The 144,179-nt window shown below is 40.7% G+C and overlaps 1 protein-coding gene and 2 long non-coding RNA genes across 7 annotated transcripts; 2 read left to right on the top strand and 1 right to left on the bottom strand.

The window, feature by feature from the left end:
- Positions 1–39,216: 39,216 nt before the first annotated feature.
- On the bottom strand, positions 39,217–118,377 carry BCOR (BCL6 corepressor). Of its 5 annotated transcripts, none has more exons than XM_058186805.1 (15): positions 117,899–118,377; positions 78,324–78,455; positions 76,035–76,113; positions 72,084–74,915; positions 71,413–71,466; positions 70,824–71,007; positions 65,177–65,455; positions 64,510–64,863; positions 59,871–60,196; positions 59,342–59,479; positions 52,433–52,599; positions 43,026–43,171; positions 41,315–41,392; positions 40,982–41,132; positions 39,217–40,382 (listed from the first exon to the last, which is right to left on the bottom strand). In XM_058186805.1, the coding sequence occupies exons 2-15, from the start codon at positions 78,407–78,409 to the stop codon at positions 40,094–40,096; spliced, it is 5,163 nt and encodes a 1,720-aa protein (XP_058042788.1). In that variant the 5' UTR covers positions 78,410–78,455; positions 117,899–118,377; the 3' UTR covers positions 39,217–40,093. The 5 variants fall into 5 exon arrangements, with proteins under 5 accessions (XP_058042788.1, XP_058042792.1, XP_058042790.1 ...); XM_058186809.1 differs by having other exon boundaries at positions 64,510–64,761; XM_058186807.1 differs by lacking the exon at positions 117,899–118,377 and adding an exon at positions 89,708–89,822.
- Positions 48,730–59,333, top strand: LOC131200240 (uncharacterized). The gene is made up of 3 exons (XR_009155554.1): positions 48,730–49,877; positions 51,508–51,587; positions 53,064–59,333. It is a non-coding gene; the product is annotated as an uncharacterized LOC131200240 (long non-coding RNA).
- On the top strand, positions 90,818–103,672 carry LOC131200242 (uncharacterized). The gene is made up of 2 exons (XR_009155557.1): positions 90,818–91,633; positions 102,056–103,672. It is a non-coding gene; the product is annotated as an uncharacterized LOC131200242 (long non-coding RNA).
- Positions 118,378–144,179: the final 25,802 nt, after the last annotated feature.

Below are 144,179 nucleotides of genomic sequence, written 5' to 3'. Positions count from 1 at the left end.
TCTGGAACCCATACCACATCTCTGACATCAATACAATTGAATGCGTCCAGAAATATTTTATAAGAAGAGTTCTCCGCTCCTCTGAAAACAACAAAATACCTTATACCATCAGACTTGAAATCCTGGGATTAGAAAACTTAGAACTCTGCCGACTCCGACAAGACCTGTGTTTAACACATGGAATCATCTATTGCAATGTCCTTCCTGTTAAAGACTACTTCACCTTCAATCACAATAATACAAGAGCAAACAATAGATTTAAACTTAATGTTAACTGCTTCAATCTTGATTGCAGAAAATATGACTTTTGTAACAGAGTTGTTAACGCTTGGAACACACTACCTGACTCTGTGGTCTCTTCTCAAAATCCCAAAAGCTTTAACCAAAAACTGTCTACTATTGACCTCACCCCATTCCTAAGAGGACTATAAGGGGCGTGCATAAGGGCACAAACGTGCCTACCGTTCCTGTTCTATTGTTTCCTTTCATTATATCAAATTAATATAGTTATTGCTTACTTTTGCTCATATATATGCTTATATGATGTGTTGTTGTTTTATGTTGATGCTTGTGTATACTGTTGTGACAAAAAAAAAAAGAAGTGCATGTATGCTTCACAAAAAGAACAATCAGAGATGAAATTTACAGGAGGAATGAGATACATTGTTGACCTATAAAGGGAAAAAAGTGTTCACTCTGAATCAAGTATCTAGAAGAGTGAGAGAGCAGAGGTGAAATTATCATTTTCTCTCCTCACAACTTGTCAAATACAAGATAATGTTCCAGTGGCTTATTCCAGAGGGTCTGCTAGTAACCTGGTAGGACAAGAAAATTAGACTCGATACACTTGATAAAGCTCAAGAATTTTATGACCAATGTACAAACAGATGAGGAACAGTAGAGTGGTGAAGAGATAGAAGATAAAAGCCAAGAAGAACAACATCTGGAAGAAAAGGAGTTGGATACAGAAGTACAAGAGAGGACTGAGAGAGAACAACAGGAGAGGGGGCGAGGAACGAAGACGCAGTGGGAAATAAGACCAAGGAAAGGAACAAGGACTATTAGCAAACAATAATATGGAAGAAGAAATCAAATTAATATAAATGGCTTAAATTCTCCGGCTAAAAGGATGCAAGTTCTCTCCAAACTTCAAAAGCAAAATATAGACATTACGTGTCTGCAAGAAGTTCATATCAAAAGACAGCAAGGACACATTTTAGAAGCCTCCAAATTAGGGAAACTTTATTCAGCTCTTGCATCAAAAAAAAGAGAGAGGTAGTATATATAAAGGATTGGCTACAACTGAGACAAATTTATGCAGATGTGGAAGGGGGGAATTTTATTAATTGAAGTAATAATAAGACAAAATGAATTTTATTGGCAGCTATCTATGCACCGAATACTAACCAGGGAACATTTTATTATAAACTACATGGGAAAATAGTAGAATTAAAACCGGAAAATATTTGCTTATTAGGAGATTTCAATGTGGTCATAGATCCAAAAAAAGACTATACATTGGGGAGGGGGGGTGGAAATAAGAAAAATAGGAAAACATTACTGATTACTTTTTATATATATATATGATGCAAGAGCTGAATCTAAAGGATGCTTGGAGAGAATTAAATCCACAAAAAAGACAGTATACCTTTTTCTCTAACCCACATGATTCATGGTCCAGGATAGACACGGTATAGATGGATCTGGAACTAAGCAAAAATAGAGATAACAACAAATACATGGGCAGACCATAATCTGCTGATATTGAAATGCAAGGGAAAAGTAAAAATGAGAGGGAGGTGGACCATCAACCAGAGGGTGTTAAAAGAGAAAAAGTATGTACAATGGATGGAAAAAGAATTTGATTTTTGTCTAAAGGGCAACTTAAAGGAAAACACAACCCTACAGAATCTTTGGGATATGACCAAAACCTACATTAGAGGCTTAACAATAGCATATGGGGTGAGGAGGAACAAAGAAAAAAAGAAACAACAATTAGAGCTACAGGAGAAACTTGAAGAATTGGAACTTAAGATGCAGGAAGCCCCAAATGAGAAAATTAGAGAAGAAAAAGAATTGATCAAACATAAAATAAATCTGATTTCCCAGGAAGGAATGGCCCAAAAACTGAGAGTGATGAAACAGATATATTTTGAACATGCCAATAAACCAGGGAGATGACTGGCCTATAAAGTGAAAAAAAGACAAAGAATAACACAACTACAGAATGAAGAGGGGAATACAACACCACCAGATGAAGAAAAAAAGAGAATAGCCCAAAATTTCTTTGAAACTCTCTATAGACAAGAGAGAATAGAGGAAGAAGACATTAAGCAATATTTAAAGGATAGAAACCTCCCCATAATACCGGATGAAATAAAAGAAATGCTAAATGAGAAAATTACGATGACAGAGATAAAGGCAGCAACTCAAAAGCAAAAAAACAATAAAACCCCCGGACCAGATGGTATCCCCTTAGAGTTCTACAAAGTAATACAAAAACTATTAGAAATATTACTATTGAACATATATAATGAAGCTTTAGAACTCCCAAAGACATGGATGGAGGCATTGATAACACTTATGTTATCAAGATGATACAAATACTCAACAAATTAAGAACTATAGACCAATCTCACTACTTAATGTCGATTACAAAATATTCGTGACAATAATGGCTGAAAAAGCCAAAAAAAAATTAAATGCAATTATTTATTCAGACCAAAATGGATTTTTGCCCAATGGACACATAAGAAATAATACACAGTTTATTATGAACTCATTAGAATATTATGAGGTGCATGCAAAAAAGCAGCTGGCATTAATGTTTGTAGACACCCAAAAAGCATTTGATAATTTAAATTGAAACTTTCTTATTAATCAATTAAAAATTATGAACTTTGGGGGAAATTTTATGGGTATGATTACAGCGATGTATTCAAATCAATCAGCAAAAATAATAAGAAATGGGGAAACAATGGAGGAGATTAGTATAACTAAAGGGGTAAGACAGGGATGTCCTTTATCCCCCTTTTTATTTATACTATCTTTGGAAATACTATTGATACAAATTAGACAAAATCGAACAATAAAAGGACTGAAAATCAAACAGGAAGAATACAAAGTTCAAGCTTTCGTGGATGATCTGGCTTTTATTATAGAAGACCCTTTGGAGACAGGAGCCATTCTAGTGTAGGAAAGTGAAGAATTTGGTAAAGTGGCTGGGCTCAAAATAAAGAAAGAAAAAATTAAAATATTGACTAAGAATCTTATGAAAGCAAAATGAGGAATTAGAAGAGAAATTGGGGATTCAAATTGTTAAAAAAGTGAAGTACTTGGGAATTTGGTTAATGGTGAAATGCTCCACGATAAAAGAGGACAATTATGACAAATTGGTACAACAGATACAAAAAGATTTAGATAACTGGGTGAAATTACAAATATCTCTTATTGGTAGAATCACCACAATAAACAATTACCCCAATTGTTATATTTCTTCCAAACAATACCAATAAGATTGGGAAAAACATTCTTTGAACAATTAAATAAAATAATAGGTAAATTTATTTGGTTGGGGAAAAAAGCCTGAATAAAGCTTAAACTTTTACAGGACTCTAGAACCAAAGGAGGCTTCGGCCTCCCTGATTGGGAATTATACTATCAAGCAGCGGCAGTAACGTGGCTTAAAGATTGGGTCCAATTAAACAACAAGATGGTATTAACACTAGAGGATCACGATCTTCAATTGGGATGGCATGCGTTCCTGTGGGAAGGAAAAAATAAAACCCATACATACTTTCAGAGACATCTAGTGTGAAATGCTTTGATAAATATTTGGGACAAAATTAAGAAAAATGATTACATGAATGTTCCAATTTGGATATCAACAATGGAGGCAATAATTTATCCGAATGTATTAGACATAAACAAAATGGTAAGGTATTCTGAATTATTAAATGAACAAGGAAATTTAAAATCGGAGCAAGATCTAAAAAATAAAGGAATAAAAATTGACTGCTGGCCATACCTGCAAATTAGAACAAAATATAAAAAAGATTGAGAATAATATGGCATTTATGGAGATCAATTGGAACTTGACAAAATACTATTAGGAACAGGAAAAAATGATTACCGAAATATATAATTTTCTATTAAGATTTAAAATGGAAGAAGAAAATGTGAAGGAGACAATGATTAGTTGGGTGAGAAATTTTGAACACAGAATTCAATTAGATCATTCGGATAAATTATGGGAGAGAAACTACAAACTAATGATGTCAGCTGCTTATAAGGAGACTCTCTATAAAATGTTCAACCGTTGGCACCTACCACCAGCCAGATTGGTCAAGATGTTTTTAAACCGATTGCCTGAGTGCTGGAGATGTGGCTACAAGCAGGGAACATTCTACCACATGTGGTGGACAAAGGCCAGGAAGTATTGGCATAAGATAAGAAAGTGGCTGGAAGAGATAATTGAACAGAGGATAGAGTTGAATCTGGAATTGTTTCTCTTGGGTATTTTTGATGGGAAAATTACAATACATAACATTATTAACAGCAAGTCAAATCGCTTTAGCACAGAATTGGAAACAGACAGACACTCCTCCAGACCAAATGATAATACAGAAAATCTATGAATATGCAGAAATGGATAGACTGTCTATGGAAATGAAGGAGAGGGAAGAAACCGAGTAATATCAAATTTGGAATAGATGGTATTCCTGGCTTGAGAATAAACGTAAAACTTAAGGTATAAGTTGCAAAAAGTATAATATATAGAATGTAAAATTTATAAGAAATATATGATATCGATTTGTGAGTAGATATTATAATTTAAACATAGGATAGTGATGTATATAAATAGAATTTTTGTAACTATGATGGTTGCGAAAGATATTGATACCAATATGGAAAAGCTGTTCTAAGTGTAAATTTGTGTTTTGTGTTTTAAATATTGAAAAATTCAATAAATACTATTTTTTTTAAAAAAGAATCACAAATATTTTAAATAGCCTGAAGGCCAGGTGGATATATGAGAAGATGTCTAGAGCACCACTGGCGGAAGACAAAGGATGAACTCAGACTTCCGGGTGGCGCCACCTTTCTTGCTGGGTGCTAATTTATGGCACTCCGCACTGGATATGGGAAAAGCCGGTGAAAACAGCAATGAACAGCTGTTCCCGGCTTCAATTTCCCTCTCTGGTTGAAAGAGAGAGAAAGAGCGGGGGGGGAGAGTGGTAAATTCCCCTAGGGGCTTTGTTTTTGTTATGCAAAGTCCCGAAAGGTCGAATCCCATTGAATCCTCCCTTAATCTCCAGTATTCATTGCGCTCCTGCAAAAGCAGGAAAAGAGGAAGGTGTCCACTTCTGCTAACAATTGATTTCTTTTTGTGGATTTCTATAAGCAGACGGAAGAAGCATGAGTGAACAATTATTGGTTTGCAAGTATTTTTGATTTCCTGACTTCCACCTTTTTTAAAAAGAGAAATTTTCCCCCCTTCTTTTAATTGTTTAAAATGGCGTTTGAGAGCAATTGAAAGCAGAGCGATAAATGAAAGAAGCCTTGCTGCGGAATCGAAACTGAATGGAGATTTTATCTTATTGTGTTGGACTGTGGATTGTTGGATTATATTACGTTGTTTAAGTATTTTACAAGGGGACTCTCAGCAGGAACTTTGTCATGAAGGTTCTTTCAGAAGAATGGATTCGTGACTTTATTCAGGATTACACAGAAAGAATGTATTTAATTATTCAAAAATACGAATTGATAAAAAATGGGGACGTTTTGGATGAGAGCTTGGAGGAAATTAACCAGTGCAATCACTTGGAAAATGGAATGGAGGAGATACAAACAAAAATGGATAAATATGAAGATATGATCGTGAATAAACAAGTTGATGTAAAGAAGTTTTCTTTAAATAGTTTGGATGAAATGCCTGAATTTGTGCTACAGGAGGCTGTCTCCCGAACCGAAAAAACTCACAGGGTTAATGCTTTCCAAGAGTTCTCTTTTTGGACTGATGGAATATACGGCAGTAATTTGTGGATTCTTGGACATAAGGAACTACTAGGAAATATTGTGAGTGACTTTTCAAAAGGAGTGATGAAGGAAAGACAGAGATTAATGCATCAGAAAAAATGGCAAGAGACAAAAGTATTATCCTTGAAACAAGGTTTTTTTGAAATATTAACAGACAAAAATATTAGTGTCCCGGAAAGACAATATGTGAGGAAGATCTGGAAGAAATGGGTTGATTATATGTTTTATATCTATCATAAAAGACTAGATATTTGGATCTATACTGGATTTTGACGAGGAAGGACTAAAGTTGAATAGATATTGTAATTTTCTGTATTGAAATTTTATAATGTGTTGCGCTGAATTTTAAATAGAATATTCTCGAAAGATCTTATGTAAGAAAGACCTGGGGGGGAAATTATATGGTTATAGAAGCTATAAGGGAGATATTCTCTGAATTGGATTGGATTTTTATGCTTTAGCTGGTTTTAAATACTTTAGGATTAATTTGTTCTATTGATTTATATATTTTATTACTAATTGTTAACTTTTTTTTTTTTTGAAGGATTTTGGTTATGTTAGGAGGAAGTCAGAGCTAGAGAGGGAAAATTGGTATAATAGTTTTGGGGAAAAATTTTCTTAGCATATGTTTGTTTTATTTTTAACTATACCTTGTGCTTGTTCCGGGAAGTCAGGAGGGAGAGGGGAGGGTATTAGTGAAGGGAGGGGGGTTGGGGGGAAAGGGGGGGGAAAATTTTTTTTGTAAAACTTTTTGAATAAAAAAAAAAAGGATGAACTCAATCAAACATGGGTAAGAGCTATTATTAAGGCCTACGTCATGGCGATTCATGCAGCGAAGTGTAAATACTTCTCCACACTAATTACATCTGCAGATAATCGCCCAGTGGCCCTCTTTAAGGTAAGCCACCTCCTCCTAGGGAAGGAGATTGAGGTCCACCTGAAAGGGCGTGCTGAGAAATTTTTGGGTTTTCTGGAAGAAAAAATTGCTTAACTTCGTTCCAAGTTAGATGCCGGAATGGTTGCTGGTTTGGTGGAAGCCCCTGAGGCAGGTTTTTGCTGTTATCTGGGAACAGTTTGATCTTGTTGCTCCTGAGGAAGTGGCCAGGATCCTAGGGAGTATGCACGCAAGCACCTGTGTTTTAGACCATGTCCCTCCTAGCTTGGGAAAGCTTCCCAGGAGGTGATAGGCGGGTGGACTCTGGTGGTGATTAATGCTTCCCTACAAGAGGGGGCAATGCCCTAGCATTTTAAGGAGGCTGTTGCTCTGTCCTCTTCCTAAGAAGCCATCACTAGACTCCATCTGGTTAGATAATTTACGACCTGTCTCCAATCTTCCCTTTTTGGGGAAGGTGGTTGAGAAAGAGGTTGTGTGGCAGGTTCAGAGGTTTCTGGATGAAACAGATTATCTCGACCCCTAGCAGTCAGGATTCAGGCCTGGATTTGGGACAAAACCAGCATTGGTCACACTTTTGGATGATCTCTGGCAGGAGCGGGATGGGGGTAGTGCATCCATCCTTGCTCTATTTGATTCTTGGCAGCTTTCAATACCATCGACCATGGTATTCTCCTAGAGCACCTTTGGGAGATGGGAGTGGGAGGCCTTGTGCTATCCTGGTTCACTTCCTCTGCAGCCATTCTCAATCAGTGTTGATAGGAGGGGAGAGATCCAGACCTCGCCCAGTGCTTTATGTCTCGACCCATGGTGAGTTAAGTGATGCTATATTCTCCCTCTTGTAGTGCCTGGGGGTTGTTAGGGACTGGATGGGGTGCAACAGGTTGAAACTAAACCCTGACAAAACTGAGTGGATCTGGGTTTGGGGTTCGTTGGCTCAGGGAGAATTGCCATCTTTGGTCTTGGATTGGGTGGCACTACCCCAAACAGATCCTGTGCATAATCTGGGGGTTCTGGACTCACAACTCCTGCTTAAAGAGCAGGTGGCAGTCATGGCCAGAGGGGCCTTTCCACAACTATGGATTGTGCACCACTTGCACCCTTTCCTGGACCAACAGTCCCTACTCAAAATCATTCATGCCCTAGTCACTTCCTATCTTGACTATTGTAATGCGCTCTCCATAGGGCTGCCCTTGAAGAGCATCTGGAAGCTCCAGTTGGTGAAAAATGCAGCGGCCTGCATGGTTTTGTGCAAACCCTGGTGTGGACATTTATCACCTCTCCTGTGGGAGCTGCATTAGCTGCCAATTTGCTTCCAGGTGCAGTTCAAGGTGCTGGTTGTCACCTTTAAAGCCCTTCATGGCTTGGGACCAGGTTATCTGAGGGACCATCTCTTGCCAGTTACAGCTACCCGACCCATCAGAGTGGGGACGTAGGGAATGCTATGGGTCCCATACCCAAGGGAGATACACCTGGTGGGACCCAGAAGGGCCTTCTCCATGGTGGCTCCATCGTCTCTGGAACATCATTCCCCCAGAGATTAGAATGGCCCCCACTCTAATACTCTTCCAGAAGACCTGGTTCTGCCAGCTGGCCTGGGGAACCCAGAGCAGGATGGAGCCCATTAAATGGATCGTGTGATCTGCTGTCGCTGGGGCAGGGGGTGATTTTATTATATTATACTATATTAATTTATTTGATTCTTTTTATTAGTTTTATTGTTTTAAATCTGGTTTTATATGCTGTAAACCACCTTGAGTTGCTATTTATTGAATTTATATTGCCAAATATGTGGCAATATAAATTCAATAAATAAATAAAATAAATATATATACTGTATATATTCATCAGTTCATTTTTAAACAATATAGATCGGGGTAGTCAACCTTTTTATACCTACCGCCCACTTTTGTATCTCTGTTAGTAGTAAAATTTTCTACTGCCCACCGGTTCCACAGTAATGTGCCATGTATCGTCATCTGTGCATGCCTCTCACGGATCATGGATTGTGTTTGGGGGGGGGAACCGCCGGCTACCAGCTCTGCTTGTCTGTTACAGCTAGGTGGTGTGGGGGGAGATGCGCGAGCTATTCTGGGATGAGGCTCTTTTGTTTGCGGTTGCACTATAGCACCATTTAGTTTCACTTACGTAACGTGAACTAAACTTATGCGGGGGTGATACAAATAGTATATTTTCAGAAATTTAAATTGTCATGGGGAATTTTATGAAAACCTAATGAAAATGTTTTTAAAAAATGCTATGAAAAAAATTTCAAAAATCAATTAAATTTAAAAAAAGGAAAGTGTTTCCGTATCGGACAAAACCCCTACTGCCCACCATGAAAGCTGGAACACCCACTAGTGGGCGGTAGGGACCAGGTTGACTACCACTGGTGTAGATGTAGATAAACAGTGCTATAGCTCAAGATGCAAGCTGCTTTAATGGAACAGTAGTACATTTTAGTGGGCTGAGAGTATACAGTAAAGAGTCTATCACTCCTAGAGCTTTACTAATACTCTTAAATCAGGATAGAAATTACTAGCCCTTCTTTTAATTATTCCCATCAGTTTCAGGAGGATATTTTATTTTTCCAACCATGGAAATAAATGATAGGAAAAATATCATGCCAGATTCAGACTGATACAGGCTATATCAAGGGTCTGCAAACATAAACACTCAAAGAGCCATTTGGACCTGTTTCCCACAAAAAACAAAACACCAGGAGCCACAAAACCTGGGTGGGCATGGCCATCTCAATGTCACTCACTCCCACCGAGTCACATGACACTCACACACCAGCCATGCCTGGCCAGGTTTTGTGGCTGTCCGTGTTTTGCTTTCTATGGGAAACAGGTCTCTCTCTCTCTCCCCCTCCCTCCTTCCTTCTAATCTCTTTCACTTTCTTTCTTTCTCTCTCTCTCTCTCCCTCCATCTCTTCATCTCTTTCTTTCCCTCTCAATCTCCTTCTCCCTCCCTCCCTCCCTCTCTCATCTCTTCCATCTTTCTCATTCTCCCTCTCTCTATTTTCCTCTCTCCCTCTCCCATCTCTCTTTATCTCTTTCTCCTTTTCTATAGCTCCCTCTCCCTCCTTCCTTCTAATCTCTTTCACTTTCTTTCTTTCTCTCTCTCTCTCCTCCATCTCTTCATCTCTTTCTTTCCCTCTCAATCTCCTTCTCCCTCCCTCCCTCTCTCATCTCTTCCATCTTTCTCATTCTCCCTCTCTCTATTTTCCTCTCCCTCTCCCATCTCTCTTTATCTCTTTCTCCTTTTCTATAGCTCCCTCTCCCTCCCTTTCATCTCTCATTCTCTCCTTCCCTCTCCCCATCTCTCTTTCCCCATCTCTTTCTCCCTTTCTTTTGAAGGGAACATATATACTAAAATACTAGAATTAGTAGAAAACTTGCTAATGATATTTGATGTCTTGGTCTCTTGTTTGTATAACTGCACATGGTAAATATCTGTTTCCCATAACACTGACATATATATATTGTGCCCTTTTGTGGTTAGAACATAAATATACCATCATGGATGGTTATGGACTAAATTCCTGAATTGTTACTGATACCTCATCCCACCAATGACAGTCTCTGGAAATTGTCAGAGTCCATCATTTGATCTCTCCCCACCCCACTCTGGCTGAGAACGTGTATGTCATCCTCCAGGAAATCAAGTGGTAATTAAGAAGACAAATGGAAAAGATAACACCACAGAAAGAAGTCAGATTACATTCATTGACCCTTACTATTGTGTGACCCGATGTAAATCCAGAAGTTAGTTTACATTCACTGACTTATACTATGGGAACATGCAAACCAGATTCCAGAATACGCAGATGCCAGAGTTGAGGATTTATGACTTTTTGGGTATAAGAGGACATCGCTTTCTGTCATAAGTTCGTAGTTCTTCCTTGCATGTATGTATGCACCATTATGTGTTTGGAACAGCTAACCATTTAAGCTTGATCAAGATTAAATGCTATTTTACTCAAGCCTCTGTTTAAGTCTCTTGATTGGCAGTTATGAGCTTAGACATATCAATAAATGGATTTTACACTTTCATATCTCTTTCTTTCTCTCTCTCATCTCTTTTTCTCTTTCTCTCTCCCTTCCTCTCCCTTTCTCCTTCTCTTTCTCTTTCTTCTCTCTCTCTCTCTCTCTCTTTCTCTCTCTATGCCTTCCTCTCCCCCTCCTTCGGCCCCACTCCCCACTCCCACTTCCAACCCACACACCCAGGGAATAACTGTAAGGAAATTCGGCCACGTTTTTTCTGTCTCTGGAAAGATACAAAAATAAACCTTGCATTGCAAAAGGAGTGACTGTCAGGCTGTTACATCACAGCGCCACGAGGTTGCCGCCTTAGATCTCCGCATGCACTTCAGAGAAGCATCATCCCAAGCAGCAGCACACTCACACAGGCAAGCATACGCATCCTGCAACTCGGTCCAAAGTGACTGGAAAATAAGAGTCCCGGGCGCTCCCGGAGATGCTTGGCAGGCAAAGTACGGGACGAACCACACACTCCCAACCACCACGGCAGTGTCCGCTGAATCATTACAAAACTGGGCAAAGGCGGGGCTCTTCGCTCCCCCTTTTTCTTTCTTCCTTTTGGAAATGTGGGCTGGCTGAGGAACAAGTGCGAAGCGCAGCAGAGGCTTCCCTTCGGCCGACCCTCTTCCTTCTCCTCTCATGACCCCCTGGCCAGCTGTGGCAGGGAGAGGCGTTACACACGAGATCAGGAGGGGGGAGGTTGGAAGCCTCCGCTGCGCTTTGCGCTCGTTCCTCAGCCAGCCCAGATTTCCAAAAGGAAGGAAGAAAAAGGGGGAGCGAAGAGCCCCAAGGAGAGCATATGGGGCTTCCCGAGAATGAGAAGAGACACAGAGACCGGGAGCGAGAGAGAGGGAGAGGGAGAGATACAGAGACAGGAAGACCGGCTGATGAGTGAGTGTCTTTGGTGAGGGCCCTCCGGCTTTCTCCGAGCCTGACCCCCAGGGTGGGCGTGGGAATTCGGCAGGGCCAGCCCCCTTTTCCTGCTACCCTGAGCTTCTTAAAGCCGCGGCTGGGCGCTGCGGGCCCGCCCCCCTTTCTATTGTCCCTTTCTCCCAGATACCATTCCTACCCCACCAGACCTCGTGTTAACGAGGCCGGTGTCGGTCACAGCCGATTCGGGGCACTGTCTTGGGGTGGAGAGCAGGTTGCGCAACTCCCCAAGCAACCGACGCACGCCCAGCGTCAACAAGGGCAGGAAGAAGCTCCAGCAAGAGTGAGGCGCCAGAGAATCAGTCCCGGGCACTTTTCCACCCACCCACCCCGCCATCGCCCTTACCTTCTAAGGCCAGGCGAGGAGTGACTGTGGGGGGAGAGCGAGATGCAAGGCCAGCCAGTGATGGGAAAGGGAGCCGCAGCAGAGGGCCCAAGACGAGCCGCATGTGGCTCTAGAGCCGCTGGTTACCGACAGCAAAGCTACATGGCTAAATGCTAGGCAAATAAATATCCACTTTGGATTCTATCACAATAAAAATTGTCCAGTGATATATTAACCCATGGGACTTTCGACAGACACATTTGGGATCCCCAAAGTTCCATCTTCAAGATCCCAAAGTTCCATTTCCTTGACTAGTGGACTTCCCCAGCTCTGCTGCCCTACTGAAAGGCCATTTTGCCCAACAATAAACTTATCCCAAGTAAACCAGCAAGGACATGCCTAGTTTCCCCAGACTGGTCACAAATCAGATTTGTGGGATTTCCTGCCTTATAGCCCTAGACCTCTATCATAATCTTTGTTTTATTTTTATTCCAGTGATCATTGCAATACAGTCTGAGTCTTCTCCTTAGTGTTGTGCTCATTCTTCAGACTGAATCCACAATTTTGGATTCAGTTTTTGGATTCAATTTTGGAATTTTGAAGGCACAATCGCCAACAATGTCTACAAAAAGAACAGTGGAATAAATCCAGCAAATCTAGTATGGATACACAACAGAGCTCTTCAAAATGCTGAAATGCTCATAGACTTGGATATGCATGCATGCTACAAATAACAGGAGCCCACACAAAAATAAGTGCAAGTATAAGATGGGGGACACCTGGGTTGAAAGGGATTTGGGGATTTGTCAATCACTTATTAAACTTGAGTCAGCAGAGTGATGCAGCTATTAAAAACAGTAAAGGAATTGGGAATAGTAAACTTACAGAATATACCACTGAGGTGTCAGGGTCCCAAGTAATAGATCCATTGCAAGCAAAAACTCCAAGGCAGGTGAATTCCTCAAAGAATAGCTTTATTGGAAATATCAAATTGGCACATATCTGGTGAAAACCAACTCTGAGAGCCCCCTTGGTTTTCACCTAATTAAAAATAAACATTTTCCCCTCAAACCCAAACATTCAGTCTCATGGCCCAAAAAAGACAGTGTCCGCAGGTCTGATGACATCACTCCTCCTTCCTCCAGCCAGATGTGAGAACGTCCTTGGTTCCCAGAGGAAAGTATTTTATTTTGACTACACAGCCCCAGCTATCTCTAATCCCCTCCCCCATCCCTTGCTCCAGTGTGGCAACACTGAAGCTCCAAGATGGCTCTGGCCAGGTCAGCTTCAGTGTTGACAGGCTGCTCCCACTCTCAATTGAAGAGGATTTCCTGCAAGATAAAACATACAGAGGAAATTAGTCAAGGCTCACCTCAACCCCCTCTTCCTCCCCCCCGGAGGCCTCTTAGGTTTCTGAAGGAATTTATCATGAAACTGTTTAATCAACCTGTCTGTCTTTACATCACAGCTCTTGATCAGGTGGCTTTAGAAAGGGGTTATCCCTTCCAGTGTACAAGGTACTGAAATTGGCCCCTATCCAGCCTTGAATCCAAAATCTTCTTCACCTCTTGGCTTTGGGGCTGACTGATTACCAGCATGATCAGGAAGTCTACTGCTGGCTTTAACAAGCTACTGTGAAAGACCAGCTGCACTTCCCCTAGCAGGCAAGGGAGTCTAAGCTGCACTGTGAGGGGGTTAATTATCTTCTCTATTGGGAAAGGGCCTATGAACTTTGATCCTAGCTTCTTACAGGGGAGTTTTAGCTTAAGGTACTTTGTTGAGAGGTAGACGTTACTCCCAACCTGAAACGGTTCTTGAGGTCTACAGCATTTGTCCATTTGCATTTTATAGGTTTTTGCTGCTTCCTGCAGAGTGTGCTTGGTATTTTCCCACCCCTCCTTCAAAGACTCCATCCATTCACTTAAGGATACTGATGAGGGGGGGTTCCCTAGGGAGCTCAGGCCTGGGGACAAACTCCATGCTGCCAGTGACCTGAAAAGGGTTAGACCAGTACTGCTATGCATAGCATTGTTTTACGCCACTTCAGCAAATGGCAGCAGCTCTGCCCAGTTGGATTGCTGATAGTTGACAGAACATCTTAAATACTGCTCCACCATAGCATTCGCTCGTTCCATGGCCCCATTGGTACTTGTGAGGACCCAATGGATTCTCTCCAGAACTTTGTGGTGAATAGGTCAGAAATAATTCTATGTGGAATGCCATGCAACCTGTAAATCTGTAAATGAATAGCTTAGCTAGTTTTCTCGCTGAGGGGAACCCAGAGCAGGCAGTGAAGTGGGCTTGTTTGGAGAACAGGTCTATCACAGTCCAGATGACCATATTTCCACTGCTTTCAGGGAGCTCAATGATAAAATCCATAGGAATCTCCTCCCAGGGCTGGGACGGGTCTGCCACTTGCTGCAGTAGCTCAGGGAGTCTCCCGTGTCTTTTTTTCATGACTGCACACGTTGCACAGCTTTTGACATAGTCAACTTTTTTCTTCATCTTGGGCCACCAGAACTGCCTTCTGGCCAAGTGCAAGGTCTTTAAGTAACTGAAATGTCCTGCCTTCTTGGAGTCATGGCTCTGTTGGAGAACTTGAAGTTGCAGGCTGGTAGGTACAAACAGCTTTGAGGCAGGTTGGGAGGGGGAAATTAAGGTGTGAATCATCTCTTCATGTTTGCTGTTGTATTATGGCTTACATGACAGGGCGTCTGCCAGACAATTTCCCCCACCCCCCCGGGTATGTACTTCAATTCGAAGTTGATCCATCTAGTGGACTTGTTTGGGGGAAAGCCTTTGCAGGGTTTTGAGTGCTTCTAGGTTTTTGTGGTCAGTCCACACTTCAAACGGGACCTGGCTGCACTTTGAGGAAGTGCCTCTAGATCAATAAGACCCATTGAACCACGTAGGCTACTTTCTCCCACACTGACCCCTTCCTTTCAGTCTCAGTCAGTTTTTTGGAGGTGTAGGTACACAGCTGTAAGTCACTGTTGGCATTTTTTGAAGGACTGCCACAACAGCCGCATTGCTGGCATTCGCTTGGACTGGCTGTTCTGGGTCAGGGTGCCTGAGGATTGAGTCTTTGGTGAACAGGGCTTTTAGTATTTCAAACACACGCTGGCATTCTAGAGTCCAAGGGGTTGGCTGAGCCATGGTTGTTGCTGTCCCCCCATTTTTAAGAATTCCATGGGCAATCTCTGCAAAAGATGGGATGAATTGCCGGTAGAAGTTGGTGAATCCTTGGAAGCCCTTCAGCTGCTTTCTGGTGCATGGGGCTGCCAGTCTAGAACCGCTTTCACTTTGATGGGTCTATCTCCACTTCCTCATTTGACACTCAGTAGCCCAGGTAGTCTAGGCTGGTCTTGTGAAACTCGCATTTTGATAGCTTCGCTTACAGCTTAGCTGCAAGCATTTTTTTCAAAACCTGGTGTACCAGCTTGGTTTGCTCCTCTAGAGTCTCAGTGAAGATGAGAATGTCATTTAGGTATACTAGAACCCCCTTATACAGGTGATCATGCAGCATCTCATTTATTATCTGCATGAAGACCGCAGGGGCTCCCTGTAGCCCGAAGGGTATCACTTTGAATTGGAAGCTGCCCAGGGAGCAGTTGAAAGCAGTTCTCCACTCATCACCCTCTCTTATTTGCACCCAGTAGTATGCTTCTCATAGGTCTAGCTTGGTAAACACTTCCCCCTTGGCTAAGTGGGCTAGCATGTCCTTCATGAGGGGCTGGGGGTAGGTGTTTTCCAAGCACAAAGGTTAATACCTCTAGTCAATGCATAATCTCATTGACCCATCTTTCTTCTCTTTAAAAAGGACAGGGGCAGTTACCCGGGATTTGGCAGGTTGAATGAACCCTCAGGCTAAACTGGTGTCAGTGTACTCCCTTAATTCAGTCATTTCCCTTGTGGTCATGGAATATATCTTAGGCTTGGGTAGTTTAGCCCCTGGGATGAACTCTATGATGCAATCAGTAAGTTGGTGAGGTGGTAGTGCATTGCATTCTTCCTTGCTAAATGCCTCTGCTAGGTTTCGATATGACCTGGTGGCTGGTTTTTCACCATTTTGCGGCTTGGCTTTATCTTCCCCCTCAGGGGGGAAGTGGGGGATAGTCCCAGCTTTACTTTCCAGTAACCTTCTTCCCAGGTGATGGTGGGATACCACTTGTCCAGCCAGGCCAGACCAAGGATGATTGCTTCGGGCATTTTTGGCACCACCACAAATCAGATAATTTCCCAGTGGCGGCCCATTTCTAAGTGTACAGGCTCAATGATCAAAGTGGCCAGTGTCCCCCCCATTAGTCTCCCATCAACTTTTTCAAATTGTATGAAGATGGCCCCGGGCTGCGTCCCGATGCCTAGCTTTTGGCAGAGGGGGAGGCTGAACAGGCACCAGGTACATCTCGTGTCTAAGATGGCCTCTACTTCCCCTTGGGCTCCTGTAGTTGGCACCACCAGTCTTGACTTTATGGCAAATGGGCAGAGGGGTTTATTCACCACTGGATCTTCCTCGCTGCTGTCACTGCTGTCATCAGCTGTCAGTGGTGATGCCTCTCAGGCCAGAGTTCCCTCCTCTCTTTGCAGTGGGGGGAGACCTCAATGGCTTGGTGGGCTATTTTACTCCCTTCTGTGGATTTCCATGGCTTTTTGGGCTTTGCCAGTCCAAGAGTTTTTGGCTGTGGCATGGGTGCTGGCGCCAGGCATTCTGATGCATGATGCCCTTGCTGCCCACACCAAAAGCACTTGATCAGTGCCATCGAGATCCCCTGGGTGGTTCTTCTGCTCATCTAGGGTGCAGATCGCTGACTGAATTGCCTCCTCGGCTTCTTTTCCTATGTCTCTTTGCAGTGCGAGTGGATCTTGACAGTGGTGGGTCTCACTTACCTTTGCTACCGGTTTGCACGCACGCCACTTCATATGCGCAGGATGTATTTGATGACATCCAGGTGGGTGGGCTGCTGCTACTGATTCTCCCAAACCGAGGAAAACCAGTAGCAACCCACCACTGGATCTTGAGGTCCATGGCCACAGCCATATGTTACCAGTCATGGATGCAGTCAGGGACTCCCCGGAAAACACAGGCATTGCACAACTCCTGATCCAGACCCTCCTTGAAGTAGTGGACCAGGAGGTGTTCCAGTCAATACCACAATTTTCCAGCAAACCTCCAAAACTCCCCGACATACTCTTTATGGGCAGCTCCTTTGCCTAATCGCTTTCATCTTCACCTCCACCTCCATCTTCACCTCAGCACCTCCTGGCCCTGAGCCAAGCCTTCGAACCTCATCCTTAATTCCTGCAGGAATTCATCAATGTTCTCGAGTTCTGAGGTGCCCCCATCATGGAGTTGTGTCACCCACTCTGCTGCTTTGCCCTCTAGGTTGTCTGTGATGGCCAAGATCATTTCTCAGTCGGTGAAATAGTCACCTCCATAGAGGTCAATGTGGGTCCAGACCTGATTCAGGTAGAAGACCAGCTTGTCTGGACTCCTGTCAAAAGTGGCCCTAAAGCAGGGTGGGGCTGCTGGCCATGCAGGTGGCGGAAGTGGCTTGGGCATGGGGAGCAGACATCCACTGGAATTGGACTCAGCCTTGACCAGGGTAGTATGCCCATCTGGGCAGCACCTGCCCTGCTGATGGCATCTGGTGTTGCCCCACCAGGCTGGTGGGTCTCCGATGCCTGGGAGGGATTCTCTGTGGACCTGAGCTTGACTGGGCCAATGGGGGCAGTAGAGGGCTTGCTGGCCAAGCTGTCAAAGAAGTAGCTCGGGTCCCTGGGGAGACTTGATTGCGTGCTAGACTTTGCTAGTGGGAGCAGCACTGGGGCTGCTCCTTGAGTAGATTGGTCCCTCTAAATGGGAAACATAAAGGTTGGCTGGCCGAGGAGCACCATCACTTGACCAGATGTTTGATGCCGCCCAATGCTGCTGAGGCTTAGTTAGCCAACCTTCTCGGCAGCCCCCCCAGGGTCTGGCTGTTGGTCATGGTCTAATACTTCCACTCCCCGGACTCACTGAGCTCCAGCAGTCACATTGACCTCCACTCGAGAATCATGGTCCCCTCGTCTCTCATTGAAGTGACCGTGCATTTTGTCGCTGGCTCCTGGAACACAGATCGGTAGCCGGTGTCCTCCTCTGTCCTGTAAAGCTCCTGGGTGGCCAACCACTTGGTGTGAGTTTTGTGCCAGGCTCCCTGTTGGCACTTGAGCTCTGCCACTGCTGTTGCCACCTGCTGGAGCGAGGGGTGCTCTACAAGCTCCAGTGGAGGCTGCCATCTTCTCTATCTTCCCTGAGTCTTCCCACTGCCCGGTAGATCGGATAAGCGGCCAGGGCTTAGGACCCTGAAGAGTGGCTCCAGATGCAGCAGATCATTTCCTTATGGTTTAGTAGACAGTTGGTTTAATATTAGGGTTCCAAGTAATAGATCCATTGCAAGCAAAAACTCCAAGGCAGGTGAATTCCTCAAATAATTGCTTTATTGGAAATATCAAATTGGCATATATCTGGTGAAAACCAACTCTGAGAGCCCCCTTGGTTTTCACCTAATTAAAAGTCACATGGCCCACTCATGGCAGCATCCACAGGTCTGGTGACATTACTCCTCCTTCCTCCTGCCAGGTGTGAGAATGTCCTTGGTTCACAGGGGAAAATATTTTATTTTGACTACACACCCCCAGCTATCTCTAATCCCCGCCTCCCTATCCCTCACTCAGTGTGGCAACACTGAAGCTCCAAGATGGCTCCAGCCAGGTCAGCTTCAGGATTGACATGAGGAGAGATACAATAAAGGTAAAGGTAAAGGTTCCCCTCGCACATATGTGCTAGTCGTTCCCGACTCTAGGGCGCAGTGCTCATCTCCGTTTCAAAGCCGAAGAGCCAGCGCTGTCCGAAGATGTCTCCATGGTCATGTGGCCGGCATGACTAAACGCCAAAGGCACATGGAACACTGTTACCTTCCCACCAAAGGTGATCCCTATTTTTCTTTTTCTTTTTTTTTAATTGAAAAAGTTTTACAAAAAATTTTCTCCCGCTTCCCCTCCCCTAGCTCCCTCCCCTCCCTTCACAAATCCCCCTCCCCCCCCGACTTCCCAGAACATACACAAGGTATAGTCAAAAATAAAAATATGCTAAAAAAATTTCCCTCCTAACTCCATTATACTCCTACAAATCTCATCAATTCCTAACTTCCCCCAAAACAATCAAAAATAATACATCCTAATCATTTAAAGGCAGTCTGATAACTCTTAGTCTGACATCTGTTTTGAATATAGTCAATCCATTTTTTCCATTCATTTAAATATCTTTCTTGCGTATTGTCTTTCAAAAAGGCTGAGATTTTAGCCATCTCAGCCAAATTGGCAACTTTCAATATCCATTCTCCTATTGTAGGTACTTCTTTTTCCTTCCAATACTGTCCTATCAGTAATCTTGCTGCTGTTATTAGATTTAAAATCAGTTTAGTCTCAATTACTGTACAGTCCGTGATAATTCCCAGCAGAAAAAATTGCGGCAGGAACTTTATCTTCTTTTTCAGAACATTTTGTAGAATCCACCAAATTCTTATCCAAAAAGCCTTAATATTCTTACAAGTCCACCAAATATGAAAATACGTAGCGTCATCACAATTACATCTCCAACATTTTGCTTGCATATCTGGATACATACACGATAATTTTTTAGGATCTAGATGCCATCTATAAAACATTTTATAAAAATTTCCTTAAATTCTGTGCTCATGAATTTAACATTTCTAACCCAAATTTTTTCCCACGTTTCCAATAATATTGGCTCCTGAAAATTTTGTGCCCACTTTATCATATAGTCCTTTACAAAATCCCTTTCAGAGTCTATTTCAAGTAACACATTATACAATCTCTTTATATGCTCCTGAGATTGATTTCTAATTTGCTTTACCAAATTTTCCTCATTCTGGACTATACCAATTTTCTGATCTTCCTTCCATCTAGTACGTAATTGCCTGTATTGGAACCAAGTATAATTTTTCCCTTCTTCTTTTAATACGTGCAAGGATTTTAGTTGCAAACTACCACTTTCGGTATACAAAAGATCTTTATATGTAATCATTTCCTGATTCTGTTCTAAATTTATATTCTCTATTGTATATAGACTTGCCCACATAGGAACCTTATAATTTAGTTTATAAGAGTATTTTTTCCAAACACGCAAAAGAGCAGTTCTTAACATGATTTTTAAAAGCCTTATCCACATTTTTGTCATAAATTAAATATGCATGCCATCCATATAGCAAGTCATAACCTTCTATATTCAGAATTCTTTCCTCCTTTAAATTAAACCAATCACTTATTGCAGAGAGAACAGCTGCTTCATAGTATAATTTAAAATTGGGCATTTTTAAACCTCCCCTTTCCCGTGAATCTTGAATTATTTTCATTTTAACCCTGGGTTTTTTACCTTCCCATATAAATTTATTAATTCCAATCTGCCATTCCTCCAAATTTTTATCTTTCTTAATTATTGGTATCATCTGAAAGAGGAATAAAAATCTAGGTAAAACGTTCATTTTAATAGCAGCTATTCTCCCCAACAGCTATAACTGCAATTTTTTCCAAACCGTCAAGTCCTTCTGAACCTTTTGCCATAAGACCTCATAATTATTCTTATACAATTTCACATTTGATGGTGTAATATAAACCCAGAAATATTTAACCTTTTTTACAATTTCAAATCCTGTTATTTCCTCTAACTTTTCTTTCTGTTGTTTGGTCATATTTTTTATTATCACTTTTGTTTTATTCTGGTTTACCTTAAACCCTGAGACCTTTCCATATCGATCAATTATTTCCAACAGAGATACACTTGAATTTATAGGATTTGTTAAAGTAATCACCAAATCATCTGCAAAGGCTCTCACTTTATATTCATGTTGTCTAACTTGAATTCCCTCTGTCTCCTTTGATTCTCGTATTTTAGCCAATAGTGGCTCCAGAGTTAAAATGAACAATAATGGTGATAAAGGACATCCCTGTCTTGTTCCTTTTGCAATCTTAAAAGCTTCTGTTAAGTTACCATTAATTATTATCTGGGCTGTTTGCTCTCCATAAATTGCTCTAATTATTCTTACAAAACCATCTCCAAATTGCATTTTTTCTATTAATTTAAATAAAAAATCCCAATGCAATCGATCAAAAGCTTTCTCTGCATCCAAAAAAATAAATGCTGCTGATATAAAATTTTTCTTTTCTAAATATTCCAATAGGTTAACAATCTACCTAACGTTATTCCTCATCTGTCTCCCTTTTATAAATCTAGTTTGATCAGTATGAATTCTACATTGTAAAAGTAACATTAATCTGTTTGCTGTTATTTTAACAAAAATCTTATAATCATTATTTAAAAGTGAAATTGGCCTATAATTCGCAGGTTTAGAACAATCCTGTTCCTCTTTTGGTATCAATGAAATAAAAGAAGTTCTCCATGAAGGGGAAATTCCCCCTCCTAATTGTATTTGATTAAATAATTCCTTAAGTGGACCTAACATCTCATCCTGTAGATTCCTATAACTTACTGTAAGCCCATCTGTACCAGGAGTTTTTCCCATTTTTAATTACCAAAATAATTTCTTCAGAAGTTATAGGCCGATTTAATTCTTCCCTTTCTTCTAAAGTTAAACTTTTAACATAATCTTTCAAATAATTATCAATATCCATATTCAATATTTTATCTTTAGCATATAAATTTGTGTAATATTCTAAGAAAGCTTTCTTAATTATATCCTGTTGATATCTCTCTTTACCTTTATATTCTATTCTATTCTATTGTATTATATTCTATAATACGTATTATATTACGTTATATACGTTTTGGGGGGGCGCGCGCTCGATGTCTGCAGGCGATCGCGCGCCCCGATCCCCCTCCCTTCTCCCGTTCCCCGGATGGTCAAGACCCTCAGAGCCTGAGCCTACGGCTTATGTTGTGCAATGCCCGGTCCGTGGCCTAATACATGATCTTATCCAGGGGGGCGCCGCAGATCTTATAGGCGTTACGGAGACCTGGCTGGGCACTGAAGGGGGCGTGCCCCTGGTCGAAATGTGCCCACCGGGTTTCCGTGCATTTCATCAGCCGAGGGCCCAGGGTAGGGGTGGGTGGGTGGCGGTTGTTATTAAAGAGAGTCTAGAGCCGAGGGAGACCACTGTACCTCAGATTGCCGGATGTGAATCCCTCTTTGTGAGATGGGGTCATAGGTGTCAGATGGGCTTGCTGGTCACGTACCTGGCTCCTTGCTGCATGACAGCTGCCCTGCCCGAGCTCCTGGAGGTGCTTGCCGGGGTGGCAGTGGAGACCCCCAGACTTTTAGTCATGGGGGACTTTAACTTGCCATCTGCCGGCTCGTCATCGACAGTGGCTCGGGAGTTCATGGCTTCCATGACGGCCTTGGACCTGACTCAAGTAGTGGATGGCCCCACTCACATCGGGGGAGGAACACTGGATCTTATTTTTATCTCTGGTCAGTGGTTGAAGGATCTGGATTTGAGAGATGTAGTCACAGAACCTTTGTCATGGTCAGATCACTCTCTCCTTCGCCTGGACTTTCTGACCGCTACTCAACACCGCAGGGAGACGGAACCACTACGTTGGTTCCGTCCCAGGCGCCTGATGGACCCGGAGAGGTTCCGGACGGAGCTTGGGCCACTTCCTGAGGGTCTGGCTCACGGCACGGCAGAGGAACTAGCTGCAGCCTGGGAACGGGCTGCGGCTGGGGCTTTAGACCGTGTCGTACCTCTGCGGCCTCTGACCCGGCGCAGATCTCAACCGGCTCCTTGGTTCTCCGAGGAGCTGAGGGGGATGAAACGCCGGAGAAGACGCCTAGAGAGCTCCTGGAGATCTAGCCGTTCAGAGGCTGATCGGACACTAGTTAGGTCCTATACTAGGACCTACCTAGTGGCACTGAGGGAAGCGAGGCGTTGCTACGCCTCCTCCCTCATTGCGTCGGCAGATAACCGCCCAGCCGCCCTGTTTCGGGTGACCCGTTCCCTCCTTCACCAGGGGGAGCGGGATGACCCGTTGCAGGGATGTGCTGAGGAGTTTAACGGTTATCTATACGATAAAATCGTTCAGCTCCGGGACGGTTTGGACCAAAATTGCGGCGATTCAGATGGGGCGTCTGAGGGCGGTCTTGGTGATATTGTTTGGGATGGGTTTGACCCTGTGGCTCCCGAGGACATGGACAGGTTGTTGGGTAGGTTGAATGCCACCACGTGTTTACTGGACCCGTGCCCCTCCTGGCTGGTGCTGGCCACTCAGGAGGTGACAAGAGGCTGGCTCCAGGCGATTACGAGTGCCTCCTTGTTGGAGGGAGTCTTTCCGGCCGCCTTGAAAGAGGCGGTGGTGAGGCCCCTCCTCAAGAAGCCTTCCCTGGACCCGGCTGTTTTAGGTAATTATCGTCCGGTCTCCAACCTTCACTTCGCGGCGAAGGTTGTAGAGAGTATGGTGGCATATCAGTTTCCCCTGCACCTGGATGAAACTGTCTATCTAGACCCGTTCCAGTCCGGTTTCCGGCCTGGCTACAGCACTGAGACGGCTTTGGTCGCGTTGGTGGATGATCTCTGGAGGGCCAGGGATAGGGGTTGTTCCTCTGCCCTGGTCCTATTAGACCTCTCAGCGGCTTTTGATACCATCGACCATGGTATCCTGCTGCGCGGTTGGAGGATTGGGAGTGGGAGGCACCGCTTATTGGTGGTTCTCCTCCTATCTCTCCGACCGTCGCAGACGGTGTTGACAGGGGGCAGAGGTCACCCCGAGGCGCCTCACTTGTGGGTGCTGCAGGGCCGATTCTCGCCTTCTGTTCAACATCTATATGAAGCCGCTGGGTGAGATCATCAGTGGCTTCGGTGTGAGGTACCAGCTGTACGCTGATGACACCCAGCTGTACTTTTCCACACCGGGCCACCCCAATGAAGCTATCGAAGTGCTGTCCCGGTGTTTGGAAGCCATACGGGTCTGGATGGGGAGAAACAGGCTCAAGCTCAATCCCTCCAAGACAGAGTGGCTGTGGATGCCGGCATCCCGGTACAGTCAGCTGAGTCCACGGCTGACTGTTGGGGGCAAGTCATTGGCCCCGATGGAGAGGGTGCGCAACCTGGGCGTCCTCCTGGATGAACGGCTGTCTTTTGAAGATCATTTGGCGGCCGTCTCCAGGAGAGCTTTCCACCAGGTTCGCCTGGTGCGCCAGTTGCGCCCCTTTCTAGACCGGGATGCCTTATGCACGGTCACCACGCCTCGTGACGCCTCGCCTGGATTACTGCAATGCTCTCACATGGGGCTCCCTTGAGGGGCATCCGAGGCTTCAGTTAGTCCAGAATGCGGCTGCGCTGGTGATAGAGGGAGCCTCGTGGCTCCCGTGACACCTATCCTGCGCAGACTGCACTGGCTACCTGTGGCTTCGGTGCGCTTCAAGGTTTTGGTGACAATCTTTAAAGCGCCCATGGCATAGGGCCGGGCTATTTACGGGACCGCCTACTGCTACCAAACACCTCTCACCGACCAGGCGCCTCACAGAGAGGGACTCCTCAGGGTGCCGTCAGCTAGGCAGTGCTGCCTGGCGACACCCAGGAAGGGCCTTCTGTGGGGCTCCCACCTCTGAACGAACTCCTCCAGGACTTCGTCAACTTCCGGACCTCCGAACCTTCCGTCGCGAGCTTAAAACACACTTATTTATCTGCGCGGGACTGGATTAGATTTTAAATTTTATGGTTTTAAATGGGTTTTATTATTTATATGGTTTTAACAATTCGGCTATGGAATAAGTTTTTTACTTGTTATTTTAGTTTGTATTTATGTGTATTTTTAAGTGCCTGTGAACCGCCCTGAGTCCCTAGGGAGATAGGGCGGTATATAAATGTGAACAATAAATAAATAAAATAAATAAATAAATATTATATTATATTATATTGTATTATATTCTATAATACGTTGTTTCTGTTTTTTCCTTAAAGTGTATGCTAACCACCTACCAGGTCTATTTGCATTACAAAAAGTATTATGTTTGGCATATTGTAAATTTGTTGCCACTTGATCAGCCATTATCATATTAAATTGACTCTGTAATATCTTTATTGCATCCTTAATCTTTTGGTCCTGCGGGTTATGCATTAATAATTGTTGTTTCTTATAAATCTCCTCTTCTAGGTACCTATGCTGTCTTTGTTGCTTATTTCTCTGTCTATTGTTAATATATATTAGCACACATCTCATAAAGGCTTTACTGGCATCCCAAACCATTTCTATCGACGTTTCCTTATTCAAATTATAATCAAAAAATTCTTTCATTCACTTTTTACATTGATTTACATTATCCTGATATCTAAACAAATTTTCATTTAATCTCCATGTTCTTCTGCCTTCTTTTCCATATTGCAATTCCATCCAAACAGGACTATGATCAGTGTTGTGTCTCGTCCGCTTTCACCGCAGCCGGGGCCTTCTTATCTGCTTCCGAACGCTGAGGAATGTCCTAGTATGCCTCCCGGCCCCAGCCCTGGCTCCATGCCCAGACAGGCTGAAGAGGAGGAAATACCTCCAACCCCCAGCTCTGGCTCCATGCCCAGGCAAACGGAGCAACTAGACCCCTCCCCCTCCTCCACAGCATGTGAGCCTGAGGAAGGTCAATTACCAACAGCTGCAGACTGGAGTGACCCTCGCTTCAGAAGAATTGATAGGCGGCGGCGACAGAAGGAAGGGAGGGGCAGGCCTGGATAAGTGCTGAGTCATGGAGCCACACGCCATGGCCTATATAAAGGATCTGCTTTCTGGCATTCTCTGAGTCAGGCAAAGTCTAACATATCTTGCTGAAGTCACTTTCTGGTCTCCTGCCTGCCTTGAGAACTTTGCTAGGACTTTGGCAGAGCTGCAGAGGCACGCCTGATTCGGATTTCCCTGACCCGGCCGTCAGCGGAGGAGTGGGACACGACAATCAGACAAACATCTTGGAAATATCTTAATTTTCTTCACCCTAGAAAGCAAATCATTAGAAGTTAAAATAAAGTCAATACGTGAAAAGGATTGATGCCTATCAGAAAAAAAAGTATAATCTCTTTCCTCCAAGTTCCGCAGTCTCCATACATCTCTCAACTCAAAATCTTCTATCTCAAAAAAAGATTTAGGCAGCTTTGCATGTGCAGGTATCTTCTTAGAAGACATTCTCTTGTCCTTTCGTGTATCTATTACTCCATTCCAATCTCCTAATATAATACACGATTTATAATCCCATAGAATCAGCTTGTCATACAACATTCTGTAAAATTTTTCTTGTTGCTGATTGTGTGCATATATACCAAACAAAAGGGTCTTTTTTGTTTCTAATATAAGTTCGATGGCAATATATCTTCCGTGAGTATCTGCCTCTATTAACTTGGCTGGTATATCTTTTCTCAAATATACCACTATACCATGTTTTTTGTCCAAAGCTGAGGCAGCAAAATGTTTACCTAACTTTGAGTTTATTAAGTACTTTTGATCTGATAATTTAATATGTGTTTCTTGTAAACAAATCACATCATTTCTAAATTGTTTCAAATAATGAAATATTTTTCTTCTCTTCTGAGCTGAATTCAAACCATTAACATTCCAAGTCAAAATTTTATTTGCCATTACTGGCCTGCTGAAGCCTTTGAGCGATCAGCTGAAGATCATCTTCCCGTATCTTCGGCCTTGCTCCTGCCACTGCTTCTGTAGCAGAATCCTGAGCTTTACTTTGAGTTTGTTGCTCCTTTTCTTTACGCTTGAGGGCGCCCCTCATCACTCTTTGTTCTTGTGGTTGTTCCTCAGATGATAACATCACTGGAATCACCTTAGCTTCCACACCAATTTGAGTCTCTTGAATTCTTTTTTCTATTACTTCTATTTCAACTTTCAGCACAGTAGAAAGAAAATCTTTGGCCTTAAGCACAGTATCAATACGATATCTTCTTCCTTGATAATACACTGTCAGACCAACTGGAACTTCCCATCTAAATTGAATCTGGTACTTCTTAAATTCTTGTGTAAAAAATATAAAGTCTTTCCTATCCCTTAACATCTTGGGAGGAATTTCTTTCAAAACCTTCAGCTCCTGTTCTCCTACTTCAGGTTTTTCTGATATGAAACTTGCAAAATCTGATTTCTTACTGTCCTTTTCAAAAAATAAACCACAATGTCTCTAGGAAGTTTCTTCTGCCTGGCAATCCAAGAATTAACTCTGTAAATTTTATCAATTTGATAAGCAACCTCTTGTGGATCAAGTTCAATAAATTCAGCCAGGGCTTCTGATATATTTTTTTTTAAATCTTCACCTTTTTCTTCGTGTAAACCCCTAATTCTCAGAGCTCCTTCCATCATTCTATACTGCATCACCACCACTTGATCTTCATTTTTGTCCAATTTTATTTGCATTCCTCCCATTCTATTATCTAATTGCTGGTTTGACTGAACAATTTCTTGCATCTCCTCCTCCACCCCCTCCAGTCTTTTTGCCAAACCTTGAAAAGTGATCAAAATATCTTCTCTTATCTTTTTATTATCTTCTTTTATTTCTCATTGTTATCCATCATCTCCTTAAACCTCTCTTCAAACACTTTTCCTTGTTCTTTAATCAAATCCTCCAAAGCTACTTCAGACCCCCTTCTGCCAGCAGTCTTAGGTGGTTTAGTAGCCATTTCAATTTTTAAAAGTCACAAAATTTAAGTTTAAAAACTTTTCTTTTCCCCTTTAAGTATAGGAGAGCTCAATTTGTTACAATCCACAAGTAATGTTTCCTAGCTTCTTAGTTACACAGCCTGCTCGTACTTTCACTTCCTCTCAGATGCCATTTTAAGCAGTCAGTTAAAGCAAGGGGAAAAAAGTTTCTCTTTTTAAAAGGTAGAAGTCAGGAAATCAAAAATAGTTGCAATCCAATAGTTGTTCACTCGTGCTTGTTCCGTCTGCATGTAGAAATCCACCAAAAAAATTGATTGAGCAGAGATGGACACTTTCTTCTTTTCCTGCTTTTGTAGGAGCAGGCTGAAGATCGGAGTTTGGCAGGATTCAGTGGGATTCAACCCTCCAGAGCTCTGCATAACAAAACAAAGCCCCTGGGGAGATCTACCACTCCCCTGCTGCTCTATTCTCTCCCTTTCTCCCAGGGAGAGAAATTGAAACAGGGAACAGCTGTTCTTCGCTGTTTTCGACGGCTTTTACGACATCCAGTGCAGAGCGCCTTAATTAGGCACCCAGCGAAGAAGGTGGTGCCAGCGGAAGCCTCTGATCCCTTTTTTTCTACTTGCATTTTTTACATGCTTTCGAACTGCTAGGTTGGCAGAAGCTGTGACAAGTAACAGGAGCTTACTTCATTATGTGGCACTAGGGATTTGAACCGCTGAGCTGCCAACCTTCCAATCGACAAGTTCAGCATCTTAGCCACTGAGCTACCACGTCCCTTACAATAGATACAATAGAAATCTTCAAATATCTGAAGGGTTGTTATATAGAAGGGAAGGGGGAGAGTTATTTTCTACCACCCCAGAGGGCAGAAACTGAACATTGAAGCAAGTTTAAATTAGATGTCAGGAAGAACTTCCCATCTGCATGAGATATCAGTCATGCTGCCACAAAAGTGGTAAGTTCTGCTACGAAGGCCTTCAAATGAAGGCTGGATGGTTATCTGTCAGATCCTAAAATGGATCCTGGATCGAGGAAAGGGTTTGACTAGATTTTTTCTGTCTGCCATGGTCAAGAGAAAAATTTAAATATATCCATGAAAATATACTAAAAGATTCACCACTCAGATAGGAAAGAAAAAGAAAAACACAAACAGATGTCTAAACTATCTTTTATATCCTACTAGAGCAGAAAGGAGGATGGGGAAGGCAGAGAAAGATAGACAGACACAGACATATATGCCAGGTAGCCCAATCCTACAACAGATGTAGTTCTAGTTCCTACATTCAGAGAAACAATATGGATAACATAATGTAAAGAAGGACCAATCTGTAATGAGGTGAACGGTCATCTCTAATATTTTGGGTCTTGGTTGTTATATTGCTATGACTTTATATCTTTCTTTTTCAAAATTAAACACACCCCCAGCAAGGGATGAGAAAACACTGATGAACAAACATACTTCCCTTCAGCTAGACCAGACAAACTGCAGAATATTTTGTATAAATTGCCCAGATTTGATAAATGTTGAAACTTTTAGGAAATGCAAAATAACCATTATTTTTATGACATGTTTTTATGAGGTTTTGGTAGCCAAAAGGATCAAACTGCAATTATGTATCTAGTGAAAGGAATTGAAATCTGAATTTAAAGCTTTGCCTCCTGCCAACACCAAAAACAGTTTTAAAATTTTGATTGTAGATTTCAAGAGTGACCTTATTTTAAAGTTAAATTGGTAATTTGAGGAAAAGATTGGTCTTCAAGGGAAGTGCCATCTTTTAGCATTTTCCCAATTCTGTAAACTCCAAGTTGGGGTGGGCTACATTAATAAATTTCTATCTCATTTAGGGGACACTGATCTTTTCTGTCAAGAAATCAAAATAATAACCTTAGAACAAAGGGAAGAATTGAATTGGCCTATAACTTCTGAAGAAATTATTTTGACAATAAAACAATTAAAAATGGGGGGAAACCCTGGTATGGATGGACTTACAGCAATTTATTATAAAAATTTACAGAATGAGATAGTAGGTCCACTTAAGGAATTATTTAATCAGATACAATTAGGAGAGGGAATACCCCCATCTTGGAGAACTACTTTCATTTCATTGATACCAAAAGAAGAACAGGATTGCTCTAAACCTGGGAATTATAGGCCGATTTCATTTTTGAATAATGATTATAAGATTTTTGCTAAAATAATAGCGAATAGATTAATGTTACTTCTGCAACAAAGAATTCATACTGATCAATCTGGATTTATAAAGGGGAGGCAGATGAGGAATAATGTTAGACAGATTGTTAACCTATTGGAATATTTAGAAAAGAACAATCAGATTTCTGTAGCATTTATTTTTTTGGATGCAGAGAAAGCCTCTGATCACCTGCATTGGGAATTTTTATTTAAATTAATAGATAAAATGCAATTTGGAGATTGTTTTATGAGAATAATTAGAACGATTTATGGAGAGCAAACAGCCCAGATAATAGTTAATGATATTTTTACAGAAGTTTTTAAGATTGCGAAAGGAACAAGACAGGGTGCCCCCTATCACAATTGTTGTTTATTTTAACTCTGGAGCCATTACTGGATAAAATAAGAGAGGTAAAGGAGATAGAGGGAATTAAAATTAGACAACATGAGTATAAAGTGAGAGCATTTGCTGATGATTTGGTGATTATTTTGTCAAATCCTATAAACTCAAGTGTATGTTTGTTGGAAATAATTGATCAATATGGAAAAGTTTCAGGGTTTAAAGTAAATCAGAATAAAACAAAAGTGATAACAAAAAATATGACTAGACAACAGAAAGAAAAATTAGAGGAAACAACAGGATTTGAAATTGTAAAAAAGGTTAAATACCTAGGGGTTTATATTACTTCTTCAAATGTGAAATTGTATAAGAATAACTTTGAGGTATTATGGCAAAAAGTTCAGAAGGAAATGCTCGGTTGGAAAAAATTACAATTATCATTATTGGGGAGAATAGCAGCCATTAAAATGAATGTTTTACCTAGATTTTTATTTTTGTTTCAGATGATACCAATAATTAAGAAAGATAAAAATTTGGAAGAATGGCAGATTGGAATTAATAAATTTATATGGGAAGGTAAAAAAGCGAGAGTTAAAATGAAAATAATTCAAGACATACGGGAAAGGGGAGGTTTAAAAATGCCCAATTTTAAATTATATTATGAAGCAGCTGCTCTTTCGGTAATATGTGATTGGTTTAACTTAACGGAGGATAGGATTTTGAATATTTATTTATTTTATTTATTTTTATTTGTCATAACAATATATATAAGCATCACACAAAAGATTATATAATATATAAACATATATGTGAAGAAATATAAGAAGGTATATATATATATACATATATATATATATATATACAAATATACAAATATAAATATACAAATATACAAATACAAATATATACATAGATATATATATATGTATATGAAGAAAAAAGAAAAACAATAGGACAGGAACGGTAGGCACATTTGTGCTCTTATGCACACCCCTTATGGTCCTCTTAGGAATGGGGTGAGGTCAATAGTAGAAAGTTTTTGGTTAAAGCTTTTGGGATTATGGGAAGAGACCACAGAGTCAGGTAAAGTGTTCCAAGCACTGATGATTCTGTTACAGAAGTCATATTTTCTGCAATCTAGATTAAAGCGGTTAACATTAAGTTTAAATCTATTGGTTACTCTTGTATTATTGCAATTAAAGCTGAAGTAGTCTTTAACAGGAAGGACATTACAGTAGATGATTCTATGAGTTAAACTTAGGTCTTCTCGAAGGCGACGGAGTTCTAAGTTTTCTAAGCCTAGGATTTCAAGTCTGGTGGTATAAGGTATTTTGTTGTTTTCAGAGGAGTGGAGAACTCTTCTTGTAAAATATTTCTGGACACGTTCAATTGTATTGATGTCAGAAATGTGGTATGGGTTCCAGACAGGTGAGCTGTATTCAAGGCTTGGCCTAGCAAATGTTTTATATGCTCTGGTTAGTAGTATAGTGTTTTTGGAAAAGAAGCTACGCAAGATTAGGTTTACAACTCTTAGAGCCTTTTTTGCTATGTAGTTGCAGTGGGCTTTGGCACTTAGATCATTTGATATGAAAACTCCAAGGTCTTTAACAGAGTGGGGGTCATCTGTAAGGTAATGTCCATCAAGCATGTACTTAGTGTTTGGGTTCTTTTTTCCAATATGTAAGACTGAGCATTTGCTGATGGAGATTTGGAGTTGCCAAGTTTTAGACCAAGCGGTTAGATGATCAAGTTCTTTTTGAATGGTAGATGTATTGTCGGTGGTGTTAAATAGTTTGACATCATCAGCAAAGAGAACACAATTACTTGAGATATGGTCACAAAGATCATTTATGTATAGTATGAAGAGTGTTGGTCCAAGAACGCTGCCTTGAGGAATGCCACTCTTGACAGGAACAGGATTTGATAGAGCATTGCCAATTTTGAATATAAAAGGTTATGATTTTCTATATGGATGGCATGCATATTTATTGTATGATAAAAAACTGGATAGAGCCTTTAAGAATCATGTGTTAAGAATTGCTCTTCTGCGTGTCTGGACGAAATACTATTACAAGTTGAATTATAAAATTCTTATTTGGGCAAACCCCAGACATGCAATAGAGAATATAAATATAGAACATAAACAGGAAATGATTACTTATAAAGAACTTTTATATTTTGAGAGAGGTAATTTACAATTAAAATCCTTGCAGCAATTAAAAGAAGAAGGGAGAAACTATACTTGGTTCTAATATGGGCAATTACGAGCTAGGTGGAAAGAAGACCAGAAAATTGGTATCATGCAGAATGAAGAAAACTTGGTAAAACAAATTATAAATCAAACTCAGGCGCATATAAAAGGATTGTATAATGTGTTGCTAGAAATAGACTCTGAAAGGGATTTAATAAAGGATTGTATGATAAAATAGGCACAAAATATTCAAGAACCAATATTTTTGGAAACTTGGGAAAAATTTGTTAAATTTATGCAAGCACAGAACCTGAGGGAAAATTTTTATAAAATGTTTTATAGGTGGCACTTAGACCCTAAGAAATTATCATGTATATATCCAGATATGCAAACGAAATGTTGGAGATGTAATTGTGATGATGCTACATATTTTCATATTTGGTGGACTTGCAGGAAGATTAAGGCTTTTTGGATAAGGATCTGGTGGATTATACAAAATGTTTTGAAAAAGAAGATAAAGTTCCTACCACAATTCTTTTCTGCTGGGAATTATCACAGACTGTACAGTAATTGAGATTAAACTGATTTTAAATCTGATAACAGCGGCAAAATTACTGATAGGACAGTATTGGAAGAAAAAAGAAGTACCTACAATAGGAGAAGGGATATTGAAAATTGCTAATTTGGCTGAGATGGCTAAAATCTCAGCCTTTTTGAAAGACAATACGCAAGAAAGATATTTAAATGAATGGAAAAAATGGATTGAATATACGCAAAATAGATATCAGATTAAGAGATATCAGATTGCTTTGGAATGATTAGGATGTATTTATCTTTGATTTGTATGGGGGAAGTTAGGATTTGAGAAGAAGGGGAGGATTATTTGTGTTAGAGAAAATTTAGCGAATGTTTTTTCTTTTGAACTATACCTTGTGCTTGTTCTCGGAAGTCGGGGGGGGGAGGGAGGAGGGTGGTTTTGGAGGGGGGGGAAGGGGGGGGAAATTTTGTAAAAACTTTTTCAATTAAAAAAAAGAAATCAAAATAATAACACAAGCACTTATTTCTCTTCATTCTTTAAAAACATGGAAAATATCTTCATTTGTTTATATTTGTTTTAAAAGCAAGAGACAGTCCAATATGAATCTTGTCTATGACTTCTTTTTAACTTTTTTTTTTCCAATGTCCTACTTGGTTACCTTGCACTTTTCCTATGTGGATATGTAAGAAAGTACTGTTGAAAAACAACATACTGTATTTTTCGGAGTATAAGATGCACCTTTTCCCCCCAAAAAGAGGGTGAAAATCTGGATGTGTCATACTCCGAATGTAGCCCCACCCAGCTTCTCAAATGGAGGTTTCAGAGACTGAAAAAGGCATCAGAAATGAAGCTTCAGAAATGAAGCTCCCAAACAGAACTTCAGAAAAGAAGCTCCCAAACAGAGCTTCAGAGGCTTTTTTTCTGAAGCTCTGTTTCGGAGGCTTTCAGAGGCAGAAAAAAGTTTTTTCTGAAACAGAGTTTCAAAGGGAGAAAAAAAAGGAACAGTTGCTAAAATTCACCTGGGGGAACAGCTGACTGGGGGTATTCTGGGAGGCCAATCCACCTGCCAATCAGCTTTTTTCTTATTTTCCTCCCCAAAACTAAGGTGCGTCTTATACTCCAGTGCGTCTTATACCCTGAAAAAAATTGTTGTACTCTGTCCATTCCTTACTTATTTAACTGTAGGACTTTACATCTATTCAAATTAATTCTCAGTTAGGAAGGTACTGTATAAAATTTTTGGAAAGCTAATCAGGCAATTGGCTTCTTGTTTAAAATATTCTATATATTTTTATTGTAGTTATTGATTTTATTCTTTAAATCCACTGTATTTATTAACACAATAGAGAATAGAGCTTCTAAGGCTGATGTAATGTAATGTGCAGTATTACATGAGGCATTTCCTAAGGCTAGGGAGATCTTATTTGTTTAATAAGTACTAATAAATATGCAAATCAGCATCCATGTAGCACCTCAATTCTGTCACAATTAATGAGTTGCAAGTTAATGTGAAAACAAAAAGAAATTCTATTTAGCAACAGAACTACAATGTTTTATATAAAATGCAGGAATTTTGGTGGTTCCAAACATAAGAAATACTTGAATGTTGTGTACTTCCTTCCTTCCTCATCACCAAGGATTGAGTTCAACAAGAAGGCACCTTTAGCTTATTATTGCCATTCAGCAATGAAGATAATCCTATCTAATATTTCCTTAATTGCCACCTGTGTTACAGGAAAAAGATACTCTTGGCCATTCTATTTTGTTGCAGCTACCAATGTTCACAATAGCCTGAAGTAACACTTCAATTTCATCCAGATTAATCTTGATCCCAATGTACTCTCCTACTTCAAACCTAAAGTGAGTTGTTGTTTGCAAGGCCTATATAAAGTTAATCCTCTTGTTAAAATATGGCTGAGTTAGATTATCATTTTGCAGACTGATTTCTATAATCTGTCTTTCTGAACTGATTTAGAGCTACAATATAGCTCTCAATATACAAAGAAACAAAGCATACATACTACTGAAAGACAAGAAAAAGGTAAAGCAAATCTATTGCTGCCTAATGATGTATCCAGTTTTTCGATCTCATGCTTGGTATACTAATATAGACAATCGTGACAGCATTTAAAGGCCAAAGAAAAGTTACAATACTTAAAATATTTTTTAATTTAATTGGGGGGAATAGGGGCAGATGGAGTAGAGATTACAAACACAACATAAAAAGAGGCTCTAGTACTACTAGCAAGAATAACTTTTAAAGGCAAATTTCACTGATAGTGGCAGATAATCCAAACAGCTTCAATGCTGCCTCCACCTATAATACTAGCTGCTGAAGAATAAAACTTGGGAAGAATTTTGTCTTCAAGGTTTCCACTCAGCTTTCCATCCTTCCGAGGTCGGTAAAATGAGGACCCAGATTTTTGGGGGCAATATGCTGACTCTGTAAACTGCTTAGAGAGGGCTGTGAAGCACTGTGAAGCAGTATATAAGTCTAAGTGCTATTACTATTGTGGGCTGCAGGGCCAGCAGGTGAGTTTGGCTCGTGAGCGGGCTATGGAAGCATCAGAGGTGCTGGTGGCAGGTGTGATGGTGCTGCTGGGGCTCTATGTGCTGCTCTACTACAATTTCATGGTGGCCACCTGGTGCCGGAACATAATCAGCCTGCGGGGCAAGTCAGTGCTCATCACGGGTCAGCTGCGTACCAGCCCCGTGCACTTGCTGTGCACCCTTCAGGGAGAGTGCCCATCTAGGCTGGGCTGGGGCCAAGTCAGCAGGGACTGGCCCCTCGCTGTCGCGAGGGTAGCCTCATGGGCCAGATCTAACCACATTGCGGGCCATATCTAGCCCTGGGGCCTTGAGTGTGACATGTCTGCTTTATAGCAGTGTTTAGCATGTTAATTCAAAAGCACCCCTTGAGTTTACTGCAACTTACTCTGTAGACCACAAGTTTATAATTTTTGATTTACATAGGATTTTTTAGGTTAAACTGCTGCAAAAAGTCTTAAGTGTTTTAATTTCCATTTTAAACAATGAAAAAAATAAAAAATAAAAGACCTATTGTTTTATTAGCTATGATTATATACACTTTTGATGTGCTTTTATAGCAAATACCAATCTCTGGAACACATTGGCCTCTTAAATCATCAGAAAAAGTGACTTTCACTTTTCGTGTTTTAAGAGAGTCAGCATTCTTTTCAGTAGTTATCCCATTCAGCCTATTCTCTGTATCTTATCTCAGCTTTCAACATCTTCATAAAGTTGTAACCTGGGCACTGCAGTGTTGTAACTTGAATACAAATTGTACCAGTAGTGGGTTTCAATTTCAGTCGCTACCGGTTTGCTCATGGGCATGTGTGCGCTCACACATGCGCATGATGCTTCTGCACATGCGCAGAGACATCCAGGTGGGGGGGCGGAGCATCTCACCAGTTCACATTATCCGGTAGCAGTGCTACCCACTACTGAATTTTAGACATCCAACAAAGAGATCTGTAACTGATGTCTAAATATATTTAACCATAATTTAGCATCGTTGTGTGACTTTTTTCTAGATGATTTCCCAAGCAATTCATCTATAAAGTTATTTTTGAAAAAGATGAAAATTATGTTGTTCCAGAACAAATCATGCTTTACCCATTATAGTTTTTATAGAATATATATATATATATATATATATACATACATACATACATATATATTATATATATTTTATAGAGGGGGACCTTATCCTTCTCATCTCCAATAAGCAGCAGCAGATGGTGAATACACAGTACAGCCAATGAGCTGCTGAGAAAGGGTTACCTGACTTCATTCAACAGCTTAGAGCAGTGATGGTTAACCTTTTTGGTACCAAGTGCCCAAAGCACGCACTCGCGCAAATACGTGTGTGTGTCCAAATCCCCAAAATGCAATGCAAGCGCCCACGCACATGCCTACTGGTCTCCCCCGTGTATGCGCCCCGCCACCTTGTTTTGGCTTCCAAGTTGGTGCAGGCAGCTTTCCAGGCCCAAAACGCGGCACACGCAAACCCTCAAAATGCAATTTGAGTGTCCCCCATGCATGTGCCCCTGTGCATGCTCCCCACCCCCCGCGCATGTGCATCCCCGCATGCGCTCCACGCCTCACATGCACGGCAGAGACCCGAAGACCAGCTGGCCAGTGGGAAGTGCACACGCATGTGCGATGCAACTACACATGCCATAAGTTTGCCATCATGGGCTTAGAGCCACCACAGAGAATTCTCCACAGAGCAACTGAATCCTTATACCCACCAACCAAATTGTCCAGATTTATCTTCTTTCTGCTGAGTAACGTTGACATTATTCTGTTGACACAAGCAATTTTCTCCAACAAATTCTATCACTAGCCACTCATGCTGAATATTAAATGGGAGATAGGAAAATAGATACTCCTAAAAATATTTCCACAATGTTTAAAAAATTGCTTGTCTATTAAACCTGGTAAACAAATCTAACATGATATAGTAACACTGCTGCATGTGTCCAACACATCATGAATAATTAATTAGTATTGAAGGTAACATAATGACAAACCCATACATCAACCATGAAGATAGAAAATTACAAAATGTGTTTGGTACAAAAATCATTTTTTAAAAAAAAAAACCTGCAATGTCATATGTATGTATGCAAAGGTTAGAATTTGTATTACAACTTCATATATGATATACATTTTGTCACTTCCAATCCCCTCCTCCATCCCATCTGCAGACATCTACAGCCAAATTTTGTACTATGGCAGGGGTCGACAACCTTAAACACTCAAAGAGCCGCTTGGGCCCATTTCCCATAGAAAACAAAACACTGGGAGCCACAAAACCTGGGTGGGCGTGGCCAACTCAATGTCACTCACTCCCACCCAATCACATGACACCCCAGCCACACCTACCCAGGTTTTGTGGCTCCTGTGTTTTCTATGGGAAATAGGTAACTTCCTCCCTCTCTCCCATCTCTTTCTCCCTGACTATCTCCCTCTTTGTGTATCTTTCTCTCTCTCATCTCTTTCTTTTTCTCTATCTCCCTATCACCCTCGCTATCTCCCTCTCATCCCTGTCTCATTTCTCTCTCTGTTTATCTCTCTGTTTCTCTCCCCCCTCTGTGTGCCCCCCTCTCTCTCTCTCTCTCTCTCTCTCGATCCCTGCCTCTGTCTCTTCTCAGAAAGCCCTGCAGCCCTGCCTGCTCTGTTTGGGGCTTTTCGAGTGCTGTTTTCTTCTTCTTCCTTTTGGAAACCCAGGCTGGCGGAGCAATGAGTGAAACTTGCAGGAGGGTTCCCTCCTCTTCCCCCTCCTCCTCTTGCACCCCCCCCCCAGCTGTGGCGGGGTTGGGAAGGTGCGCAGCTGGCGAAAAACCCCAAAGAGGGCACGCAAGGCTGCAGGGCTTTCCGGGTGTGAGAAGAGACAAGAGGCAGGGATCGAGAGAGAACGAGATACAGAGAGAGAGAGAATGGGTTTCCCCTTCTTCCAGGGAAATGAAAGCAAACAGAAATATAGCTCTTTCAGCTGAGATCTGGGAAGGCACAGGAAACAGAAAGCAAGGCAGGCAGGGAAGCGCTTCTCCATGCTGCCCCTTTCTCTTGACTCTGCTGACAAGGAAAATGGAAGGCCAGGCCTGGGGGATGGCCCCACCCTGCAAGATTCACCCCCACCATTCTCTCACAGCAGCTGGTGGCTGCTCCCAGCAGGATGGTGGCAACAGTAAATGTACCAGGCGGAATGCGCAAAGGCAAGTGCAGGGGCGCTTTGCTCCTGCACTAAGGGCCCGACCATGCCACTGCCATGCTAGGGTGACAAGGAGCCACAGCAGAGGGCCCAAAGAGCCATATGTTGCCCCGGAGCTGCAGGTTGCCAACCCCTGTCCTATGGTATAAAGGAGTACCCACGATTTGGGGGGGTGTAGGTTTGAATGAAGAGGGATTGCATATGACTGAAAACTGAATTTTCTTTTCTTTCCGGGTAAGGAATGCACACAATTCTACTCAAAGGGAAAAAGAGATACCATTTGGGTTCTCAGTTCACTCTAAGGTCATACCAAAAACATTATTTCAGCATTGCTTTTTCAACGGTTTTATTGCCTTTGGCATCTTTTTTTGTAAAATATAAATACAAAGGCAGAAGAATTTACGTACAAAGTTCAAACACAAATCTCAAACATAAACACACAATTCAGAAAAAAGATTTAACTTCTGTACAGTTTTAAACAACTTCAACATAGGTTAGTTTTCAGTATTTTACAGAAAAATAGTTCAAAGTTTTCTTTTAAATAAAGAGCATCAAATGTTTAAACACACACATCAAGTGTGTGTGTGTGTGTGTGTGTGTGTGTGCGTGCGTGTATCTATACATATATATATAAACAATCCAGTTTGCCATGTGAAAATTAAATTTCACGTCTTTAAATTAAGATATAAAAGTTCACACAATTAGTAGATGTGTATAGTTTTAATTTATATTACATTCTACTGAATTGTATTCAATAGTGTGTACCTGGTCAAAGCAGGAATTTTTGTAAACAAAAACAAAAAAATAATGAAGTGCCTCCCCCAATAAACTTTCCCAAGCTAACAATATTGATCACATCACCTATAATAGGCATCTTTATGTAACCAGTGCTTTGTTTGAAGCAAAGCCGTTTTATTTTTTTAAAAAAGTTTCATGTAAAAACAAATCTATACCAAAGTTTGTCTGCACTTAAAGGAATGTGCACACACCTTTTAACAATTTTATAATTTGTAGAAACAGAATGGTCTCTTTTTTAAAAAAATCTTCCAAAAGTCCACCCACCTGGTATGTTTGTGTGTGGCGTATGTGTATTAGAGGAAAGCTCTTTTATTTAACAGTATCCTTTTTTTTATAGAAATAACTGCAGTAACACATATACATTAAGAAATATATTACACAGAACTGTACATTAAGAAGCTGGGAGATTCACCAATGAATATCAATTTCTTCATCTGGATGCAACCATTCAAGTGAGGCTCCAAGCAAAGATTGTAATTCATTAGTAAATTCTATCAAGTCCAACAGTTCCTTGCCTTCTGGGTTGAAAGCTTCAAGATCCTTTTGGCAAGCGAACAGCTGACTCAAAGATACCTGTTTGAAAAATTCTGCTTCTGTAACACTGACAACTTCCAAACTTGGGAAACTGCAGCGAAATATCCTGGGTGACATTTTCAGCCTCTTGGCTACATCAGAGAGCAAAAACCAGTTCCGTGGTCTAGAGACAAAAGTAAAATATTGGCAGGATGCTGAGAGGTTTCAATCAACATGGTTCTGCTAGTAATAATTATATATACATTTATATTTGAGGCAAAGAGATTCAAAAAATAGGTTAGTCTCTGTCCTCTTCTGTCCTCTTCCTGCTCCCTCCTCCAATAATCTCATGGATGAAGTCTAGTTTTAAACAAGCAAACATCTGTTCACACAATGGAACAGTATTTTTTCTCTCTCCCCTCCACCCCTCCACATGCCCTGCTCTCACACCAATCTTGGTCTAGATTCATAAGCTTCACCAAGCCACAAGTTTTTCCCTGTGAATATGTCTGCAATATCAGCATATATTCACATACATAGATTTACACTGAATATGAACAATTTTTGTTTTAAAGAAGCCAATCTATGGGGAGTTTTTATGTTTAAAAGACATAGGATATGAAACCTATTTCTAACAGAATGAATAACAAAAGGTTCAGTGCATTCAGTGAGACGAAAAGATAATCTTGAATATGTCAATAATAACTCAGATATTTATACATTAACATACACTGGGAAAACAATTTATCTTCCCCTCCAGTATAAGCAATAAATAGTGCTTACCCTTGAGAAAGAGACACTTGGATGTTATAACATGGCAAGAGAGGCACATCTGAGAATTCAAACTCAAAGATATCACTAAATCCATCTTCATCTTCATCATTTGGGCCAGGTGGATTAGATAGAATGTCAAATCCTGATTCGCCTTTTGGCTCTATTTAAACAAACAAACAAAAATAATTGAAGATCCTTTGTCAAACAGTGGCTTTTTCCCCCTTTCCTTCCCTTTTTTAATTTGCTCTCCCTGCTGTGAATTCTGCCCCCTCCCCATACATATACATGCATACATTTGAAATAATAGAACTCTGCCCCCTGCCCCAAAACATGTCTTCTTACCACACACAGAACTGCCATAGAAGTCCCAGGACAAGCCAGGGTCATCAACATCACGACCTTGGAGATCAGTTAAATACTCTAGAGAGATACAAAAATATAACATTGAAAAACACCCAAAAAGTTGGGAAGTTTTGCAATCTATCATAGCATGACAAAATATAGCCCATAGAGGTTTTATGCTTATCTGAAAGCATACAGTATTAATATAAAGTATCAATCAGAATACACCAGAACTCTAAGTGAAGTACCGTATTTTTTGAAGTATAAGATGCTCCAGATTATAAGAACGCACATTAGTTTTTGAGGAGGAAAACAAGAAGAAAAAAAGTTCTGCCTCTGCCTACCACCATCCATCGGTATTCACCTGCTAGCATCCTTGCAGCAAACAGCAAACAGCCTGGTCAGCTTCAGCACATTATTGCAGCCTGATTCAGCACGAGCAGCTGATTGGCAGTTGGATCAGCCTCCCAGAATACTACCAAACAGCTGTTCCAGGCTGCGGGGATCACCACAGCCCGTCACCATCTCTGCATGTCACATTTTTGGCCTCTGCACATCATGTTTTTGGTCTCCACGCATTACGTTTTCAGCTTCCACGAGTTGTGTTTTTAGCCTCTGCACATCCCGTTTTTGGTCTCTGCATGTCATTTTCAGCCCGTTCCAGGCGGCCACCGTTGCTTAGCTTTGGAACCGGCCAAAAATGCAATGACGGAGGCTAAAAATGGGGTGTGCGGAGACCAAAAATGGAGGTGGCCATCGGCAGTGATGTGCTGTGGCAATCCTTGCAGCCTGGAACGGGTCTTGCAGCCTGGAACGGGTCTAAAATGGAGCATGCAGAGGTCGAAAATGCAACGTGTGGAGGCCAAAAATGGCCGGCAAGTGGGGGCCGGCAGGTGGGCGGGGCTTCAGCAACATTTGCTGTATAAGATGCACAGACATTTCCACCCACTTTTACTCTGAAAAATACGGTAATATCAGGTATCTTATTTCTTTTCAAATATAATTATTCTACTTTCATTTACTTTTCAACAACCTCCAAATCCTACTTTTAGTATTCAGTTTTGTGTGCCTCAAATTGATTGTGGGATATGAGCTATAAAATTTAGGCTACAATTGCTAAAGATACATTTGTTTCACACAATCAGGCCAAGATCTTTACATCTTCCTCACTAGACCTTTTTGTGCAACTGACAATGCAAACCTGAACTTAGTTGATGATGAATGAGAGTGTACAAGGATACACATGAGCTGTAAGGTAAACCCTCATAGTTGTTTGGGAGAAATAGTTTTAGTGTTTCCAATTGCAAAACAGATAAATGGAAACATATGAAAAAAGAGGAAAGCAGTATACTAATTGAAGAAATGTCCCTGATTGTACATTTCATACTGATTATTCATACGTCTTTCCCCACATTCCAAAATTTGGATGACATCATAATATTGGCCACTGTTGATGGCCACAGATGAAGAGATATATGAGCTACCTGCAAAACTAAGATACTAACATTTTAATTCACAATATTAATACTGTGAAAAAATACACAGTATTTAAATACTGTATTAAATACTGTGTATTACTGTTGTAAGTTAAGCAACAAAATATCTGAAATGCACAATCCTTACTTTTACTATTATCTGAAAAGTAATTTATGTTTTGCAGAATATCAAATTGCAAATGGACAAGCATTGGCACAATCAAAAGTATACACACCTGTTAGAAAAGTCTCCATTAGTTCACTGTGCGTCATTTTCACAATTGTTCTACCTGAGTATGTGGCAAGCGTAGGGTCAGCGCCATAAGAAAGGAGCAATCTGACAATTTCTAGGTGATCATTTTCCACTGCATCATGGATAGGCCTTAGGAAGGGAAGAAAGAAACTTTTGTTTTAAATCCATACAGCGTAATAAGTTATGTTCTGTCTTCATTTAAAGCAAGAAGGATTAGCATGATGAGGAAGAAGACTACTGCACAAAGTGCTTTTCTCACATTTTAAAATATATTATAATTTTCAGGAACTGAAACTAATATACATATACTCTATTAAACAGAAAGCTCCTTGGAGAAAGTTATGTTTAAATAGACATCACTTTGAACAGCAATCAAATCCCATAGTATTGTCATATTGGTATCAAAGGTTTTATGTATGTAGAATAGAATAGAATAGAATAGAATAGAATAGAATAGAATAGAATAGAATAGAATAGAATAGAATAGAATAGAATAGAATAGAATAGAATAGAATAGAATAGAATAGAATAGAATAGAATTTTTTATTGGCCAAGTGTGATTGGACACACAAGGAACTTGCCTTGGTGCATATGCTCTCAGTGTATATAAAAGAGAAGATACATTCATCAAGAATCATAAGGTACAACACTTAATGATAGTCCTTGGGAACAAATAAGCAATCAAATCATATTAGGAAACAGTCAATATAAATCATAAGGATATCAGCAACAAGGTTACAGTCATAAGTGGGAAGAGATGGGTGAGAGGAACGATGAGAAGATTAATAGTAATGCAGACTTAGTAACTAGTTTGACAGTGTTGAGGGAATTATTTGTTTAGCAGAGTGATGGCGTTTCAGAAAAAAACTGTTCTTGTGTCTAGTATGTGCAAACAATATATTGAGCATTCACATCATAGTTTTTCTTTGTAAAATTTAAGTCGTTAAAAACCCAAACAAATAGCTGCCTTAATATTTTTCAATTTTATACAAACTTAGTTTCATTCAAAATGTATAATTATTAGCAACCTCTAGCTTATGAATCAAGAAAAAAGTAAAAACTATATAGGTGAAATTAACAATTATTTAACCCCTTAGAAATAAATGTAAAATTATGCTATCAAGTTTTGCTGAATAATTTATTAAAATATGTCTGAATGACTAAAGATATCACACATGTTTAGGACTGTGGGGAACAAAACATCTTTATTCAATGGAATTATAGAAGACAATGAAGCTAGAACCAAATATTTTTTGTTAGAATTATTTTAATTTGCTTTATTTGAATCAGAATTCTAATATTAAAGTAAAAGACATAATAATTTCAAATCCTAATATTGTTCGAAATCTCTACAAAATAGAATGTGTACACAGGGCCTAACTAAGACCTGGTATTAACTAATGCCAAAGATTGAGAAACACTATTCTACACTGTAGACAAATGTAATAATGTAGGATATTAGGCAGCCAACTGTAATAGTTTCAGAAACATTTATCTCCATATAACAGAGCAATTTTTGCATCTTTTTTACATACACATTCTACTGTATATAAACATTTCCACATACTATACATGCATAATTAATCCACAAAGTGAGAAAGATGAATATACTGAAGAAAATGTTGCTAATTATTCAAATTGGTAACCAGTTAAAATAGGGCTAAAGCAAAAAGAGAGCCAAGGACCATAAACTTTGATATAGCTTATTGTTGAGAAAGAATTGTAGAGTGGACTATGAGATAGGGACCCTATAGATAAGATGGCCCCATAGGCTGAGAGAGGGAAGGCAGGTGTTGGGAAGGAATGGAGTTATGGGAGAGAGGCATCACAAGCACTTAATATCAGGGTGGTGATGGATAAATTAAGATGGAATAACTCTGCCAATAACCGAATATAAATCCCTGTAGCTGAAGTTGTAGTCTAAGAAGCAGATGAGTTTTTGCTGTTTTGCTGACTTCCCAGCTGCACAGCTAATCTCTGCCAGAAATGCTCAATTCAGTCATGGACCTGGCAATGAAGTACCCCATGCTCCAATTCTGGGAACCCCACCTACTAAGGTGGCACAGAAGTTCATAACCAACATGCCAACAATAGACCTGATCAGATTATTGAGGACCTAATTCATGCAGGTGGTCTAATATTTTTTGTCTTGAGGCAGTTCCAAACATGATCTGAAGATGGAGGACATTCTCGTTATTCCTTTGTCATGGTCAGCTTAGTCTCTGATTGCTTTTTGGCTTCCTGGTGCTGCCCTCCCACACATCTCCCATACACTGGGAGGTTGAAACTATTACATCACTCTGTCTCTGAAGCCTCTCCGAGGAAGGTTTGGTGGTGGTGTTTTTACTGAGAATCTATTGGACAAGTTTGACTAAGGCCACTGTTTCTACTGGAATAAGCATTTTATGGGACCTTTGGATTGGATAGTCCTTCAATCTCAGAAGGCTAGTGAAATTAAATGGCAGAGGAGATATCCAGAGTGTCACTGAAGGAAGACATACAGTGAATTTGATCCAACAAATTAAGAATTCATTTCAGGGATTATATTGTAGCAATAAGAGAGCAAAATGTAAATATTTTTCAATTCTTATCTACAGATTTCCAACCCATAGCCCATTTTAAAGCGACCACTTTCCTGCTGAGGAAGGATGGACTACAGCAATACATAAAAGACCATTGTGAGGAATATCCTAGGCATCTGACAGATAAATTCACTCATATCTTTTTAAACTGGACCCTTGACTAGACAGGTCCAATCAAATAACTGGGGCAGAGTCTTATTCAGTTATAGGGGAACATTTGACCCTGTAACTCCTGAAAAAATGCCTTGCACTGGTTACCAATGGACTTCTGGGTGGAAGATAAGAGTCTGTTTGTTGTTTACAAATCCTTGCATGATAATGCAAGAGGTAGTTATTTAATGGACCATCTTTCTCCATTGTTTCTGCCTGCCCCTAAGATCAGATACCATCAGCAAACTCTGGATCCCATTAAATAATGTCATCTAATGTGACCCAGAAGGTGTGCCCTCTCTGTTGCAGTGTGCCTGCCCTCTGGAACATTAGTCCCCAGAGATTTAAATGGCCCAGCCTGCTTTCTTTCCTTTAAGGATGCTTTGAATATGACTTTTTCCCCAAACTGTGGGCTACAAGTGGGACACAGATTCTCTACATGTGGGTTTTTATTGATTGCTTGTATGTGTTTTGTTCTACTGGAATGACAAACATTTCCCTCTCTTCTGCCTGTTGTTTTATACCTTTTGGTATTAATTCTATAAGTTGCCTGGTCAATTAGAATTGTCTTGAAAATCTTACGTGTAAACAAATTTAATATTGTTATCAATGTTGAAAGGAATATAGGAAAAACAAGGCATTTAGCCATTCCAATTATGCCTCTTCCAATAAAAGACTCATAGAAATCTGTACAACTCCAGTTGTATATGCCCAAATCCCCATCTTTAAACAAAACCATACATACATTCCCTGGTTTAGTTCTGAATACATCAGTACTACAAGGTAATTACATCAGCTCTACCTAAACACAGAAAAAATGCTGAAAGACCCTGCTATGTTCATTTTCCTGCTTCCAGGGGAAGACTTTGTGAGAGCTATCCTTAAGATTATGGAACCTGATAGTCAGTTTTAATCTTTTCTTGGCTCCCTGCCTGCAGAAATCACATCACTCTTGAAAGTGGCTGTCTCTTCTAGGCAGCAACTTCACTCATCCTAAAGCCTACAAAACTGCATTCTCTCTCAGCTGCTGCGGGCATCCAGTTTATTCTATAGTACTCATTGCCCAATCTCTTTTGCGAACACTATACTAAACTCAAGAGATCAAGGAAAGACATGGTGCATACTCAGATGCTTCCCAACTTACTGTTGTCTTCATAAAATGTGCAAATGTCATTTAAACCAGGTATCCAGTATTGTACCCTTGGCTTAAAAGTCTATTTTTCAATGAATGAGCTAATTAACAGATAAGATCGTTTTTTTAAAAAAAAATCCAATGATTTTTTCTTCTTGCAATATATTAGATGAAACCCAGTCACAGAAATCCATGCCGGTGTTGGAAGAAATATCCATCTGGGTTCAGTTCCAAGTGGGGACAAAGACACTGGAAACATGGAGACTGCTTGGAAAGATGGTTTAATGGTGGTCAGGATCACATGGCTTGAGATCCTGAACAGAAAAGGGATGAGATCCTCTGCACTCCCTGGCTTTATGCTTTTTCTGAGTTTTGAACTTTCTGGGGCACAGGAAGAGTATCCTGATTGGTTGTCAGACTCTCAGGGGGTGGGGGTCTTAGCTAGCCTTGCTGGCTGATGTAATCTTCCCAGGTATCCTGTGGTGAGTTTCTGTTGCTAGGTGGGTCCTATTGTGTTGCAGATGATGGTCCATTGACAAAGGTGGGGAGAATGAGTTTCTACCTCTGACCCATTGACAAAGGTGGGGGGAGTGAGTTTCTGTCTCTGACCCATTGACAAAGGTGGGGGGAGTCAGGAAGCTGCTTTTGTCTTTAAAACATGTTTCTCCATTTCTCATCCAGGGAAATATATTCTGCCTTTTAAATATTTTCTAAAATATTTCATTCTTCTAAGAGGGGGGTGGGTGCTAACTTCCTACACCAGCTAATAATATCTCTCACAAACATTAGCTGTTTAGGCAGGGGTGAAATACTACCGGATAGGACCGGATCGGGCGAGTAGGTAGCGGAGTTTGGTTCTGGTTCGCCGATCCAGTAGCAATCGCTGGCTGGCCACACCCCCGAACCAGTCCACGGCCCGCAGTCCAGCCTTCGCAAGCTGGACACCGGAACACCGGGAAGGCAGCTCACCACCTGCTCACCCTCGGTCAGGGGCCGGGGCCCATTCCCCAAGGCCCCGGAGCCGCCACCTTCCCCAACCAGGTCAGGGAATGCACCATTCCCCGACTCTGGCCTTTCCCCGGAGCCACCGCCCGCTCTTCCTTCACCCACTAGCTGCCCGCTCGCCACCTGTTCCTCCTTCACCTTTGGATACCTCATTCCCCTGAGACCCCGGAACCACCCCCTGCTTGCCGCCTGCCTCAACCGGGTCGGGGAATGCACCATTCCCCGACTCCAGCCTTGTTCCGGAGCCGCCGCCCACTCTTCCTTCGCCACGCAGCATATACTTACTTTCTTCCAGCGGCTGGCTGCCAGGAAAGGCAAGAGTCCAAAAATTAAGAGTCCCTCTCCTTGAATCTGCCGTCGCCATTGCTGCGTGTTCCATGCACCGACTGCGCAAGCACACACCCGTTTATTTCATTTATTTATCAGCGGTAGTTTGGGTGTGCGCTTGCACAGCCAGTGCATAGAACAAGGCGGCATATTCAAGGAGAGCAACTCCGGTAACTTTTGGATGCTTGCCTTTCCCGGCAGCCAGCCGCTGAAAGAAAGTAAGTATATGCCGCGTGGCGAAGGAAGAGTGGGCGGCGGCTCCGGGACAAGGCTGGTGTCGGGGCATTCCCCAGCCTGATTGAGGAAGCGGCAAGCAGAGGGCGACTCTGGGGCCTCAGGGAATGGGGCGTCCCTGGGCCCCGGCCCCTGACCAAAGGCGAAGGGCGAGCAGGTGGCAAGCGGGCGGTGAGTGGGCGGCAGCTCCGGAGAAAGGCCGGAGTTGGGGAATGGTACATTCCCTGACCCCGTTGAGGCAGGTAGTGGCTCCGGGGCCTAGGTGAAGGGAGAACAGGTGGCGAGGGAAAGGGAAAAGGCAGAATATAAATTTTTTTTTCCCCTACTGGGTTCTGTGGGCGTGGCTTGGGGGGGTTGTGACTGAGTGGGCATGGCTGTGAGTGACATTGAGTTGGCCACGCCCACTCAGTCACAGACACACCCACCCACCAAGCCACACCCACAGAGTAGGTAGCAAAAAAATTTAGATTTCACCCCTGTGTTTAGGATATTGTCATGAAATAGAATACAGCAGAGTAAAACTCTGAAAGTAGATTTCAGCATACCCCTGTTGAACAAGTGAAGTAACAAGCAATAATATTCAACCAAAAAAACCCAAACAAACAGAATACAGAGAAGTCACATAACAAAAAGTGGGTAGAAAAAATTAATGAGGCAGAAAAATAAAATTCTAGCTTCCCATTTCAGTTTTAGCCATCTCCCCATTCTCCAAGATTACCAGATCTAAGATCCTATACTGCGAGCACAAGAAAACAGAGAAAAGTATTTCTACTAGCAATTTAATTAATAAAATATGCTAAATAGAGATAATATTAAAGAAATGTCACAAAATACAATGTAGGCCCAATGCTGAAGTCGCAAATCAACTTTTATATCCCTAATTCTGTTTTGATTATAGATGACAAATAATCCTTAAATTTATGTGAAATACTCAATAATTCCTTCCTTGTCTTACCATCTAGAATTACATTTCTCAATTTATAGAAACAGAAATATATCGCTAAGGTAAGGGTTGTGTAGTGCACACTGTTAATTATTTTTTTTACTTAAGTATCATATCTGGATTACAAATTGCAGAGGTACAGAAAATGTACAAAAGGAAAACAAAAATAAGCAGTAGGCCAAAGCAAATTCCCTTCTTTGAAAGTTTGGGTTTATTACCTTAGAAAAAAGCAATTAAAGAAGGACTTCATAGAGGTGTATATAAATTATATGCAATAAAATTTATAGGGAGAATTTTTTTTTGTTTCTTTTAATAATAGAACCCAGTGCCAATGAGAAAACAGTGACGAACTACTTCATTAAGCTGATGCTTGAAATGTAGAATTTACTGCTTAAAATTAAATGATGACTTGTTACTTGGATGGCTTTTGAAGACGATTAGATAAATTCATGGAGAATATGGGTAGGACTTGCTACCAAATTTTATGGAAATAAATATATATATACACACACACACAGAGAGAGAGAGAGAGAGAGAGAGAGAGAGAGAGAGAGAGAGAGAGAGAGAGAGAGACAAACTCTGTGTGTGTGTATTATATAAGTTTAAAACATGCTTAGCACCATCATTGTAAGCATGCCATGTATAGCTTCTCCTCCCCCCCCACCTTTAAAGCCAATTTCCTTGAAAAGTATCCATGAAAAATTATAAATTTACAAAAGACTTAAGGTTACAAAAAAAGAAAGGTAGACACTGAAAGATCAGGTGAGAATGCTAAAATATTTTAGAAATAGTAGTTAAACCGAGAGTTGTTAATGCTTTCCATCGATCATGATAACTCTATTTGCAGCCTATTTCCAAGATCTTAATCTGTATCTTCTACTGTGGCAACATGTATGGATTCTGTGTTCGATCTATTCTGTGTCCAAACATTGTTTTGTTTTGTTTGTTATATTTCTATGCTGTCCATCTCACTGATACAGTTATTCTGGGCAGCTTACAATATAAATAAACAATTCAAAAGTGCTTTAAAAAAAGTTAAAATTAGAAAAATTGAATAGAGAAATTGAAAAGTTAAAAACCAAGATGATGGAGACCTAGGAGTGAGAATCTTCTCTATCCCATGAGCCACCTCCAGCATAGTAGACACCTGTCAGGGCCCCAGGCCAAGCAGTAGAGCCATATTTTTAGGCTCTTCCAGAGGCCAGGAGTGTGGGGCATACCTTACCTACAACAGGAGAATATTCCAGAGAGTGGGGGGCCACAGCAGAAAAGGCTCTTTTCTTGGATTCATCAGCTGAAATTCTTTGGCCAACAGAATCCGAAAGTAGACACTTTCTGAATGAGGAATTCCCATTAGGATGAGATGGTTCCTCAGATACCCTGGACCCATGTCATAAAGGGATTTAAAGGTAATAGCCAACATCTTGAATTGGACCCAGAAACCAACTGGTAGCCAGTGTAGCTCACGTGACAAGTGATATCATATGGCCCTGAGGGGCCTCCATAACTGTCCGCACTGATATATTTTGTCCCAGTTATAACTTCCAAATACACTTCAAAGGTAGAATGGAAAATGTCTGTATACCTATGTGAATATGTGGTGTATAAATAATAGTATGGATTTGACTAGTCTAGTTTGGGGGCAAAGATAGCACAACAAATAGTAAAAAATAGCAGAATCATACAGAAAGGGTACAATCTGTTTTTAATCCACTGGCTGCTCTCTGTACATTACAAAGGGCAGATGAAGGTAAACTACAACAGAATCTCCACTTATTACTTATGAACTTCAGTGTCTGACCATACAAATAATTCCCATAGATTTAACAGTAACATTCTTAGTAAAAGAAATTCATGATAAGAATTTTGCAGATTATGAATTCAAGGAATGAAAAAAAGGGTTCAATGAATGAAGAAAATTTACTTTTTGAGCCATGATTTTGTGTTTATACCACATGCTACAAAAATTTCTATGGCTTATTGAATAAAGTGATCTTATTAAAATAAAGGTCTGACTGCTTGGTTTAAAAAAATCTCACAATGTGGGGGTAAGTGTACCTTTTTTCATTATTTTCTTTCTTTCTTTCTTTAGCTAATGGAAGAAACAAATATTCAAAATGTCTCTACAAAATCAATGAGGTGACAAAGTCTACTCAGAAGTTTTTTAAAAGGGTTGGTTTTTTCCTGAAATCTTTGCAAGTTCTATTCAAATGCCAATGGCTTTCAGACATGCTACTTTAGAGCTGAGTTACCAGATAAGGTGATAAGTGATAAAACATTCAAACAGAAGAACTCAAAGAATATACCCATCATCATTACAGAACTTTTAAAAAATAAACACAATTAAACTGCTTTAGAAAAGATGAACTTTGCATAACAAAATATGAAGTTTAATGAATAGTAATGTAAAAGAAATGATCTAAAAATTAAAAGCCTTGTCAGAGAAAGCATGTTTATTGCCTTTTTCCTTATGATTAGTAAAAACTTGAATTTTACTGTTGTCTAAACTTCGTATTTTTATTAGTATTTAAGGGAGTTATAAGAACCAGTTTGATGCAGTGGTTAAGGCCTCAGGCTAGAAACCTGGAGATAGTGAATTCTAGTCCCACCTTAGCTGTCTGATCTTGTGACAGTCATTCTCTCTCTCAACTATAGGAAGCATGCAGTGGCAAATCACTTCTGAATCTAGCCATGAAAAACTGCAGCAGCTTGTCCAGGCAGTTACTAGGAGTCAACACAGACTTGAAGGAACAACAACAAAAATCAAAGGATTCTTTGCTGTTGATGATATAGTCTTGCAGCCAAAATGTACCAAGTAGTGACACCATGTTATCTTATCAACTTTTAAATAGTATACAAAGACCAAAGCAACTACTGTATACAGTATAAACCTTTTGGGAGAAATATACCATTTCTCTAAACAAGATTACAACTTAGGTGTAACAGTAATCCGACTATATATTAAGACAATACTGAAACACAGAAGATTTAGGTTTAGCTTAACTAGAATTGCTAACCTAGTTCCATCCTGAGCACTGCAGTTGACGTCTGCTCCATATTCTAGGAGATGTCGCACAATGCTCAGCCAACCTCTGGCACAGGCCTCATGTAGGGCACAATAACCAGCATTGTCACGATGATTTGCATCACAGACTTTGTTTTCCAAACAATATAGAACCACTTCCTGAAAAAGAAGAAAACAGAGCAAATAGTTTGTTGTTGTGAAAATATGCATATCATTTACTTTTAACATTCTGGGAATACTTCTCTGATTGGACTATTAGTGAGTTACAAAAGAAAGAAGGAAGAAGTCAAATGGTTGAAAAAGAAAGCCAGGGGTTAGCCCAGGAAGAAGACTGAGATATCTCAAACAAAACTGGGGCTCAAGATATTTAACAATTTCAAAAGCATTACCATACAAATAAATGTGGAAGGATAGTGGGATAAATTAATTTACAAGGAAAAATTGTATTTCACTTTAACAGAAGAAACAATGTGGATGCAGATTTTTTTATATAGTGAAATCTTTGCTGGGGCAAAAATCTCTTCAGACTTTTAAGAGTATATTTAGTTTCACTTCTATTTATGCAAACCTCTTCCATTGCATCATATGTTAATTAATGACATGCAAAATTTTCTGTATTTCAGTTATGTGCCACATATCAAGGCAGGGAACCATCATTTTGGGGATTTTCCCCCTTGCTTCTATTGTATCCCCAGGACTAAAGATACACCAAGATGCATCATCATTCCTCTGTGCCTGCTAAAACCAAATGGAAATCCACTGTGAAATAACATGTAACATCTATTGGGATTTCACTTAATGTTTTATTATTGATTTGAGAGATTTCGTGGAGATAAAAGATCACTTGTCAATTAAGATCAATGAATGGAAAATCTTTATACTACTGTATTTTGAAAGAAAGAATTTGCACAACAATCAATTGGTTGCAAGGTTTCATTTGGTTACAATTCTTGGCAAGTATGGAAATTTCAGCCCATGAGCATCACCTGGCTTAGGGCTGTCAAACCCATGCAGTTGGGCCGGATGCGGGCCATGCTGACCACGCCCGGTTTATCAAAGGTCAGAACACCTGTAGTACATCCTCCTCAATTTGGCAATAATGGTTTTAAAAACTCTAGTTGAAGACTCTGGTGTGATACCATCAAATTTGTTAAGATCACTTAACTTCAACATTTCCTCTAATTTCTGAAGTTATTATTGTGGCATAAGGTTTTATATATGACAATAGCTAATTGTGTACTGATCTAAAATAGAATTGGAACATCTCTCTCTAAATCTGCTCCAAGAACCTTTCACAAACTGGTTCACTCCTATTGCTTTGCCTACAATCTCTATCATTTCCAATAACTGATCACACTGTGGAGGCACACAGGACAAAACAAATGGTAGAACTTAAGACGCAGAAGGCTACCGCACATTTTTCAAGGTTTCAGGAAAACATTTACAATTTTTCTGAGATAATTTAGATGACAGTCCTAAAATTTGGTATCTTATGTATAAGGCATACATTATGATAAGACTTAGAACTAGTTGGCATTAATCAATGAATTGTATGGTATTTGCCTATATTAGTAAATAAATGTAATAATAAATATGTGTAAGAGAGAAATTAGTCAGATTTTTCCCTCTTGTTTAAACTCATTCATTTAATCTGCACAACAGTTCCTGAAAGACAGCACCCATTCTGCATACAGCTTTTCACCACTGAACTGGTCAAGTTCCCAGTGGATTTTATCCAAAGTCATTCACCACAAAACATAGCAATATAGTTTTATGATTAACTAATTAAATACACTATTTAATTATGATTTATTTAATTCATAGAGATTTCAGCCTTGTCTGGTGAATTTCAAAAATATGATTGATAGCACATGACTAGTTTGAATATGAAAATAGGAGCCCTGAACAAAATGTCAAAAGCTTGCATAGAAATTACAATTATTACAATTACAAATATTATACCTTTCTGACCTATTTATATTTTCATCAGAATTTTTATAACCCAAAAGGTGTAAAATACTTATTATACAGAGTATATAAATAATTATTTCCTAATATATGTTTTTATGTTAATACTCATTCTGATAGTGGCCCTACAGAGGTCATTCCATAATAAGCTAAATGGAGCACAACAAATGTAGTATTTAGCATTTAATAAGTCAGGTTTTTAAAAATATGCATGCTTTCTTCATTTTAAAATAATGATTAAAAAGATAAGAAAGTGAAATAAGAGAAATATCAACAGACACACAAGCAGTTCCACTTGATAGTCTCCACTGATGTTTTAAGTAGACTATTTCCATGTCTATATTCCTAAATATGGCTCTGCAAAGTATTCTGTGTACATCCTCAGTTCAAGCCAGGAAAGAAAATCACTAAAAGAATAAACATGACTAAAGTCTCTTTACAATATAACAGCCAGACTTGTCACAGTGATTTACATCACAGACCTTGTCTTCCACACAATGCAGAATCACTTCCTGGAGAAAAATGGAAAGGGTGGGGAGGGAAAAAAACCCTGTTTGTTACTATGGAGACACCTTTAAAATCAGAGGTTTTTCACTTAAAGAAAATAGGTGGGCAGGGGGAATTTTTCACTCAGGAAATTCTCCTTTGAAATGAGGCAGTGGTAGGAAAGAAAAGTTCTAAAAGGGAGGTTCCTAAAAGAGAATCCAGAAAGGTAAGACACCTATAGGAAAATGCAAAACCTTTACTGCCAGTTTCCTGGTGGTGCACAAACTCTGATCAAACATTACAACATATTCCAGAAGGTAAATCCAATTCTTGGGGGAGACCACAAAATACATCTGCAATTTTGTTTCTACAAGCCTATCCATTACTTTTACCTAAATACTTACAATTCACTGTTTTTGCTAGCATGCTTCTGTATTGTACAGCACGGAATGCTGAAAAAACACATTTACAGGAATATTTCTTTAATTAAAAAGTCCTCAACTTATTATAACATACAATTTTTCAAAGTCCCTTAACTTATTCCTTGTCAAATTATACTCAAGAGATGAAGAAAATGAAAATCTGAAAAATTGGTTGTATTCTTTCTGGTTGATTCATTATAAAGAGTTTTTGTTAAGCATTTGCCATGCAATGTTGTGAAAGGCCACTCAAAAGGCTGCATCTGCAAACTAATGATATGAGGTTTAACTCCAGATTTGACGGCAGCTCAATTTACACAGGAAGAGGCATGTATGTTTTCCATAATGTATCCAGTGGTCTCTTTTCTGCAGAACAGAGCTCTAGTCATGGAAAATAAACATTGACATTAAGCAACAGTCAAGTTACCTCTATCTTTTTGGGTTTTTTAAAAAAAATATTGACCTTTATTGCCACAAGCTTGTTGGTTGTTGATCTACATGGAGGAAGAGAAGTGCAAACTGAGACAGATACAGCAGATTCACCACCTTCAAATGCCTCTTCCTCTTCCTTCAAACTGTGCATTCAAGTACATCTGCTTCAAAGGGAATTTTAATTTGATATTTATTACTGTTTATTCACTAAAGACCTTCAGCACTGTCCTTTATTTTCACTTAAACCTCACAGAATATATTTTGAATTAATTAAGCCACCTAGATCTTAGGAAATCAGGCAAGATTTTCACTTGCACCAGTTTTGTACTGCAGTAATCAACAGAAGTTCAAATAGTTATTTGTTTAAAATGGCATCACATGCATGAATAAGGAGATATTAAATTCTTATTGTTGCATTATGGTGTTAAAAGGAAACACAAGTTCAGAATTAGTTTCTCTAATAGCTGGCATCTCTATTCTATCAGACCAGGAAGACCTGTAACAATTGGTCCCGTCCTCTTCCCTCTGCAGCAATCACATGCTAAGTCTTCAGTCAAATATCTATACCTCTGAGTGCAGGGGGAATATAATTTTTTTAAAACCCATACAACTTTGTATTCACTTGTTGATCTTTGCCACCCTTGGCAAACAAAAAAAGCAACAACAACCAAGGGTTCAAAAACAAGTACCAAAGCAGGCTTGAGAAAATGGATTTTGCAATGCCCCTTCATTAACATCACACTGATAAACAGTCCATACAAAAATAAACAAACAATTAAAGACTAAGTCCTCCCTCTTCTTTTTTGCCTTCTCGTGATATCTGTTCTGTTCCCCACCACCACCTCAGTCCGGGAGACATGTGAACTGACTCAATTAGCCAGCAATTTAGTCCACGGCAGCTATCAGCTCTGGCAGCAGACCAGCGAACGTCTGCCAAGGTTTTCTTTATTTTCCCTGATGTTACCGGAGCAACCAGGAAATCAGGAACAAACAGTAATCCAGGCCAAATGCTCAGTCAAATAGTTCAGTTCAAGTTTTCTCCAGTCAGTTTGCTTTGTCCGTCACGAAGTAGTAGAGCAGCCCCTCTTACTTTTATACCCTGTGGGGTGTGGCTCCGTGACTCAGCACTCTCTAGGCCTGCCCCACCCCTTCTTTTGTTGTTCCCACCTCTCGTCTACGAAACCTGGGATCTAACCAGGACTGATTGTCCACAGCTGGGTCTGGAAGCATTGCCTGGGTGGGGGGAAGATACAGGAGACAGAGGCCTCATCACCTCCTCCACTTGGCCTGCCTCTGGCTCCTGCAGCTGACGGCCCTTCCCCCTCACTCTCTGAGTCACTTTCTGGAAGGGGGCCAGGCCGTGGGGGGGGGGGGCTGGAGCCACAACAATATCTCATAAATTCTTGCAAGCAAAAGCAGTCGATTTTGAGAGTCCATGAGGGATTTCTTTGTGAAAGGGAATCTCACACTCCCTAGGTCTACACTGCTAACTTATTTTTTCCTTCCCCATTACCCGTTTACTCCACTCCTTTCCCATTTCTCACTCTTCACCCCTTATCCCAAGTAGGGAGAAAAGAATTTCCTCCTTTTTTATTGGGAGCTAGGCACAATTAGATGAATTACCAGCTGAGGATATAAGTGAGGAATTATATTCATGGGTCTTACCAAAACAGGCATCACGCTCCCAATATGGAAATTTTCCTTTTTCTACCCACCTCATTTTTAGTGATTGTTTAGATTACTTCCTAAGCAATAGGATCCCAGACACTCTTGTCTGGACCTAAAAGCATTTGCAATACTATATACTTGCTGGCTGGTCTATCACTTTGATGTAAACAACCAGACCTGGTTTCCCATGACTAATCTCAATGCTAATAGAACAAAAAAGATGAAAGATGGCATTCTTAACTGTCTTTCAATTCCAAGTCTTTTTCCACAGTTCCTGAAATTAGCCTTTATCAGTTGGTAACCAGTCAATTAGGTAGATCACTGAGGCTTCTTGAACTGCTTAGCAGTTCTGCTTGATTTAATATAGACAAATTTATAAAATTTAGATATTCAGCAGGGGTGAAATCCAGCAGGTTCTGACAGGTTCTGGAGAACCGGTAGCAGAAATTTTGAGCAGTTCAGAGAACCATTAGTGGAAATTTTAAGTAGTTCGGAGAACCGACAAATACCACCTCTGGATGGTCCCAGAGTGGGGTGGGAATGAAGATTTTGCAATATTCTTCCCCAAGGGGTGGGGGGGGAATGGGGATTTTGCAGTATCTTTCCCCTGGAGTGGGATGGGAATGGAGATTTTGCAGTATTCTTCCCCTGCCATGCCCACCAAGCCACGCCAACAGAACTGGTAGTAAAAAAAAACTGATTTTACCACTGATACTCAGGATATTGCCTTATTAGGATAAAGTTAAACCATTACCAAGATTGCAGTCTGTGCTAGTATGTGTTTAAATGCAACAGGGTTTTATATTTCTCTTCCTCCTTTTCAGATTTCCCCTTTTCCCTTTTTGATAAAATGAAGTATGCAATAACATTTCATTATACCTAAGAAAAATGACTTTGTGACCACCCAACCCAATAAATCTAAAGCCAGAAACATATTTTTCATGCGACCTCTGCATTGATACGGTGTCAGACTACCTTGTCACACAGGAAGCTGGATATTTTGTGTGTCACAAAATATTTGGATCTAGGATTGCTACATTACCTAGCCTCTCAGTGTAGGCTTTCATAACAAACCTCTCCTTAAGTTTCTTTTAGTAACAGAAAGTCATTTTTAAAAAATTAAAAATCCTAGGTATGAAATAAGATTCACCTATTAAGGAACATTTTGGGTTTCTTGCATCTGATTAAGATGTATATAACCTCTTTCCTGTTCTTTGCCTTTTTTTGGCTGCATCAGAGCTTCAATTGAAATATTAAATAAATAAGCTGTATCAGGACTTTGTCCAACTTGACATTTAACATATATCATTTTCACAAAACATGACCAATGCCTTAAAATGTAGAAAATTTACCCACACAGAGACAAACACACTTCAGATATTGTATTTTTTATGTTCTGAGTGGAATCCATAGTCCACTGCAATGTGTATCCCCTAATACTAACTGGCTCCAAGGACTCTATATTTGTCAAAAGTGTGAAATGACTCCCAAAACGTATTTATATACAGTGTACCAATAATGTAATGTTTAAAGCAACCTTAAAATGCAGCATGCTTAGACTCTCACACTGCGAAAATAAGGCAAATCACTAATCCTTTATAAATGCAGCAAAGATATATAGACCCTTTATCTTACTTTATACAAGATTCCAATCTTGCAAAGCACACCATACTCTGAATTCTTATTGGCAATGACAGGCACCTAATTCAAGTTGCAGGTTATTAAATTACATGGGTTTATATGGTTTTTCTCCTAAACCCACTCACAAAATGCATTAATTGCATGGTTGAATGAAAAAGTCTCAAGTTATTTCATCATATTGAGATGAAATACAGATTCTTAAACATACGAGCAATTAGAATCATACGTGATACCAAACATCATCTATATTCTAATTCAAAATAGTGATCTTCAGAAACAATGCTTGCCTCATATCCCAGTCGTGCTGCCCTTTGCAGAAGTGTTTCTCCGGCATTCTTATTGACAATAAGTCTTCGAGCTTCTGGGGGCATGGGACGACTTGGGGCAATCTCCTGAGGTGTACTTGCAATCTGCAGCTGTGAGGGCTGAAAAAAGGCAATAATGAGGAGTCTGCTGCTGCTGCAGGCAATCATACAGTTTGCATCTAAGTGATTTGAGTGAAGAATCACAATCTGATTTCAGATTCTCATTAATTTTAACCTGTCAAAATCTTCACTGAATTCCATACCTCATCCCATCTATCCTCAAAAATTCATTTTAAAAAAATGTATGGTAGTGCCATCTTCTCAATTACAGTAAAAAGTTCTTAAAAGTTCTATATCAATGTACAAGATTTCCATGAAATCATGTAATTTGTCCTAGGAGAAAGCTGAATATGAACCCCGAGTTAATGCAAAAAGGAGATGTTTAAGAATTTAATCTGGGTGATTTTATCAATCTGATAGTAATGGCAACTGAGTCATGATAAAAAGATACCTTCTCCTCAATGCTTTCAATATCTGTTATGTCATCTCCAGTCAAGGATGACCTTGTTCTCCTCTCCTGCAGTGCCAAATGTTTTGTTTTACACTGACGTTTCCCTGGCGGCTTCTCACACTCGCTGTGTTTCTGCAACAGAGATGCAGCCTGAAAATCCTCTTCTTCATCCATGCACAGCCCATCTGTCTTCCAGTTTTCTTTAATTTTCTGCTGCTTGGCAGCCAACCTTGAAGTCAAAGTATAGCTTGGCTGAGTTTGCCTTTTGCTGTTTATATTGGTGGAGAGATTCTTCATATGTGAGGACACTGGGAACAGAGGGATACCTACATGGAAGGAAAGGCATTGCACACTGTACAGCATGTTGAATGGGAAGATAAATACATATCTAACATTCAATACAAATCCTTGCATTGTTTAAAAACACTAATCTTTAGATAGATAAATAGATAAATAGATAGATAGATAGATAGATAGATAGATAGATAGATAGATAGATAGATAGATAGATAGATAGATAGATAGTACATTACTATTTTTACACAAATACACATTTTAACTGTAACTGTTAAAGCAAGTATTATATAGAATGAATTGTTGTAACTTCTAAGCAATATTTTCTAATCTGCCTTAGATAAAGGACAATAAGCAATCCCACAATTTAGACACCACATCACAGATATAGTACAATGCCAGTCTACCTTCTCAAGTTACTGCTTTGGATACAAACTGGAGAAGATGTTTCCTTACCTGTAACTTCATGATGCTAAAATGGGAATATATTGCTCTTTTAGGTATAGAACTGGTGAACCTTTTCACTTTGGGAATTTGTTTTTAACATATCAATAGCAAATGTCACTTGCTTTGTTATGAATATGTAAACAAATACAGATGATTTCCAAAAGCAGAAATGGTACTTAAATATCCAATTCTCATTCTTGCCTTTCAAAATTATCCCTTTGCATATGAAGATGACTGGAGTCAATTTCTTGCAGCATTTTGAAATGGTTTCATGGATCCAGATAGTTAGCCGTGTATCTATGTAACATTACTATAAATAAATAGCTACCTTTTCTGCCTAAACAATAGAAAGCACCTAACCTTTTCTGAGAACACCAGGGTTTTATAAGTATGCTTTGTACTTAATCCAACTGGAATCAATATACAATGTCCCACTGATAAATTCTCAAGAAAAAATCCCACAGTTCTTTCTATGTTTCACAATATTCTGCTATCGATGCCTGAAAACCTGATTGCCTGATACATGAGAAAAATGTGACAACAAGCAAATATATCCCAAAGCCATATTTTCAATATAAAACAATTCATTACTGCTACTAATCTCTGAACTAAATGAAAGACTAAAAGTTTCTTTTAGAAATATTTATATGCATATTTTAAAGGCCTGCAACATTTTTAAGACACTGGGCAAATCTAGAATTTTGAAAGTGGCACAGTGCTATTATACAATGACTACCATGAATCAGATATGCAAGTTCTGCAAAGAAATATAATGTGGAGAAGAGCTGGGGTCTTGTCTTAGACCCAAAGGTAAACCCCATTCTGATGAATCCAGGTTTTGTTCCACCAGAAACTCTCTTTACAAAAATGAAAAACAGGTAAATCTAAAAAGCAAGTGATTTTCCCAGGAACCCTATTACAACATAATGGTCTGAGCTTCTAAAACACATTGCTTATGACCTACAATTTTCTTCAAATACAACCAACTGTTCTTTTTCACAACTGGAACATACCGTATTTTTCAGACTATAAGTTCTAAAAACTTAAGTTCACAGGAGGAAAACAAGAAAAAAATAGTTTTTGGCCTCCATGCATCACGTTTTCTCCCTCCCCGACCCCCAAAAGCACTCTGCAGTACTCCGCACAGCCCGGTTTCACCATGGCAAAAATGGCCGATGCGGTGCATTGCAGAGTGCTTCTGGGGGCCTGAGAGGGTGAAAACACGATGCGCAGAGGACTTGGGAGCCCAAAACTAGGGCCATTTTGGGTGAAAACAGGCCCATTTTGGGTGAAAACAAGCCATGTGGAGTACTGCAGAATGCAGTAGGGGAGGGCAAAAACGTGATGCACACCATTTCTGACAAATGGCAGTCCAATCTCTTCTTGAAAGATAGCACGGAGGGCTTGGGAGGCCAAAAACGCCCGTATTCGGTCTATAAGATGCACCTAAATGTTCACCCACTTGGGGGGGGAGGTGCGTCTTATACTCCAAAAAATATGGTAATCTGTGCAATCTGTCCAATCACACTTGGCCAATAAATTCTATTCCAATAATTCATTTTTATCAAAACATTTTTTTACATACAACCTCCCTCCCCCATAAATCTTCTACAGCCCATTCCATTCTAATCATAGTTTTGCCTTCTCTTATAATCCATCCTATCTTTCTTACTTTTTCTATCTGTTCTTCCACTATCCTCTACCCACCATCTCTATTTGAAACATGATGGAGTGCATGTCTTCATTTTTTTAACCCGTGCAAAACCATCATAATGCATCATGTGTCCGTGGGACACAGCAAACAGCAGCATTTATGTAAACCCTCCTCTTTTCAGATAGGTCATGACTTTGGCCGCTAAATAACCAGTCATAAACCAAGGACTACCTGTATTGGGAAATTATTTGTTTTCCATGTGTTCATTTTCCATACGTTTAATTTGAATGGCGAAACACTGACATATGTACAGGAAAACTCACAGTAACTTGAAATAGCAGAACTGAACCTCCTCAGTACCCTACAAAATAGGCCTACGATTTTACTGACTTTCACAAGATGTGAAAATTTAGGAAGATAAAACAAATCAGCCTTCTCAACACATACACTGTTCTGAAAAGCAAAAATCTAACTTCACTGGAGTGGGGAAAAGCATTATGTCCAATGCCCTGATTCTCTGAAACAGGCAAGAAGTGTATAACACAATCTGCTTATCTCCTAGCAAGAACAGGATTTTTTTACTTCTTAGCTAAATCGAAAACACATTTTTTCATAAATAGCATTCATAAAAATAGACTCATGTTTTGAAGGTATAATAGAAGAACCTTGTTGGGTTCACCCTCTGTACAGCTTCTGTACAGTGATCAGCCTCTCTACAGGTTGCATTTAACATCTGGGTAGGGATGATAGCTGCAAAAAATTATGCAAAATAGGCAGGAATGTGTTAAGTGCTCAGCAAGGCCAGGATTAGTTAAACTCCTTTCAGATTATTAAATTATGTCACAAATGTAACTAGGGATTACACTATAGTTTTCTCTGTTGCCTATCTCAAATACCTAGCAATAATGTGATAAGGAAATATTTCTTTCTTCTACATTAAGGTACTTAATCCAAATTATTTTTATGATATGGATCTACTCTACTGAGCCTCACTTCAGGCTACCTTAGGCTACCAACTATAGTGATAGTTGGTAGTTTAAAGTAATCTGAAGGGAGGCTCAGAAAGTGCCCACTTTCAAATGAAGTCAAGCAGTCTAACTCATTCAGGGCCACTAGGTAAACTCATGAATAAGCCCCAAGGAAAAATTTTTGACTGCAGCAATATAGTTTCCCAAATGGTAGTGCTGATAGGAACTTGGTATAGTGAGCCAGCTATAACATTTCTTTGGACCCTTATGATAGTAAGCTTCCCAAGGAAAGGGATCTATTTCAACCTAAGGATACAATACCAGAGATCAAGCATTTCAGTGGTATATTATTGTTGTTACAGTATTTAAATTATTACCTTTTTATCTAAACTGCTTTGAAGCACCTTATATTTCTGGAAAATGAAGTTCACAAGTAAACTAACTGACTAAATAGGAAAGAAAAGAAAGATGTGGTAAGGACCCTTACCAGTAAAAATTAGACACAAAGAACAAGAGATTTAGGACATCATCTGTCACTTCTTCTAACATAAATCAGATAAAAGCTGATGTCTTTCTATCTCCCAGCTCCCTGAACATGAAGATTTAGCTCAGAAGTTCAAAACCTAATGGAGCAGCCTATTCCCATGAGTGATCAAAAATTCAGAACATTTTATGCTTGGCTTAATTTTAGCCCATTTAATATAGTCATATTTTATAAAATCAACCAATAGAAGAAAATATATGTTGAATTGTGGAGTCCTTGGTTGTTTTTCTTGCAGTCATTTCATTACCCAACTAGGTAACATCATCATCATTAGCTCAGAGCACTAAGAACTCCACAATAAAATCAAGCATTTTCAAATGAGATTATCATCCTTGTAATCATTATATAAAAATTGTTCAGGATTGTTTTTAAAACACACAAACAAAAATATGTAGGATATTGGTTTTAAAATAATACTATATCACACTTTACAAATTTGGCAAAACAAACACAATTTAATTTAATAGTGTTTCTTAAATTTTTCACATAGTAACGACTGATATTATAATACACAATGAAATATATTACATTAAATATATTACTATAATATAATATAATATAATATAATATAATATAATATAATATAATATAATATAATATAATATAATATAATATAATATAATATAATCAAATCATATTTTATCCCGCAAAAATCACTACTGATAACTTCTTAGACTGGTGGCAGCATGCGTCACTAAAAAATGCTAGATTTCCCTAGTAATCTCTGCATACCTGGTTCATTGTCACTTGTTTTGAGGGACTCTTCAGACCAACTTCTATTGTTTTTGATCTCTGACCTTTTCTTGGTGTGCCTTTCTTCTGTGCAGTCTTTGACCTTTGCAGTGGCCTCTGGCTGAACAGTCTCAGCTAAATCTTTCCTGCTTTGCCGGCCCAACTTGCCGGGTGGGGATCTCTCTGCTGATACCTGCTGCTCCCATAGTTCCCTAAGATGCTGCAGGTGACGCTGCTTTTTGGGATGAAGCCCTGTTAATTCAATGCACACCTTCAGGTTGGTCACCTCATTACAATTGGACTCTTCTAAGTGGTTAGAGGAATTGTTTGTCATTTCCCTCTCAGGCCAGTCATCTAATGGAAAAATAACTAAAAATTAATCAAAAGGCCCTGAACTTGAAACAAAAGCTATAGTTCACTTGTGGGGCAGATTCTTTCAGCTTCACCATTACACTTGCATTTTAAACATTTAGCTCAGGAAGGGGTTGCATGCATATAGCCCTTTGCATTGTCCAATGATTACATTGTCCAATGACTAGTTTTTAACCTTTCAAATTTCCAAATATCATTCAGGGAGAATTTTGGATTGGCAGAATCAAGGCCATAAAGGGGCATGTAATTCATTTCACAAACCATGCCTTAAAACAGACTAACAGGGGTTGATTACCTTTAGATGTCTTTTTCTTTTTTGCTTTTGATGCAAATTCTTCTTCCAGTTCTTCTACAAAGTTTTCTTTAGGGATTCCATCATTCCGCATGTTCTCACCAGAATGTTTACGTTTTCGGTCCAGATGTGGGCACGGAACATGGCTTATATCTTCTAAAGATTGGTCATTTGTCTTTTCGTACACAGTAAATCTCTCCAAACAAATATCTGCAGGAGAACTTTTGTCCTCAGGAATTTCAGAACTTTGATCATGGATATTGTCTGTGTCATGAAAATAGCCTTTAAATAAAGCCACATTATTAATTTGGTTAGTTTATTGTGCAAGAATGCAATTGATCTCTTCAAAGAAAATCTAGTCTAGTGACTATCTCCCTCCCTCCCTCTCTCTCATCGAAAATACAAATCTTTTTCAGACTGAATATTAAGAGACCTGTATAAAAACCAATAAGAAAACCAAGTTTATAAAATCTTTACTAACACTTCACGAAACTATTATTTCACAAGCAAAAGAAATGGCTACAATATTGTCTGCCTATAATAAAAATGCAACCCAAAAAATGTAACTTATAAAATAGATCCATAATCTGAGGTTCCAGGCAGCATGCAAAGATTTTGAGTAAAGTCCCCCAAACCTTAGATATGGCTCTTAACCCTTGCTACCAAAATGAAATCTGTAATGCAATACTGTAGGAGGAGGAAATTATTAAATACACAACTGGCAAGACAATATACAACTGGCAAGTTTTTCATTATATTTTATATGAAATAAATTCATATGTAAATGAAATCAACTGTAGTTTTGCTCTAACACCAGCCAGTATTTTTGCAGTGCAGTCCCCATCCCATCCCATCCTTCAAATATACAATGCAGTCCTTGGGTTGGAAAAAGCTCAGCATCCTTTTTCTTAAGCGTAATCTAGATCAGGAATGGAGATGGTCTGTGGACAGAATGTGACCTAGCAGTCTCTCCTGTTATGCAGTGAGTCTTCCTACTACTCCCATACTATGCAGCTCTTTTCCCATTGAGAGGGTTAGGAAATTGCATACCTTGTTTTCTTTTATCTAATATCTAGCCATTGGTTTACCAATGAAGAGAGCAAGGCAAGGAGAATGGAGAAAGGTATTTTGACTTTAGCTCTGTACTTCGTCAGCCTACAATTCTCTGAATTATGGTAATATTCATACAAGTGTATTCATTGAGTAACTAAAATATTTTAAAAGTGCAATACAACTCCATTTGTAATTCAGCGCCTATATGTCATTACTATCTTTCTTCTAGTTATTTGTCAGTCCTTCTCTCTCAGCCCAACCAACATCATAGTGTTGTTATAGGAAAAACAGGAGGCAAGAATATTAGAAATGTTTGCCACCTTGATTTATATATAAATAAAAACAGGATAAAAATCTAATAATAGTAACAACTTTTATTATTTTACCCAACTATGGAAGACATACAAGGCCATGAAAACTGGTATGATATTTTGTATCCTTAACATTGCCATAAACTTTAAATACAATACTATATACAATATAGCAAAATTCACTTTGACATATCACGTTTCATATTGCAGAAATGGATCTAAACAAACCAAATTCTGTATGAGAAAAATACAAAGATGAACATATAAAACTACAATTTTATTTCCCCCTTTTCTCTCTTCATCTAGGGAAGAAAAATTAGGCACTTCTCTTAGGTACATATGTCTTTTTTATATTTTGGGATTCCAGGTATTGTGTGGTTTTTTAAAAAAATACTCTCTCCTTCTATTTCTGCCTCCTGTCTTGTTTGTCCCATCTCCCACATTCTTCCTTTAATTTATCTCATCCATTTTATTATTGATTTAACTTCTTCCTCTTTTTTTATTGAAAAAGTTTTACAAGATTTTTCCCCTATACAACCCCCCTCCCCACAACCCTAACCCTTCCCCTACCTCCTCCATCCATCCCCCCCCCCCCCCCCGACTTCCCAGAGCAAATACAGGGTATTGTATCTAACAATAATAAATTAAGATATGCTAATTAACATAAAATCCCATCCCTCTTCTTGAACCTCAACTCCCCTTTTCCATAAAAAAAGAAAAGGAAAATATTAATACTAATACAGTTACCTTCTATTCATTTAAAAGCTATTTAGTATTTTGTTATTTCAATCTCCATTATATATATCTTTCAAAAATAATATTTCAAATATGCTGATAATTCTACCTTCTCATCTAAGTCCATTAAGTTTAAAGTCCAATCTTCTGTAATAAACAGTATCCCAATGTTGTAATATCAAAAATTATTCCTCAGTATACCTTATAATCCATCATATTTGTATATCCATCATACATAATAATAAACATCATCTTTCCTTATATAAATTTAACATTTACTTCATATTCTTCCCCATATTCCCCATACCATAAATTTCTAAACAATTTACACCCCATTTATCATATAATCCATAACTTCTTTCTACTTTTTATATTCAGAAATATCACTTATAATTTACCCTATCCCATGAAAGGAAAGTCTTTTCATTTGAAAATATTACTTCTTTACTCCTTGCTCTTTACATTTAATAGTTACAATCATACTTTGATCCTTCCCTACGGCTTTCTGTGTTTCTTCTCCCAAATTTACATCCCCAATTTTAGGTTGTATTTGCTTTGCTTCCTTCTCCCCTTTATTAACTATTCCCACCTCTCCTTTCATCTTAGCTTCTAACAATGACAAACTTCCAACCTTCAATACTTTAGTATAGAAATCTCTTGCTTTAAAAACTGTATTAAGACAATATTTCCCTCCCTTACAGTTTACTGTTAATCCAGCTGGCACATTCCATCTATACTGTATCTGGAGATTTCTAAGCTGATCCACCAAAAAAGCATATTCTTTTCTATTTCTTAACATTTTAGGAGGAATTTCTTTCAATACCAATACCTCTTGTCCCAATATTTGAATTTTATTTTTATAAGAAACTTGTGAAATTTCATTCCTAATCTTCCTAGATGTAAAATAAATTACTACATCTCTTGGCAAATGTCTCTGCTTTGCAACCCATGAATTAACACGGTAATTTTTTTCAATTTGGATTTCAAAGTCCACTGGTTTCTGTCCAATCAGCTGTGGAAAAGCCTCTGCAAAAATCTTTTGTAAGTCCTCTTGTTTATTTTCTTTCAAACCTCTTACTTTCAATGCAGATTCCATAACTCTGTATTGCAATACAACCCGCTCTTCTTCTGCTCTCTCTGCCTTGATCTGGAGCACCTCTATTTTATTTTTTTAAGTCCAAATTAACTTGATTAATTTCTTCAACTCTATCATCCAACTGCTTTATATTCTCCACCTTGGTCTGAAATTCCTCTATTTTGCTTTTTAAGTTCGAATTAACTTGATCCATCTCTTCCACTTTTTCATCCAATTGTTTTGTGTATTCAACCAGAGTCTTAAATGCTGCCACCACTTCTCTTATCTCTTCATCCTCAGCTGCAACAAAGTCTTTAATTTTCAATATTTTCTCCTCAATTTCCTTAATTTTTTTATCCCGAACAGAAATTTGAGCCTTCAGAAAGTCCTTCAGCTCCTCTTGTAATTTATGTAGTTGAACTAAAAGCGCTCCAACTTCCTTGAAAACAGCAGGCTGTATTTGTACAGAAGCCATCTTACTTTAATTTTATAATTTGAAACAAAGTCAAGGTCTTTTCGTAAACACAGTATTTAAATTAAATAAGTCAGTTGTATAATCCTCTTTTTTTAACATGCCTTATTTTTCTCAGTATCCCACTAAACTTGTTGTTTGCAAAGCAAACTTGTCAAGTATAATCCTAAACGCAAGGTTGACTCAGCCTTCTGAGGTCAGTAAAATGAAGATCCAGATTGTTGGGGGCAATATGCTTGCTGACTCTGTAAAGCACTTAAACAGGGCTGTAAAGCATTGTGAAACGGTTTATAAGTGTAAAGGCTATTACAGGCATGTCCAACCCACAGCCCATAGGCCACATGTGGCCCTGAGCAGTTAGTAATGTGGCCCTACAAGATAATAGAAAATATAAAAAATAAAGGGAGTTTATTATTTATATACATTAACTATATCATATATTTCATCTGTAGCCTAAGACAGTTCCTCTTCACTCAATGCAGCCCAAGCAAGCCAAAAAGTTGGAAAACCATGCTCTAAAGCATATGGTCTGTGGCAAATGTTTTAAGACTTTAATCTTGCAGAAGTTTAGAAACTTCAGGAGAGAGGCTATTTCAGAAAAGGAAAGTTTTAAACCGAGTAATTTTACAGCAGCAACTCATACTTGTTATCGGGATACTGGGAACAGGAAGTTTTACGTACATCACCTAAAGCTTTTAAACAAAAACTGGCATATGATCTGAGAAATAAATATCTATTTTAAGATAAAGCTATTTTTTGTTATCTCCAAGTCATAATAAAGGCAGTAAGAAATAGCCCCAAGATAATGTCTGAAATCTTTGCAACTTCTTTTTCTATGAAACAAATGGTATAGTTAGCACTTTAAGTCCTTGATTCTTATTTGATCTCTGTACAGATGTATCATTTAAAAGACTGTATTTTAAGGTTTTACCATTTAGAAAAATGATGTTTCATTTCTATTAATTCATGGTAACCTTTGCATACAACCCTAAAAAATGGAATCTGACAAGATCTATATGTGCGTTTCTTACTCAGTCCAAGATGCTTAATATTCACTTTTATTCCAAGACATTATATACATATCTTCAATAATTTGGTACTTTTTATCCTATATAGCATTCAAAATAAGGTTTGGTATCAAGGAATAAGTGCAAATGGGTGTGTGATTGTTTATTTTGATCATTTCTACTTTCTGCATAATTTTAAGGTTTCAAGTCATAGGATCAGTCTGAACGTATATTTGGTAACTACTTTTTCCAGAAAAAAAGCCATTAAGTTCCAAAAGAAAATATGTAATACAGTAAAATTAACTGGATAACCCCATTCCACCATGTTTCTTCATGCATGTACTGCTTCTTAGAATTATTTCCAAATATTCCTTGACCAAATACACATTTCAGTCAACTGATATGCATTATATGTATCTTAAACTTATGCCATGATTGCTTTTTATTCAAAGACAAACAATATCCTTATTGCTGGAACTTTGCTACCTTTGATAGGGGCTAGTTCTTCACTCAATCCTGTCACTTGCTATGGCCCGCTTAAATGCATGAGAGGAAAAAAAGTAGCTGCTTTTCTTATAACTTACAAATGTGTTTTCTACACTCACAGAAAACTTAGCTGAAACTGGAGGCAGCCACAAGAAGAGACAAAGACAGAAAAGACACTAGAAACAAGCCCTGGATATCTTCTGGAACAGCAAAATCTTTTCAAAGAAATTCACTGACATTACCCAGAAGTCTCTTTATGTTATATTAACAGTGTTTCAAAATATTTTTAATTAGTAGGTGAGTATATGAATCATAAGCAACATATCAAAAAAGTTTATGAAATAAATCAGTAAACTGTAATTGAATTTCCTATCGAAATTCGGATATTCAAATGCACCAAGTAAAAAAGTTACATCTATACTAAGTACCCCAACTATTCAAATTAGAACATCTCCCTTTTCAGCAAGTAAATTAGTTCTCCACATATCTGCTAAAACTAATGTATGCTTACATCTGCTTTTGTCATTTGGCCCAGCAATGACATCTTCCGAAGGGACAGCGTTAGGCTTTTTCTCATTATTTCCTTTCAAGTTTTCCCACTCTACTTGGTTGAATCGGCAGACTTCTGAGTCTTTGGTTGCTACATGGCCTTCTCTCTCTTTCATCTCCAATTCTGAGAAGCGCATCATTGCACGCTAGAAAGAGAAACAATATGAAAAAAGACTCACAATAAGAGCTACTTTATTTACCTTACCTTAAATGAAAGTACATTCAAATGAAAGTACATTCAAAATGAAATATGTAATGCATAAAAATTGAGATACATACAATTATTTGAACTATGTATAATTACAAAATTTTAAAATCTCAGTATGCAAATGATACTGTATTTATACATATACATATAGAGAGATGCTATGGAGGTGTTTGTGTATAATATAGGCAAGCAAACACATATTTTGAAAAATATAACAAGCAAAAAAGAAAAACAGAACAATGAGTAAAGACGATCATGGCCCACAACTTCCCTTTGTGTGTTTTGAAATGAAATTTTAACTCAAACTTTTAAGAGTCTAATAATAAAAATTTGAAGAACTGACCTCACAGTAAGCAGCAGGTAGACATAAAATACTGTCCTCTTGTAATCCTTCCATCTATGTAATTAAAATGGGCACTCAATGGATCATTTGGATAATTTCATCCATTTTTATAAGCATCAACCAATTCTTTTCTTAACAATGCAAACAATTTGGCTTAATTCATCTTGTCATAAATTGTAAACTTAACCTACAATATTTCCTATCATTCAACATTAAATTCATTATAGCTTTTATTCTTCTATGCTGTTTTTGCTTAGTAAAGAAGTTGCATTAATTTACTAAAATGCAGCTCCTTTATCAAATGCCACATTTAGAATATTAATTAGAACCTTTGCCATTATTCTACAATGCTGGCCAAACAAGCTAGCAAGCTATAAAAAACTACCTATGCAAATAAGAAACACGCATTTTTCAGCTCTTCATTATTATATACTTCTTGAGGTTAAATTACTTATTATTATTTACATTTGATTTGTATCTATTAATGCTTAACTTCCTCTCATCTCATAGCAGTACCCTCATATATGCAAATTTATCATTAATTTTGTCTACAGACTTAAATTTGTAATATATACATACATTCTTCCAACCCGCAAAACATCAATTTTCATTCTCAACTGCAATTTTATAAAGCAAATATTGTTTTTGGTAAGTTATCCCCAGAGACTCACCTGCAAGGCCCGTTGTTCTCGACTCAGTTGACTAGAATCTGCATACAGTTCAGTTGTAACACACTTGAATCGGTCACCTACGTAACCAGCAGAGTTTGCTATTCTCTTTGCCAGCTTAGATGGCTTAGGTTTCAGGAGTTTGCCATCATTAGATTCCATACCCTCAGTCCCATCTTTGGGATATGTCTGATTGATTTCAACACTTGACTGTGCATTTCCCATACAAAGCTGTTTGGCATCATCTGGCATTTTACAAAAAGACATAGCCAAGCCATCATTCCCATGAGCAGTCTCCAGAAACACAGAAGGGGGAATAGTCAATCTCTCTCTATTATGGCTTGATGAGAGATCATCTTTCCTTAAATTGAAGATTGATGGGTGTGGATTCTGAACTTGCTTAAAGTTGTACACTTCATGGAAATTATTTCTCCCACATTCTTCTCTCATTACAATAAAATCTCTATGCTGAAAGGCTTGGTCCACCTTGTGCTTTGTAGGGTCATTTGTTTGATTACTATTTTCAATAGGAAAACTCGGATTTATCAGACCAGTTTCACCTTTTGTATCTTGCTCATCTCTCAATTCTGCAAACATAAGTTTATCACTTTTGGTACTATTTTTATTATGACTTGAACTTTGGTGTGATTTCACATTTCTCTCTGCAGGTATTTCAAAGTGTAACTTTGTGCTGGCTTCTAGCATCTCTGGCAATCTGTTTCTTAGAGCAGGGTCTTCATAACGGAGCCTCTCATGTGATCTAGATCTCCTTTCTGATTTATCATCTTTTAGCTCAAGAGCTGCATGGGATAACAACATTGGATGCACCATTCCCATACCCAGTGCATCTTGATATGTCACAAAGTCACCACTGGTAGTTGGTAAGCTGTATGGAATAGTAGGTTTAGGAGCCAAATGCCCAGGGAAAAGACTGCCACTAGGTAATAGAACCGGATGAGGATACACAGGTCCTTTTCCATGTAGAGACAAAGGACCTAATGCTAAACCATCTGGAATTGGATATGGGAGATAGCTTCTTGGATAGGGCAATGGTGGAGATCGGAATGCGTCATTTGGAGAGAAAAATATGGAACCTGGAGCAAGTGTGTTTTCATTTGCTTTGAACATAGGTTCTTGGTTATTGCATTTAGCTGCCTTATTACTATGCTTTGAAGGTGGTGATGATGACAATGACAATGACGATGATAATGATACTGAAGGTTGTCCTATATGCTGTATGACAGATGATGTGGTTTCTACAGAGATGTTAGTTTTGGGACAATCTACATTAGCATTTGGAGCTGGAGAAGCAGATGCTGGGCGACCTTCAGTTGATAAAGACCCTGAAGTATTATTAATTACTGTTTCTGTGCCTCCCATCCTAGGGCAAGAAGAACTTCGTTGTTGAGGTGTTACCCAGCCAGGGGTTTTGTTTTTCAACAGAATGTTTTTGCCACTATTATCTTCACTAGAAGCTGGACCAGGAACCACCCAGGAGGAAGGTGCAGTGCTAATTATCTCAGGTCTATAGATAGGACAACCATTTCCAGGAGAAATAGTTTCTTTTGGAAGATCACCTCCAGGTAAAACCAATCCTCCTCCAGCCCTGCTATGAACTAGCACAGTTGGTATCATTTTCTTAACATGATCAGACTTGGTTATTTCTGGATCAACAACTTTTGATGACAAATCCAGAGGTTTGTCAATGATATCTTTGGTAATAGTTTGCTGCTTTTCTAATAGTGGAGGGGACCTGCTATCTTTCCGGTCATGGCCTGTTTTCCTTGCATGCACTGCAGGTTGCTGAGAAATTTCATTTGGATCATGTGTTTTGGAAGCTTTCCCATTTGAGACTCTGGAAGAAAATTCACTGCTTACATTCATGTATGGCTTGGGGAGGGCAATTGAAGAAGGAGAGGTTGAAATTCTGGAAAAGTGTTTCTGGAACTCTGAGTAAGTATCTCCAACCTGTGTTGGGAGATGCATTCTAGGTGATGGCCTGGGAGAATGTGACAGCAAAATAGAAGGATCAACTGGCATATTATTAGCAGCTGGTTTACCAGAGGGAACTCTGGGTGGTTTACTATTCTGAATATGTGGATAGGTATGAGAGTCTATGGGATTTGCTGGACTCACTCCCATCTTCCAAGATAAGCCTTTATCTGGACAGTGTCCCAAAGGGGGCATTGCAGGTGATGCTGATGTAGCTGAGATCCTCATCGGTGAAGCTAATGATGATGGAATGTGGGGAGCAACATAGTGAGAAGGTGGCAAGTATAAAAAGCGTTCACCATTTGTACATACAGGCGAATAAGTCACATGCTGTGGCAAGCTAAAACTGGATTGCTGAGGTAGCAAAGCCTTATACATATTCAATGAATACTTATTTGGTGAGTCGAGAAAAGGATAAATAGCACCCTCCATATAAGGATTTACCCAGGGTAGCCTTAGGTAACTAGCACCATTGACGCTGAGAGGACTTTGTTTGTCACTTGAGCTTCTGTCCAAGCCTAAGGTCTCCCCAGTTGGAACAGAACTCTTTTGTATTCCAGGTGGTGTTTTGTAAAGAGCACTGAAGCCATTTGGGTTCTTTCCAGCTCCATTTTCAATTGCTTCAGTGGGATTAGACTTGAACTGTATCTCTGAGTTCCTTTCAGGACCAAATCCAAGGCCAGCAATAGTACTTGTAGCATCCCGGGTCTTGTCTGAGCCAAGTCCACATAAATTGGAATAGACAATACTACTGGGGACTCTAAGTCCTTCCCGCATAAGTCCAGAACGATCCATAGTCAGAGCTGCAAGGCTGTCAATGTGATGCACAGCCGTTGTATCCACCTTTAAAAAATAAAAAAATGATGTTATTTTGGCATCTAATGAAAATGATAATCAAGACTACAGTTGGTATTTTTAATCAATGGAAACAATAGGCTTTCTATCATTAAAAACAACATACATCAATAAACGTAAAGAAATTTAACCATTTAAAAATTGTAAAATGTTTCACACAGGAGTGAAATAAGTCTTTTGTCAACTAAGTTTGATTTTTTTTTAATTAAGAATAACCTTACAGGCATCCAGGTCCTTTCCTACTTAGCAAACATCTATGTAGATACTACCTTTAAACAATAATCTCTCAAACTTTTTCCTACTGAAATGACACATTCATAAAAAGAAATAGATTTCAATAGTCATATCTTTATCATCAATAGTCCTTTTTTAGGGGGATCATTATAGAACAAGTGTCAATGCACTGGTATACATATCCACATATCTAAAGTAACAAATGAGAAAAAATATCCAAATAATACTTTTAAAAATTCTCCTTACCAATTAGAATAGATTCCAACTGTATACAAACACTTAACAAAAAGTCCCATGAATTCAATAGGATTTACTCTAAGTAAATAAGTACAAAGTAGCATACAATTATAACTTCAAAGCCTACTGATTCCTAATAGGATGTAACCTGTTGTCTGTGGAGATTCTCAGTCATCCAGGTCATAGTTGTGTCAAAAGTGCTTTTTCAAAAGGCTGGACTGTTGTTGTTTTTTTCCTTGAGGAAGAGGAAGCTAGCTAGGCACTCTCAAATCACTTAGACTATAGTAAGAGTTCATATCCAAACTTGTACAATTATCAATCACAGAATTCCTAAGTGTAGGATGGGTAATTGTAATATTATTTGGAACTACTGTAACTCTTCAAGAACTAGGTATATCATAGAGTAAGAGGCCTTAGGACTCATTTTAAACAAAATATATCATGGGAAAGTTTTATCATGAAGCCTTATTCATGCCACAATAAAAGAGAGATCTTAATGTCTGAATACCACATCTGAACAGTAGTGAATTAAATGTTTCATCACCTCCAACTGTACTTAATTATTTATAAATGAAACAATATATAACAGGTTAACAACGACAATTGTATCTCTAATCTGTATTATCTGTTTCTTACCACACTGTGGTTCAGGTGATTTTCTTCCCTTAATTCCAGCCTGCTTTTCAAGACATCTCCATCATTTACAGGGATTTTCCTATTTTAAAGGAATGTTTAAAAACAGGTTTAGAAATAAAATTATGAAATTTATATCTTGAAATCAGGGGTGAAATCCAGCGGCTTCTGACAGGTTCTGGAGAACCAGTAGCGGAATATTTTGACTAGTTCGGAGAACGGATATATATCACCTCTGGCTGGTGATTTTGCAGTATCCTTCCCCCGGAGTGGGGTGGGAATGGAGATTTTGCAGTATCCTTCCCCTGCCATGCCCACCAAGCCATGTCCACCAAGCCACACCACATCCACCAAGCCACCACAGACCCAGTAGTAAAAAAAATTTGGATTTCACCACTGCTTGATATGACTACTTTTTCCTATTAAACTGTACATTAATATGCATTTGTGAATACTATGGATACAGACTATTCCGGATTGTAGGCAAAAGAGTGCAGTGGAGTATAAAGGAGCATGAGAATAACATCTATAGGCATTCATTCAGTTTCAAAAGTTTTTTTCTATAAAATGAAGTGTAGTGTTTCTTTAGAGACACACGATAATAGCAATAGTACTTAGATTTATATACCGCTTCATAGTGCTTTTACAGCCCTCTCTAAGCAGTTTACAGAGTCAGCATATTGCCACCAACAATCTGGGTCCTCATTTTACCGACCTCAGAAGGATGGAAGGCTGAGTCAACCTTGAGCAGGTGAGATTTGAACTGCCAAACTGCAGCTAGCAGTCAGTTGAAGTAGCCTGCAGTACTGCACTCAAACCACTGTGCCTCCTCAGCTCTATAACCTTCCTAGTTAACATTCCAGATTGGTTTAACTTTTTTTAAAAATGAAGTATAAAATTATCACACTCCCTAATATATAAAAAAATTTAATCAATAAATAAATTAAAAAATGAGCGGTTCAGTGACAAAGAGGAAGCCACACATCTGTGCCTCGGCAGTGCTGCGACCCAGGGACTTGTTATTATAGAAAATGCCAATAAAAAAGCTCCTTGGTGCCAACTTTCAAATTCCAGGGACACAATTGCTGACATATAGCAGAAGGAAAGTTTCATCATTACCCAGAAGAGCCAATTTTAATCTATGATATTTAAAGGGACACAATTAATATATAAGATAAAGCAGCACCCATATTTTTTATAGTTTTGATCAAATATTGTAGCAAAACACAGCTGGCCAAACACTAATAATTTTTTATATGTATCCTTTTACTAATGCCTTGATAACGTAATGCCAAAAGTCCTCATCTGCCATGTTTTGTAATTCATTCTTTCTTTCTTTCTTTCTTTCTTTCTTTCTTTCTTTCTTTCCGTATCACTTTAAACTAAAAAGAAAAAAGCAGTGGTGAAATCTGAACCAGTTTACTACCGTTTCGCTGGCTGCACATGTGTGCTGTGCGCCACTCACTGCACACGCGCATACACAGTATGCACAACACACCAAATGTGAGATGCCCGCGCGCACAGTGCACACTAAAAGGAGGCATGGAGTAAGTAGAACAGTGCACTGGGGGAGCGGTGAGCAGCTGTGGCATGCAATCTTTTTTTTTTACTTTTAAAAGCATTTTTTACAACCTATTCAGCCAAATAGGCTGTAAAAAAATGCTTTTAAAAGTAAAAAAAGGCTCTGACGATTGAGCAGCTTAGCTGTGATCATCAGAGTCTCTTTTTTACCTTTTAAAAGCATTTTTTACAACCTATTCCTACCATTCGGGTGGGAAATGCGAGCGAGCCAGAAAGAAGCAGGCAAGCAGGTGGGCCAGGGGTGGGAGACCAGGGATTTTTGTTACCAGTTTTCCAAATCACCCACCACCATCACTACCAGATCCGCCGAACCCGGGAGCATTTCACCCCTGAAAAAAATCTATATATCTTCAGCAAGGTTAGTATAGCCTTTAGCATAACCTCTAGGAGAGACATCAGGTAATAATCGTTTGTCATGTCACTTTTCAGAGTGTCAGTAAAGTGGGTTTCAGAAAGAAAAAAAAGTGGGGTGTCAAAAAGAGAATCAGCTACTACGTGCACTTCCAATCAGAAAACCATTGAGGAAATATGCTCCTCAACAGAACAATGTTGTAACATTGAATATAAATATTGTACTTATAATCATTTTATCAAGTTTCCGATAAAACTTACTCTGAAAACTTTTATTTGTAAAATGGGCAGATGAATGCAATGTTCTCTACTATGGTAATAATGGTATAATTTTAAGATTTCTGATACATAAATATTTACCTGTCTTCATTAATTCCACACATGCGGACCCTCTCACTGCTCATCCAGCTATGAACATTGCCATACAGGGGAGTTGCAGAAAGCATGACGTCGTTACTTAGAAGAGACTCTTTCTTCACAAGAGTTTACAATCTATTTAAAAACAAGAATATATGGAATTGAGAAAACTGGCCTAGAAGGAAATGCAAGTATCACAGTAGAATCATCAGACTTTTTTGATAATTAATTCTGAATGCAGGATTGGAAGATAATAAAAGTGCATAGTTTACACACACACACACAAAAAAAAAGCACTGAAGAAATGTATAGATCAGATAGATATTTTCTCTTCATACACTTTCTGAGAATTAAGATTTATTCCATACTGTTGACAAATCTAGCACTTTTAAGAGTTTCATTCAAATTTAGAAAACTAAAATCATTCTATTTTTATTTATTTATTTATTTATTAATCACATTTATATACCGCCCTATCTCCCGAGGGACTCAGGGCGGTTCACAGGCAAGTAAAAGACATATAAATACACACTAAAACCACATTTAAAAAACTTATTCTACAAAGCCGAATTAAAAAGCAATATAAATAATAAAAACCCATTTAAAACCAATATAAATTTAAAAACTAATCCAGTCCTGCGCAAATGAATAAGTGTGTTTTAAGCTTGCGACGAAACATTTTACCTCCTGCATTAAAAGAAATATCAAGATGGCATATAAGATTGAGCAAAGTAAGAATCACATAATTTTACATAAGCCTCAGAGCCAAATGCTCAAATATGAACAAAATACACCTGGCTTGTACTTAGGAGAGAGACAAGCATTTAATATTCCAGCAAAATATATCTATATATACCTATTTCATTCTTCTACAATATTATTTTGAAAACATAATGGAACTAGGCTCTAGAATGAATAAGCCATCAAAGGAAATCCAACTAACACTAATTAGTTGTATCATTTATTGTATGTATTCCTGGCTCAGCTAACTAAAGATGTTAGAAATTGTAGTACAACGTAAGTGACAGATCGATCTACTACACTGCCAAGCAGTAAAACTATAAAATATATTAAATAAACAGTTCCAGCAGAAATCTATTATCTATCTATCTAATATGCTGCTTCAATCACTAGAATAGACAATTAATATGTTAGCATTTAAAACAGCAAAACAAAAATAATAAAAAGAAACTAGAACCAAGAAAACAATACTTTAATACATTGGAGAAAGGATAAACCAAAGTCAATCCCAACTGTAACATCAATACACAATTAGGGAACAATTCACTCACTCTATTCCAAGGCCTTCTGAAAGAGCCAGGTTTTCAGAATTTTATGAAATCACAGTAGGGTTAGGGCTATGGAGATTTCAGGGGAACAGTGTTCCACAAGATAGACATACTTACAGAGAAGGCATGTTTCCTATAATGCTGGGACCTGGAATATGCCACTTTACCAAATCTTTATAGTTGGGGAAAAACAACAGAAGAAAGATGACACTATAGGTAAGCAGGTCTAAAACACAACCAACACCTTCAATTGCACTAGGAAGACCAGGATAGCTAGTTCAGTTCACAAAGCAAAGATGCTAAATGGTCAAAGCAGAAGTTCCCATAACTACTCATACAACTGTATTCTATACCAGTTGTCACTTTTAGTAATTTTCAAGGGTAAAGGATAAAGTGCACTTCAATAGTCCACATTTGAGGTGACTATGAAAAGGACTTCCTGATCCAGGAAAGAATGAAATTAGTGCATAAAATGGATTTTTGGAAAAGTGTTCATGGCTGCAACTGCCACCTAGTCCACTGAACATAAATTGAGGGTCCATGAGAATTCCCAAATTATGTACACATTTTACCTGGAAGAACTAAATTTCTGTAAGTGGAAAGCTCTTGAAACCAAAGCCATTCAGTCCCATTCCACCCTTTATAGACTCATACTCTAGACACTTTATAGATCTCCCAACACTAACTGCTTGGCCAGGGATCAAAGTTAAAATTGCATTATCATCCACATACCAATGATACGATATGCAATGTGCTTGATCACTTGCTGATGGATGGATGTCATCTAACACTGTTATGTAGCTGTTGAATAGAAGCAGGAAAAGTATTAAGTCCTTTGGAACCTCATACAGCAAAGGTTTCAAACTAGGTGTTGCCTCACCTACTAACACTGATTAGAACCAGTGCAAAGGAAGAGAAGAACCATCACGACCTCATTTCCATTCCTTGGAGATTGTCCATAACAATACTATGATCGAAGGTTTTAAATGCCACTGACAGATCAAACTAGGGAAGTTGTACTATTTCTATTTCAATCTTGACAGAGACATTCCACAAGGGCAACCAGTGCCCTGTCAGTATTATATTCAGCCATGCTAAAAAAAAAAGTGCCTTATTGAAAAAGGTCCAGATTATCTTTGATAGGTCTTGATTACCAGAAGCAACAAGTGACCAATACATAGCAATGCTAAGATTCTGAAGGCTTCTGTCCACTTCCTTGAGATTTGCAAGTTGAAACTCCTCTCCAGATAACAAGAACAGGGCTCCTGTTCAGCCAGTTCCCCAGAACATGTCCAACCAGAGTCCATTGAATGAATTCAAGTGTCAGATGCCTAGCAGATTCCTCATAACAACTCTTCTAATGTTCATCATGGCTCTCCAGCCACATACATGTTAACAGATTCTTAAAAGAGGGCAAATGGATGGCATTCTGCAAATATGATAGGAGTGAGAAAATAATTACATTTTGCTGCTTTTATCACCACCATAGGTTATATATAAACTCATGCAAATGTTTAGACTCATTCTTCTTATTTCTCTAGCTCTTTGTGTCTTTTCTGACTCTTAATTTATTGACACTCTTCCAAAAACCCAAGGGGTCTATCAGAATCACAACAGAAGTCATTCAGATGCAATCCTATCTAAAGCCATTTCAAAAAACAACTAAGACATCAGGTTAACTTCCCGCCCAAAGATTCAGAAAACTCCCCAGGCACTATCTGGAAATCAATGGTATATGGGAACAACCAATTTAATAGGCCCAATTTTTATACAGTGGGAAGCAGGACTAAAAATCTCCAAAGGAATCAGAAAGTAGTTTTAATACAACAAAAGATAGGCATTAATGTTCTTTATCCTCAGATTCCTTCATATTTGCCCCAATACAGAGACTATATCTAATATTTGACCACCCATGTATGTTGCTTACCTTGTCTTAAATGGGTTAGGCTTGGATAGCTCTTTACAGGATATAAAAGTTACTAATCTTATTAATATAATTCTTTTTCATATATTTTATGTCTCAGTCACATAAGAAAGCATAAAGAAAATAGTGCAACAAATCACTCTTATCAGAATTCATAAAAGTCCAGAACCCCATTGAAATCAACAGTTTTTATTGTTTGTTGTCTCTCGCGCACTTTGTAGCAAATATCTGGGAATCTTGAAATCCAAACAGAATCAAGAGTGCTGTACTTCAAAGCCCAATTCATTTCATACCAATACAGCATTGAAAGGAGCCATTTAGACCTTTCAAAACTCTGCTCAATGCAAGAATCAAACTAAAGCATCCCTGCAGATGGCTGTCCAGACTCTGGTTGAATATACTAGAACAGAGATCACCAACTTTTTGGACCTCAGGAACCACTAAATTCATAATTTTAAATCCTGAGAACCACTAATATGAATTTTTTAAAAAGATAAATAGTATTTAATGCAATATAAAAAATGCAAATAATTTTTCTGCAGACCACCAAAAAATTTTCGCGGTCCACCAGTGGTCCATGGACCACTGGTTGGTGACCACTGTACTAGAAGCAGCGTTCACATCTCCAATGACATTTGGCTGCACTAAAACACTTTTACTGCCGCAAAGCTTTTCCCAATATTCAGCCAAAATCTACTTTTCTGTAACTTCTGTGTGCCACACCCTGAAGTCCAACAAAAGAGAAGTCCTGATCTTTTCTGTGTGACGTCAGAGAGTTTTTTCTATGGATCAAATGGAGCATGATTTTGCATTCTGCCTGTATCCCATGGATAGGGCTTTGCTTGTTTGCGTAGCCCAGTTTCTGGAATGCCGCAGCCTGTTGCCAATCCATGGACCGGGCTGAAGGGGCTATGGACTATGAAAGTTGAACTGTCATAAATAAACAGGAGGTTCTAATTTTAAAATGGTAAAATTTTAAATCTTCCTGGAGACCCCTGATCTAAAATACTCAATTGCCTTCAGCTCTCTTGTAAGATTTAACTTCTAGTCCATTCAGCATCTTTCTCTTCTCAGAACCAGTTTCTGATTCTTTTTGTGACATTTAGAACTGGGCCCAGTGTCATGCCCAGAATTGGATCCAATATATAACATGGTGTCCAACTAATGCAAAACTACTTCCTGTGATTTGGAAACTACACTTTTATTAGTGTAATGTAAACCTGTATTTGTCTTCTTGGTAAATATGTCACACCGCTAACTCATATTTACTTTGCAATCAGGTACAATTCCAAGATCTCAGCTCCCCATATATAATTCAAGACAGATGGCAACACCTAGCTGGCTGAACTCAGAAAAATTAAGCAGAATTGAACCAGGTTATTACCTGGATGGCAGATCACCAGAAATTTCCAGGAATATAAACTAGGCTAACATTTAAAAAGAATATTCCTGGAATAGGTTAACATAGAAAACTAATTCCATACTATTACCAACAAACCAATAAAAATTTGTCTGCAACAAAGAGCCTATGAGCCAAGGGAGACAGTACCATTTATTATTAAAGCTTGATGTCCTCCTTCCTGAGCCTTTTATTTCTATCTGATTGAAATATTTCACATATATCTTAAATCTCTTTCTGTTCTTTTTAGCCCATTTCTTTAACCCATTAAGATGATTTTTTTTCTGTCTCCAGCAGCATTAGCTATCCTATACAGTTCGGTGTCATCTACAAATCTAAAATCCTCAACTATCTCATTAAGAAAAATGTTGAAGAAAACCAGGGTCAAAACTGCACTTTATGACACTTAACTTGATACCTCCATTCAACTTAAGGGAACACTTTTTAAGTGCCATTTTTAAATTAACTGTTGATCCACCTAACAGACTTGCCAACCAGCTCATAATTTAACATGTTTGTCAATCAGAATGTCATGGGCTTCTCTATGAAATCACTAAATGTATATGGAGATTCTCAGTCATCCAGGTCATGGTTGTCCCGAAAGTGCTTTTTCCAAGAGGCAATTGGACTTTCTAAAGAAGCTTCTTGGATGAGAAGTGAAACATCTTCAAAGACAAACCAGAAAGTCCAGTTGCTTCTTGAAAAAGACTTTTGGATTCTCTGTGAAATGTTTTGTTGAAGTCAAGATATATTCAATTTGTAGCTGTCAAATAATCTACAAAGGAAGTTACCCACTCAAAAACAAAATAATTCATTAAACTGAGTCTAAAGAGATGCCCTGGTATGGAAGCAGAGTGAGTGAGAGTGAATCTTTGAACATTTATCTCAGGCAGAAATCCTATTCATCACTAAAACAATAACAAACAGCATGTCTGTTTCTATTTTAAAGGAAGTTTCTAAGATCCCAATCTCAAGAAAAAGCTGAAGGGGCTATGGACTATGAAAGTTGAACTGTCATAAATAAACAGGAGGTTCTAATTTTAAAATGGTAACATTTTAAATCTTCCTGGAGTAAGAATTTGCATCTCAGCCCAGAAAGATGTTAAAAATAGTAAACTCCTCACTCTTTATTTGATTAAGTAACCAAACCCTAGTGGCTTTTACCATTGGAGTTGTTGCTGAGCTACTGCTGCTTTGAGTGCTTTCAGTAATTCAATGACGCCTGTTCACTCCAGGGAAAGAAATCATTAGCGGGCTCACTGGAGAAGCATTAGTAGTCCAAAAGGATCAGCGCTGCGTGCAATAGGGAAGGAAGGTGAAAAGCAACCAGATTTTTGTGTCCAGAAACAGAACAACTTTGCTTGCCTTTATTTCTTCCAGAACAAGCTATCTCCACCAGCATTAAATTCTACTTTGCTGCATGAGTGAAGTGTCAGGACAAGCTGCGTTTTATTAACCCGATTATCCCAACGCATGATTTATTCCAGTGCCAGATTTTAATTGTTCTTTGGAGGCTCAGTCGATTATTTTGATTGAGGTTCAGCCTACATCCTGCTGTTAGATGCTGGGTTAATGGGAAAGGATTTTAACACACGGGATACTCCCTTCAGGTTTTCCTCTCATCAGAAAAGAAAGAAAAATGCAGGCAAACACCAATGTGGGTTAGTGATGTCTTATATTACACATCAAGTATGCAATCCTATATATGCACTAGAGAGGCCATGGCATTGAGCCCATAATGGATTAATTGGAGGTAAAATGTTTTAGGTATAACAATAGCACTTAGACTTCAGTGTTTTACAGTCCTCTCTGGGTCCTCATTTTACTGATCCTGGAAGGATAGAAGGCTGAGCCAAACCTTGAGCCAGTTAGGATCGAACCCCTGGCAGTCAGCAGAATTAGCCTCCAATATTGCACTCTTAACAACTGCACCACCATGGCTCATAGGCATGGTGCTACACAGCAACAAATACTGAAAATACATGTTCCTTGTGTCCAGTTATTAGTTTAGATGGAACAGAGTCACAGAACCCAATGCACAGAACAAATTAATTTTAATAAAATGACATTCTTCCCTAATACCTTCCAGAATAACTAGCTTCCAAATCACTAGAACAGAAAATCAAATCATACCCTTCCTTTTCCTCCTTCCCTTCCCCTCCCCTCCTCAACCCCTTCCACTATTACCATAGTGGCTAGTAGAAATTATTGTGCTATCATTCAAAAGGAGTTATTCCACTGGAAAGATGGGCTTGCTGAACAGATTTACTGTTTTCCAGATGTACCATGCTTAATGTTTTCAAACAGAGCAGCCACTGCCTGGAGAGTGATTTAAAGTTTTACATACAGTTAGTAGTCACCCAGTGTGCTGCCTCATCTATAAGGAATGGACACAAAATCCAAATAGAGAAGGTTGTGTGACAGGAGGGAAGGGCACCACTCACAGATAGAGGGTTTTTAAAGTTTTGTAATTTTATGGGGGTGTATGTTATTTTAATATTTGGGCAAATTTAAATCAGTTTTTTAAGGGATGTTTTAACTATTGTGTATATCTGTATTTTATCTGCCTGTTCACCGCCCTGAGTCCTTCGGGAGAAGGGCGGTATACAAATTAAAATATTCATTCATTCATTCATATTCATTCACTCTCATTCCCCTTTCTGAAAATCAAACTTATTGAGCTTTTGATATTTTTGCTAGTAATGCATTGCTGCATTAGCTGCATGCCTACCTGGTTAAGATGTTCATATTTTGGAACAAAAATAACAAAAATCAGTCTAAGAATGAAATCCCCAAATATGCTGTTTTGGAAGTTCCAATGAATGGGAGCACTCACTTCTAATAACCCTTAATTTTAGAAATGCATGAAAACTCTTAAATAAACTGTACAATAATAATCAGTGTAGGTATGATAGTCTACCTGCCATGACACTGCAATAATCTTAAGAATCTTAAGAAAACACTGAAAAAAAGAAAACTTATTTGCTATCTACTGCAAGACAAGTATCTCTCTGCTATTCCACTCTGCAAAACTGCCTCAAGCGGAGGTGTTTGCAGAGAGAGGCCCTGCATGAGGCTTGCACAGCCAACTCTTTGAGCACAGCAGCTGCATGCCGGTGAGTGAGATGAAGCCACTGAATTAGGAGCAAACGTTTTTCAGGATCAGAGGTTGTTCTGGGTGTGTGCTGTGGCTGAGCCAGTTCTTGGGGATTGTGCAAAATAAAGCCAAGCACTATGATCAGTGTGTGTTCCTTTTGGGAGGTGGGTGGGATGACAAATTTGCTAGTTCTTGCTCGTTTTCAGGGTCATGCTTTGCAGTTGGATACATACATACGTTATTTATAATCACCACCGCCCTGATGAACTTTTTGTGAACTGTTTAAAAGTGGAGGTCTGTTGAACAAACAGCGGCGCCACTGCCAGCCATAATTTCATTGCAACAAGCAACAGACTTTAACTCTTCCTATTCCCGTCATTGAGCCTTTCCTTGTAGGAGGGAGGGGGGGCAAGAGGAGGGAGTAAATGCTGCTTGTGTCCTTGATCTATGACTGTTTGTTAGATAAAGAACTTTTTCTAAATAAAGCAATCCATTACTCACTACAACAGGAACATTTAGAATTAGTGACTAATGCAGGTTTTATACTTGGAAACCCTAGTGAAATCACTTAGTTGCTGACATTCAATCTCCAGTTACACTAACTTAAAACCTAAATAAATAACCATTCTCACCATTTCTCAGAAACAAATCCAATCAAATTCAGTGAAACTGATTCTTAGTCACTAGTAAATAAGAGCAGACTTTTTTAGAACTGAGTTGACCTTAGGTAGTAAGGAGCCTCGTGTGATGTCAAGAGATGGACCTATACTAATAAAAGTTGAAAATGTAGGTAAAAAATGTTTAGGCTACAGATCAGCCCTATTTATTTTGCATAACTAAGTTTTAAGGGAAGTTAGTTGGGTAGCATTTTCATTTCCTGTTTCAAAATAAATTTATTTGAAAGTAATGTTTAAAAGTAATGCCTGTTAGAAACTCTTATTACTCTTATTATTAGAAACTCTTGGCCTACTTGGCTCAACCTTAAATTTAGGTAGTTTCTATTGGTTTTTAAGACCCACTTGTCAGCCAGACCTTCTAACTAAGAATTATAGAAGTCAAACACATTTGAAGAATTCAATCAGAAATGGGTTAAATTTGTCCCAATTACAGTATTGTGTGTATGTTCCTGTGTTTTTGGGTGAACACACCCTCAGAGACAGTATGATTCCTGGCAACTGCCTGGCCAAGCCCCTGCAGTTTTCTAAAGGTGGATTGTAATTGTAATTAAGGCATCAGGCTAGAAACCAGGATTTCTGGTTTAATCCTGCCCTGGTCAGATGTCAATTGGGTTATTCTCTGCCAGTTTCTCTCTCTCAATCCCAAGAAGCAGGCAAGGGCAAACTACTTCTTAAAAATCTTGCCACGACAACTGTAGGAACTAATCCAGGTATCTCCAGGAATCCAAACCTGACTCAAAGTTATCTATTATTCCACAGCAGTTCTCTTTGGTGGCATGGTAATATCGATCAGTGAATTTGAAAAAGAAAGGGGGGGGGGAAGACGGGGAGAGCCCTGTCCTAGAGTACAGACTGTTTTGTTCACTCAATTACAGAAAACTTTTAAATGTGCTCACCACCTTCCCATATTTAATGGCGTGGAAAGCACCCGACTGCTTAGCTGCAACTCGCGCAAGCTGGACTTGAGTTGCCCGGTACTGCTGAAGGAACAGCAGTAACAGGTTCATGTTCATTCCGCGCCAGGAGAAGCTAAGAGCTACCGCCGTCGCGGAAAGAAAGGAACCGCGCCGCACCTCAAGAGCTGTCCGCGCTGACTCGCCCAATCCCTTACTGAGCCACGATGTGACCCAAAAGGCAAAAGTCAGGCTCTAACCGCCGCGTAGATTACAGAATTTCCTTCCCAGAGGTATCTCCTTGACAGAGCTAAAACGCCGATTTGCAGGAGGAGATACCGCTGCGAAGGGAGTGGCGTGCAATAAATGCATAAATAGCGCGTGCAAGCGGCAACCTGCTTCTCGATTCTCTCCCAGCCGAATCTCCCTTCCCCCTCCAGTCAACCGCGCTCAGGTTACAGGGCAGACAAGGGGAGGGAGGAATCCCGGCGCTTGGCCTCTCTGGCTGAACACCCAGTTCTCCGGGTACCATTGGCCGCCGAAACTCCGCGCCGTTGTGAGGCAAACGAACGCGTACACGCAAAGCCTGACTTGGCCGTTTGATCTTCATCTCTTCCCCTCCCCCCACCCCTTTCTTTCTTCAAAAGGGAAACATTTGCAGCTCCCTCGCAACGACAGCAGACTTTTGGCAGCTTCTGACGCCAGCGGCTGCGGGCGCAGAAGCAAAGTTTTGCTAGCACGCTCCTGCCTTCACAAACTAGAAAAACCTGATGCCCGCGGCCAAGGGAAGCGGCGGCGCTTTGCTCTCGCCTCCTAGGAAGGAGGGGAGGGGTCAGGGGAAGCCATTCAGCGTGTCAAGCCTCTTTCGTCCCCCTCCCCCGATCGCCTACGCTTTCCCGCGATTCTCCTGGCGAGGATGCCTTAATTGCTAGTGAGTGCACTGCAAAGGTGAAAACAAAATAATCCACAAGGAAGCCCCATGGGGGTTCGGGTAGCCCTAGCGAGGAAGGAGAGAGAATGCACCGAGCACACGAGTTCCCTTTTGGCGCCTTTACTCTTTCCACCTCCAGCTCCAGCTCCTCTTGGCAGCCCGCCAGTTTCCACTGCATAAACCACAGCCGCCGTCAGCTGAACTGCAGGCGGCTCTAGCGAGCTACAGCAATAGTGTCGGCGAGTAATAGCGGGAGCCGAGGAAACGCGTAAGACCTTCCCCCAAAAAGAAAGAGCTTTGACCAGCACACGCCTCGTAGCAGCTCTTTCAGTTTTCTCCGAAGCAAGCCGAGAGAAGGATCGCCTGTGACTGAGCTCCGAATGCGAAGAATCAAGTGAGTTATAGAAAACGCCAGTCTCCGTGATACTTCTCAACTCTTAGTCGAAACCGTTTATTACACGCATTGGTCATAAACTTTTAGGAGGGACTAGATAAGCATATCCAAATAAAAATTATAATGACCTTTTCTCAATCAAACTATAGTAATCTTACGAAATAAATTAGACTGGGAAATGGTGAAGTCGCGAGTTCATACGTTGGCTGAGTTCATACGTTGCGCTAACTTATTACACGAGTTGTACATACTTTATATTTAATTTTTCCTTCAGAGGCACAAAGTGCGTAGATGCTTCACCTCTGTTTTTCATAAAAGAGCAAGGTAAAAAGATAGTGGCTGGCCCCAAAGCATCCAGTCAACTTGCGATTCAATCTGGGCCCTTGTCCGATTCCATAATTACTGTGCTACACCGGCTTATGCTATATGAAGCCCACCAGTTAACCAATTTGTAAGTAAAACCGATCTATACCATAGAGCAAACAGATTCTGATCGAATATGAATATTTAAAAGTTAAAGCGTTTTCTTACAAGCATTGCGGTTTAAATTCTTCTGTAATGTGTTAATCTCTAATGTATACAGAAGAACCTACTCGATTGTAGGCATTTTAGTTCTTTTGCTAGCAATTACTGAATGCTTAATAAATGCGGTTGCATACATTTGAACGCACAGTTCTTAACGGAGGCGAAAGAAGAAGAATAAACACAGCGATGTTTGCGAAGGGGCGAGGTGAGAAACGGCAAAGTGACTATCGCACGAATGGGACGGCAGGAAAAACTGACCTTTAGCAAAGATGTGTGGCATTTCGTCTGAACATAAAACTGAGCACAGTGCGGCTGCAAGTTCTTACGAAGTAAAAATACGTATCGAAGCTCTGCAGAAAGCTGCTTAGTTTGGCAAAATAGCACGCCTGGTCAAATGTCAGGGGAGGGGAGCGGGAGGAGTATTACACTTCCTCTTCTATGCGCTCTCTTTCGGTTCCCTCGAGGCTCCTGAGACTCACGTACAGAGAAGGGATCCGGACTTTCCAGTAACCACAATGCTGTTCGTCGGGGCGACTGTACATTGACAGGATAGACGCCGCTATTAAGCAAGCGATTCAAGTCCCGACACAGATGAGAGTGGAGGAAGGAGGGAGCGTCGCTCTTGCAGCTTTGGGCACAGAAAAAGCTTTGAGTTTTAGGAGCTGGAGTGTAAGTCCTTGCAAATCGAGGAGCGCTGTGTTGGTGTAGCATCAGGAAGCAGCGGTGTTATAAAAACGTGGCATCCGCGGCCAGGGGGTTTTCCTGCTGTCTCAGTAGACCCGAGGCTCTAGCCTTCGCCTTTCCCCGAGAGTGGGGGCACAATCGGCAGCTCATCAATTCTACTTTCTCATTACCACCACCCAGTCCTCTCTGTGGTTGCCTCTATTACACACTGAGCTTTAGACCGCATCCGCAGCACCTCGCCTCGTTTTTTCCAGTTTCTTATTTCCATAAATCGTGAAAAAAGCGGTATGATTTCTGCCTTTTGACGCCATTTGCCAGCAAAACTTGTGAATAAGTGATGCGGAGGGAGGGGAGGCCGTCAATAAGGGAAAGGTAAAATGGCTGTTGAGCCTTCAAATAACCTTGCTGCCCGTCTTTCTCACCTCATTTCTGCCAGAGGCTTATACAATGGAGAAACAGCGCCCTCCCCAAATGTCAGCCTGCGCAGTACATTTCCTCCACAGTACTAAATGCATGTGTGAAGGGAGACTGTCAGGGCAGGCGGGCATGAAGTTGGCATTTCAAGGGGCTGCCCCCTTGGAAAGGATGCTCGGTCACAAGCTCAGGAACTAGATTTAGAGCCTTTAAAGCTATCACAAAAGATGATAAACCGCTGCTTGAAGAGGGAGTACGGCACGGAGATCTTATCTCTTGCTCTACACCTCCTCCCTATATGCGGAGGATAAGAGTACAGAGGCAACCCCCATTTTAGTTTTAAAGTAGAATTCCCAGAGCTCAAATAAAACAACTTTTCCCCATAACCACTGAAACGTTCTGTGGAAAATCAATCCCAACAACCGTTCTTGGAGCGGACCAAAGCAAGCAAGAGAGCATACGCATGCTCACTCTTTCTGGGCAACCTTAGAGCAACGGACCAGCGATGGAAGACGCTCACTTCCGTCTGGATAAGAACAATCCTTGGCCTTTCCTTAGCTCCCACCTGCATTTAAACACCCCGTTAGATCTTTTTGTCTTGGTCTCCCGGACCAGGCGCGCCATTTTAGACAAATGCAGGATCGGCGGCGAAGTTGCTGCTGCTTTCAGAAACAAGCAGGCAGCGACAGAGTCTGAGTAGTGGCGAAAGACGAGGAACAGTAGCAACAGCGGAGATCGCGTTAGCGCAGGGAGCTATGCATCCACCGAGCCAATTTGCTTGGCACGAATAGACCGTCAGGTAGTTAAGGTAACATTTTTCTTTTTGGGTCGGCCAAACCAGAGCTTGGGGAAAACGCGGAAGCCGCCACGCTAGCTTCCGCTGCCGGCTGCAGCCACAACCCCATTAACCTTTTGAAGGCCTCTTAGGCCCAGACGGAAGCAAAGCGTTCTTTTTGCCAGAATCGGCCTGAGGCGGATTGCCCCCGCCCCAATGCTCTTTTGGTTTCTCTATTCCTGGAAGGCCAGAAAAATCCGTGGTAGATGCTGGACTCCATAACATACAGACCACTGGGACCTAAAAACCAGGTATTGGGGAAAGAGGGATTCGATGTGCACATTTATAGTTTGGTAAGAATGTTCCGGGGTTGTTTTTTTAAACTTAATTCACAGGCGTAATAAGGAAGTTCGGTTTAAGGAGGAAGAACCCACCACATCCGCAAACGTAGGGCCGTGACTTGTATGCATCTGTGCTGTATAAATAGACCCACGGCCTAGGAGCACTGAAAACAGGCTCGATTGATTCATACCCTGGCTTCTGTAAGCACCAAGTCGAATGTTCACCCCCAAGATCGTATTAGCCTCGCACCCTCATGATTCATGAGTTCCTTGTCGTTTTTCTGGATCCATGGCTGCCTCAATTCGCTTGCGCCGCATTACAGTGTTGGGCCGATAGCCGAGCTGTACGTCTCTCAAGGGCAGGGGAGCCTCTCGTGTTCAAGGGAGAAGCCAGTAGATATTGAATCACGGGCGAGTTGATTTTGCTTAATTGTGGCTGACAGTACCTGTGGTTTCCTCATTTACGGAGCAACAGCATTGAGGGGCCTGATTGATTGGGAGCGCAGCACCTCCCACTCCCTTTTCCCCGGCAGACACACACTCAGCCGCCACCTCCGAGAGAACTCTGCGTGAAGGCGAATCCCTCGGGAGGGGAAAAGAAGCCGCTTCTCATTATTCAGCAAATGGCCGGCGCGCCAGCAGCGAGAGATTCAGCTTGGTTGGTTCGCTGTCGAATGCTCTGCTGAGCTTAACTAGCCTTAAATCCTCTTGCTTCCCCCTCAGGCCCGTCTGCCTGCCTTTGCCTGCGTCGTCGGCCCCACCGCCTCCACCTTCCCTCCCGCCACCAGATTGGTCCGGGAGTTAAGCACTCGCAAAACCGAGGCGGGAGGGGGAGGCAACGCAGAATCAATCGTCGCTTCTTGAAAAGCACTTAAACTGAAGGCCCCTTGCTCCTGATGGGGAAGCCCAGGGTTTTTTATTTGTATATATACGATAGATAGATAGATAGATAGATAGATAGATAGATAGATAGATAGATAGATAGATAGATAGATAGATAGATAGATAGATAAAACGTTTATAGAGAGAGAGCCAGGCCAACCGTTTCCTGATGCCTAAGCAGATATGTGCCCGATCCAACACAAGAATTCTCAGTATGGAAACTACCTGCATCATGGGGAGGGGGGTGTTGCAGGTCAATCTATGCTCATTTGGCTTCCCCCAATTGGAATTGGAACGCTCCATTATTTATTTGAAAATTCCTAGTATTTGTGTATTTAAATCAAGCAGCCCATCAGCCTTAAATATCAGAAAGGGAGCCACATGGTAACCTGCAAGCCACTGAATAGGGAATCTTTCCTGGTTAATATGAAATCTGTAGCTTCTATCTTAAAGGACCCCCTCAAATGAGAGAATTTTCTCATCTCCATGCTTGTCTTCCCAAAAAACGGTCACTCCATTAAACTGTGTCATGAACTCTTAAAGGGTCTAAGACTCTAAGTAGACATAAACCTAATTAGGGTGAGGGGGCTACTCATGGCCTTAAGAGGGAGGGGGTCTCTTCTGTGACAGGTCAGAGCTGAAAGTCACTTAGGTTGGGACATGGGCTAAAGCACTCTTCCAAGAGTTGGATTGCATGGGAAATCTGGTAATGGGACTCAGTGAGCCCAAACACAGCCACCACCCACAAGGATGCAAGTTAGCAGGATAGAACTCCAACCTCCTGTCTTACAGTGGGCCCCCACTTTCATACTTAGTGTGCCGCCCCTTGTTAAAGCAGCCTCAATAGCAGACCTGCACAGTCTGCCTTTTTTATAAACAAGAAGGGGCCTGGAGCAAAGCTCAGACTTCGCAAGTGAAGCTTTATGGTGCAGCATAAGGCTTTTTTTCTCAGTGTGTTAAAGTCAGCCCTCAGCAGCCCCAAGAGTCTCAGCAGAGCCATCTTTGCCATCTTGAAGTTAGCCTCACATCCGGGTGGGGGGATGAGATTGGGCAGGGTAGCAACATTGCAGATGGGCGGCTATGAATTTTTTGTTGCTGCTTAGAGCCTTAATTACTGGCTCTTGATCCTTGGGACTAGGACTCGATAGCGCCAAGGTTAAAACGCCCAGAACAGCTCTGAGCAGATGTGAGCAAGTTGGCAGACGGCGCAAATGAGGTTTGCCTCCAAGCACGATAACAAGTGACTAATACATTGCATATCACTGAAAGAAAATTATTTTCCTCTAATTTGCATTAGCTCTTTTCCCCTTAACATGCTGGGTGACTTTAAGAGAATTGTGAAAACACAGACAAGATTTGCCAACATTTTGGTGAGCCAGTTATGTTTTATCTTGCACCTTTGCTCCAAGACAAAAGTAGTGTCACAATATTCCTAGAAAAAATGGCAGGCCTCATGTTAAAATCCAATTTATTGCTCTGAACTGCTGGGGGGATCTTCTACCAAAAACCTTTTTGCAAGAAAGCCGGAGGCTGACAAATATGCTGTATGAGAGTTATAAATTCTATGTACAAATGTGAGTCATCCTTAAACAAATCAGCTCTTGCCCAATAAAAGATTCAGATTGCAAGCCAAATGAAATTTGTTTGAAGACTGATTCTACAAGCCAAAATAAAATGCTGCTGTTCATACGATTGCTCTTTTTGGTCCTAAGTGTGCTTTTCAGAAGTAAGTTTCCTTAAGTTCAGTGAAGCTTATTTCCTGCAAAGGCACTATTAGGCCTGCAGCCCCGAAGCCTGTTCCATTAATTTCAAGCTCTTTAAGAGCAATTAACTCAGCTAAAAACAGGTTTCCTGTTAATTCAAATCGCCATCATTTTTGCATTTCCTACATCTGTAATTCAAATGCAGAACCACGTAGGGAAACCAGAATAGAGGTTCAGTGAAATATGACAGTTTCCTTTTTGTCACATTCAGTTACTTGTGACATTGTGGCCCCTCACAAAGATAGCAGCATTTATTTATTTAAATATTGTTATAAAGTCTCTCATCTATATAAAAGAGATTTCAATGTCATGAACATCACAAAAAATTATTTCCTCTCCCCATACCGTGGTTTCAGACCTAAGAGAAACAATTCAGACCTAAGAGAAACAAGGCAAGTAATGCACGTGCTCTAGGGCTTCCAAAGTATGGTCCCAAGTAATACATAGGGGAAGAGTTCTTGCATTTTAATGCTGGAAGAAATAGTACTCCCTCTTCCAGCACCAAGGCAAGAAGTGCCTCATACTGTATAAAGATATGCATTCACTTGTAGTGATATCTCTTCCAGTTGAAATAATTGCATAACCTATGAATTTGTTATAGGACCATAGTTTTGGATGCTATGATCTAAAACTTCTACAATATGCCAAGACACCTACTTCTGATCTACTTCAACCTTTTTGGGTGCAGACATCATACTATGATATACTACTACCATGATGACATAAAAAAAATCAACTATTCAGTATTTCACCTCCAGTGAAAAAGAACCAACTACCATGAGACAGTCTTTACTTGTTGCCAAGTAAACTGTTAAAAGTTGCTCCCAACATTTAATCAAAATTAGCTTCCCTAAAATTTTCTTGTTTCTTCAATTTTATCCTCTGGAACACCAGAAAACCACCAGTATTTCTGTTACAAATGTTTAAAGAATACTGTACATCAAGTATCCTTATTCAGGCTAACCAAACACAACTTTTTCAACCGCTCTTTGACTTGAATCCCATCACCACCCTATCCAGGCTGCTCTCAACCCAATTCAGTTTTACTGCTTCCATAAAAATATTATGCCCATGACTAAAATATATGTTGTTAAACGTAGCAGGTTTTTTTCACTACATATAAGCAAGGAATAGATTTGCATTGCAGAGAGATTCCCAAATGGGACCTAATTAATTCCAATTATGAAAAGTAATGAAACTACTCCAATTTGCTCAGCTGCCATTGGACCAAAGCTAAGAGCTTTTTGTTCATGTGCAATCAAAGAGTCATTCTACACAACAAACTCCAATCTTATTGAGCCAAAGCAAAGTGTAGCTTTGAATAAAACAAAATGGAATGCTTTTACATTTTTCTTAAGCGTATACTTACGTGAAATATAGTATTGATTCTGAAAAGAATATCTGTAATGATTCTTCTTGTTGTGCCATATCCGTTATCAGAAAGACATTATAAAATTATATTGTTGGGCATCAAATTGTATATCAGTCAAAATCTTTTTCACATTTATGCTTTTATCATTCACATCATTGTCATCCTTACAAAACCATTTCTCCAATATAGGTTTTACTTTATATTTTATCAAAACAGAAAGAAGTGAGGTTCACTGGCATGGCCAGATTCTAAGGCCCTGTTTTAAAATAAAAAGTCTTTGGGTCAATCTGGACTCCTGGTGGCATTGTGACCAAATGTGTGTGGTATTCCTGGTAAAAGAATAGAAGTGGCATGCAATTGCCTTCTTCCAGAATGATTTGGGATCTCTCAGTCTTACTCTAACACTGGAACTCCCTGCTAATCTCTCAACCAGGTAGTAGCCAGGCCCAATCCTACTTAGCTTCCAAGTCCAGGGAAAAAAAACAAGATGTAATTGTAATGCATTTTCATTTAGCTACTTTTTGCCGGTACTTTAAAAATGTTATAGAAAAGCCTAAAATATTTATCAAATCACCTGTTAAACTTAAATCAGACAGAAAAGGCGCACATAATGAAAACTGATTAGATGAAGGGATGTATGTGGTAAATGGTTTGCTAGTTTTCACATGGTTCCAAGGCTATTAATTCCAAAGCTGGCACCAGAGTAAAATGCAAGCTGTGAGTTAATTTTCTTTTGCTGCTTCAATCTTGCTCTAAAAATAATAGTTAGGTTCTCAAGTTCATCCAGGCAGGACCAAGTCTGTGCTTTAATTTGGAGTACCGTGCAAACTGATCCTCTGCATATTTACTTTACTGAATTTAGCACAACATTCTCCCTTGTAATCGTGGTTTGGATTGAATCTGGCTTATAACAAATTACCAGCAGCATTTTTTCTTAATAAAATGGTTGAAAATAATTATGAATGTATTGTAAAAGTTTGGAGGAAATTAACAAATCTTTCTGGGAATAAGTGATAAGTCAAAATCTCTACTATTTTTACCTCAACAATTTTTTACAAAAATAAAATAAAAACAGGTTAAATTGGACAAAATCATATGAAGTTTACAAAATGAGGTCTTGCCCCTTCTATATTTATATTAATAAAAAGGAATAATTGTACACCAGTGATTTTAGTAGCACATAATGAATGCTATTGTGAAACTGGTTCTGTTGTAGCATAAAAAAGTAAGAATGCAACCTTGTTTCAGAATTTATTTATTTTGAGAACTTTAATATTTAAAAACCATGCAAGCTAATTAATTTGATAAATACTGCAAAAATGTTCTAACCTTATTATACCCTCATGTATTTGTTTGAAATTCTTATATTATATATATCAAAACATTCAAACATATTATTCATTAATTTCTTCTCCTTTTCTCCTTCATTTTTGTAAGGCTCAATACAGTAATTTTCTTCCATGACAGTTAGGTAATTTTGATTCAGTCAGAGGAAGTTTCATTCCACTATGAACAAAAGTAATGCTTACATGTGATGCTTCCCAATCATCCTCCACAACCAGACTAAATGCTTGAGAATGATTAGAGCCCAATTTATTCAATGTGGTGTTCATATCATTGCCTTAGACCAGGGGTGTCAAAGTCTCATAGTCACGGCAGTGTCACATGATGTATCGCAACTTTTTTCCCTTCATAAAGGGGAAAAACTGGGCATTGCCAGCGGGTGACACATCCGGGCCATGGGCCATGAATTTGACAGCCCTGCCTTAGATCCAAGCCTCTTGGTGACTTTTGCTTTGTGAAAGCTCTTGGTGTTCTACTTTTAAGTAAAGACCATTTATATTTAACCTAAGGATAGGTTTGCAAGTTGGAGCTAGCTTATAACAGGCTTTTGGCCTAGACTAAAAAACACTTAATCCTGAAATAATATAGAAATTTACTTTTAGCTGGTTTTCATACTTTAATTTCTCCCTTAATATACCCATTTAAGTAGAGTCAGATGAGAAATCTTTGTTGGTTTGTTTTGTTTTGATGTTCTTGTTATTTTTATGGGATAAGATATTTCATTTGATATGGCAATTAATTCCCTGATACATGAATTATATTAAGAGAGCTAGTTGCTTTGGCATCTGTTGCTAAATAAATTGGTGATCCAGGATTTCCAGCACTGATTCGTACTTGTAGGGGCTAGAACAGGAGGGAAAACTTCTCCAGTCAATTTGCAGAAAAAATGTCTATCTACCTACCTCTTGAATGAAGGGGTAGGCAAACATTTACACTTTTTCTGATCGTATGTATTTAATGGAGATGTGAAAAACAGTATGCAAAGTATTTTGTATAAAAGCTTGTGGATCTCTGGATGGCTGTGGATTGCAACCTCCATGCTTCCCATTGGCTAGGGCACTGAAGTTCAGCAATTTTTGGAACAGATCCCTAATCCATAACTGTCACCATAGACTTTGCATATGGGAACAAGCCATTTGCCTCCTCGGCTATGGTGTATTTTAAGATGGGTAATATTTCCCTGGCATTTTTAATCCCTGGCATCCACTAAGGACCAGAAGCCCTTATTTTCTCAAGATTTCCTTTTAATATTTTCAGATTGTTGTTTTGTTGTCTTAAATATTATATGTAAAGAATCATGTAATCTCACGTATGATTTAGGCTTTATATTTCAGTTTTAGAAATCTTAAAAGCTGAAACTGGTTACATAAAAAACAAATTTTATTAATTGGATATAATTTTATTATGAATTATTTTTAAAGTGAAAAAGTAAGATGTAGATTCTAGTTCTTCAAGCACTAGAACTAGCCCACATTCTTAACTCCCCAATGGGCAAGCGCTGGGGTTACTGTGCATAATGATAATAATCTCCCAAGCAGCAAAATCCCACTAGTTGCCCAAGAACTCTTTAATGTCTTATGTTCAATTGTAGCATCAAACAGTTCCAAAATTACAGTCAAAGAATATAGGAGTCACAAAACCTCTCAGTGGAATCTGTTTACACATTAAATGAATATTCCTCAGTGATGAGATAAGCTAGGATGTGTATGCATGTGTGAATCAATCTTCAGTTAAACTAAAACATGTTAATGTGTAGCTCTTTGTAAAATTAAGTAATATATGTGTCAGATAACTTGCAGAAGAATTTTAAAATAATATACTTAACCCCTTTTACGCAATGTAAGAAGACATTTCCCAATCATTTAAATCTTCTGTCCTAAAACACAGGTAACTGGGGAATAAAGTTCACAGAATTTCTGTGCGTTTTCTTCTTAACCTATTCTGCAAGTTTCTAACTCAAAGAATGGAGGAGAGATGGTTTTCTTCTCCCTCCTCCCCCCACCCCCATAAAAAGAAAACAACCCATCCCACCAAGACTTCCAAGGAACCTTTCAAATCTGTTGAGCCTGCCCTAAAGAAGCAGGAAGAGGACGCCGCCTTTGTCGGGTGTGCTCTCTGCAAGAACCGGAACGAAGCTGTCGTCCCCTGCCACCACCCCCCATTTAGCTTCCTCTCTCCCTCCTCCCTCTCGCCATAGTGAGAGCTTTGTGTAAAAGCCGAAGAGGCGCTGGCTGCTCGCGCTCCCAACAGCTGTCACATTATTTGCACTAGCTGTAAACAGCCTTCGCGCCCCCCTTCTTGCGCCCGCCTCCCCATACCACATAGTTAAATGCAGACTAACAATCCCCAGTTAGAGATCAAGCCAACAACAGCAGCATTGTGTCTGCCTCGGTCGCTTTAGCATCTCTCTTGCAGCTGGTTTACTCAAAACAAGGAGCCCCCTTTCTTCGCTTATCGCCCGGGAAGCCAGGGAGCTGTTTGTGTCAGCTGACCCATCATTCCATGAACCGTCCCTGTCCATCTAGGAGCGGGGTTTTTTTAAAATAAAAAATAAAAAGCTTTCCTTCCACGCAGAGGGCCTGTCCGCCCACTCGCTCCGCCCGCGCTAGGACCTTTCCTCCCGGAAAAGCCCGGGCAGGTCCGTCATCCAGTGCGCCCCCCTCACGCCCAGCTGTGTTAGCTTCGCCTCTCCTGGGTTCAGTCTGAGCCAGACAAGCTGACAAGGTCGTGCTCCGACCTCGGGGCCTCAAGAAGCCCCAGGCCTCTTGTACCGAAGGAGACGTTTCACCGCTAGTTGCGAACGGCGCGCTGGGCGGAGAAGAGAACGAAGCAAGGAATAAGAGCTGGGCTGCGCAGCCACTTCCCGCTTGGCTGTTGCTACTGGTCCTCAAGGCCCCCTCCGTTTACCCAGGCGATAAGACAGAGCTGAGGCTCCCGAGGGGCTTCAAGAAAGCTGCCAGAACGATAAGGGCTTTTACAGCTGACGGGCCCACGTCCTTGCTGCGCCTGAAGGAGGGATGAGGAAATGTTCGCCAAGGCCTCCCACTGTGGAGATCAGGCGCCAATTCGGCGATCTTCCAGCTCAAGTCGTTTGCCGGACTCCGCGTAAAGCCGGTTCGCCAGAGCTGAAAAAAGGAGCTCCCGTCTATGGCCAAATTCCTTTTCGAAAGAATTTTCCGTTCTCTTCAGACGGAGGGAACTGTTAATGTCACAGCACGCTACACTTGAAGGTGGTGGGCTCGAGTTAGCGAGTTGCAGAAATCCTGCCTTGCTTTGTAAACCACTTACGGCGGCCTAAGCACGGAACAGCGAGCATAGCCTGAATATGGAGCAAGGGGAAGAGTAGTTCGCCCATATAATTCTGCCTGAAACAAGGTAGCTCCCCCTTGCTACACAAAGGGGCTGGGTTAATGAGCCTTAGTGGCCTTGGTTGTGCTGGCTGAGAATTCATCCCAACACATTTAGATGCTATCTTGTTGCCAAATTTGACTAAGTGTGGTTCCTCTACATTCTTAAGTGTCAAATCTCATGCAGTGTTTACATGAAAGAGTTCACTGGCGTCTTTCCTCCACTAAATCTAAACTATCCCCAAGTCCCAGGCCCATGATTACTACTGCTAGCTATATACTAATATACCAACTGATATACCTAGTTCAACAATAGTAACCGTAAGATCTAAGTCTTCTACTGGACCACCATTTAAGTATGAACTAGCTTAGTGTGCTGCAGTGCCAAAAAAACCCAATATAGTCTTTGATTACATCAACAGAGGGATAGTATCAAGCTAAGAGAAGTGATAGCAGTGCTATATATTACACTTCTTGGGCCAAGCTTGGAATACTATACCCAGTTCTGGTCACCACAATACCAAAAAAAAAAAATGCTGAGTCCCTGGATAGTGCAGAGAAGATCAACAAAGATTATAATAGGCATGTAGACTAAACCATACAATGATGGTAACTAGGTGCATCTAAGCTAAGATTAGAGGTGACAATAGCTCTCTTCCAGTACTTGAGGGGCAATCATAGAGATTAGGGAGTTGACTTATTCTCCAAACTAACAGTAACAGAGTTGGAAGGGACCTTGGAGGTCATCTAGTTTAATCCTCTGCTCACACAGGAGATTTATACTAGGGATTTGAACCAATATTAGGGATTCGAACCACCGAACTGCAGACCTTTCTGATCGACAAGCTCAGCATCTTAGCCACTGAGCCACCTAGCCAGGCTTAAGTACCTGAAGGAAGAACAAAAAGTATGAGGTAGAAACTTGTTAAAGAGAGATTCTATCTGAAACTAAGGAGAAATTTCCTGAAGGTGAGAGCAATAATGAATGGAACAGATTGCCTCCCAGAATTGTGGGTGCTCCATTGTTGGAGATTTTCAATAAAAGATTGGACAATCATTTGTCTGGGATGGTATAAGGGCTCCTTCCTTGGGCAGGGTTTTGGACTAGAAGACCTCTAGCTCTATAATTCTATGATTACTCAGGGATTATAGCAACAGAAGACATAATAAGATTTCTTATATCCATGGAGGATGGCTGTGGTGGCCTGGATCAAACCAGGAGCATTCCATCTCACAAGGATGATCTAAGTAGGATGGACTTTAACTGTAAATTTTATTCCCACTCCTCCTCCTTTTGAGACATGGAAAAATAAAATTCATTTGCCATGCATGGGAAGCACAGAAAGGAGCACTAGATAGATGCCTTTGGACACAAGTCTCAGTTCAGCTAAGCCTGCCTTTTTGTATGCAGAACTGCTCCATGCGTCATTTGAAAATTCATTGAAAGTAGTCTTTTTCACTAGGCCATTTTTAAAACCTGCATTTAAGTTGACTGTAATACAGCTGGACTAGAAGGGAGGCAAGGTGGTAGAACTATGAAGCCAAGTCTCAAAGAGTGCCTATTAGGAGGCACCAACAGCTACAAAACTTAATTTGTGGCCCTAAATCCACATTGTGTGACTTCAGTGTGCAAATTTAGTTATTTATAAGAAAAGGGTTAATTTTTGTGCTTTTGCTTTGGCAGCTCCAGCTCCAGAAGAACATACCTAAATTGTAAGTAGCCCTTCTATTACACTAGTATTTTGTTTATATTCATGTGTTCTTTAAAAAGCCTATCAGTAATATGGTTAAAAGGGAAGCCACACATGGAAGCAAAAAAAAATTGAAAGTAAATCTTATACATGAATAAGGTTGTACTGAGTTACATGTATGTAAAATGATTGCTAAGTTAAATACTACTGTGTAATATAGGATTACAATCAAAGAGTACCTTAGGAACAAATAGCTTAGTCCTGTACATCAATCTTCCTCAACCTGGTGCCCCTTCAGACTAAAGGGTACTCTAATTACCATTATCCCCATTGCTGGTTATGAGAATGGATGCCCTACATATCTAGAGTACATCAGGTTGAATAAGACTCTAGTTATTTCCATGTATAGCAGAAAGAACAGAATATTACTATATTTATCTAGAAGTTAGATTTATTTTTGAGTAGCTATGCACAGGCTATTGATGTGCCCACAATTGTCACATTTATCAATACCTGTAAAAACTTAGGGGACATTCAAAGCAAACAAAAATTCTGCTAAATATCCTATTGTCAGCAATGTCTCACTTCCCAAGGGGCCAAACTGGTGTATTCAAGAGAACTTACTTCCAGGTAAATACCCACAAAAAATCATATGGCTAGCCATTCAAAACAGTAGCACTGAATGACTTGAAGCAAGCATCTGTAATCCAATTAACAAGAAAGATAAAATACTTCCTAATTCCCACTTGTAGACCAGTGGTGGGTTTCAAATTTTTTTACTACCAGTTCTGTAGGTGTGGCTTGGTGGGCGTGGCATGGCTTGGTGGGCGTGGCAGGGGAAGGATACTGTAAAATCTCCATTCCCTCCCCAATCCAGGGGAAGGTTACTGCAAAATCCCCATTTCCTCCCAATCAGCTAGGACTTGGGAGGCAGAGAATAGATGGGGCGGGGCCAGTCAGAATTTTTACTACCAGTTCTCCAAACTACCAGTTCTCTAAACTACTCAAAATTTCCGCTACTGGTTCTCCAGAACTGGTCAGAACCTGCTGAAATCCACCTCTGCTGTAGACTTCTAACTAACAGGCTGCATTTATCTCAATTTTCTAGCCAAATTCCCTAGTAAAAGAATCTAGATATTCAAGCAGTTGAGCCTCCTCTGGTCAGTCATATTATACTGTTTCCTAATATAATTTGATTGCATATTTGATCCCTATGACTATCAAGTTGTTGTACCTTATGATTCTTGATCAATGTATCTTCTCTTTTATGTACACTGAGAGCATATTCACCAAGACAAATTCCTTGTGTGTCCAGTAACACTTGGCCAATAAAGAGTTCTATTCTATTCTATTCTATTCTATTCTATTGTCCCCCTGGGAACCAAGAACCAAGTGTAGCTTCAATCAAATGCTGACTTTTTCCTTCTGGAGTTCAGTAGGAAACCTGAGCTCACAAGTTTATACCTGCCTCCATGAATCTCCTGCCCAACTTTGTTATCAACAATATGTATATAAAATGGTATAATATTGCCTGATTAGAAAAGAAGAACCAAATCTGCTTGGGGATATATTCTTGCTAAAAAAAAAATTAAAAACCACCTTGAAATAGCTTCACTAAGCACAGTTTCTCAAGGTTCTTGCTTCTCAGAATGAAAGCAGTATTTCAAAGCAGACACAGCTACTTCATAATTTGTTCATTTGCAAAGAAACTGTCTCTCAAGGCAATCCCCAGCTATGCTTCCTTGATAAAAAGTCTCTTTGAGTTCAGTACTTTTCAATGTGTTACAATCAGATACTCCTAGGTTGGGGACACTCAACATTTTATAGCATCTGGAATCAGAAATGCATAGGATCTATGAGAAATACGTACAATTTGCTCCACTCAGATCAATTCCCCATCATTAAAGTAACTGAATGAACTGGTCATCTGCTTTTGCCCCACAATACAAATGGCACAGACCCAAACATGATTCAATTCTATATAGCGCTCAAAACAAAGCTAGCAAGATTGACCAAATATCATCCTGCTCCAAAGCAATGTTTTCTTCCTTTAAGAGCATGATTGCTGGGTCTCCAGAAATGATTAGGAAGGAGCTGGCAGGAAGGGGTGCAGATTCTTGGGTAAGACCAAGCGGAACCCACAGCCACATAATGAACTGGGCCAAGAAGCAACCAGAGGAAAAAGAGATGGAGATCACAGGAACTATGACTGAAAGAGGGAATGGAGTCAGTCACTTCCTGCTCTGAGGATTTCTGAACTTGAAGGGATGCCTAGCCAGACCTTCTAACTCCTCTCAGTCTTTTGTTTTGCTGTTTTAATGTGTTTCCAAATTTAACAATCCCTGGTTCAACAGAATTTCAGCCCTAGGCTCATAGAAAGCACTAAGGAAACTGGGATTTGAAAAACAAAGCTTTGACAGTTACTTAAACACTTTTAAGCTCCTACATTTGGTTTTTCATTGCAACTATAGATTCTGCATTTCAGGGGAGTTTAATCACCCAATTGTGACTTTCAAATTATCCATTTACTCTTAATGTTTCAAATTCTTATTTTTAAAAATATATTTCACTGCAAAAGTATATTTTTGAAACACACTATCTCCCTCTTTCTCTACCAAACACATTTCATTACATTTATTTTTACTATTTTCCCTTCCAACTTTCTAAACATGAGATAGTCTGGTTTGAAAGTAAATCCTGAGTTTATTGAGGTATTTCCAAGTATGGATACAGACAATTGTAGACAAGCTTCTAATGTAAATTGCAAAAAAAAAAAAAAAACCTAGAGTAAATTGTACTCTAGTTTGATTTACAAGGTTACCAACTCATCTTTACATTTGCACAAGGCACTTGTGGTTAACTAAATTTAAGCTGATTTTCTGGCAACACTGAGCTAACGCATGTCAGCCAAGCTGATACACAACACATTACCCTTCAGTGTAATGTAGTTTGTGATCCAGTGCTATCCTGCAAATACAGCCACTATTCCTGCCAAAGATTAGAAAGAATTCCAAACATCTAACGAAATGTCAGTTTATTAAATAGCAGTATCAGGGAAAGAAAGATGAAAGTGTATTTTTTAAAAATATTTTTTCTTAATCAGGAATAATAAAACTAACAATTCAACTCCAAATTAAAATGCATTTAAGGCAAGCAAGAACAGTTACTCAGAAGCAAATGTCAAAAACATAAAGTGCACCCACTTTAAAGTGCACTATATGTGTTGGAAATGGGGGGGGGGAGTGCAATTCAATGTATTTATACTGGGAAGTCTCCCTGAGGTAAATGAGTTGTCTTCAGTTCACTGATTTAGAACTTTATATAGCAAAAATGCAAAAGAAGAAATTATGATAAATGTTATGGAGTATACGATCTAATCTACACATTGTGCTCAATCATGGTTTGCTTATTTCTGATGTGTTTAATTAAGAACTAACATAGCATTGCATTGGCTTATCATTTGCAAAACCAAATGGGCTCATAAAAATTATAAGCCAAAATTGAACTCCATTGTACCTTAGCATATTATATGAACCTAGCCTAAATAAGTTCACCATGGAAGATACTTAATAAATATCCATCTCTGATTTTGGATGGAAGAGGGAGAGGTAAATTTCTGAGATATTATCAAGCTAAGCATTATTTTGGTTTTATTTTTTGTTGGTTTTTAATGTTATTACTTGTGTCATTTTATAGCTATACAATTTCATGTTTATACTTACATTAAAATGGACCATTTTTGATGAAGAAGTGTTACCAAAAGAGTTTATATTAAAATGAAATGCTTGAGCTGCTTTAGCAAGTTCATCCCATTCCACAAGCTCTTATGAGGATCTAGGTGTATTTCTTACTAGAAGCTGGAAAGAGATTTCTAATCTAATACAAGTATTTTGTAGGATTAATAGTTGGTGAAATCTTACCTAGGATTAAACATTCTCAGATGAAAATAGTATGAGATGGGGCTATTTAAAATATTCATACTTTATATGAAGGCCAGGATAAACTACCTTACCTATTATACTATAGTTAAATTCTAATAATCAGAGAGGATGACCTGAGGAAACAAAATTCAATATAAATCAATAAACTTTACAAATAAATGCAAAACACTTAGATTAAAAATCATAATTGCATATAAAGAAGTCAATCTGACAACCAACCAGGAAAGAGATATTAGGTTCATAGCAGACTATTCAGTAATAAAGCTAAGTCAGCCAGTGTGCAAAATCACTTTGACTTCATCTATACAATTTGTGATTTTGCTTTATTTGGAAAATGATATATAAGTATGGTCACATCAGTATATGGGTATTATCTAAACTGGCTAACACAATGTGTACATGTGGAACAATACCATTCTATGGAGCTTCACTCTTGGTGTTGCCAGTTGATCTACTTTCCTACCATTCATATGTATAGAATCATTCTCATGAGAATCCTCCATTAATACAGTTGTATTTACAGAAGTCTAAATTGCATAGGATTTTAATTGTGTGAAAACCATTACTCTGAAATGTGTAAAACTTTTTTGCCATATTTCATAAAACATGTACTTAATGTGTGGAAGCAACTTGCTTAAATTGCTTTTTAAAAGATTCTACTAAACACCAGCTGCTTGAGAAGCTGGAAGCACTAAAAATCTCTTTCTAGATTTTTTCAGGGCAACAATCTGCTGATTTCCAGAAAAAAGAGCATTGTATGAAATTTGAATCCTGAGTCTGCACATCAGGAATTAAGCTATAATCTTGATACAAGTAGTGTATATAATATCTCATTTTTGTACTGATGTAGAATGTTCAAATTCTAATTGTCTTCAGATTTTTTTGTTCTTGCAATGTGAAGAAAAACACTACAGATAGTATTCAACTTACAACACTTCATTTAGTGACAGTTTGAAGGCATTGAAAAAAATGACTTATGACCATTTTTCACACTTAGAACCATTGCATCTCCATGGTCACATAATCAAAATTCAGATGCTAGACAACTGACTCATATTTATAACTGCTGCAGTGGCCTGGGGCCATGTGATCACCTTTCGTGATATTCTGACAAGCAAAGTCAATGGGGAAGCCAGATTCACTTAAGAACCATGTTACTAATTTAACAACTGCAGTAATTCATGTAAGAACTGTGGCAAGAAAGGTTGTAAAATGAGACAAAACTAATTTAACAACTGTCTCATTTAGCAAGAGAAATTTTGGGCTCGATTATGGTTGTAAGTCAAGGAATATCTGTATTTCCATAAATCTGTATCATATACTTTCAATAACTGCAGTGTTACCTATTCAGATTATTATAAGTGATGTTTTTAAAAACTCACATTTCTTAGAATGAAGCTGTTCTTCGTAACAGTCTCCTAGAATTTTAATTGAACTTACTTCTAAGGAAGCAGACATTAGGTTGCAAAGTACAGCTTATTTCCAGAAAAGCATGTTTCTCTCTAGACCAGTGATGGCAAACCTTTTAGGCACTGAGTGCCCAAACTGTGCACATGCATGCCCAAACTGAAAGGTGTGCGTGAACTCACACATGCATGGACATGTGCATGTGCGCAGCAGAGACCCAAAGACCAGCTGGCGGGTGGGAGGTGGGGCATCCCAACACTGGCAGCACAGCGAGAGGTAAGATCTTTTTCTTTCATGAGCTTCTGTTTTGTCGTTTGCAGGGAAACAAAAACTCATGAAAGAAATGCCAGAAGTTCATGAAAGAAACGAGATCTGACTTGGAGTGACAGCACGTGTGCCAGTAGAGAGGGCTCTATGTGCCACCTCTGGCACGCGTGCCATAAGTTCACCATCATGGCTCTAGACGATCTTATTACAGGAGGTGCTTGACTTACAGATGTAAATGAATATGTCTATTATGGTTCTAAATAATATTAGTTATTAAGGGAGGCACCCATGTGATTGCTTTGCTTAATCTATGGTCAAAATCTATGCTTTCCCCATTGTGATGGTTAAGAGACATTGCAGGTCATAAAGCAGAGCACAGATTGCCTCTGGGTGAGGAAGGCCTTAGGAGCCCTTGGGCAGGCCAATGTGAGCCTGCAGACTGGCCTGGGCCTCCACTTTCTACCACATTGAGTCTTATACCCTCATCTCCACCTCCTGTCATGGCTTGGTCACTTGTCTTTTTCATAGATTTCCTTTGTAAAACAGCCAACCTGCCACATGGCCTTCTACACAGAGGTCAAATAGCTCTGTCACGGAAGTGGACCCCAGTTTGAGAGCAAAATTGTGGCCATTTTGAATGACATCCTGGCCAACTTCCAAGATGTGCCACATAGCCTCCATACTGTATAGGGAGGCTAAGGAACGGATTAGCCAGCTTTCCTTCCCAGGTGCAATCTCCATGTAGGAAGGCCATGTGAAGGAAAATCTAAGGAAAAGGTAAGTGATCAAGCCATGATGGGTGACATGGAGGAGGGTATGGAACCCAGCAGGGTGGAAAGCAGGCCCAAGACCTGGAGGGACCAGGTCTTGGAGGGACCCAGTGAAGCAGGATTGGGAGGGGAGGAGAGAGAGGGCACTGCTGTGTCTCTGCTGTCAGTCATAAGAGTGGATAGCAGGGAGATATTCACTTACATTCGCTACTGGTTCGCAAATGTGAGAGTGCGCACCTCCTCCACACATGCACAGTGGGTCAAAAATGGGACGTGATGACATCCATGCGGGTGGGTGGAGCGTCCCGCCACTGACGCTACCAGATCGCGCAATCCGGATAGAGCCGGCTAAATTTCACCACTGGTGGGCAGATTACCAAATTTTCAGATTTTGTTTTGTGATTACGAGGGTGCTACAGCAGGAGTAACTTTGGACAGGGATTGTAAGTTGTTTTCTTCAATACCATTATAATTACCAATGGTCATTGATGAACTGCCGTAAGTCAAGAACTACCTGTATACAATATATTCAATGAAACAGTGTAGTATAATGCAGCAGTCCCCAATCTTTCCAGCTTGGCAGCTTGGAGGGGAGGGAGACAGGATGTTTTGTGTAAGTGGCAGGCTCACACAAGCGCGCGCAGCTCCATGTGCACAAACAGTGGGTGCATGTACACGCTGCTCACACAAATGAAGCTGTGTGCATGAGTATGAATGCCTGCCGCTTGTGCAAGTGGAACTATGCACACACACACATGCTAACCTACCAGTTATGCAGTCCAGTTCTGAACAGTGGGCCATGGCCCAGGGGTTGGGGACACCTTGTTTAATGAAAAACACAACTTTTTTTTCACTTTTAAGAACTTCTAAAAACTGTATCTAAATCTCTTCAATTGCAATTGTATTTCTCTGTGAGAAATTGATTTTATTCATAATCACTGGAGCTGTGCCCTAGTTAAACATCTGTTTCTTTTGAAATAAATATAGATAGGTACTGCTTTGCTGAAATGATAAAGTCTGATGGTTTCTTATTGGTGCAGTTAAACCCACAGTATAACACTGTAACTGCACCAGTGAAATATATATATAAAACCAGTAACCAAAGTCTTACACGTACATATATAACTTTAGCTAACACAGAATCTTTGTGATAGCTATATAACTTCAAAATAACAAAATATTTTCAAATGACAAGGTTATAACTACAAAAACCATGGTAAACTAAATCAACATATTAGACTGGAACAGAAGCTTCTAACTTTATGTCCAAGAAATGTGTTTTATGATCTAGTGCTGCATGTAAAATGCTAGCCCCTTCTCTATCTGATGGAGATAACCCTAACCCTAACTCAAAAGCCAATCATTTTGTATTCACTCATGTTTGTTCAAACAGTTCTGCATAGGATGATAGCCTTAGCTGGGCAATTAGATATAAAGGGTGCAATCCTGTGCACAGTTCATTGAGAGGAAATGTCACTGTAGCATAGGAGCTAATTTTCATAATATGTTTCAGTAGAAACATTTGCAAGCAGAGGCTTCTAATACAGAGAGTGGACTCTCTTGCAGTAGATTACTTTGCATGACTTTTAAACAATGCAAGAAACAGGTTAGGAGAAAATGAGTTTCTTTCTCTGAATTTTCTGCCAACTATTACATTAGATAAATTCAAAATGTGCAGAAGGCTTTCTTCTGTGGAAATGTGGTATGGTGCAAAATCATAACCTTCCCCAAATGGTCTTCTAACTTCACTCAACTCTCTGTACTAGTTTCCAGGACTGCTGATGCTGCCAGAATCTGTGTTTCTCTTTTTTTTAATTATCTTATTAAATTAAAACCCAGCATTTGTCTTCCGGAAACCAGAACATTTTAGCATTTCCTTTCAATTAATAGAGAGTCACACACATTGGACAGTGATTATGGAATCACCATATATTTCTAGTCTTTGTAGAGCTATGCAAGATAATGTTCAAGGCAATGGGAGAGCCACCCATCACCTCCAAGTTTTATAGTTCTGAAAACTGAAGACCAGCAGATTGAGTTAACAAGTCTTTTAGCATTTGTACCTCAACATTAAATCTAGTTTAATTTAGCTTGCAGTATTTAATTTTAGCAGATTTCCCTCTTTTTGGCATGCAAATTAATATGGCAATTACCATCTAAAAGCTTACCGAGCCCCAGGTCAATGTAAACTGATCATTGTCCTTCTTCTACAAAACAGTATCAGGAGCTTGTGGTACACAGTAAAATTATGCTCAAAACTGTCTTGCATATCACAAACTTATATTTCATGCTGTTGAAGGATCATCTTCTATGCAACCTTTTCCTAGCACATTGCGTCACATTGGATATAATGGACAATACATTATGTATTTATTTTGGTATATTTTGATCTTTATAAGCATAAAGATCAAGAAATAAGATATTATCCTTGTTCCCTGCCATTCAATACTTTATACATTTAGGGCAAAGAATCTTCTATATAAGTTTCTCTATGATTATAATTTTATAATTTTTTTAAAGGAAGGAAAGTAAAAAAATGCTTTGGGTACCAAGCTAATACATGCGGGGGAGGGGACTTCTTCAAGAGAATGTAATTTCAGAGGGGGGAGGGAATGTCATCTACAAACTGGTGGCCTCTTTGCTTTCTGCTGTTAAGTCAGCTCATCCATTAAGACAGGCACTGTACATGCCAGAGGAACCCTTGTGAAACATTCATTAACTTCTGCCTAGAAAGATCCCTTCCATAGCTTACTAAAGGTTCAGGACTAAGGCCTTGTTTGGTGGAAGAACAAGAGGATTAAATTAAGTCAGTACTGAGGAAACACCCCCCCCATCTGCAAATGAGGCCTCTGCTCCATACTTCGAGAGGATTCTTGCATCAGATCCCCACAGCCATCCATTGATACAGCAAAAGGATGTTAATCAGGCTCTCAGGAAGGAATCTGCTTGATCTATTTAAGTGGTTAGATTGCTGAAGGGGATGGGTTGGGAAGAAAAATGCCCACTCTTTTTTCCTTTCCCTATGCACATCAAGCACTGAAGGTGAATGTGTGCATTGCTATTGTGTAGCCTGTCTGGAAAGAAAAACTGAAGGTGAAGTGGCTTAGACTGGAAATACATAGCTGTGGTATAAATCAAATTAGAGTAGCAGTTCCTGCAGGATTGCTGTGCATAAAACTAATCCAGAAAATCCCCACAACCTAGCATCCAAAATGAACAAATTAATGACCAACTAGGCAAAATCCCATCTTCCTTAGGAACAGTGTAGGTGGTCTTAGGCAAACTACTTAACATAATCAATTCTCATAGAATTTTTAAAAAATGTTCTTGAAATCAGCTCTTAACAAAGAGGGTCCTTTTTTGAGTGCATAACCCTGCAGGGCACACACAAACTGGATTTATACATTGGACTAAATTGGGGTATTTGGTCAGACTGAAGAAGCTACTTAGATAACCAGCTAAATGTTTTGAACCAACAAGAAGTTCAGTTGCCATGACTCAACTTCCAAACAACTCTACCTGGATAACTGAGACTCTTCATCAACCTACTGGACTAAAACTAAATCATGCCATGCTTTCGCAAATAAACATAATTGACTGGCATTCCATAATTTTAAGATACAACACTCAGTCAGATACTAAAAGCAGCTTGCATAAGTGAATCCCCAGAAATAATTCACAAGTCATCTGGAAGTAAGCTTCATTAAACTCAAGTGATATTATGACCATGTTCACACAGTATGTTAAGGTAGTAGCTTGGTGTGTTATAGCAACTCAGTCACTGAATTTGTAAACCATGGTTTATGACAGCAATGCAACCAACCCAGCCAGTTGTAATTAATTCAATAAACCAAGGTTAAGCATGGCTTAGCAGCAATATGAGCTCAATCTATAGGCTCAAATTATAAAGCCCAGAGTGCCTCCCCCCAAAATCAGCTGAAATGAGTGTGTGTTAATGTCCTATAAATCTTGCCACTGTTACAATGTAAAGGAGGAACTCCATCAAAGGAAAATAAGTTTATGGTCTTTCCTTCGTTCTAGTTAATAAACCTGAGTACAACTTGAAAGCTTAGAAACCCTGGCCAGAACAGAAAGAATCAATGAACAGCCTAATGTTTGGTTAGATGACATAATGCACCACTTGGGTGGGGGGGAGGTCCTGTGTTTTTTACTTCATACCCACACCCTTTTACTGAGGTGTGCACTTTAGGACTGATAAGCAATCTTACAAGACAAATTCATTTATTTGTCACCTTCATACTCCACCCTTCCTCTAAACTCAGGCAGAGCATAACACTGGTCTAATTTGTCCTCATTGCAGACAACTTTCCTGAAGTAGGTTAGAACACCCTTTTCCAAACTACTTGTGCTGGACTGAGTGATTAGTCCTCTGTGAGAATAATACAACCAGAATTTTGAAAGGGGAGCTATCTTTAACATATTTGTAGAAGAATTTGTTCTGTTTGTTTTTAATGACTGACACAAAAACATAGCAATTGATAGGTACTATCTCTCAAATAATAGTATAAAATGGCTTTTGTCCACATTTTCTGAAACAGATAATCCCTTCAAAAATTGTGAGTTCTAAATTCTTCCATAGACACGAAGGGCCAATCATACTCTGTCAGCCTAAGAGATGATGTTATGAGGAATATAGGAAGAGGAAGAAGTATTGTTTGCTACTTTGAGTTATTCATAAAAAATAATAAAGGTGCAATTAAAAATCTTTTTAAAATCACCCCTGCATCATCATGGTTCCTTTTCAACCCTTCTGCTTTGAAATAGGAAGCCTGCAGTAATGTCAACAGTGGGTTTTACATCAGAAGCTGAAAGGAATGGGGGCAGGGAAGAGCTATTTTAAGCACAATAAAGTCACTGAATGCTCGTAGTTAGCAAGAATCTGCTTAAGCGGCCACATTCTCTAGAGTAAAAGGCATGTCAAGCGCTATATAAATGTAAAGAACCATGACTGAAGGAAAGGACAGGCCGAAGTAGCAGGGAGCTAACAGAAGACAACTTCCAGAAGTCCCAACTCCTGAAATCGGCGGTACTCATGGTGGTCGCTACCGTTTAAGATGAGGCACCCGTAATTTTGGATGGATGGCCCCCAAATGCTAGTATTTTATTCCTGCGCCTCAGAGCTAGAAGAATCTTGACATCTCTGCATCGACACCCATTAATTTCCATAAGGGTGCTTAACCTCGGCTTCAGTGCGAGTTCGGGGAATGAAGACACAGGTCTGAGGTTCCATTAATTGATCGGATTCTTTCTCGTGCACCCGCCACTCCCGCTTTTCTCCTAGGTGTATATATTTAGCTAGCAGACACCCAGAGGATTTTGAAAAGACTCCCGAGTTCCCTCCTCCCACCTCCCTGCAGCAAACACGTTCAAGAACTGCTTGCAGCAGGGGAGCAACCGAGACTCTCATCTGTTTGGTTGATTACAGCCGTAAAACACAAGACGTGTAATTTCAGTTCTCGCTCCAGATCTTGGGCTTGATTTCCAGGGGCCCACTTATTCGGGGGAGGGGGAAGAGGCGCTGTAAGCTTTATTTGTCCTCGTCCCTATTAGCTATGCAGCCAATCTATCATTTCCGGCGGTGCTTCCATCTAATTACCGATGTATTTAGATGTGACGTGCAAAGAACTGCCGAGCTGCCTGCTTGGCTCTGCGTGGACTCCTCATCGGGAACCTTTCCAGAGAGGGCTGGAGCGCCGGGAGTCTGAGCTCCAGACAAAGAGAAAAAAAAAAAAAAGCTGATCCGCGCTGCAGGGCAAATCCAAAGCAAATCAGCTTTCCCCGGGGCTGAGAAAGGGTCTGCGACCCGAGGGACGCCGAGTGGGGGGGACGGTTCATCGGAAAGGATGAGCGTTTGTATTCCTCCGAGAGTGGCTTGGCGTTAACGTAGTCTCCCCGTTCCCCCTTCCCTGATCTCAGAAAATAAAGCATAAATCGAGGCGTGCTCGCAGAGTCAGAACCACTATTTACCCTCTGAGTCTGCAGGCAAGTCTAAAGCGCCTCAAGGCAGCGGAGGGTGAGTTTATGCCTGGGTTGGTCCGTTTGTATGAAACAAATATAAAGAAGCCAGCCAACCCAGCAGCAGTGTGAAACAAAGTCAGTCCTGACCGACGCGTTTCCCTACTTTCCAAACCCCACCCACCACCGCAGTTGAAAAAGGAAACTGGATTCTGCTCCGAAGGTTGTTTGCCGAGAGATCTTTGCCCGGAGAGCTCTCTGGCTGAGCTTTGTCCTTTTATGTCAGACACACGCGCGCGCACACACATACACACTCCATCCTGGGGAAAAGTGATCTGTCGTTCTCCAGCTTGATGCTCCCTCCTCCACGTCTGGTTTGTCTAGGGCTCCTCTGTATTTGTCTGCCTCTGCACCACCAGGACATGGGGTTAAGCGGGCTCAGCGGAGTTCCCTAACAAGAGGAAACTTTTGGGAACTGAAAGCTCTGGCACTCGCCTTGAAAAGGAGATGGGATAATGATATTCACCAGGCATTTAGATAACAAGGGTGAGCAACTTATGAGTTCACTATGATCTGCCCTAAAAAAGCACACGATCATAGCCACTGACTAACCTGATCTATTCTTTTAACGCACAAAAATTGAGTTAGGGCCTTGACCCGTGAAGGGTTAACAACACCCATTCTCAAGCACCGAATAACGTGCTGACCTTTTCTTCTGAGTCTCCCCCACACTCCCTTTTCAGGCTCCGGTTCTTTCGCTCAGAAGAAGCCTGAACGGCTGTCTAGACCGATCTATCATAGGCGGCCGAAACAATACCGGGAAAAAGCCTCTTTTTTCCCCTCTCGATTATTCTACCTCACCTTCGAGAAAGGGAGAAGGATAAAGAAATTGTCTGCCCCACCAGCCCCAAAGAACGCTTAGAAAATGTCCACCTTCGTGCCAGACAAATGGGATATTGCCTGCTTTTTTTAACAATCGCCAGAGACTCACCATTCCTTTCTGTTCCTATTCTGTAACCGAACGGGAAGAAGGTTGGGCTCATTCAAATATAATAAATCAAATGAGTGGAGTGGGGTAAGAATAGATTAGAATCTAGGCCTCCCAGGCATCCCCAAATTTAATCCGCGCCTCGAAGAGGTTTAGCCCACAGATTCAGTTTCTTGGGATCGCCATCCCTATTTCGAAACAAGGTAGCTTGTATGGTGTGAACTAGATGGTAAATTCTGCCATGGGTGGGGAACATACAGTGCCTTGCACCACTCTTTGTCAAGGATACTGTGGAGAAACGCACCACTAATTCTGACAACTCTCCTGAATTTAAGCCCAGGTCCAGAGTGTGGGGGAGGAAAAAAATTAACCCCTTTCTTTACAGCCCTCTTAAAATCAAGTAAGGGTTTGTTTCCTTGTTCGCAGTTAAACAAACCGACCACCATCCACGGAAACACATACATGACTTGTAAAAGTGGGTTGAAGGAGAGACTTAAGAATAAGCACAATTTTCCTAGTTCTCTAGAGCAGTTCTACTGCTTTGCTATAATAAGGGAAATGGTTTGAAAATTATTATCCCTATCTTGAGGGCATCGCACCAACAGGACAAGCCTGTTGGTGCGACTACAGTATTTTCAAAACAAAGTTGATAACCAGCGAACAAATAGTGTTTAGAAATGGGACTTAACAGCATGAAAATAGGCACATAAGGGAAAGGAGGATCCATTTGCTAAGGATGAATGCTAATACAGCTGGTTTTGACCTGTAGGCTCTGTCCCCAACGCCCCAGAGAGAGGCTATAAGGGCGTTTGGCGTCTTCTCACGTAAGGGGGTGGGAGTGAAATCCCGCTTATCTTGGTCGGCAGATAGACTTCGAGGGGCCCCGCTCAGGGATCCCTTTGCCCTGGGCCTCCTTTACAAGGAGCCTCGAGCAGGCAAAAGTTCAGAAAACCTTGACAGAGCTGGATTCGGCACAGGTCGTCCTTCCGTCAGCGTCTTTTTCAGAGAAAGGAAACACAAAGCCACAGGCTTCCACGGAACAGACGGAAACCCCAGAGGGAGGATCGTTAGAAGAATAATGCGGAAACAGGCTCCTGGGCGATCGCCATTAAAATAAAACGCAAATTTTGCCAAAATCCTACTGCGGTGGTAAAACATTCCTCTCGACCCAGCCCGCTTTCTGGAGCCGCCGACGTACCTAGCTCTTGTGAGTTTGAGATGTAGCCAGCATGCCAGCACGGAAGGTGAGCGAAGCGTCACAAGCGAAAGATTGCCCCCGAAGCAGCTGGGCGAGATAAAAAGGAGCTACGGGCCTCACACACGGTGCTCTGGCATCCCCTGAGTCGATGGGGAAGTGGGGAGGGGGATTGCAAACAATCTTGCTGTCCCCTTTCTCTGCCTCGGAGACTACCAGACAACTTTTTAAACTGCCCGTATCTATAAGGAAGATGCGACGGATCCGCGAGATTCCCAACTGTTATATTGGGCCCCACGCTCTTCACACATTATTTGAGCCGAAATACAATCATTGGAATACTCCCTGCCCACCCCGCCAAATCGAGTCTCCAGTGGCCCCGAAAACCACCGGTGAAAAAAACAGTCACTGTCCCCACTGGCTTTCTCAAAGAGTCCCTAGGAAAACAAGCACACCCACTGAGATACAGAAGTCTTTTTCCTCAGCCACACGTCGCTATTCAGTTCCCGGCACTCATCTTTTTTAGTCCGCTGCTAAGCGATCCATAAGAACGAACCAAAGAGCCTTTCCAGCAATACTTCCCGGGGCCCTGAGCTTCCTCGATCGAGCTCTGAGCGTTTTTCCCCTCCACCCACTCTCCCCTTTCCCCCTGGGAGCCGAAAAGTGGCGGCTGCCAGAGGTGGGGCTTTTACAGGCCTTTCCAAATCGGAGAGATAAAAGAGAATGAGACGCCGTAAACTCTCCCTCCCTGCCCCCACTTTCCTGCTGGAGCAGACAGACCGCGAGCGGCAGCTCCTCTTTTCTCGTCTCTCCATCGCTCACACACACCCCCGCACTGCTTCACAGCCCAACTGTTTCCAAACTTCTAGCCAGCCCGCACGACACAACCGTCCCCGGAGTACCCCATCCGCAATTCTCAGCCAGGGGACATCTAGACTGCGACCACTGGATTTGCTAACCTATCTTCCCTATTCCGCCTTCCTCCTGGGATTCCGGGTCCTTTCAAGTTGAAATAAATTCTGGCAACAATCCCAGCCCTAGAAAGGCAGGCTTCAAGCAAGGCGCGCTTGTCTTCTTTTTTTTCCCCTCATGCGCACCTTTACACGCATCCCAGCCACACCTGGTGTGAAAGGAAAAGAACGTCTAGCCTCGGTCTTACTTTAGCACAAGCCGAGAAGTCTAAGCGAGGAGACAGATTCTTCGGACGAGTCAGGCTTGGGGTCCCTCAGGTGGCTGGCCCGCCGCGGCGCTTCCGCGAAACGCGAGGCGCATTCAATGCGAAGATCACTGACCTTAGTCTCCGCTTCAGAGACGCTGCCGGGGACACAGAGTCCAGCGCTGCCGTCGCCTGTCCCTTTTCGAGCGAGCCGCGTCCGTTTTCTAGGTGAGCGAGAAAAGTTTGACGACCTCGGAAGCGAGAGGCCGGAGTTGCCCCAGAGACTGACAAACTGGCCCCGGCTCAACTAACCAGAGGCAGGTGGGGCCGGGTTGGCGGAGAGAGGCCGAATGCCAGCGTTTCCCTCGCCTGAGTTCAACAGCCCGCCGGGCTCCCTCCGCTTGTTCTCCGGCTCCGCTTTAGTAACGCCATGTTGCTGCTGTGGCTTCTCGGGACTGATCTTGGCGGCGCCTACAGGCTCCTTTCCCCCTCCCTTCGGAGAGCCCGTGTCCTGGCGGCGGCTATGAGTGTGCGTGTGTGTGGCTGGGCTGGCTCTGGGGATTTAATCCACTGGGAAAGCCGTTCTTCCTCACCTTGCCGCTGGGAGAGCGGGCTCCGTCTGCTGCACGCTGCCCCCCCCCCGCGCGCACGGCCTCCTCCTCCTCCTCCTCCCCGCCCCCTTCTCTCTCTCCTCCCCCCACGGGCTTAGCACTCAGGGAGCCGCTGCCAGCAGAAGCAGAGGCAATGCCGCCGTCGTGTTCTCCCAGCGAATCTCTCTCCCCTCACTGACGAGTGCCTCGCTTTTTTCTTGTTCCAAGGCTCTTCGCTTCCTCCTCTTAATTGATTCCTCCTCCACTTCTCCCCCTGCCTCCGTTTCCTGGCTTTTCGTTCTTTCTCTCTTGGCTGATCTGGTCTCAACAAACCCCCCTTTCCACACGCCCTGCCTGCTTCTTCGCCTGAGGGCGTCCTGAGGAGACTCCGCTCCCCTTTTGACCAAGAGAGGTTGAAAAGGAAAGTCTCCCGCCCCCTTCCAGACTCCCTGCTCGGCTCGCTACCCAGAAGGCCAGTGGAGAGCTGCAATTACCATAAAGCTCCTCTCCCTCCGCTTAGCCAAGCTGTCAAAGCCCCAGCAGCAGGCGCAGCCAGACACCAGCGCTAGACCGCCGCGCTCGCCGCCCGGGCTGCTTTGCCTTTTCGCCCCAGCAGTGCGGCCGCTTCTTGCCTCAGGATGCGTCCCCCGCCTTCTCACAGCACCTTTTTGTGCCGCTCGCAGCTGCCCCTTGGCCTTCATGACGGCGAGGAAAAAGTGCCCATGCCGCAGAAGTCATCCTTGTTCTCCTTGCTAAGGGAGCCGGTGCCTCCTACCCTCCTGCCGTTCCCCCCCCCTCCAGGTGAGACCATTCTCTGACCGCCACGTTTTTCCTTCTGCTCTCATATCCCCGAGAGCCCCAGAAGGATTGTTTCTTTGTCTCCCCTCCCCTCCCACGCGCTCTATTGTCACGCACAGTGTACCCCTTTCCCATATGCCCCCCTTGCACTTTCCATCTTCTCTGACCAGCGCGCTCCCCTCCCCCCACGGAAATGCCTCCCAGGGCCTCCTTTTTTTAAAGAGTTCGGTGTGTGCTCTGCCTTCCTTCCAACCTATACTTAAGTCTCCCTCAAACGAACCGTTTTCCATTATCTCGCTTCTCCAGAAGCATACAAACCGTCGTTCTCCTCGATCGTCTCCCTCCTCCCGTGTTTTGTTAATCGGCTCTGCACCCACAGCTCTTCATTTGGCTCGTCTTCCCTATTCGCTATTTTTGTCCCATCGTGGGATGCTCTGTCTTTCCGCCCCCGCCCCGTTGCCCCAAGCCTTTCTGTTGTAATGAGAAACATTCGTTTTTCAGCAGCTACTTTCTGGAATAACAAACGGTTTCCCTTCGTTTGATTTCTGAAAGGCAATGCTCGGTAGGCAGAGACCGTAGTCTCTGAAATTTCCAAACACGTTTCTATGTGACGTGGAAATCGCGGGGAGCGCTTCGCACGCCGGCTTCCCTCAGTACAATTTGGATCGCTGGGACGCTGGTCCTTTGGCTTATCGGCTGCGAGAGTGGTATTTTTGACTTAGTAGGTCAGCTGGTGAATGTCGGGTTTGCGACGCCCATCTTGACTGATACTCGCTTATTCGGTTCTTCCGCTCGCGACTCGTGGTTCTTTACTGCATTCAGCGGTGGCTGGAATTCACAAGACGCAATCTACAGGAAATAACTCTGTACCTCAAGAAGTGGGGGGTGCGCGCGCATTCCATAGCCATTTATCACAGGAGTAGGGTAGTACCGTTCCTCATTACGGAGATTTATCTATCGTGTCAACCAACCAGTGCTTGGCCGATACGTTAGCAGTGAAGACAGGCTTCATTTCATTACAGGCTTTATGTCGCGACAACTATGGCTGGATGATGAGATTCATCTCTAGCGAAGAAAGGCACAAGTAGGGATTGCTAAGTATGTCAGCAGTCCATATATACATGCTTTGGAGCAAGCCCACTGAGCATGATGGATCTGGCTTTGTAAGAAACCTGAGCAGTAATTGTGCAGACGTCTCCGATTCTTACTTCCGATCCTTGCTCGAAAAACTTCCAACTGTGTAAAAGAACTAGATCTAAACATGCTTTTCAGGAAGTCACTGTTATATTCCGTTGGGACCTGCTTCTAATTGGACAGGTCTTGTTAACGACCATGAAAAGTAGCAAGTTTGGAAAGGGACCCATAAAGCAGCCCGGTGAAAATGAATGAAATTTTATTATCACTCACTGGAGTTGTAATTATATCCCCACCCCCTTTCACCCAGTCTTTAAAAGTGCGTATAACCTGTTTACATCAAGACCAAAAAAAAAGGTAGAGAAAAGATCCAATGCAAAGAACTCCAGAAAAACTATGATCTGCCTGTTTGTCATCAAGAAGTCCAGGAATCTGTGGGGAAAAAGAAAGCACGTTTAAACCTGAATCCTAGCTACATTTTCCTAGTCTAATATGTGGCTTACTCAATATGTCAGAACACTTCCCTTTTCTAACCATGTACATCTCTTATGTTTAAAGAAAAATAAATAGGAGTTTCTTTGAACAACTTTCTGGTATGAAAGCATTTTATATAGTTTCTGCTTTTGGCTTGCACCTTTATACCATAGAAAAGAAGAAAGGGGAGGGCCTACCTCTTTTTTTCCCCTCTCAAAGTAGAAGTGAAAAATACCTATGTTTGTAACCTGAAACCTTGGATGTACACACAAGCTCTTCAGCTTTCTAAACAGCTCATAGAAACAACAAAAAGACATCGATTTCCTAAGCAGTCGAATAAATGCTCATAAGGGGGAAGGGAACAAGTTTTAAATGAAGTGTCTTCTGTATTGGAAATGTTTTGGAAAGATTTTCCTCAGAAGGGACTGAAAGGAAAACTTAAATCTGTTTGGGGCAGATTCAGTCTTGTTTTCTCTTTCATGAGTTTATATGTCTGAAGACATTGCACTCATTCCGCCGCCCGCCCCCCCCCCCAAGGAACACAAGGACTCATCCTATTATACTGCAATTCTGTTTATAAAACATACATTTTAGAACTAATGTGGACATTAAAATTTATTGGCTGAACCCACATGAGATACAGAGGCAGCTGAAAACAGAGTTGAACTAAGTAGAACTAAGATGTTTTGCTTCACCTTCCTTTTCGGAGTTACCACTTTTAACAGGTAAAGTTAATTATTTCCTAATTTAAATCCTTCAAGTGCTGTTTTTTTTCCAAACTTTCTGAAGCATATTTTATCACTCATTATCTACTGTTACACTGTAGCCTTAAACGAACTTGAGTTGTCAGAGAACTACGATCCGACCCTCTTAAAGATAAACTCCCCGGCAATCCTGGGGAAGCTGCCAGGCTCCTGGCTGAACCCAGATTGCCTGATTCCAATTACGCCCTTGCTTAACCGGGTTCTCTGGGGCTGCCTATGGAGGCTGCATTCTTCTATCACGCCCTCATGGCACAGAGGCCCTTGCAGCCACGTTCTTAATGGAAACCTCGACTAGTTGATTTTCTGCCCCTCCTTTGCGTGCGCTGGGCTTTCCCCCCCCCCTTTTTTTTTTTCTTCAGGATTTCCTGAGATTGCAAATCCTAGGCATCCCCAGCGGCCCAGCCACGGCCTTGGTGGTGTTTCGCTCCCTCTTTCCTTCCCCGTGGCGTTTGGGGAGCAGAATCCCCGCCAAGGGACATGCCGACGAAGGAACTGAAATCGCCATCGTCAGACTCCTCTCGCCTGTCCTCGGGGAGCTGACTTAGAGGTCAGGCCATTGTGCTGCACTCGGGAAAGAAAAACTCGAGAGCGAGCTAGAGACAGCGGCGCTCCAGATGGTGTTTATCGAAAGCTAACGAGAACTTCACGCCCAGTCCTGGGTAGGTGTCCTGCCTATCTCACGAATTACTCCTGAAGACGCTGCTGCTGTTAATGGCTGGCCAAAAGGGGAATGGGATCTCGGTGCTTCTGGCTGCTTCCGCCTGGCTTCCCCTGCTCTGGCCAGGCAACGGATTCACTGCGCTCCTATTTCTTAACTCCACGTGGTTGTTCGTTCTCTTTTTCCGGGCAACAATGCCTTCTGCCCAGAAAAGCAGGAGGTTGGTCTTTACCAAGGCACATTATCAATCAAAAAGGCCTTGTGTGCTGGAGGCCCGGGGTCTGATCAACCTCTGCCCTCGATTCAGTCCTTTTCTCCTTCCTAAGGGTGTCACTCAGATTAAATTCATTAGCGCTTTGCTCAGCTACGAATGCATGCATGGGGGGGGGGGGAACCTACAAATAACTCAACACAATTCTGAGCTCTGAATGGCCCTCCTTGAGTGTGCCTTAAATCAAGCTGCTGTTATCGCTTCCTGAGAGCCTGGTTTAATGTGAATGTAGAAATCTGAATAGCAAAACAAGGCCACCTTGGCTTGGCCTTATACAGCAGATATGATCAGTCTTGCACGCCTGATTTCACCATCAGGAAAATAAAAGACGTTGAAATTGCTGTTTATTTAACACACACACCAAACCTTGGGTGCAATAGGGTTCCATTTATTTTCCGAACCATTGTTTTGTTGCACAAAAGTAACAAAATTTTGTATTACAACTATAGCACAGAGACATCTACCCAATGCAGAACCATGTTTTAGCAGATATTGTGTTTTATTTTAGAAAGTCAAATCCTTGGATGGTAATTCTAAATGAAGTGACTTGGAAGCAGCTTCCTGGTTAATTGCTGGTTGTTACTTATGAGTAGACCCAATTAAGAATACTGCAGAAGTGATTAAAAACTCACTGGTTGCAATTCTACTGGATAATCAGTTAGCATCTACACTGGTATATACACAAAGCACTCATATAGTCACTAGATAGCACAAAAAATTGTTTTAGGCATGTAATACACACATATACACAAACACACTCTGCCAACAAGTGAGAGAGAACTCACAAGCCTTTCTATCTTTGAAACCTTAACACTGGAAAAACAAATAATTGAGTCAGCCTATCAAAAAAGAAGTTCTGGTTTGGTGAATATCTGTTCATGTCTATATAATTTATAGAATTTACCAGTGTAGTTCTGCTCAACCCTCTATTTTCTGACTTGGGGGGGCGGATAGGCTTAAAGAAAGCAAACTTTTTCTTTGCTGCTTCTCCTTCTTTCCTTCCAGCGAAGGACATGGAAATCACTGAATATTGTGCCTGTAAAAGAACCAATGTGGTGTAGTGGTTAAGGCACCAAACTAGAAACTGAGAGACTGAATTCTAATCCCATTTTAGAGACAAAACCAGCCAAGTGACCTTGGCCCAGTCACTTTCTCAACCCTAGGAAAAAGACAACGGCAAATCAGTTCCAAAATCTTCCCAAAAAAACTGTGGGAACCTGTTACTTCTTTGCACCATATAAAGGTGCCTCCCATTCATCTGCTCCATGATTTACTATTTGGAAAGTAGTAATTATCTCCATCCCAGAAAAAAACAACATCAATTTCAGTGGAAAATGTTAGTGAACAATAGTGGTCTACTCTATCTAGATGGGAGTACAGTACTATAGTCTTCCTTCACATTATTCTTCCTATCTCTGGTCCAGTTGTATAAACAGCAGATGAGGTATAGCACTCTCCTGACAATGCCACTTCAGACCATATTTGACAGAATGCTTCTTCCCATTTCAAACTAACAACCCCAAACAAAATAAACAATTAAATGCTGAAGAGAATGCAAAAAGCAGCCCTCATTACATAGTTATTGTTAAGATACATGTGACTCCACCTGTAGTATAAAGTGATATTATTCTGACATAAGTATATTAATAGTAAACCTATTAAAGAAAATAGAAAAAAAAGAAAAAAGATTATCTGCCACTGGTGATGTATTATGTTCTTTAAGTTAATTTAACAATGTTTTATCAACACAATTATAAACCAGCTTATAATTTATAATATTATAAATGAATAACTGGAAATTAATTTTTTTGAAGATATGCAGTTCAAAAATGTGAAAAATAAATAAAAATAGTGTATATTTGAAAAATCAATACTAATTATTTTAAAACACGGGTAACAAAACTTTGATCCACCAAATTCTGGATATATATGGCTGGGAGATCTAATCAATTACATCTGAAATGATGGAAAAGACCCACATTCCTTATTTCTCCTTCCGAGAAAACATACTTTGAATGGGACCCTGGTTGCATATTCAAGACAAGTTTGGAGCAGAAGTCAGGAATTTATCCAGTGACTGCATAGGAGCTGAACATTGAGTGAATTTAAGGAAATGATCCTAATGTAATGCATCCTAATATAATGAAAAGTGTTTATTACTATTTTGGACCATTTAAAATCATCTGTCTAAACTATATGCAGCATACAAATGTTTTCAGAATGCCAATTTGAGAAACAATAATGAAATTAGTTTGGTTAACTGAAAAGATCATTATTCAGAAAGAAATATTTATTTATTATGTTAAGCACCTATATCAAACCCTGTCAGAATTATTGCAATTGAACCCCGGCCACTAATGGCTGTTTATAGTCCAGCCATTTTGATTGTTTGCATGCTAGGCCAGGAAATCCTGGGAGTTTCCAAGAATGCCCTTTGCCACAGAGCAGAAGGTTGAGCTGCCTGTCATTCCTGGGGTACAGCAGGAAAAGGGAAGCCAGTGACATGCTTGATGGTGTGAAAGGGGAAACTAGCCTCTTGTTGTTCTGACAACCAATCACAGAGCACTGGTAACAAGCTCTGGAAAGGCTTCGCTCTGCAACCTTGTTCAGTTCTCTTAGCTCTCAGAAGAGATGGATGATTGTAAGGGAGAACTGTTGAGGCAAGCCAGCAAGAAAGGACAGGTTTAGTTTCCACTGACCAATCCAAATAATAGATGTCCCATCTCTACTAGAAACAAGTTGGTGAGGCAGAATGTCTTAGAAAAGCATCAACCTTAGGACAATATCTATGTTTATAAAAATGTATATCTGTTATAACTTTTTTCCATTAGTGACTTATAGATTCTAGCCATACAGCTATTGCTGGGCCAAAATAAGAGTAATGTGGAGTTATTTGATTTTTCAACTGTCATATGGACAGACTATATCATTTCACTTCATATTATGAGATACCTGTCTTGTGTCTCCAATATTTATTATGGATAACTGACTAAATTAAAATTATCATTCATCTATCTAGTTCCTTCCCCATATATCGAAACTATTGGAGCACTATAGCCCAAAGACATTCAAATGGTACTTGATTGGAAAAAGGAGAGTAGTAACCTGGTTAAAGCTCAGGCATTCTCATCAAGGCATTTTAATCCAAGCAAGCTTGAGTGCCTTTTAGCTATAAATCCCATCCTATCCCATCACAGCCTGCAAAAATGCAGATAACCTGAGAGGCAGAAATAATAGATTTCCTTTCTTGCACCCTGAGGATAATAGTGTCACTAGACTTCAGATTGCAAATAAGGGACACAGGTTCTCTTTTGGTCATCTGAAAAAGTGGGCCCCTCCTATTCAGCATCCAAGGTGGTTCAGTCCAAGTACAGGCTGGTCACTGAATTTTGAACAGAGAGTCCTGGTTATTAGCCATTGGGCAGTTTCTCTGCTGAACTGCACTACAACGCTGGAAAAGGAGAAAAACCCACAATCTTCCAGCCAACGCAGCTTCGGCTTTAGTGATTGGATACAAGTGGTGAGTCATTCTCTGCCTCTTTCTATTCCAAATAAAGCACCAATCCTCTCTTTCCCAGGGCTTTGGAGTCATTATTATGGCCTTCTCAGAGCCACCATGGGTTTCTCCCTATTGAAAACCAGAACTATATAAGGGTCCATGCCAGAAGCCCACTTTGAGGTAGAGCACACAATGCTGGAAAATTCTTGTGGCCCAATAACTAGTATGAGGCAGCTATTTTTCCATTTAGGCTGAAGAGCATTCACAGCAGAGCAGAGGAAATGACAATGCAAATTCTTAGAGCTGGGATGGAGAAATGGTGTGAACTGGGGAAAGACTTGAGTCTTAAAGCATATGTTTTTCACCAAAAAGGGAAAAAGACAAAATTTCTTTGATGACTGAGAGGCATCCAGCAAGGGATTACCTGGTTTCTTGAAGGTATACATATTACAAGCAAAAGCTTCTGGCAAAGCCCAAAACCCGTCACTGGCAAAGTCCAAAACCCGTCACCCCATTTCTAACACCAGGAATGCCCTATAATGCCAATACATCAAAAGATAAAATAGGAAAAAGACTGAAATGGGTTCAGCATTTAAACAAAAAACCTTGTCTGTAGGCCTGAAAAATGAAAATGTCCAGAGGGCTGCTTGGCTGCATCTTTTTCTAAGTAAAACTAAAGAGGGTTTGGTTCTGAGATTTTAATTCTATGTCAGTCTGGAAACAGGCTGCCTCAATATGCAACTAGTTAAACTGGGAATCTCATTGAACGCCAATGGATAGATCTAGGTGCACACAGGGCTAAACTCGGTTTTTATCTGATCTAATTGGAACTATAAATTTAACAGATCAGTTTGCAAACATTCTTTTTTTCAAGAAAGCATTGGTCTCAAAAGTGCAAGAGAGATTGTTTAAATCTGCTAACTTCTTTTTGCCTGGCCTTAAGCCACCCAAGCCAAATGGTGCCCAGTCTATTACAGGCTTCAATTGTTCACCTTAGACATTAATGAAATTACAAGGATTTGTTAATCCAGGCTCTGAATCTCTGCAATACAGAGGCATATTAGCCTCCCTCCTGCTACAGCAGCTGCAAGAAAGTGGGGAAGGGTGGCTTATTTATACATTCATTTCTTCAATTTATATAGCCGCCTGTCTCAAATGTGTGATGGCTTCACTGGAACTAGGCAGGTAATTCTGTTGTCAGGATCACTTGCAAAGGAAAAATGTCCAAAAGAAATGCAAACTAAAGCACTAGGAGTCCTCTTTGTTTTCCTTCATCTTTACTGGGATAGCTGGGGTTTGATAGGCCAACCATCAAAGAACAGCAACTACTCACTTATACTTGTTTGCTTAAATTTTAAGCAGAGGAGAAAGAAGAAAACCTAAGCTTGTGACAAAGCAAGAGGAATAACTGCAGCAAAGCTCAGAGGTCCACCCCAGGCACTTTTCAACTTGACTAACTTGCTAGATGAGACTAAATGATTTTGAAGGAAAGCCCCCTTGGGTTCTAATTCTACACTCTGGTGGTTGCAACTATGAGCAGGGACCAAGATGTACACATAAATGCATAATCCTTGCTTGCTTCAAAAGATAGAAGTAATTATAGGGTAGGTTTCCCCAACCTAGTGCCCTGTAAACAGCAACTCCCAGTATTCATAACTTCCGCAAGCAATACTCTAGTCTACTGACTGTGAAAGATAGGCACTACAGTCCAAATTTCCTAGAAGAAATCTGACAGAAGATAGCTGCAGTAGGGTAGCAAGGTAACCTAACTTTTATAAATTCTGTCAGTTTTAAGTGCCAGAGGATGAAGATAAATTGGTTTTATGAAGGTTTATTTATTTATTTTATTTATTTATTTATTTAATCACATTTTTATACCGCCCTATCTCCCAAGGGACTCAGGGCGGTTTACAGCCTATACACAAATACACAAATATAAATACAAGATAAAACACTAATTAAAAAACTTATTGAATAAGGCCGAATTAAAATTTATAATTAAAATAATAAAACCCCATTAAAAACTAAATTAAATTAAAATCCTAGCCCAGTCCTGCGCAAATAAATAGATGTGTCTTAAGCTCGTGGTGGAAGGTTCGAAGGTCGGGAAGTTGACGGAGTCCCAGGGGAAGTTCATTCCAGAGGGTGGGAGCCCCCACAGAGAAGGCCCTTCCCCTGGGTGTCGCCAGTCGGCACTACCTGGCGGACAGCACCCCAAGGAGTCCCTCCCTGTGAGAGCGCACGGGTCGGTGGGAGGCAGTCGGTGGCAGCAGACGGTCCCGTAAGTAGCCTGGCCCTAAGCCATGGAGTGCTTTGAAGATGGTTACCAAAACCTTGAAGCGCACCCGGAAGGCCACAGGTAGCCAGTGCAGTCTGCGCAGGAGTGGTGTCACATGGGAGCCACAAGGGGCTCCCTCTCTCACCCGCGCAGCCGCATTCTGGACTAACTGGAGCCTCCAGGTGCTCCTCAAGGGAAGCCCCATGTAGAGAGCATTGCAGTAATCCAGGTGAGATGTCACGAGAGCATGAGTGACTGTGCATAGGGCATCCCGGTCTAGGAAGGGGCGCAACTGGCGAACCAGGCGAACCTGGTAAAAAGCTCTCCTGGAGACGGCCGTCAAATGGTCTTCAAAAGACAGCCATCCATCCAGGAGAACACCCAAGTTGCGCACCCTTTCCATTGGGGCCAATGATTCGCCCCCAACAGTCAGCCGTGGCTGCAGCTGATTGTACCGGGGTGCCGGCATCCACAGCCACTCCGTCTTGGAGGGATTGAGCTTGAGCCTGTTTCTCCCCATCCAGACCCGTACGGCCTCCAGACACCGGGACAGCACTTCGACAGCTTCATTGGGGTGGCCCGGTGTGGAAAAGTACAGCTGAGTATCATCAGCGTACAGTTGATACCTCAACTGAAGCCACTGATGATCTCACCCAGCGGCTTCATATAGATGTTGAACAGGAGGGGCGAGAGAATCGACCCCTGTGGCACCCCACAAGTGAGGTGTCTTGAGGTCGACCTCTGCCCTCCCGTCAACACCGTCTGTGACCGGTCAGAGAGATAGGAGGAGAACCACCGATAAACGGTGCCTCCCACTCCCAATCCCTCCAACCGGTGCAGCAGGATACCATGGTCGATGGTATCAAAAGCCGCTGAGAGGTCTAATAGGACCAAGGCAGAGGAATAACCCCTATCCCTGGCCCTCCAGAGATCATCAACCAACGCGACCAAAGCCGTCTCCGTGCTGTATCCAGGCCGGAAGCCGGACTGGAATGGGTCTAGATAGACAGTTTCATCCAGGTACTGGGGTACTGGGGTAATTGACGTGCCACCACACTCTCTACAACCTTCGCCACAAAATGAAGGTTGGAGACCGGACGATAGTTACCTAAAACAGCTGGGTCCAGGGAAGGCTTCTTGAGGAGAGGTCTCACCACCACCTCTTTCAAGGCGGCAGGGAAGACCCCCTCCAACAAAGAAGCATTAGTAATCCCCTGGAGCCAGCCTCGTGTCACCTCCTGTGTGGCCAGTACCAGCCAGGAGGGGCATGGGTCCAGTAAACATGTGGTGGCATTCAACCTCCCCAATAACCTGTCCATGTCCTCGGGAGCCACAGGGTCAAACTCATCCCAAACAGTCTCAACAAGACAGCTCTCTGACCTCTCATCTGGATCCACCCAATTTTGATCCAGACCATCCCGAAGCTGAACGATTTTATCGTATAGATAACCACTAAATTCCTCAGCACGTCCCTGCAATGGGTCATCCCGCTCCCCGTTGAAGGAGAGAGCGAGTCACCCGAAACAGGGCGGCCGGGCAGTTATCTGCCGACGCAATGAGGGAGGAGATGTAGCCACGTCTCGCTTCCCTCAATGCCACTAGGTAGGTCCTAGTATATGACCTAACTAGTGTCCGATCAGCCTCTGAATGACTGGATCTCCAGGAACTCTCTAGGTGTCTTCTCCGGCGTTTCATCTCCCTCAGCCCCTCGGAAAACCAAGGAGCTGATTGAGACCTTCGCCGGGTCAGAGGCCGCAAAGGCATGACACGGTCTAGAGCCCCAGCCGCGGCCAGTTCCCAAGCTGCGACTAGTTCTTCAGCCGTGCCGTGGGCCAGACCCTCAGGAAACGGCCCAAGCTCCATCCGGAACCTCTCCTGGTCCATCAGGCGCCTGGGACGGAACCAATGTATTGGTCCCGTCTCCCTGCGGTGTTGAGTGGCGGTCAGAAAGTCTAGACAGGGATTATTGAAGAAATATAATTAATGTAGGGTCGGGTCTGCATAGTTACCATTTTAGAACGGTGAGGAGGGAGAAAAGAGAGAGTAGGAGGTAGGAAAGAGGAGAAGAGGAAGGAAGAGGGATAGTAGAGGGAGAAGGAAGGTGTAGGGTGGAGGGAGGAGCGGATGTAGATAAGAGAAGGAGAGGAAGGTTTGGAAAGTAAAAGAAGGTAGAAGAGGGAAGAGTGTTAAAAAGGGTGGTGGTGACTGGGCAAGCCCGACTAATTGCATATAACTGTACATTGGATGAATTATTTGATATGATTGTAAAAATAAAACTTTTTATAAAAAAAAAAAAAAGAAAGTCTAGACAAAGGAGAGCGTGATCTGACCATGACAAAGGTAATTTATTTTAAAACTGCAAAATTGCGATACAGATAAATCACTTGCCTATGTGTAACTATCATGGATTAAATACATGTTTGTTTGATCACCTATTGGTGGAAATGCTTCTCAATGGAGTCAATGATATCACTTCAATTCATCAGTTTTCAGAGCTGACACAATGGTTCCAGATATACTGCAACTCTGTCAGGCAATTTATTAGGCTACTAAGAACTATACCCCACCATCCTATGCAGAAAAAATCGGCTCACAATCTGTATTTGCAGGTGTACTCATAGATAAGTTAAATACAGTTAGTTCAACTTGCTGAGTTTGCAGAATGTTCTTAAACATCAAGTAAACTGCATGCTAGCTAAATGTGTTTGACTATTTTGTGGTTCAGTGTGTCATGTAAGCATGGCCACCAAAGATATGGCATTCCTTAGTTCAAAATGTTCGAGTTTCTAAATTTTATATAATCACATCCATTTCCTTTGACATTCTATAAGTTACAAGTATGAGAGGCAAGTAAAAACACAGCATCTCCAGGCAAATATATTTATAGCGGTAGAAGCATTTCTGGATTACAGCCCATTGCAACAATGCCCTTACTAGGAACCATGTCTCCTTCATGAAATGCAGTTAAAAACTTCAATCTTGCAAGCTGCACAATAACTGAAATTCTGAACCCAGCACATTTGCAAGTAAGATAACTGAGAGATTATATCCTTCCAAAAACCTTTTAGATTAAACTAGATTCGTCTAATGTATAGAAAACCAAATAGCAAAGAGAGGTCAGAAATGGAATACCTTTCTCAGCCAGACATAGAGGCACACTGACACTGAAGAAAAACTTGATATATTAAATGTGGCCTATGTCCAAACAAATGTATCTTAAATTCATACTTAAGCATCTGGACAGAGTGGTTTCATTGTGCTTGCCTAGGCTGGCCACTACAGCATTGGATAGAGCCACAATGACATTGGTATCATTGTAGTATTCCATTGGTGGTATTCCATTGGTAAGTCCATGGAATATACTACTAAGTCAGATCTATTGGCCAGACTGTAGCTTGCCTAGAGATGCATCTTAAAAGCATTTATCAGTATGCAAGTTATTTTTTTAATCCCATGTTGGAAGTGCTGACACAGCAGTTTACAGCAACAGAGAAACAAAAAGTTGTCAAATTTCTGTCTGAAGTTTTAAAAAGGCTCACAGGAGAAGATTTCAGGCACACTGGCATTCATCCCCAAAAGGCACCACAGATACATTTACAATCCTGGATTTCAAGGCCACAAGCTGGAAAATAATTTCCACCCCCCTCTCAGCTCCTCAGCTTTCTTGGCCCTGGGAGGCTTTCTCTTAGTACTAACTGGGGAATTTCCTACCAGCCTGGGGATCTAGCTAGGACTTCTCAGAAGCCACCCTTCGCAGCTCTTTCCTAGGGTCAGCAACTGCAGGTGACAAGAAAAGAAAGCCCTTACAAGCATCATCATGGCTCGTGATGAGTCATCCCCAGAGTTCCTCTTAGTCAAAGAAAACTTGGCAATCCCCCAAAGCCGGAACTGTTAGGAGGGGTTGCGCTTCGTTGTTTCCCTTTGCTTATTTGATCCCCTCAGAAGTTGGAAAGGCATGAGATATGTTCTAGATACGGGACAGAAGAGCGTGTGTTTCTAAGGCTGCCGCCGCTGTGTATGTCAGGCTTCGGTCCTCTTTCAAAGGATCGGAAAAGGTTTTCATCTTGGCAGCAAGATTAGCAGCTAACGAAGTTCGGCGGCTGCAGCCCACACGTCTTCGGTTGCCTGCGTTTATCCTTCCATAAAAGCCGATTCCTTTATTAGAAACAGGAGATGACTCTCCTACCTCCCCTCTGAAATCCCAACAGACGAAGCGCAGCCCGACACCTCCCCCAGCATAACGCGCATCAAATCCCCTCTGACAAGTCTCTGTCAAACACTCCCGGCGCCGGTGGCTGCCTCTCTTCCAACGGGGCCATCCAGCAGCGCACGCACCACACAAAGAGTCTTCGCCAATCTCCTTTCCCTAGGGCAGGTAGCTAAAACGCGCACACACCCTTTTATTACGAGGGCAGTCAATGCCTCTCCTGAAAACCCTTTTTCTGAGGAGCAGCAAGCATCAATCTGCAATCTATTAATCCTTTTCCCATAGGGGCAGCCAACAATCAGCAGAAAATCCAACCTTCCCTGGGGCCACTGCTTTTAACATTCCCTCCCCAAAGCACCGAAATGCTCTTCCCTTCCTCCATCCCTTTGCATAGATGTTGCCATTCTTTGCATTTCTAAGACTACAGTGCACACACGCACACACCTCCCCAGAAGGCAACTAACACCTTCATCATCTTAAGCAATTCCCCCACCAACAGCACCTTCCCTTTTCCTTCGAGAAAAGTCGCTTTCCTTTATTAGAAACAGAAGGCACGCCTCCCGCTTCTCCGGAATGAACCCCCCCCTCCGCAAAGACGCTTGGATTAAAAACAAAAAACCAAAACAAAACAAAAAAACCTTCAGGCTCATCCACCCCCACTTCAGATTTCCCATCCCTAATGAGAGGCGGCCCTCTCCTTCTCAGGCACAAACAGCCCACCCTTCCCTCTCTCTCACATCCCTCTTTACCAGGCGCAGCCGACCTCCCTCCCCTCCCCAAGCGGAGCCAACCACCCATCAAATCCCCCTTCACCAAGCACTGCTCCCGCTCCCTCCTCGCTCCCGCATCAGCAAGTCCGAGAGACGGCAGTGCGATTGCTCCTGTGTGGTAGACAGCTACCAGACTGAGCGAGCGCAGACTAGGATCGGCTTTCCCGGGCGTCGCTGCCGAGAGAACCAACGGTTTGGAGGCCAGCGGGCTCCCTTCCTGTGCTTCGCGCTCTCGAGCACGCCAGGCTCAAAGGAGCTTCTCGGTGCCAAGGAAGGGCAGAGCTGTGCAGCGCGAAGCGCCATTCAGCAACAGCTCAGAACGGGCAGGCAGTTGATTCTGCCAAGTAAAATGAAAAGCGTCCTTCCTCCTTTAAACGGTGCTGGGATAAAGCTACCGGGAAGAGCAGGGGTGGGGGAGAGAAAATAAGATAAAATCTTCCGAGGCAAGCTGTGATACCACCCATGACTTAGCTACGACCTGTGTGGTGAGGAAAGCGAGCGGCTCTTAGCAGAGCGAACCTGAGCTGCCGATTCTTCCTTGGCACAGGCCCCAGAGCAAGAGATGCAGCGAAATCTGCCCGGAGGGTGGAAAGAAGGCTGCGAGTCGGCAACCTCTGCCAATCCTGCGAGTCCAAGATGGGGGATGGGCGGAGAGTGAGAAGGAAAAGCCACAAGAATAAAACACCCGGTCGCTAACCCCAACTCAGCCGGGCTTTAGCGGTGCACTGCGGGCAGCTGTATTCTCGCAGGCATAGAAAGGCGACGCAAAAGGGGCGCTAAGAGCCCTCTCTCTCGGGCGGGAAGCTGCCACTTGGCTACTTTTGGAATCTCCGGGCCCAAGGTTTCTTTCGCAGAGGATGAGAACCCAAAGGAGCCAAATGGCGGCCTTGGCGAGGGAGCAGGAGCTATGGACGGTGGGGGAAGACAGAAGGAAAACCACTGTGTGCCACATGCCGCCCCTCTGTTACTGCGTACGGAAGCAAAGTACGTAGTCCTAGGTTTGACACGGCCTTCCTTCTTTGCAACAGCGCTGAACTCGCCAAGCCAAGGGCCAGCGCACGAGAAGAGAAGCCCTGAAATCGGTTTGGTTGCTGCCCCACACCAGCGACTAGGGCTGGTGCGGGAGGTGGTGGAGGGGAGTGTTTGTTTGTCTGCCCTGCTCTGTACACTGCAGGGCTATGAGCTACTCAAAGGTACTCTTTCCAGTGGCTTAGAAGAAAGCCAGTGAACAAGGGATATGCTGGAGCGCGACGGCGGCGCCTGGACTACGAGGCAGTCAAGTCTCTGGGACTGTGACACGAAAAGATGGCGCTGCCTCACTTCCCCTCCCCCTTCCTTTCCAGCAGCCTCCTTCGCTCACGGCTTCCTCTTCCTCCCCAGCAGCTTCGCCAGGCCCGTTTCAAGGCTCCCCCTTATGCAGCCGGACACCATTATTAGCTCGGTGGGTCGCTGCCTTTTCTCCTTCATCCCGCTCCGCCTGTCACTCCTCCCCCCACCTCCGTTGACTGGTTAACTTTCCTGTTTTCTTTTTTCTTTCCTTTTATTTTCCTGTCAGACAGCTTGGGGTGGGGGAGGGGAACGGGTGAACGAACCAGAAGGGCGGAATGAAAAGTTCCCTCGCGGCTGTCCTCTCCGCTCCCCACCCTCAATTTCCTCCCTCCGCCCCCGGAGCCACCAGGGCGGGAAGGCCAAGGAGCTTGGAGGGGCGGAGAAGCTGCACCGACTCCCGAGGGGGGGGGAGGAAGCCGCGCCAGAGAGTTTGACTGAATTTCTGCCACTGACGAACCAATCGCTCCGATCTATTTGGGCTTTCAGTTGCCCGGTGCAAACAAACAAACAAAAAAATAGACCTGCGATCCGGTGTCCCTTTAATTTAGTTATCGACCCTCCCTGTCTCTACTTGGAAATCGGCAGACCCACACGCCTCTTTCCCATTAGAGTCCCATTTACATTTCGGACTGCGACCTTTTTGTCCCTTCGGTCAAGGCCGACCTGAACTCACGTCTTCCCGAAAAGGGAAGAGAGCGAGGACTCTCAGTCACATCGGCTTGCCCGACTGTGTTTCGGGTCTCTTTCCCTTCTTTCTCGCCACTGTGCTCCTCTCGTTCCCTCCCCACATTCTGGTTCTTTGATGTTGTTTTTGCTTCCTCCCCGCCCAGCACCTTTACTGATGGATGGAGGGGGCTGGGCTGGAAGGAAGGGAAAGTTTCTATGCGACTGGCAAAGCTACAGATGTCACAGTGGTCAGAGAAGTTTAACTGCCTGGAAATTCGGTCACAAAAGAGCCATAGCTCTTTGAGTCAGTTCCAGATTACCTACCCCCTCCCGTGCGGTGCTAGAAATCCCCCGCCCCGGTGTACACAACGCAGAGAGTTGTTGGTCCTAAGTGCTAAGAAGTTGGAGGGGTTTGTTTTGAGGGTGAAGTCTGCAAGTGACTTTCAGCGCTGCGGTTGCCTGTTTTAGAAGCTGTTAATTGAATGTCGTGACACGCGATGCTGCTTGGGCAGAGAGGCGAGAAAGCTACTGCTAGCCCTTCAGAAAGCGAAGGAGCCATCGCTACGGTTCACCGATTTCTCCTGTCTTGGTTCCTACACATCCCGTAGTTGAAACACAAACAAAATACCTTCGATTGTTAGTAACATTGAAGTATGGAGCTGTCTGTTTGCGTCTGCGTGTTTGTACCAATGTGGGTGTGTAAATTACAATATTGCTATCACTCAGTCTCGCCTGCAAGGTCTTTGTTGCAATCTGCTTTAAAGTAGTGGATATTTCCCTTTAGGGACGGGAAAATTAGCGACTTTCTCTAGAATCAGATCATAAATAGAACTGGCAGCAATTTTCAGTGTTTACTCATACTGGTGTGATTGAAAACAATCAATTTACAAGTATAGATTTCTACAAAAAAATTTGCTAAGAAAGGTACTTGCCTTGCAATGTGGTTTCTTCCTCCACCCTCACCCTTCCCCAATTAGTAAAGATCCATGTTCTTGCTTGCTGTCCATTTCCTTATTGCTGCTGCTGCATCTAATAGTTGGTTAAGTGGAGGCTCGGTTGTGGTCTTATGAAAGTGAAGTGTCCCACCAGGTTGTTTGTGACTGGTCAGGTCAAAAAAATTCTGACCTCTGATCTGCTGCACTCTGGAGGCCCATGAGTGACGTTGCTGGCTTGCTTGTTAACATTTTGCAATGGGGCGCTAGCCTTTTACTTGTTAGAAAAATAGCTGGAGAAACTCAGGAGCTCTCTACTTGTCCATTTTAAGACCACTGATTTGTGCTGCCAGGGAACTCTGTGCACAGAGTTGCTCTTTCATCTCCAGATACACAACAAGAATTTTCACCCAGGCAGCATTTGCTAATCTCAAGATTGTGGTCTAGGCAGAAATTATTTCATAAAACCTCTCAAACTCTGTTGATGCAACCTCTTGCATCCTGTGCTGGTTTTGGAACACTTGAAGGCTAAAAGTTGGTAATATAATATTGGAACAGAGAAAACAAAAAAGTGAAGTGTAGGACTCAGAAAGATCTGTTTCTGCCATTTTAGATTCTTTTTTCAACCCCATTCTCTTGAGAAGTGCTAGTTTACAGATTCCATCATCCACGTATAGTGGACAGTATAGAGGGCTGTGAAAATATTTACAGACCCCTCACATCCTGGACATAAACTGTTTCAGCTCCTACCCTCAAAATGAAGCTGTAGAGCACTGCACACCAGAACAACTAGACACAAGAACAGTTTTTTCACTCTGCTAAACAAATAATTCCCTCAATACTGTCAAACTAGTTACTAAGTCTGCATTACTATTAATCTTCTCATCATTCCCATCACCCATCTCCTTCCACTTATAACTGTATGACTGTAACTTTGTTGCTTGTATCCTTACGATTTATACTGATATTGTTCCTGATTGCTTATTGTACCCTATGACTATCAATGTGTTGTACCTTATGATTCTTGATCATTTCTTTTATGTACACTGAGAGTATATGCACCAAAACAAATTCCTTGTGTGTCCAATCACACTTGGCCAATAAAAACTATTCTATTCTATTCTATTCTATTCTATTCTATTCTATTCTATTCTATTCTATTCTATTCAATTCAATTCTATTCTATTCTATTCTATTCTATTCTATTCTATTCTATTCTATTCTTATTCCTATTCCTATTCCTATTCCTATTCCTATTCCTATTTCTATTATATTCTCAGTCAACATATGGAGGTTCTCAAAAACCAATCCAGAGAAAATCCAATGGTCTCTTCCCCTCCAGGGCACTGATGGGGAAGCTTTGTGTCCTTCATTGCTTTTGCTTTTCAAATGGACTCTGAATGGCAAATTTCACTGTTATGGTGATTTTCCACAATGGGAAGCACCTTTCAATACCTGTTATCTAGCTCCGGATTGAATATTAACAAACCTCCACCTCCTGCTGTCTGCCCAGAGGTTTTGCCTTTTAGGCTTTTGTCTGCTTTCCTGAAGGCCATCAGGCACCAGGCACCAGGCACTTTCTTCTTTAAAGGCAGTGAGGTTAATCGGATTACTGTAGGGGCTGACAGAGTAGAGGACTTACCCATTTTTATTTTTATTTTTTAAAAAAATGGGTGTAGGGGTCCTGAGGCCACAGCACCTAAAGGATGACCTGCATAAGCCAATGGTTGCCTGATGATGCTAATTTCCTTTTCTAAGGGGCTTGCTTTGACTTCTTCCTCAGAAAGGAAGTCTGCCATGTCCTAATTGAGCCTGCTTGCTGAAACTCTTGCAGCTTAAAACACCTTGATAGGTAAGCAGGGCTAAGTGGAATTGCCAGCCAAGCAAGATTATGAATTGGCTTGATCCTCTAGTTTATTAGTTGCACATAATGACTGACATTCATCATGATTGAAGCACTGGGCTGGCAAAGACATATTTGGAGAAAGCTCTATGGAATCTTCTAAACAGGAATAAGAAATAGAATAAACCTTTTTCCTGCATATTCATCAACAATGATCTGTCACAGTATTTTAGTTTTACTGGACTGTACAGAAATGGGTGCTATCAAATAAATGTCAAGTGGAGCTGTAAAATGGGTGTCTGAAAACACTTTTCTTAACCAATTAATTTCATAAAATAGGGGAATGGTTCATAGAACCAAGATCCCTTTATTTGAGGCAGTACTGAAAAATGCCAACACATGTTTTCAATATCAGGACTGAGATCTGGTGTGTGTGAGCTAAACAGATGTTTTTCTTCTTCTGAGAGCTGGAAATAGTGTGATAAAGCTCCGCTCATGGCTTCCCCTCCTCCATGCCACAGCCTTGTATCAGCTTAACAAGGTTTTCAGGTTTTACTGTTATAGTCCTGCAAACCTGATTGACCGGAGGTTATAAAAGGACAGAACAAATGAAGGTGGGGTGAGCTCTTAAATAAAACAACCATCCAGTCTTTTAAAGAAAAGTGTTTTTCAATTGCTGCGGAGTGCTTTTTTCCTTTACTCAAGTCTACCTACCTGCCCAAACTTGGCTAGAATTATGCAGCAACATTTTGGGGTCAGAGGGCTTGATTCTTAAGAGCCCTCAGTAGCTACCTTACATGTTAAAAGCACCCACTTTGTTCCTTCTCTCCATTGTACTAGTGAGCAGAATCCTGACCGTTTTTGAATTTTTATGTTCGTTTTTGGCTGACATGTATGGCAAGCAATTCCAAATAGTCCGAGCAATTTGAGGGAACAATGGATTAATCTAAAAGATCGTGGCTGAGCATGGACCCCTGCCAATCTCGGGGAGGCCTCCCAACTTCTTCTGGTGAAAACGAGAGCCTCCGGCCAGCTCTGCCTGGTAAACAGGGAGCGCATTTGTGCAGGCGCGCCGACTAAACAGTGCCTGGCAAACAGACCACCGGCTTGGCTGTGGCTGTGAGCAGAAACCTTCCACTTCTCAGCACTTAGCAACCGAGCCAAGCGTTGTTCGCCGCGCTTTCTCCCGGAGCCAGGCAGGCAGGCTCGATTTGATTTACATTCTTGTTAGGACGCAAAGCTTTCGCTTGGCAGTTCAAGGGCAGGACAGGAACCGTGCAAGCAGAGTCTTGTGAACGGAAATCTCTCATTTACAAGGTTCTGCTCCGTCACCGAAAGCCACCCTCGAGCACATTTGTTCCGCACGCAGCTCCCTTTTATCTTCTTCACTCGCTCCTTCTTCCCACGGCTCGAAAGGCGGCGAGGATTGGGGGAGGGAGCCAGTGGGGAGCTACAAGCAAATGCTACAGAAGCAAGTGAGCTCTGCTTGGCCTCCCGCTTAGGCCCAGGGCAGGCAGAATGTAAATAGGAAAACGAGCTCCGGCTCCACGCGTAGACGAAAGTCTCCAAGGCCAGACAAACAGAACTCAAGCACGTGATCAGGCTACCCTGCAAGTCTGTGAAGGCAGCGAAAGGGGGAAGAATCTCCTCCCCCACCACTTTATGGGCTCGGAGCAAGGAGACGCTTGGATAAATTCTAATAGAAGGCCAAGAGCCAGGTTAGCCTAATACGGCCCAAAAAAGGTACACGTTCAATTTTTAACAACTCCCCCTCCCTTCCGATTCTCTAATCTAGCTGCTAACCTGCCTTGAAGAAGCCTGAGATTGTTAGGAATAAGAAACGGAGAGAGAAACTGGGGAAGGGGGCAGATGGTGGACAAGGAACACAAAGAGGCCATATTTTATGGTAACACTTTTTTCTTCTCTCTCCCAGGACTGTTAAAAACTCCTAAGTATCTCACCTGGTGGATATCCTTAATTTGAAATGGTAAAGTTCAGATCCTAAATCAGCTATTGGGAGAAAGAAATACTGAAATAAGTGTAATCAGGTACAATAGATAAGTAAATAGAGATCGGAGTTCTGCATTTATGTCCTTTGGAAAGTTATACAGAAGGATGTTGTAAGAATAATCTGAAATTTAATGGACACTTTTGCTTCAATCCTCCTTGAAAAAAATACACTGAATTACAAAATCTCACCAAGATATTACAAAATAGTCAGTTTGGGTGGTCTATTTGCCTTGATTGTTAGCTTGGAATTAAATGTCAGAATATTTTTCAAAAGAACAAATATCTACACTTTGTAGAAATAATTACCACATAGTTATTCAATGGTAGATACAATGATTTCTTAATTACTTGAATATCGAACAGCTTTCACATGAGATTTTCTCAGATTCCCCTCACAAGTATGTATCAAAGGCTGTGATGTTAACTTTGGAAGAAAGGTGCTACTCCCTCTTCTCCACCCAAAATAAATGCTCTTCATTTATATTTATCATCTGCATTCACATACTATGTTAAGCCATATGTTGGTTTCTTTCTTGGTTTACCATCTTGTCTAAATCCATTGAAAACTTACTTAATGCTAAGTGAATTGTGTGAATCTAGCTAGTTGTGGCTCCTTTAATTTACTTTGACTAAAGAAACTATGGTTTATTATATGTGAACCATTCATTTTCCACTAATTTTTTTCCTTATCACATGCTTGGGGAAGTGATTTTCTAGCCATCTTTATAGCTTCACTTGATTTGCTAAAAATTAAATGTGAACTGAGTTTCCAGGATTTTAATTATTGTGCTAGAAATTTTGTTCTTTCTAAGTGTTAGGAAGCAGATATTCCCATTTCAGGCAATTCACCATTATTTAAGAAGTAACACAGAGGTGGCTTACCTGTCAGCCCAAAGCTCTTTTTGCAACTATTTTGAGGCAAAAGTTGGCATGAACATATGTAATATGTTTATTAAAAGACAAAAGGTCCAAAGTTCTAGCTCCTAAGCTCTTGAAAATACTATTTTTGTCAAAGAGTTTGATACTGCTTTGATATTTTTCATAATTATTACTTTGTGATATGGCCATTTCCTCAGCCAGCAAAAAGCTACTTTATGTAGAATACTGTTCTTGTATTATATAGGGAAAGGGGAACTATTTTAAGATTATTCATAGAACTATTTAATTAAATATCAGCTTTGGAACAGAGATATAGTAGTGAAGGACTCTTACTACTAATGTGTGGATGTGTCATTTAGCCGAATTAACAAGATGCTTCATGCAATTGCTTTAGCTTAGAATAAAAGCAATTCAAGTAATATGGGTTCTATTTGGTGTATCTTCCTGTCACATAATAAGAGTACAACCTAATTCACGGTAAATGCTGAGGAGGAGAAAGAATGCCCATTCTAGCATTCTGCTAATATATCTAGCATTTTCTCTCAAATGGCTAGTTACATTAACTTAGCAATGTTGCATTTTTGTACCTTGTAGTTGAATCTTCCTTCCATTTTTAATAAACCAACAAATATCAAAATTTGGTTTTAATTCAGAAATCAGGCAAATTTTGTGACTTTTTGTTACATAAATCTCAGGCTTTATACCCATCCCTCAAGTAAATGATTAATATAGTTTCTCTAGGAACTCATTAACACTCTGAAATCAACATTGTCTTATCTTGAAAATCTGTATAACCAAAATTTTGTATAATTTTTTTCACCAATCAGAAGTTTTATAATACTATGGATAAGGGTTAGAAATATTTCAAATTAGAGTTGTAAGTTAACACCTTGTGTGTGTTGATATATATATATATAAACAATATTCACAAAAAATTGCCAAAGTTTGTATCAAGGTTGTATCAAGGCATTCTATAAACCTTATGTTTTGCAGCTCTCTCAGAAGAAGGTAATAAAATGCTCATTTGGTCCCTCAAGGAGGTGTGCCTATTTTTTTTGGTGAAAGAAATTTGGAACATAGCGATACAAAATGGTATAGGTAGTCCTTGACTTATATCTACAATTGAGCCCAAAATTTCTGTTGCTAAGCAAGACAGTTGTTAAGAGAGTTTTGCCCCATTTTATCTTTCTTGCTACAGTTGTTAAGTGAATCACTACAGTCCTTAAGTTGGTAACACAGTTGTTAACAAAGCTGGATTCCCCATTGATCTTGCTTGTCAAATTGCAAAAAATAATCACATAACCCTGGGACACTGCAACTATCAGAAATATTGCCAAGCACCTAAATTTTGATCAGATGACCATGGGATGCTGCAATGGTCATAAGTGTGAAAAACGGTCATAAGTCACTTTTTTCAGTTCTGACCATTCAGTGGTTGTAAGTTGAGGACTACCTATACATCATTTTGCCTTGGTTTTTGAACAAAAAACCAATCCTGTTGGTTTTGGAATGCTCAGAGATTTACCATAAAATAATCAGTTTCCTTCTTCCAAGAAGAATTGCTAGGTCATTTTTCAAAAAAATAATCATCTGCTACGTATTGTTTAGTGACAATTAAATTAGCTAAAGCACTAAAAAGAATGTTTCAAATGCCCTTATTTCTTAGCAAATGTGCACAATTTTCTACGATTAGCATGGTTGGACACTACTATGGCATAGTAACATGAAGAACAAAATTAGACCTCCACCCAGTTCATTAGTGAACTTTGAATCAATTAGTCTTTTTCAACCTAGTCCATCTCACAAAGTAGAAACATAAAGAAGAAAATTATTCAAATACTTACAGAGATGTTCTCTACCAAATACTGTTCTCTACCCAATACATTGTATGTAGATATGTAATATGACCTCTTTTCTCAAACTGTTTTAGCAATCTTGATGGACTTTTGTAAACCAATAGAATAGAATAGAATAGAATTTTTTATTGGCCAAGTGTGATTGGACACACAAGGAATTTGTCTTGGTGCATATGCTCTCAGTGTACATAAAAAAAAAAGATACGTTCTTCAAGGTACAACATTTACAACACAATTGATGGTCAATATATCAATATAAATCATAAGGATTGCCAGCAACAAGTTATAGTCATACAGTCATAAATGGAAAGAGATTGGTGATGGGAACTATGAGAAGATTAATAGTAGTGCAGATTCAATAAATAGTTTGACAGTGTTGATGGAATTATTTGTTTAGCAGAGTGATGGCCTTCGGGAAAAAACTGTTCTTGTGTCTAGTTGTTCTGGTGTGCAGTGCTCTATAGCGTCGTTTTGAGGGTAGGAGTTGAAATAGTTTATATCCAGGATGCGAGGATGTAAATATTTTCACGGCCCTCTTCTTGATTCGTGCAGTATACAGGTCCTCAATGGAAGGCAGGTTGGTAGCAATTATTTTTTCTGCAGTTCTAATTATCCTCTGAAGTCTGTGTTTTTCTTGTTGGGTTGCAGAACCGAACCAGACAGTTATAGAGGTGCAAATGACAGACTCAATAATTCCTCTGTAGAACTGAATCAGCAGCTCCTTGGGCAGTTTGAGCTTACTGAGTTGGCGCAGAAAGAACATTCTTTGTTGTCCTTTTTTAATGATGATTTTGATGTTAGCTGTCCATTTGAGATCTTGCGATATGATAGAACCTAGAAATTTGAAGGTTTCTACTGTTGATACTGTGTTGTCTAGTATTGTGAGAGGTGGAAGTATGGAAGGGTTTCTCCTAAAGTCTACCACCATTTCTACGGTTTTGAGTGTGTTCAGTTCCAGATTGTTTTGGTTGCACCACAAGGCTAGTCGTTCGACCTCTCGTCTATATGCGGATTCGTCATTGTCTCGAATGAGACCAATCACTGTTGTGTCATCTGCGAACTTCAGTAGCTTAACAGATGGATCATTGGAGATGCAGTCATTGGTATACAGAGAGAAGAGAAGAGGGGAGAGCACACAGCCTTGGGGGGGCCCTGTGCTAATTGTACAGGTATTTGATGTGATCTTGCTTAGCTTCACCTGCTGCTTCCTGTTTGTTAGGAAGCTTGTGATCCACTTACAAGTCTGTTCCGTACCTGTAGCTGGTTTAGCTTAGTTAGAAGAATGTCTGGAATGATGGTATTGAATGCTGAACTAAAGTCTACAAAAAGGACCCTTGCATAGGTCTTTGGAGACTCAAGATGTTGTAGGATGTAGTGCAGAGCCATATTAACAGCATCATCTGTTGATCTATTTGCTCGGTATGCAAATTGCAAGGGGTCTAACAGCGGATCCGTGATG

This window comes from Ahaetulla prasina, chromosome 5, assembly GCF_028640845.1.
Source record: "Ahaetulla prasina isolate Xishuangbanna chromosome 5, ASM2864084v1, whole genome shotgun sequence".
Lineage (NCBI taxonomy): Eukaryota > Metazoa > Chordata > Lepidosauria > Squamata > Colubridae > Ahaetulla > Ahaetulla prasina.
Note: the sequence above shows the minus strand (reverse complement) of the source record. Positions and strands in the feature narration are given on the sequence as shown.

Excerpts from the sequence above, each read along its gene's own strand:
- BCOR (XM_058186805.1), bottom strand. The coding sequence starts at position 78,409 with ATGCTTTCTGCAACTCCCCTGTATGGCAATGTTCATAGCTGGATGAGC. Across the intron at positions 52,600-59,341 it reads CAGCACGACTGGGATATGAG|GAAGTGGTTCTATATTGTTT; the intron begins GCAAGCATTGTT and ends CTTCTTTTTCAG. Across the intron at positions 41,133-41,314 it reads CTATGGCAGTTCTGTGTGTG|AGCCAAAAGGCGAATCAGGA; the intron begins GTAAGAAGACAT and ends TTGTTTAAATAG.